The 131,825-nt window shown below is 36.1% G+C and overlaps 1 protein-coding gene across 2 annotated transcripts; it reads left to right on the top strand.

Annotated features, from left to right (window-relative positions):
- Positions 1-27,457: 27,457 nt before the first annotated feature.
- Positions 27,458-120,662, top strand: Dpy19l1 (dpy-19 like C-mannosyltransferase 1). 2 transcript variants are annotated; one of them, XM_076836174.2, is made up of 22 exons: positions 27,458-27,819; positions 46,478-46,502; positions 47,131-47,218; positions 51,331-51,468; positions 52,439-52,559; positions 53,516-53,609; positions 73,277-73,334; positions 78,169-78,260; positions 82,507-82,606; positions 84,790-84,867; positions 93,489-93,575; positions 95,197-95,256; positions 96,042-96,122; positions 100,351-100,452; positions 102,760-102,831; positions 104,726-104,775; positions 108,924-108,948; positions 109,649-109,768; positions 111,115-111,289; positions 112,065-112,164; positions 113,288-113,413; positions 117,834-120,662. In XM_076836174.2, exons 1-22 carry the CDS (start codon positions 27,522-27,524, stop codon positions 117,988-117,990), a joined length of 2,247 nt encoding a protein of 748 aa, XP_076692289.1. In that variant the 5' UTR covers positions 27,458-27,521; the 3' UTR covers positions 117,991-120,662. The 2 variants fall into 2 exon arrangements, with proteins under 2 accessions (XP_076692289.1, XP_076964018.1); XM_077107903.1 differs by lacking the exon at positions 27,458-27,819 and having other exon boundaries at positions 46,493-46,502; positions 117,834-118,030; positions 119,389-120,662.
- The last annotated feature ends 11,163 nt before the right edge of the window (positions 120,663-131,825 follow it).

The following is a 131,825-nucleotide window of genomic DNA, read 5'->3' as shown; positions in this document are numbered from 1 at the left end:
GGTGGTTAATGCAGTCAGAGACTGAGAGAATGTCAGCAAACCCATCCTAAAATGATGTCTTAATGCAAGAGGGAAAACGATGTGCATTGAGCTGTCTACTATGCAGCTGAGGGGAACTGATCAGAACTGCCAAGCTGAGAATGGCTGGCTCAGATTCTCCACTTCAGTTTCTACATGGTGCTTAATAACTTTAGGCTGAATAGAAAGACACCAGCCTTCCTCATGCCTCTCTTCACCTGTCGCTGAAGGAGAGTAGGCAGGGTAATCACTCCCACCAGCTCCAGGATGCTGATATTGGTAAAGTGCTGGCCCCTCTGAGGCATGCAAGGATCTATAGAATAGTTCTCAGAGATGTGTGATGCACTTTTACCAATGTATTTGATAAGATGTGAAAAGTGCTATTCCTCATGCCAAGAATCTGAAAGTCAATTTTAGAATAAAACAAAGTCAGATAATTATATATATATATATATATATATATATATATATATATATATATATATATATATATATCACATTCCTATTATGTGCCAGAAACTATGCTAAAGCTCAGAAGGCAAAGATAAATTCTCTGTCCACAAAAAAAGAATCTCAAGGGGAAAACAGACGTTATGCTAGTCAGCTTATCATTATTGCAACAAAATACCCAAGATAAACAACTTTTGGAGTAAGGGTCTATTTGACTCACAGGTTTGGAGGATTCTGTCTGGGGTTAGCTGGGTCTTTTGCTTTTGGGCCTGTGGTGAGGCAGATAATCATGTTACTAGCATGTGGTAGAGAAGCTAAGCACCTCAAGGCCACCAGAAAACAATGAGAAGAGCAAAGGGCCAAGGGTCCTGAGATATTCCTTTTAAGGGCATATCCTCAATGGCATAACTTCCTTGCATTAAGCCCCGCCTCTTAAGGTTCTACCACCTCTCAGTAGTGCCATGGACTGGGCCAAGCCATCAACACATGTGCCTTTATGGCATATTCAAGATCCTAACTATAGCAGACATGTAAACTAGCAATTACACTAAGTAGTACACGTAATGTTGACAGTGGTAGTAAGCTATGTTTCCAGACTGAGAATAAAAATGGGACACTGGATCATATTATTTATGGGCGGTTGAAGCTACATATATGCAAATGAGTCCCAAGTAGACTAATAGATAGCACTTACCTAACCAAGCTGTCACCAGCTCTCCAGTGAAAATAAAAGTCGGATTCCCAAAGTCTCCAAATTCCCACTATCCAGTGTTCTTGAAAGACTTTCCAAAGAAGGAATGATAGGAAGAAGAGAATTTAATAGTTAATGGATGTCAAATATTACTGACACTACCATTGATGGCCAAGTTAAATTAAGTCTTTTAAAGAATCTCTCTCTTTCACTAATTATAGCTAAAGAAAAAGAAATACAAAAGTAGTTCTTTAAGGACTCAGAAAAGCAAACGATGAAAGCAGGCTAGAGAGGAAATTAAAACTTGAAGAAAAATTTTGACTGCATTGGGATGAGTATCTTGGGTCCCTTTTCCTCTTTTATCTCATTGCTTTGACCTAAAAGTGGTCCTATTTATGGAACTGTGCAGCAGGCACAGACATCCAAACTCTGAGAGAAATCTCCTTTGTCTACCAGGGAAAGGGGCTTCTGTTAGCTGAAAAATGTAAGATACGTTGCCCTTCTTTTACTTTCATTATGTCTTGTTTCTCTAACCTCTAAGCCAGGGGTTTGGGGCATCACAGCAGTGCCTGGGACAGGAACATTGAAAACATAGAGACAAAACCTGTCTCTCTGGTTAGAAGATCTTGCAAAAGAATCCTTGCAACCTTATGGGAAAAAAAAAATCAGTCTTTGTTCTTTCTTCTTGTTTTTACCGACCCTCCTTTACCCTTAAGAGCATGTCTAATCATGTAGAGCTGCATAACATAGTATTCTGCATAAAATTCTAAAAGGAACCCACTTTTGAGGGGGTACTGGGGATTGAATCCAGAGGTCTTTAACCACTGAACTATATTCTCAGCCCTATTTAATATTTTATTTAGGGAAAGGGTCTCACTGAGTTGCTTAGGGCCACACTAAGTTGCTGAGGCTGGCTTTGAACTCATAATTCTCCTGCTTCAGCCTCCCCAGCTGCTGAGATTACAGGTGTGCCCAGTTAGGAGCCCATCTTTTTAGTCAGAGGAAGCAGGAAAAGTGCCCTGTGGAGCTGAAGGGTGAGAGGAGAATGATGGGAAGGAGAGAATGAGATAAAGGGATACTCTCTCAGTACAGACCAACACAAATTCTGGGCTAGCGACCAAGCTGTGTATTCATGAAACAGATCCAAAGAAACAAAATGCTCACTGTGAGATGTGACCTGATGTTGAAGTCATTGTTCCATAGAACTTGTTATTTAGGTTGATTAGCTGCTAAAACAAATAAAAAATCGACATTCTTCAGAGGGTTTTAATAAGGCTCAGAATCTTACAATACAATATCAAATTGTCTGGAATTGAATTCAAAATTACTTGATATACAGAGAACCAGGAAAATGTGGAGTATTCTCAAGGGAAGAACGATCAACAGATACCAACCCACTCTAAAACAGAAAAAATGTACTTCTAAATTTCCACATTTGGAAATTAGAAAAGAAGAATGTACTAGAACCAAAGTATCAGACAGAAAAAAAGATAATAAAAATGAGAACAAGAATCAGTGGAAATAAAAACAGAAAAACAACAGACAATAAAAATATCAATAAAATATATAAATCTATATATATATATAAATATATATATATATATATATATATATATATATATATATATATAGAGAGAGAGAGAGAGAGAGAGAGAGAGAGAGAGAGAGAGAGAAGAGGAGAGGAGAGGAGAGGAGAGAAGGAGAGGGAGAGGGAGAGGGGGATAAACACACAGAGACAAAAAGAACCAGTACCAGGAATAAAAGAATCAATATCTTATAAAGTTAATAAGTTAAACAAAATGAATCCATTCCTTGAAAAATAAACTATCCAAACTTGGTGAAGAAAACATGGAAAACCTGATTCATTTTATATCTATAAACAAAACAATTTGTATCTATAATATTCTAGTGAGGAAAATTACAGATTCAGAAAGTTTCACAGGATTATTTTCCATAACATTTAAGAAGGAAATGTGCTGTAGCTTAGTTCTGGGATGTCCTCAAAGGCCAATGGGTTGAAGACTTGGCCCTCAGCTTGGTGCTACTGGAAGGTGGTGGAAACCTTTAAGAGGTGGAGCCTGGTAGGAGGTCAATGGAACTGTACTCTCAAAGGAGATTTGGGGATACTGATATCTTCCTCTCTCTCTTACTTCCCAGATTACATGAGGTGAGCAGCTTTCTCAACCATGTACTCTTTGCCATTGAAACTCCCAATACACTGCTTCTGCTGGCTGGCTGGTAGGGTCTGCACATGCTGCAGGCCTCTGCAGCCCAGAAGTATTGCAGCTCTTAATAGTGGGCCAGTGTTAGAGTCTGTAAACAAGTCAGGATGGCGCCTGGCATTTTGCCAGAGAAATGTTAGAGTCTGTAAACAAGTCAGGATGGTGCCTGGCAAAATGCCAGAGGGAGTGGTTTGTGAAGTAACTCCAGCGAGCCATTAAGTGTGGAGATTCCTTATTGGTTGACTGATGTATCAAATTTATGTTAATTAAGATAAGCTGTGTGGAATGTATAAATATTGCTCCTGTCCTACAATAAATGGCTCCCACTCCTGCTGTATCAGTCTACACAAGTAGCTCACCACCCCCTGGTTAGTTTGCTGCAGCCGGACTCTGGCAGGCCAGGCTCTCCAGTGTTGCAGCAGACCTCAGCAGCTCACACCAATTTCTTCTTCTTTAATTGGAAGATTTTCATACAACAGATTTGGTGAGTATCATAGCAAAATTTATAGAAAACCAGGAACAGAATTCTTGGAGCAAGAGGGAGCCCAATAGTTTATTTTCTCTGTCAGTGTGCTACTCTAGGGCTTTATATAGCACTTGGTTCACTGTTATTGGTCCAAACTTATACTGATTAGGGATTGGAAACATACTAATGCTATTGGTCAATTCAACTTTCATTCAAGTCTACCCCATTTTTCATTTTTCTATGGCAGGTCAGGAATTAGGAGGTTGAGATTGTGAAATACGTCGGCAGAGCTGCATGGAGGGGGCTTCTGCAACTGGTGTCCATACCATGCCCAGTTCTGGTGGTGGAACATGCTTCCTGTCATCTATAGGTCATTGTGCCTTGGCTCATCTGGCTCCTATATGATGGTCTCCAAGTGGCACCATACCTGCCAACTGGGCTGGGACCCACCTGGCAGCCATTTGACTGCTCTATAGCGCCATGGCTCCACCAATCCACTACTCCACTGCTTCACTGCCAACTTCTCAGCAGGGACCAGGAGGCTAGCTACATGGCTTGGCAATGGGGGCAGGCCACCATGATGTGCTTCCTCAAAAAGCAGCATCAGTCCAACATGGACTGGAACCTCTGCAATTTGAAGCAAGATAAACCTTTCTTCTTATTAAGCTGAATATCTCAGACATGTGTTACATGAATGGAGAACAGATTAACAACAACAGATAGTAACAAAAGTAGTAATAATTCTGCACAATCTTTTCCAGAAACTAGAAAAGAGGAAATATTTCCTAGACCCTTTTATTAGGCTAGAATCATATTGTTAACAAACCATATCATGATAGTCAGCTTTCCATCACCGTGAAAATACCAGAGAAAATCAAGTCCCCTTATTCTTGATTTTGCTTTCCAAGTATTTCAGTTATCCAGTCAACTGTGGTCTAAAAATATTAAATGGAGAATTCCAGAAATAAATAATTTAAAAATTTTAAATTGTGTACCATTCTGAGCAGTACAATTAAATCTTGTACCATCATCCAACTCTGTCCAGCCCAGGATATGAATCATCGCAGCAAATTTATGCTATGTGCAGTTAATTATTTATTAGCCATGTCAGTTATCAGATTGACTGTTAGTGGTATGGCATAGAAGAGAGGCCATGGTTGCATATTTAGTATTATAGTATATTGTTAAAATTTTTCTGTTTTATTACTAGTTGTAAATCTTTTACTGTGCCTATAAATTAAGCTTGATAAAGAGTATATATACAAAAGAAAAAACAAAATATATGTATAGGGCTCAGTACTATCCTTGGTTTTAGGAATCCACTGGGGGTCTTAGAATGTATCCACATGGATAAGGGTGGACTACTTTATATGTAGAAAGGCAAAATAATTAGAATAGCAAAACAAGTTTAAAAAAAATGTTGGAAAACTCACACAGATTTATTTCAAGTTACAGTAATCAAGACCATGTGATATTGGCAGAAAAATGAACATATATGTCAATCAAACAAAATAAGAGTACAGAAATAGATCTATACAAAGATGGTCAATTGAATTCTGAAAAAATACAAATGGTAATTCAGTGAAGAAAAAATAGTCTTTTATAGAAAATTAATCAAAACGAGTTACAAGTAAACATATAGTATAAAGCAATAAACTTTTAGTAGAAAATTGTTACTTCCCTGGATTGGGCAAAAAATTCTTTAGTGACACAGCCACATCAATGTTTATAGCAGCTCAGTTCACAACAGCTAAACTGTGGAAGCAACCTAGATGCCCTTCAATAGATGAATGGATAAAGAAAGTGTGGCATATATAAACAATGGAATATTGCTCTGCGTTAAAAGAGAATAAAATTATGGCATTTGCAGGTAAATGGAGGGAGTTGGAGAATATCATGCTAAGCAAAGTAAGCCAATCTGAATGTTCTCTCTGATAAATGGATTCCTGATCCTTAATGGGGAGGGGGTTGGGAAGAATGGGAACTTTAATTGGGCAAAGGGGAGGAAGGTAAGAGGAGGGGGCAAGGGGGCAGGAAAGATGGTGGAATGAAATGGACATCACTACCCTAGATACATGGATGACTGCACATATGGTGCAACGCTATATCATGTACAACCAGAGAAATGAAAAAGGGTGCTGCAATTGTGTACAATGAATCAAAATGCATTCTGCTGTCATATATACCTGGTTAGAATAAGTAAATAAAATCTTAAAATAAAATAACTTATTCATAAAATTCTTATATATAGCACCCAAACAATAACACATACAAACATTTTTGATAAACTGGAATTTGTCTAAAAATTGGTATAAAATTGAGATTTTGCCCTGTGAAGATATTGTCAAAAAATGCAAAGAAAAGCCACAGGCTAGGAAAAACACATTTGTCAAAATGTTTATATATGCTGAAAGACTTATCTAAAATATACAAGGAACTCTAAAATGCAACCATAATAAAATAATGGAATTTTTTAAAGGGTCAAAGATTTTCTTTCAGGATGCTTCAATCAGAATATAGATAAAAACATAGCAAATAAATTCATAAAAGAGACAGTCTACATCATTAGTCATTAGGGAAATACAAATTAAATTCACATTGACATACTTCTACACACTTACCCAGAATACAAAAGTTAAAACAAAATATAAAACTACCAAGTGCTAGTAAGGACTTGGAACTACTGGAGTATTTTGGAAAACAAGACAGGACAAGGAAAAAAGAACACAAGACAGCTTCATATGTCAAACAAACACTGACCACAATCTCACTTTAAGGTATTCATACAAAAGAAATGAAAACTTAAACACACACAAAACCATTATGCAGATGTGATTTTGCAGTGTTATAATGATCTAAAGCTGGAAATAACTCATACATTTAACTCATGAATGGATAAACAATGAATAAATAAAAACAGATATAAAAGGGAATATACTGGCTATATGCAACATGGAAAAATCTCAAATTCATCATGCTGCCAGGAGTGGGGAGTGGTTGCCAGGAGTCAGTAGTTGCCAGAGTGGGGAGTGGGAGAAGTTGTCCAAGTAGGATAGTTAGAGGGAACATGGGGACTTAAAACTAGATTGTGCTAGTGACTTATACAATTGTGTGTGTTTGCAAAAATCTTTCAACTGTACATCAAAATAAGTGAATATCTTTTTGTGTTAATTAAAAATGAAAATAAATCATACTAAAAACTTTTGTTTTAGTATTTCTCATATGTCAGGTGTTTTAAGTATGTTGTCTCATCCTATTCTCATAACAAATCAACAAAATAAGTACTTTTATCCTCATGTTACAAATGAAGAAATCCAGGGTCAGACATGCAGAGAAATATATTTATTGCTATAAATTTAACAAGTGACAGAGTAGAGATATGAAGAAAGATTCGTCTGGCCACAAGATTTTTAGTATTTTTACCTGCACAACGATCCATTGAATAATCTATATAGCACACAAAAATTCAACATGCACACACAACATTCACACAAATTGTACACACACACCACACACACACACACACACACATAAACAAACACACTTGCAAACTCACATGTATATTTGGGTTTTTGATATGCAAATATAAAATTGAACCCAGGAGTCAGGCCCTGTGGTGCACACCTGTAATCCCAGCGGTTCAGGAGGCAGAGGCAGGAGGATCAAGAGTTCAAAGCCAGCCTCAGTAATTTAGCGAGGCACTAAGCAACTCAGAGAGACCTTGTCTCTAATAAAATACAAAATAGAGCTGGGGATGTGGCTCAGTTTTTTAATGTCCCTGACTTCAATCCCTGGTATCCCTCCCCCCGCAAAAAAATTGAATCCAGGGTCCCATTCATACTATGGAATATTCCCAGTCCCTTTTCCTTTTTTTTTAAACTGAGGATTCAACCAAGGTGCTTAACCATTCAGCCACATCCCCAGTACTTTTAAATTTTTTTTAAATTTTTTTAAATTTTAAGACAGGGTCTCACTAAGATGCTTAGGGCCTTGCTAAGTTGCTGAGGCTGGCTTTGAACTTGTGATCCTCCTACCTCAGCCTCCCAGGCTGCTAGAATTATAGGCATGTGCCACTGCACCTGGCTCCCAGTCCCTTTTAAAATTTTATTTTGAGATAGTGTCTCACTAATATGCCCAGGCTGACCTTAAACTTGTGATCTTCCTGCCTCAGCCTCCTGAGTAGCAGGGATACAGTAGAGCACCACCATGCCCAGCTAAAATTGTATTACTTCAATCATTATCCATATTGGTATATGTAGCCTATGAAGTGGTAGAGACAGTTGTATTCATTCATCCATCCACTTCCTCATGTATTCCCTCATTTCCTAGGTCAGGAAATAGCAATTGCTTTATTTGTGCTAGGTGCCATTCAGGACTCTGGCCATAGTGCAGCAAATGAAATAAGACACCCCTGTTCTCACAGAGCTCCTGGCCCAATAAGGGGAGACAGTCAACAAACAAGTAAATAGAAGGTAGGATATTAGGCAGTAATAAGTGCTGTGAAGGAAAAGTCAGGTAAGCTAAGAAGACAAGGAAGAGAAAGAGCGGGTTTAGAGAAAATGTCTCTCTAAGAAGGTGAAAGTGAAGCAGAGAGCAGACTGAGGTAAGAAAGAGAGCTTTGGGAAGGTCTAGATTTTTCCAAGCAAGAGAATGTCCAGGAGAAGCCCCTGAGGCCGGGGTGCACTTGGCATGTTTGACAGACAGCAGCAAACAGGCCCTGGGGCTGGGGGAGCTAACAGGGCTTAGAATGGGAGCAAGCCGGTAAAGTCAGGGGACTTTCTTATTCATGGCATATACCTGTGGTGGGTCTTTACTTTCCTGTACAAATTGATCTCCCTGGGTCACTGCAAATTCTTCACAGGACTATGACTTATATTTCTCTTATTTAACCTCATTCTGTATCTGGCACTTTACTGGGCACAAAGCAGATTCTAAATGGAAATATGATGGCTCATGGCTATCACAGTGGTTCTACCCCAGGTAAGGCAGCTATGGGGTCAATACAGAAGATGCCAAGAGAGTAGAAATTGTCCAGCAGTGCTTCCTCTTGTGCCTCTTGGGACCAACAGAGAGTCCTGCTGAGCGTGAAGTCCTCAGTTTATTATTGTGGCATTTAGCATCAATTGGTCAGGAGTGATTAGTGCTTCCCCTGGGCGAATGCTCCATGGGACCTAGTGGATATCATCTGCATACCCACCTGAGAAAATCCAGGGATGACAAGATGAGCTATCAGGTGTCCCATGTTCTTAGGGAAACTAGGTTCCTTGGAGAAAGTAAGGATTCAGAGGAAGGGAGAGATTTAGGACCTTGTATCTCAGGATTGAAGAAAGGAGAAGCCATGGACAGTTATTGCAGCCTTTGAAAAAGATTCCAAAGTAGTATATAGAGTCAGGGTAAGTCATGTTCAGCCTAGCTCTTAAGGGACTTCACGTAACTGCCCTGAGACAGTCAAATGTGATGCTAAGAGCAAAGATTTCCTTAAGGAACAGAGAGTGTCTAGGAAGCTTGGACTTTTGATTTAGCCAGAGTTGGGTGTTAGGCCCAGCTCCTGTCCTGGGTAGAGTGAGCTCCTGTCATCTCCTCTATAAAGATAATCCTAGGACACGTTTGAAGGCAAGTCTTCTATTTAGTCAGTGTCCATTATATACTGATCCCTCTCCATTCCCCTTATAGACCAAGCTACCAAAGGCCATTTGTCATGATTGTCACTGGAGAAGAAAGAGCTGAGACCTGGAAGTGGCTTCAGGAAATCTCAAGTATGAGGTGAGAAGAAACTGTGGCACCACAGTGGTCAGTTCTTTGAGGAGGACAGAGAGGCAGAAGGGGTTGCTCCTACAGAACATCATCATAATAGGGGACCTGAGATGAAGAGACCAAATGACAGGGCTGTACCTGCTACTGACCCATTTGCACAGGAAGAGGTGTCAGGTCAACCTTCCATGGGGGCCAACCTTTTGTAGGGGGCTGAAAACCTCCCAAGAGAAGAGGGCACAGGGCAGTAAACTGGACCTGATGACATGCGTTCATGGCCAAAGACAGTGAAGAGTCCAGGTTCAGTGTGAAAGCAATTACCCACCTCCCCAGCCCAGCTCCTTTCCTAGGAAGAAACGTATTTTTTAAAACAATAATGTGACCATAAATTCTAACACAGGTGGCCTTCAAGGAGCCTTCCTTGGCAGCACTCCAACAGCCAGTGACATAGTCACAGGCCACAGCACAGTTTGTTCTCAGGACATCAGAGCAGGTGGCTGGTAGAGTCTGTGACTACCATCCGGTTGTAGCTGTGCCAGGCAGAGCCAGAGTTTAGACTCCTGTGCCCTGTGGAGCTGTGACAGCTGGTGACAGGCATTCTGCTGATAGGTAGGCAGGGGCAGGCCTGCAAGGCACAAGAAGCAGCCTTGTTCTTGTATACCCTTGAGACATCCTCTGGAGAGTTCCAGAAACACTGGCATGGAGCTTACAGGGAAAGGAGGTAGAAGTCTGCAGGTGTGAGTGGAGCCAGGCAGTCCCTGAAATTTAAACTGGGCCTGTTAACCTGACCTTATCTATATCCTCAGCACCAAGAGGCTTTGGAAAGATAAGGAAAGGACAGACATGACCAGGAATGGTCCTTTGTTAGTAGCTATCATTGACCAGGCACTGTGCTTAATATTCTAAGTATATTACTTATTCCTTATCCCAATTCTGAAATGAGAACATTTGAGATAAAAGGAAACTGAATCACAGTATCCACATAACCATGGAAGCTTTGGCATGGAAAGATGTAGGGAAGCAGTGGGACAGAACAGATGGTCATAATAGAATCAGGCCCCACCAGAGGCTGCTGTCTGTCCTCCACTGTGTTCCCTCTGAACACAGCCTGAGCCTCTGGACAAAAATAGCACTTTTGGGACTCTGTTTTGACCTGGGCATCTCCTTTTGGAGGGACTGAGAATTAGCCAGAGGAGGCATGGAAATGCTTGCGGAATGGAAGGGGTTTTGAGAAAGATCATAATAATGAGGCGTCTCATAGGAAAAGGGCAGGAGGAGGTCAACCATCAAAAGCCTGAGGCATTGCAGTTATGGAGACAGTTTGATGATACAAAGGCAATAAATGTATCAGTAAATGTGTCAGAGTTTCCCTGACATTGGTGCAAGGGGAAAGTGATTGTGAGCTCAATCTTCTTCCGGCAGTTTTCCATCCTACCGAACATCAGTACTCTACCTGAACCACCAGACTGCTTCTCACCTGGGGAAGAGTTTTGTGATACTCCAGAGCACCACCCTTACCTAACCTGGAGACCAGGGAGACCTGCCTGCTGTTACCTGCTCCTTCAGAGGATTTCCTGCACCACACAGTTCCATGGGCTCTCATAACAGTGATGTAAAGGTAGAGAGCATTCCCAAATCTGGAGTTGGGGGGTGCCAGACTAAACACAAATCAAACAAACTTTTTGTTTGGGGTGTTTCATTTTATTTTTACCCTAGACTGTGCAGAGCCTTGAACACATTAAATTGAATTATGGGTCACCAGGAGGGAAATACAGCCTTTCTTAAACTTATTTGAAAAATGAGCCTTTCTCTCTAAAACATTTAAGAACATCTTAGTGAATTGGTGTTCTGTGAAAGATGACTTTGCATTCTCTGTCTGCTTCACAATCACATGGTGCCTAATTGGCTGCGCCTGTATTTTTTTTAAACTTAGATGCAAAATAATAACCCAGGTTTACCAACTGGGCAGTTCCTTCTTCCCCCTTCTCCTCCTCTGTCCTCTTCTTCCACTTCCTCGCCTCCTCTTCTCTTTGATGTACAGGAATACCATGAATAGAAAGAGACCTAGGAAACAGACATATAAATTTGGCAATGATTATTTTTAATTTCATGGCAGGCAAAAAAAAATCTAGTCCTCATTTTCTTTTAGAGAAAAACAGCATATTTAATAACATTGTTGCTTAATAAGTATTTGTTGATCTAATTCATGAAACATGTGGATGTTAAATGAAAACACGCTACAGGTACCTTAAAAATCAGAAAAGGTAACATTTTTTTGCATGAAGCACACAACCTCAGGGCTGCTGTACCCTAGGGGGCACCATTAGCATGGTGTTCTAAGTACCCTCTTGACCCATGCAGCACAACCCCAGGATGCTGCACCCTGGGTTTACTGTAAACAAAAAAATGACTTTTAGTAGGCACCCAAAACACACATATTCTTCTTGCAGATCCAATAAAAAATGAGTTCAGGGCCTTGGCATGATTTATACAGAACCAAGAAACATCCCACATGCAGATTGCGTGGCTTCCGCCTACCTTTTCAATACTGCTAGTGCTCAATTTCAAACACAGCCTATCAACTCATTAGAAAAGAGCGGGCAAAAAAGCCGAGGCAGGCAGTAGGCTTGGTGCCACCTCTCCATGCCAGAGCCACCTGCACACTGCATGGTGCAGAGGGATAGCCAGAGCGCCCTGGAGCCAATTCCTGGAAACCAGCAGTGGCTCATCTATCCTGCCCATTCCCAGTGAGGAGGATGTGCCTGGGGACGACAGCGGAAGGAGGACACCAGACTGGCAGTGTGTGTAGTACCTTAATCTTCTCTGGGCCCCAGGGCCTAGCAGAGTTGTCTGGTTAATTCTGTGTTGAATGGAATGAATTGATTTTAGCTCCAGCTTCATTGGGAAATCCCTGTGTGATCTGGGAAAGTCATTTCTCTTGGAGCCTATAGTAAAACAAGCCACATTGAACTTGATAGCAAAAAAACATCAGCAAGCATTTATTATTATCTTTCACTACTTTGGGGTTGACTGGGCTCAATGAGACAGTGTTTGTTCTTCAATGACAATGACAGACAGGGACTGGGGCTAGAGTTGCCTTGATGACTTTTCCATTCAGACTCTCTGGGAAGACCAACATAGTTGGGGCTGGAACAATTGGGGTCTTTGGCATTGCTCCCTACCACAGTGTGGTTCCCTTCCCTCCGTATAGCATGGTGGCTTTGGCCTTCTGAAAGCCCAGGCTCGGCAGGGGATGAGGCACATGGATCAGTTACCCTTTGTGATCCAGCCTCATGGGTCACACAATGACACTTTCACCACATTATATTCATGGAGCCTGCCCATGCTCCAGGGAGGGGCCAATAGATTCTTCTTGTGATGGGAAGAGTGTCCAATAATTTACAGGCATCCTTTGAAACTTCCAGAGGCCTCAGTTTCTCCATATGTTAAATAGAGATAACAATTGATTCTCCTGGAATAGCTTTTCTTAGGGGGATGGGGGGATAACTGGGGCTAATGCTGATGAATTCACATGGTGGAAGTTAAGCTACTGTTCAAACACAAGAGACGGACAATTTAAAAAGTTGTTTTTACTAATTCCCAAACTGGACTATATCATTACCAATTCAGAGGCTGAAAAACATTTTTCTCATTGGCATTCTTCTCTTTAATAAATAAGTTACCTGAACTGTTAAAAGATAATTTCCATCCCTGGAAGCAACATTAAAGCCATTTCACATGAAACAGAAATACAGCCTGTGAATATTTTGCTCTTTCCTAAATTTGTCCTTGATCCAAATAAGATTGCCCACCATTGCTATGCATCTTGTTACACCCTTTGCTGAAACTCAACATCTGGTGAGGATTGCTGTATATGAGTGTTTATGGTGGAAAGAATTTGAGAACACCAAGTTGTCATTGGCCTAATTATCATTAAAAACCATTGTCGTCTTTGCTCTATTTGTATGAACAAAATAGATAAAAATTTGTTCCATATGTGCTTCAATTGTCTTAGCAATGGTACTTAATTACACTTATTTATTAGTTTTAGTTAGAACTCATGGTTGCAGATATTTTAAAACAATTCTGAGCAAATTTATATAGAAAAATGACCTCAAGCACTGGAGTGTTGAAATGTGAGTGGACCTTGGGAAGGATCTGTAACCAAGGACTGGTGGGAAGCAGCAGCTTTCTCCAAGATTAATTCCCTTATTTATTTACCCTGCACCCTGGGCCCCTGAATCTGCTGCATTCCACTCTGTATGGACTTGTTTTTTTCTATGTCTCAGATGGCATAACATGCAGAAGTGGCGGCTCTATAACTGTTGTTTTGAGTCTTTCATTCACCAGGCTTGCCTACTCTAAGACCTCTGAGAGGCCCACATTCTTGGAAGAAACAAAGTGACTGTTCTTACACAAGTTGGTATGGGCTCATGGTCGAGTGATGCAATACTACACTGCTGCAAGTTCCTGGGCAGAGACATGAAACTTAGACTAGGGGAGGTAGGTTTGGCGGGAGGTTCTAAGGGACTCTGAAATTCAGAGTTGTTCCAGAAAGTGGCTGCTACAACTTAGACATTTTCTTGTTCTACTAGACTTAAGGGCAAGACTAGGTTTTGATCATCTTTATTCTTAATATCAAGCCACTGCCCAACCCATAGCAAGTCATCAATGTACATTGGATTTATGAATTGAAATTTCTACTGTCACATTTCTTAACTAACAAACCCATAGTCTGGGGCTGGGATTGTGGCTCAGCGGTAGAGCGCTCGCCTAGCACGGGCGGGACCCGGGTTCGATCCTTAGCACCACATAAAAATAAATGCATTAAAACAAACAAACAAAAAAACATAGTCTGGTGCAGACTGTGAGAATCTTGTGAAAATCAGTGTACCATAACTGAGATCATCTTAAATCTATCTTGATGATTTGAACTGTAACCAAAAGGCACATGTCAATGTTTGAAAACAAACTTCTTCCATATAATTTCTTCTCTTTAATAAAGCAACTCAAAATGCATTTTAGGCAGGGATGGAGTGGGAAAAAAGAGTGCATATGATCAATGAAAGTTTGTAGAGTTTAGGTATGTATTGATCTATAGTTTAAATCGATAAGTTTTAATCTAAATAATACTCATATAGATTGAATACAAGCAAGTATGCCTTAGTGTCTGTGAACCAGAGACACGCTAAGTCTCTGTGAAAAATCTATTCATTTGAAATGAATAAGAAAATAATTTGGGGGTGGATTGCTGGAAGAAGATTGAAGGCAGGAAGAAAATACGCTGTGAAAACCTAGCAATCAGAGCTAGCCCTTCTCAAAGGGATGCAAAATTATATTCAGCCTCATTTCAATCAAAGCTTCACAGATTCTTGGAGCTGGATGGAACTTAGGGAAACACATACTCTATTCCCTCAGAATTACATTGGGTAACTTGCCCCAAATCACAGAGCTGTCCTGGAGAGTCAGGGAACCAAAATGTCATAGGAGAAGCAGCTGATTCTTTCCCTCCTGTGTGTCATTGGCACCTGTCATTCTTAGTCAGAGTAGATTCAATTTATACAATAAATGCTTTGGCTTTGGGACTCAGGTCCTGGAACCTTGGCCAGCAGCAGAATGCCCCAAGGTTTATCTCCGTAGACACAACCACAGCACCATGATACATTTGCTTTGCCTGCAGCTACTTTTTCTCTGCTCACTTTTCCTGGAAGGCTTTAAGCTGTGAGGCCTGACACACACTGCTGATGTCTAGTTTGATGTGCCTTCCAGCTACCTTTTCCAATGCAGTTATATAAATATCATCCTGCTCAGGTTTATTTTCCAAATCAGTGGGTACCAGCCATGGTGGTGTCACAACACACTGGGGTGTAGCAATGGCTGTCAGCAATAGTGAAAGTCGTTTGTTACTAACAATAGAGTTCCAAAGCCTGCAAATGAATTGCTTTTAAACATATAAGTTAAGGAGAGTTCAAGTTAATCCTCCATGAAACGCCACACTCAGTTGCACCAAACATGCTTGTAAAATCCTGTGATCGTAGGATGGGCTTTTATGGGCTTTATTTTCAAAGAAGCAATTTTGAGCTCTTAAGGGAAATCAGAAATATGGTGCCTGTCTTTTATGAATTTTCCACCTCACCAGATATTGTAGTGTCAAAGGTTAGACATAGTGGCCTATCTGACTAACTGGCCATGTGACCTGGAGCACGTTATTCGGCCTCTCTGTGTTCTTTCTCTTACAATCTGGAGGTAATGAAAATATGCACCTTATAGGATGTTTTGAGAATTATACAAGCTCATGTATGTGAAAGCCTTAGTCTGGGTCCGGGCCTGAGAAAGGCTAGTTTTGTGGGAGGTATTGTCATTAGTTAGTGTGAGACTTTCCCCTGTTGAGTGTTTTCCCTGACATCTTATTGCTTTTCTTGTCTTTGGGTGTAAAGAACAAATGTATCATTACTATATTCAGTCACAGTCATACATAAATACATGGGTTGCCTAAGCCTGGATTTCTTTTGTTTTCATGATACCTCAAATTCCCTGGACCTCTTCCTTGGCTGGATCCTAAAATGTCTTGTGCTCTGGTCACTCCAGGAAAAGTGAGCTTTGGCACAAGGAGATTTTCTCCAAAATATTTCATGACGCTCTTCACAGGCTCTCAGACTAGCACTTTGATTCATTTCTCTTTCCTGCATCCCTCACTTTCAGGCCTTTTCTGTTCCTTGCCAGTCCAGGAAGAGGGGAGGAGGGAAGACTGTTGGTTATATTCCCTGAGCTGGAACCAAGCTGGGGCTGGACGGAGGGCAGTAGATGGGGTCTGAAAGTGAATTTCTGGCATCCCAGATTGAAATTCCAAACTATTTTCCAACCAATACTATGTACACCCTGGGCACTGCGGGTTAGATTCATGTCTATGACCTAGTCTAAGTGTTGGAGAGACTATACAAGAGGGGATTAATTGGAGATCAGTGCCAGGGACAAAGCCCCACCTTTGAAGGGTGAGACTGTCCCAAGTGTTGACTTGCGGTGTGAGTGATCTCCTGTGTTCCCAATGCTGTGGTTTGGATGTAGTTTGAGTGTACCCTCCAAAGGCTCCTGTGTGGAAGCTTCATCCCAGTGTAGTAGTGTTGAGATCAAGTGGAACTTTCAAGAGCTGAGGCTCTTGAATAAGAGGTGGCTAGGTCCTTGGGGTACTGCCCTCGGAAAGGATGAATGCAGTTCTCCTTGTGTAGACCTTGGTCAGTTCCCAAAAGAGTGAGTTGTTATAACAGCAAGCCAAGCAGAGTGTGGTGACATACAATATTGTAATCCCAGACACTCAGGAGGCTGAGGCAAGTTCAAGGGCAACTTAGTGAGACTCTTATCTCAAAATGAAATTTAAAAAGGGCTGGGGATTTTGTTTAGGTGAAGCATCCCTGGGTTTAAACCCTAGTACCACAAAAGAAGGAAGAGGAAGAAGAGGAGGAAGAAAAGGAGGAGGCTGGAGGAGGAGGTGGGGAGAGGAGCAACCTTTGTCACTGAATCTGTCTTATTTCTTATCTTACCATATGAATGCTCTCTCCCTTTCATACACACTCCCACCATGATGTCACCACCATGTTGTAATGTAGCCAGAAGGTTCATACCAGATGTTAAACAGATGACAAAACCAGATCTTGGACTTTCAGCCTCCAGAACTGTGAGTTAAATGAACCTTTCTCTTTGCAAGTATCAAGCCTCAGGTATTTTGTTATACTAACAGAAAATGGACTAATACACCTTGCTATCTCATTAGCTTTTCATTTAACAATACAGACACTATATAAAGACAAATAAGTATGTGTTAAGAAAAGAGATCATATATTTTTTTCCTAAAGCTATAGGTCTTAGTCTCCCCGTTTGGCAGAGGAAACTTCCCTGAGGAAACTTCTTAAAGATACAGAAGCTCTCTCCCTGTCTGGGTTTACTGGTCTGGAGAGAGGTCTAGGCACTGGCATTTCTTATATCCTCTCAGACTAATGCTAATGTTGCCAAAACTTCAAGGATGAGAGCTGGCAGAACTGTGGGTATCCATTGAGAGCTGGGGGTACCCTCCTTCAAGTTCCAAGAAAAGAGTCAGGTGACCTCAATGACTCTGGCAACTCTGAAATATTCCAACTCAACAGATACCAAAATAATGTCTATGTAACCTCTTAACAACGTTTATAAATAGTACATGTCCTGTTGTTATCTACCTCGTTTTCTTGGCAGTATTTTCAAGACCGATTTCCAAGATCTATCTTAAATGACTAAAGAAGAATTATTGTAGACAATTAATAGCTATTCCTCCAAAATAAGATTCCAATAAAGATGGATGAAAGGTAAACTTTGTGAAAATGTACCACTATTATTTTTTTCACAATTTCTACAGAAAAAAAAATGTGTTTGCTTTTACGGAAAGTGTCTCTCACAAATGTATGGATTAGTAAATATTAATAATCAAGGAATTTGAGAAAATATTTATGTATCTTCAAAAAAATGAAAAACAGAAACAAACAGAAGTAAAACAACAACATACTGGGGAGAGGTATCTCCAGCAGTCAGGACTGATTATTTTGGAGTAAAGGAGATTTAAACAGCTTTCCAGGCTAGTACTTGGTAAAGTGGGCCAGGAACCAGGTGAATCACAGTCCCCTGGTCAGACATACAGACTAAGGCCCTACCCCCAGTTCCCTCCTTTTAGGGACAGGGGCTAACATCTGCATTTTAAGCAAGTTCCCTAAGGATTTTGCTTGACCTTACTTTTGGCAACATATGTGCCACCTTTAAACTAAAAGTATCTTGGAATACCATTAAATACAGTAGCGCAGGTGGGGGTCCTCCAGTTGCAGCTGAGGAGTGATGGGGCAGAATCAGCAGGTGGCCTGTCCTGAGACTTCAGAGCAGCTTCCCTCAGGCACCACACCCAGTTGCATAAAGAACTCCAGTGTCACCTCTGCTTCCAGCTTCCAGGGAGCTGCTGTCTGCTAATTTATCTTCTTCCTACTCTCTCTCCATTTTGTCTCTATAATCTGGCCCGCCCAATTAAGATTCTCAGTCTTCCTCTTGTCTCACCACACTTTCATACTTTTTCTCCCTCAACCAACTTATTCATTCAATGGCTTTTGCAATGCATGCATTTGTCAAAAATGACCAAAGTAAAGAAACTTAAAACCCATAAGGTTGCAGACAGGCAAACCAACTTTTAGAAAATATTTGCATTTAACTCATGGAATTGTAGAAGTTTAACTTTCCGATGTTTTAATTTCACTGTCCATTGACTGTGGCTGGATTGGGCTTCAGGATGCCCAAGCATTGTTTGATTGTCCAGGGTTGCTATTGAGGGATATCTTGTATTAGATAGTTCTCTGTTATATCTGATAACTCATATCAGATTCTCTATACAAGTCTAATTCCCATGAATAAAAAACATTGCAGATTAAAGGTTTGAAGCTGATAATGAAAAAAATAGGAATACCACATAAGTAACTTTTTAAAATCCCAATTGTGCTTATTCCATCATGGGAGACGAGGAAAGATGAGCAGACAAGTCTCTGTGTGGTTTTCCATGCTGTGATAAGTTGCCAAAGGAAATGTAGATTAGTCAGTTTTGGCTTGCCCAAACTGTTTTTAGATCTGAGTATGACTAACCTCTGATTGCACAAAGCGAGACATGGCATTAGGACCAATCTCTGGGTGGGATGATTGTGCATCTCTTCAGGGGATTCCAGAAATGCAACTTAACTCTGACTTTTACACTCTGAACAAATGAGAATTGAGAAAGGCTCAGAGTCAAGAAGATCACTGGCCCTAAAGGGTCATTAGCATCATTGTACCCATCCCTAATCAGTGCCATCCAGAGATAGAAACCTCTAAACCATGGGTGAGAGTCCATAGAATGCGTAGCTAAAGGACCAATGATGGAATTTTGAGCTATGTGCTCGGTTAATGTCATTTCTTACATCTTTGACCACTGTACCCAGCAAACAAGCCATTTTAGGCATGTCAGAAAGGATTGTGATAAGTTATTTCATTTCCTCTGTCCCCTAATTCCCTTAATAATTTAGGGCCAATGGCAACTGGATCACAATTCCTCCTGACACTGCAGAGTTCATATACCACATTCCTCTCACAGCTGCTTAGGAACCTAGTATGGTACACACTGCATCACAGCAAGATCAAGGCTAGTGTATGATTTCATTGCACTTTGTACTTCAGGTCTTATAAAGTAGCCTTGTCTTCCCCAGACATAATGTCCATGATCCAGCAGCAGGAAACCATGTTAGTTTTCTCTGAAAAGAAATAAACATAAGTCTTTATTGTTACTTCTCCCTAATCTGTGGCCAGTTACAGATACATAAAACATGAAGCTTCCTTTTTAAAATTTTTTTAAATTCTAATTTGTCATATATGACAGCAGAATGCATTACAATTCATATTACACATATAGAGCATAATTTTTTCATATCTCTGGTTTCATGCAAAGTATAGTCATGTCTTCATACACGTATGTACTTAGGGTAATTAATTATGTCCATCTCATTCCACCATCTTTTTTACCCTCTTGCCCCCTCCCTTCCCCAACATGAAGCTTCTTGATGGGCAAAAGTAAGGAGTTCCTTCACTCAAGCAAGGCTGAGCATTGTATACTTTTGGTCATCTTGAGATGGCAATGACTCATCTGCTGTTATTCCCTTAAATTCAGTTTCCTGAGAATGAAGTGATTCCTGGGACGAGTTTAGGTGGATTGAATTAATATCTGCTTCATAAGTAAAACAGCTGAATCTCCTAAATCTTTTAGTTTTTAAGTATATCTGTAAGATTGTTCATAAATAATACCAATTTTGAAATATATAATGAATACTTTGAAAGGTTAGGCTTAAACCAATCTGTCTCCTAATCATTAGCCATCCTTATTAGTGTTTTGTCATATAAGATTTGGTTCACTTATTTATTTAAAGAAATGTAGTATGTATTGGGTTAGCTTTTTGTTTTTGTTATAGTTTAGATGTGAAATATCCCCAAAAGCTCATGTGTGAGACAGTGCAAGAGAGTTTAGAGGTGAAATGTTTAGGTTATAGGACCCTTAACCTAATCAGTGCATCAATCCACTCACAGGGATAAATTGAACGACAACTCAGGGTGGGTAGGGTGTGGCTGAGAAGCTGGGCCATTGGGGGTATGCTTCTGGGGTATATGTTTGGTATCTTCCGAGTGGAGTTTCTCTCTCTGCTTCTCAAAAGGCATGTCTTGGGTTGCTTTCCTCTGGCATGCCCTTCTGCCCTGATGTTCTGCCTTACCTCCCACCCAGAGCAACTGGCCTAAGGTGTCTGAAACCATGAGCCCCAAATCATATTTTCCTCCTCTAAAATTGTTAGGTCTTTTTTTGGTTACAGTGGTGAAAATCTGACTAAATAAATACCTGAGATAATCAGCTTATAAAGAGAAAAGGTTTTGGAGGTTTTCGTTCATGATCAGTTAGCCTCATTGTTTTTATGGTAGGAGCGTGTAGCAGGGCAAATCAGCTCACCTTACAGCTGGGAAGTGACATGCATATTAGAAATAGCTTTCTGGAAGCATGGTAGCATGAGAAGACACAAGGAGACCAATTAGGAGGTGCTGTTGGAGGCCATGATGATGGATTATGCCAGTGAGGATGGAAATACATGAGAGACATTTTTATAAGACAGAATCACCAGGAATCTGTGACTGATTAGATGTAGGAAATAAAGAGAGAAGGAACAAAAATCACTTCTTGGAAAAGTGAATGAGGAAATGGTGGTGATATTTACTGATAAAGAGACTGGAGAAGAAGGAAGAGGTACCAAAAAAGACATCTCAGTGAAATATCCAATAGGTGGCTGGGCATATGGTTCTGAGGTTCAGGAAGGAGAGCTGGTGACAGAGGTTTGGAAATGTGCAGCGAAAAGACAGCCATGAGATTGCCCAGGGAATGTGTGTGAATTAAAAAGAGAAGAAGCTTATTTTTCAAGTCCAGGGGACATCAATGTTTGTGATAAATAAGTGCCTACCATGGAGACTGGCTAAGAGCAGACCAAGGGATCACAAACCCCAAGGGTGTGTGGGTTAGAGGAACCATTGGAAATAAGTGGTTGGATGGCAAGATAGTTAAACACTAGTGTGTTCTCTGAACCTGGCAACATGGAGATCATTAGTGATCTAGGGAAGAGTAGTTCTGTGGAGTAGTAGATGCGGATGGCTGACTTCTGTGAGCCTGGGGGGTGAATGGAAAGTCAGGAAGCAGAGATAACATGTATAAGGAATTCTGACAAGATTGTCTATGAATGAAGGAAGGAGAGACAGAGTGTGGTTGTCTTGGGAAAATGCTGGTTTGGAGTGGGTTTTAATGAAGATAGGACTCATTTAGACATTTTAAGACTTGAAGTCAGCCAGAAGAGTGGAAAGATGACCAAGCAACTTTTTGGTAGAGAAACACAGCAGAATGGTGGACTGGTACAGGCCATCCTTTGAAAGAGAGGTTGGTCATGTATGGAAGAGGGGCTCCTCCTTGTGATGGTGGGAAGGAGAATTATGTGTAAATCTGTAGAATGTGGAAGCCATAATGTTTTTATGGTAGGAGCATGTGGCAGAGTCTAGCAGACATTTGCTATATCTGCCCTGGAGAATGGGACCAGGAGAATGAGGAATGAAGCATTTAGTGTCTATTTGCTGATGGAAACAAAGAATCCTTAGGGGTTCCTGCCTTCCAAGTGATGGGATTTCTTCAGCACTCCTTAGCAGCATAGGTATAGATCCAAAGTTGGACAGTGAAATTTTGCCATGTGGATGAGATGGAAGCTCAGGTTTCTGGAAAGAGTTAGTTGAGACATGCTGGATATAAGCAAGTTCTTGCAGGCAAGCAAGGTGGATTCTTGGCTCCCGGTATTATTAAGGCAACTCTAAGGTTGAACCCCAGAGGTGCTTTATCACTGAGTCACACCCCCAGTACTTTTTGTGAGATGGGGCTCACCAAGTTGTTTAGGGCCTCATTAAGTTGTTGAGGTTGGCCTCTAACTTGTGATCCTCCTGCCTCAGCCTCCTGAGTTGCTGGGATTTATAGGTGTGCATCATTGTACCCCGAAGTAAATAATTTCTATGTTCCTTAAACTTGTGTTAGTTATTTCTTCCCTTTCTCATTTCAAAAACTATTTCAGATGTTCATATTAGCACATACTATTCATCAGATACTAAGAGTTTCAGAAATATACTGTTCCCTGCCTATTATGCCTTTTCCATGTTCCCTTTTATTCAAATAAAATCTAGACCAAATTTCTCTTCCTTCCTGAAAATTCTTCAATCTGTCAGCCATCATTTCTTCTCTTTGGAATTCTTTTAGTACTTATGCTCTGAATCACATATTTTGCTATATTACTATATTTTTTCTAGCTTACCGTGTCTCTCCAAATGAACTGTAAATGCTTTGGGGATGAGGGAGTTAGGATGTGAATTTTAAATGTCTTCTAATATCTGCCAAGACACTATGGACATAATAAGACCTCAGTGACAGGAATTCCACTTTGACAGTCATGCCCCTCTATAGCAGAGTGGTTCTTGATGATGCACTATAACTAGGACTAATAATGAACTCTGAGTTTCTCAGGAACATTCATTGGAGCATGAACAGTTTAAATTACAAGGTCAGCTACAAGAAAGACAGAAGATAAAATTTGAAGAGCAATAAAGTAGCAATTTACATTTGTTCTCACCAGACTACAGGAATACATTATTACAAACACATTGACAAGTTAATATTGAAGCTTTGTTGAAAGTTGAATGTTACACAGATACACTTTATTGTACCCATTTTAGGGTTTTATTGTACAATTTTAGGTTTCTAGGAAATACATTGGGGTTATGCAAGTTCCACCCTTGGTAGAACCAACTTCTGAGCCAGACAATTGTCAGAATATAAAGTTTAGCACTAGAACTCTTCTCCAAAACAGGGACCAAGTAACCTAGTTCAAGGTGATAAGAAATAAATGCTATAGATTTGTCATTTGTCTATTACTCCATGGGTAGGAGAGCAAGTGGGAAGAAAAGGGGAACATCTGGAAGTTCTAAATGGGGCTTTTAAAATGCCAATATAAAAAAATAAAGGAGACTGGTTTGCAACATAGTTTCCCTTGATCATATTTACTTTTTTTCATTGCCCATCTGATGTTTTGATGGTTCTTATACTGTAATATCTCTAACCTTTTCTTTTTCTGGAAACAATTGTCTTCCTCCATAAGTTTATACTCTTCATATTCATTTTATGTTTACTTCATCTTTATAATCTCCTCCATCTCCATTCTGGAACTTAAACATTTTTTTTTTTAAATAAAACTTCTATTTTAACTAAAAGTTTAACTTGTAACGAGAAAAAATTTTCCTGTTTTTTTTAGGAGGGAGTCATGAGGAACTACATTTTTTGTCTAGGCTTAATGACTCATGAAATTTTGTAAAGTACAGGGGAAGGCAGGGACCAATTCAGGGGGACTAGATGGCTCAGAGAAGTGTGAAGCCCAAGGATAGCAGGACTGGTCCTGTTGAGAGCCACAGCCTAAGGGGCCCCAGCAAACTTCCAGCTGCCAGCTGATGATTGGCTCACAGTGGCCCCAGAAAACTTCTAGCTGCCAAATGATTGGCTCCTTTGCTGTGATGCTCATTGGGCTGTTTCCCCGCCCTTTCAGATCACAGAGGTACTCATTGGGGGACTTTTTTTGGTTCCGCCTACGTGACCTAGCCAATCGGCATCAAGAGCAGGAGGAGTGGGGGAGGTTGAGAGGCTTGTGGGAAGCCCCTGGTGGCAGTTGGGCTCTGAGGGTTTTCCTGAGGAGCTGTTTTGTTTGGCGTGTGTGGTTCTAAAAATAAAGTTCTTTTCTTTTGACAAGTGGCTCCTGAATTGTGCCCAGCCAGACTGCGGCATGGTCCCAAGATTGCAGGGCTGTGCTTGATCACCTGCCCTATGCCTCTCTCATTCTCTGGCCCACAGTCCATCCTGAATTGCCAACCTTAGACTCTAGGAGGACAGAGTGCTTGCCATCCTCCTTGTTGATCCACTGCTTTCAACACTTACTGAGCAATTACTTTGATTCAGACAATTACTTTGAACATTCATGTAGCAATAACTTTGATGGGTATAATAGTAAGATACTTTACACAGTCTTATTTAACTCTTCTGAAACTGAGGTAGATGTTTATATTACTCCCATTGTAGAGATGAGGAAACTGAGATTCGAAAAGTTAGAGTACCCTGGCCATAGATTCAGGGCCAGTATAGGTAGGGCAAGGGGGGTGAAATATAGGCCTAAAGGAACCTTAAACAACAACAGCAACAAAAAATAGAAATAAAAAACCCCCAAAATTAACACCCTTTGCTACCCCTTTCTGAGATTTGTCCACATGGGTGCCAAGTACAGACGTGGAAGTGATAAAAACTTACAGTGTATCTTTTCTAAGTGGTCCTTTTTTAATGCAATTGAATAAACTTTATAGCCAGCCTCTGGGCTTGGCTCTGAGGAACAACTGAAGATGAAGAGGAAAGATTGTGCATATTCCAGAAATTTAAGACCATGGGCAGAAGAGAGCTAGTGCTAAGTAACTTTCAGGTTTATGATCATTTGATTATGTTATCTCCTGCATTTATGCATGAATTTATTCATTCAGCAGCATTTTCTCTGGTAAAATTGTACCAGTTAAAGGGAAGCAGTTCCTAAATCCATTCATAGGAGAGTGACAAGCAATCCAATATTGTAGATCAAATGTTAAACCCTTTCATTCATGTGTCTTTCTAAAGTCAACCATCAAGTTATTATCTTTAATAGACATCTAATTATTATTTTTTAACCTGGTGGGCAATAAATTCAGCATTAATCTGAGAGAGGACATTGAATTCATTTGACACACTGTTTCAGAATCCATGCCTTCTGCATTTCACTTTTATCTTTTAAAAACCAGCATCTATCTAAACATCAAAATTTGCAAAATATACAAAGCATGAGGAATTATCAATTAGCATGGGGAAATTCTTTCCATTTACAAAAGAACCCAATGCCCTTTTAAAAAGTGTAACAGTGAATGAACACTAATATTAATAAAATAATCGGTATGAAAGAAATACAGGGTGAGAACTTATAGACAAGTGAAATACCTGGAATAACAATGGAGATAAAGTGAAACGGTGTGACTAGATCTACAAAATGTCTTTTATCGTTTTTTTGGTACCAGGCATTGAACTCAGGGGTGTTTAACCACTGGGCAACATCCTCAGCTCCCAACACCCTTTTATTTCCAGATAGGGCCTAAATTGCTGGGGCTGGCTATGAACTTGAGATTCTCCTGTCTCAGTTTCCTGAGCCTCTGGGATTACAGACATGGGCCAAGGCATGGGGCCTATAGGTTTTTTTTTGTTTTTTTTTTTTTTTTTTTTTTTTTTTAATATTTTTTAGTTTTAGGCAGACACAATATCTTTATTTTACTTTTATGTGGTGCTGAGGATCCAACCCAGTGCCCCGTCCATGTTTTAAAGACAACTTTTTGGAACAAGGCCGGTGAGCATAGCAAGGAAAAGATTCTCTACTTTGTAATATATGAGGCTTTGGGTCTTTGTACAAATAATGGTGGGACGGAGGGGAAGGAGGGTCAACTGGAATCTGCCAGGTTTTCTGCATTTTCTTGGCCTTCATTTACTCATGCATTTTCCTGCTATGAAAATGAAAAACCGTTTTTGAGTGAAGTTTCCCATCTTATCAATACATAAACATTTTCTGCTTTCTATTAAAAAAGCCAAGGTGGGCTGGGGTTGTGGCTCAGTGGTAGAGCGCTTGCCTAGCACGTGCGAGGCCTTGGTTTGGATCCTCAGCACTGCATGAAAGTAATAAATAAAATAAAGGTATTGTGTCCACCTACAAAAAAAAAAAAAAAAAAAAAAAAAGGACAAAGTTACCGTAGATGAAACTAACAATTTAACTTGTCAATTCCTGCTTGGGACCTGTTCCATTTTGACTTCAGCTTGGAGCTTCTTTCCTAGTTTTCAGTTTACACTCAACCCCTAGGGACTCCCCACAAGATACTTTGTTTCTCCTAAAAATCGGATCATGAACGTTTCTGCGCGTCCGTGAAGAGGAAGTTGCACTTGGTAGCGTTCTGAGTAGCCAGACCATACTTAGTGGAGTAAATGGAGATGGTGGCTTGATTTTTATCTACAAGCCAAAGCTAGCTGACGAAACTCCCAGATCGCACGCACAGCGCCCCTCCGTGGCGGTTTCGGGAGCCTTTCCCGCTGTCCTGCCACGGGCGTCCGGCCCGCCCCGCCCTGCTGCCTTCGCGCCGCCTAGGACGCGCGAGCTCCGCGGGGCTCTAGGACAGCCTTCATCCGCTCCAAAACTTCGACCAGCGACCCCGCCTACAGAAGGCTCTTCCTTCTTCCCCGCCTCTCCCAGAAGGGCGGAGCGATAGTTTCCGGAAGGCCGTCCGCGCCCCAGCCGAAGACAGGCCCGGAGAAGGCCGGGAGGAGGGCGGGGGTCGCCAGGCGGCCGCAGGATCGGGCCCTGCCCGCGCCGGAAGTCTGCGCGTGCGCGCTGGCCATCTGGAGCGCGCGTCCGGCGCGGAGGGGCGGTGGGGGCGGGGCCGCGCTGCTCGCAGGGTGTCCCCGCCCCCGCCCCCCGGCGTTCCGCGGTCGCCGTGACAACCGGAGCGGCGGCAACGGCGGCAGGCGCCCAAGTCCGGCGCCGCCTCCTGGCCGTACAGCCAAGCAGGCAGCCGCCGCCCGGCCGTCGTGCTCTCCCCGCCTCCCAGCCCGCGGGGAGGGACCGGCCCGCCCTCCGCCCGCCCGCCAGCCAGAGAGTGAGCGGCGCCGGCCGCCCAGCCAGCCCGCGGTTCCCCAGCCGCCGTCCGGGCGCGCGCAGCGAGCGAGCGCGACTATGCCAAGATGGTCCTGCAGGCGCGGAATAAGCACCGGGAGGCGGCTCCCAAGCCGCCCCAGCCGCCCCGCGCCTCGCAGTCGCCGCTAAGAGGGGCTCCGGACGTCGGCGCCGGGGAGCCGGGACCCGAGCGCGCGTCCCCGTCCCCAGGGCGCAAGGGCGCTGCGGGCAGGAAGGGGCCCCGCGCGGAGCCCGGCGTGTCGCCCGCCGGGGTCGGCCTGGGGGGGCGCCTGGTGGCCGGGCTGCGCGGGGCGCTGGGCCTGCGGCGCGCGGGGCGCGGCCGGACCTGGACCACGCTTCTACTAGGTGAGCAGCCCCAAGCGCGCGAGCGCTGGCGGGACGCGGAACTTTGAGGCATGGCTCGTCTCTTTCCTTTCCTCCTCTCCCCTCTTGTCCCTTTCCTCTTGCTTCCGCCGCCCGACCTGGTCGGATGGTCCCCGCCAGTTTGCAGCTTTCTCTGACTTCTTTCCTGGGACGTTCCTACCTCCTCTCCTGTTCCCGGAGCTTAGCTCTCAGCGCACCATTCCCACCGCTGTCTAAGCTTTAAAAAAAAAAAAAAAAAATGGCCCCAGATCAACAGCTGCCTGGCCTGTCCGCAAATGGACAGGTCTGCGCTAACTAGACTAAAGCGCTGCTGATTGGTGCCTTCCCGTTATTTTGGCCCCTGACCGCGAGGATGGTTTGCTTTTGGTGGGAGCGATTCAGTGGAGATTGAAGCAAACGCACGATGCCTGTCCTAGAAAGTTGCCAAACTTATAATTAATTTTAGCGTGCTGTTTTCTTCTTGGCCGCAAACACCGCTGGTGGCACTTTATTTGTGATTCCCCAGTACACGTCACTTTCCAGGTTGTATTGTCTTTTGGATGCCAGAGCCTTAACCTTCCCTGGTGGTTTGGGGACGTTTGGTGAAGAGAGCCTCTCTCCCATCCCTTTACCATACACCAAATAGATGATGTGTGATGTGATGAAAAGAAAGTTGAAACATTTCGTGTGTTGTGGACTGACTTCAGGTTTCCTTTGTTCCCTGATTGACATTACAAAAAGGCAAGTTATAGCAGTTTGGAAATAGGCCTAATTTTTCTAAGTCAGCCAGTGAAATGCAGTAACACTGCCCTTTTCCTATATTGCCGTAATGGATTTTGGCTATTGAATTATTTAATTACTGGTGATTTATTCCTTGTTATCTTTTAAAATTCCTTTCGTGACCGAAAGTTCCCTTAGCCAAGAGTTTGCGATTCCGTATAGACGAAGAAATAGAACACAGCAAAATCGGCTTCCAATGAGATCACAGGCATCATTAAGAAACCAGTCAATCATAAAAAGCCAGTCATCATCACTATGTGCGTTTTAATGGGCTCAGGGAGGTTGGTATTATTATTAGGGTACTTTTTTTAAGTTGTAGATTTAAGACTAGAAAAATTCAATATCACCCCCCCCCTTATATTTTTTCCTCAGAAGCGAGCTTGAAAACTTGGCCAATGTGCAGGTTAAGTTCACCTTGGGGAGGCAGCATGATACAGAGGATGAGGCAGACCTTCAGAGCCAGTGCACATCAGTTCAGTTTGGTTTAAGTCTCAAGTTACTTCCTTTGCAAGCCTGTCTTTCTTTGTTATGTGGAATTATCACATGCCCTACTTACTCCACAGGGATGTCTTGAGGAGCAAAACTAAAAGGGGTGGGTGAGGCTTGGGAAAGTACTTTGTTTCTAAAGCATTTAACAAATTTTAGTTCCTATTGTAAAAGCAACTGCATAATACTGTTTGGAGATCTTAGGGCAGAATAAACTTGCACTTTTCTTGAAAGGCTAGTATAAACTAACCACTTTGTAGTAAAATATGGAATGGCATTGGTTCTTCAGGGAGTAGCAATGAGGAAAAAAAACCTGGAATAATTATATAATTCCTATTGTTTTTATCTGCATATTTTCTTTTCTTGTATTTGAGTCTTCTTATATTGATTGGCTTGTATTTGAATTTAGTTATGTTCATACTGAAATATAATTATAAATGTAATATTGTGGCACTTTGCTTGACTTTCCCTTTGGGCATTGGAAGGCGGTACAGTAAAGTGGGAGATCATATTCTTGGGTGTTATCCTGGCCCATGGTCATCAGATGTATGGAGATTGGATGAACAAACTGTGGTCCAGAGATTGTCTCATAGACTGATTTTATACCTAATCCTTCCCTACCATCATGCCTTGCCCAAGCATCAGAAAGCATCTCAGATTCTGCAGAGAGGAATAGTTTAGGCATTTTTGAAAATTGCCTCAGCTCTTTTTTCCTTTTCCCTCCCAGAATGAGTGTTAAACTGACACTAAATAGTATTTGAAAATGAAACTTTTAAAATAGCTCTTTGGCCTTCTTTATTGAGAGGCATTGCAGTTTATTTGGTTCTTTGAGAGTTAATTTGAAGGTGATCAAGTAAACAACTAAATATTAAGCTGAGAAAAACAACTAAGTATTAGAAAGAGAAAAGGAAGCTCCATGAAAGAAGGATGGATTTTTAAGAGTTAGAAGGTGGCTAAGGCTCTTTTCCACATGTGCTAGGCACTGGTAATTCTTACTAAGGTGGCCCTTTCCATTGTTGGGCAATGTTAAGCATTGTTTAAAATTATGTTTTAATACATTTTTTTATTTGACAATTATTTACTAGCTTTTTAATGATAACAGTTGTAAAGAGGAGTTCTCAAAATATTTATATTTAGTTTTTAACCTAATAGCTTCCTGTTATCAGCCAAAGAAGGCAGTGATGTAGAAAGAACATTGACAATATTTCCCAGACTTTTTCAACTACAGCCCACAGTAAATAATACAGTTAAGTTAAACCTGCTTACACCTCTGAAAATGCAACCCAGTAAGTAAATAGATATTTGTGACTATTAATCTATTTATGTATATCAGTGGTCTAGCTGGAAACACTTAATGAACTATTTTTAGGAGTATGAGCAGATTTGAGACCAGTAGGGTAGATTAAGAAGATGGGGGTGGGATTAGGGGAGGAAAAGGGGGAGGTACTGGGGAATGAAATTGATCAAATAATGTTATATGCATGTACAAATATGCAGTGAATCCCACTATGATGTATAATCATGATGTACCAATTTAAAAAAAGAGAAGAAGTTTGAGCAGGTTTAGGGACACCATAAAGGCACCATTAAGGCACCCAGGGACTGTCAACGATGGGAACATGGAATCATCTTCCAATCTGAAGGGGAAGGGGGTCTCCATCAGGAGCTATACCCAGTGAAAGCTGTGTTGTGGGAGCAAGGTCACCAAGAAGCGCTATTCAAACACTCAGCTCCCACACTCTGGTCTCCCACTAGTGCTGTTTATTGGCAGAACCATCCAACATTACTGAAACACTCTATATAGTGTGAGCTTCCTGGGGCTGGGAACAAAGCAGAGAAAGAAAGAGAATGGAGACTAACCAGCAATGTGCACATATTAAAAACACAAATTCTGTGTAACAATGTTGACTCTATAATGTGCAGTATACCCTGATTTTCTATTTAAATAAATGCTGTTTATGAACCCCATGGTTTGAAACAATGCCTTTCTAGAACTTTTATTTATTTTCTGATTCTATGCCTGTTTAAACTTCTTGGGTGTCTGAGCAAAGTTTAGCTTTTCTGAGCTTTGGTTTATGCACAGGTAAAATGAGAGACCTGCACTAGAGCAGTGATTTTCAATCTTAGCTGTATACTAAAGTCACCTGGAAACTTTAAAATGCCCTGATGATCAAGCCACACACATAAAACCACTTAAAGCTGAATATGGAGGTTAGGATGTGATGGTGGACAGAAACATCAGTGATTTTTAAAGTTTAATGTCTTGCCTGTCCTGAGCGTCACTGAACTGGTGTTCCTACATGGCAGCAATCTGGTAGAACTACATAAATCCACATTCTTCTTTACATGGGGACATGGATAGTCCAGTTGCCATAGCTTTCTCTGATTTCTATTATTTTCCCTAAACTGTGGCTGTCAGTTGCCATTTTTTATCTGACATGTCTATATATTTCTTGTACCCTCATCCCTTATTAGAAGAAGGAAGAGGGAGGGATAGCTTGAGAAGGCTGCATGTTTCAGGAGGGGAAGTGAAAAATGTAGAAGTTAAACATGCACATGGAGCATGTCTGTTGTGAGGGACTAAAATAAAATACCATTTATAAAACAAACATAATAAAGGTAACCCGAGTATGGAAAAGAGAGATGATAAAAGCTGTGTTTCCCCCTCATATCTGTCCTGTTTGATTCATTCACATTACTTGCTTGGTTCCTGTGGTCAGGAGCAACTGCACCTCTGTTCTAACCTAGCTCTTATTGTCAGGACTTTACAACCTCTGCAGTTTTACCTTTTTGGTGGAATTTCTTAATATGAGAGGCTGTCCTATGCATGGCAGGATATTTAGACATCTCTGACTTCTGCCTACTAAGTGCCATTAGTACCTACCTAGTGACAAGCAAAATGCCTCCCAACTATTGACAAATATACCCCAGGAGGCAAAATTAACATTTAGAATCTCTGATTTTATTATTCACAACTTTTGAGAGCACTGTGCCTTCTTAGGTGCTCGAGAGGAAAGAAGCTGTATTGAAATGCCTGTACTGACCTGCATTTGAATCCTGTTTCTATACACAGAAGGTGCATCTATACTCCCTTAATATTTCTCATTCTTAATTACCTCTTCTTTAAAATGGGATATAAAAGTTTTGTCTGGTTATAGTAAAGAATATAATATACATTGGACATATGTAACTTGCTTTTGATTTTTACAGGAGCTCACACTTAAGAGTTTGCCTTGAGTCTCAGTGATGACTTTGGATTTGGACTCTCGGACAATCTTGAAACTGTTGAGATTATGGGGACTCTTGAAAATGGACTTAATGTATTTTGCATTGTGAGATGAGCATTAGCTTTTGGGACCTGGGGTGGAATGTTATGGCTTAGATATTAGGTGTCCCCCAAAAGTTCATGTGTGAGATAGTGCAAGAACATTCAGGGGTGAAATGATTGGGTTATGAGAGCCTTACCCCAATTAGTGAATTAATCCCCGGATAGGGATCGACTGAGTGGTAACTGAAAGCAGGTAGCCTGTGGCTGGTAGACAGGGTGGGACAGTGGGCAGTGAGAGCACGCTTTTGGGTGTATCTCTTGTATCAGGCATTGGAGTCTCTCTCTGCTTCCTGATCATCATGTCTTGAGCCCGGAGGATTGGAGCTGGCTATGAACTGAGATACCTGAAACCATGAGCTCCCAAATAAACTTTTCCTCTAACAAACCAAAACAAGAATATATGTAAAATAGTGGGTTTATTCGTATTCATCAATTATAGAATGTCTACTATATCAAGTGCTTGTTGTTGGGCATAAGATTTATAAGACTCTGTAGCCTTTACTTTTGTGGAACTTATAACCTAGAAAAAGGAAGTAGACAAAAAAAAAAGATAATTGTTCATTGTAGTGAGGGCATGAGAGGAAAAAGAAAAGCAGTTGAAGGGAAAACAGAACAAACAAAAGCCCCAAGCCAGGAAACCCTGGCTTTAAATAAGGACACTTTAAATAAGGACAAGAAAGGCTCTGGGGAAGTGGCTTTAAAGGTGAGACTTTCAGGAAGGAAAAGATGTTAGCTGAAGAGAGGTTGAGAGGAGCAGCATTGTGGATGCAGCAGACAGCAAGTGCTAAGGAAGGACAGGTATGTTGAAAGAAGAGGGAGGTAGTGCATGGACCAGATCTCAAAAAGGAGCTTAACACCCCTAAGGCAGTGGGACACCACTGAGGGGTGTTGAACAAGAGTAACACGTTTACATTTTTACCTTGAGAAACTCACAAATGGCTTGAGGCAATATTTGGTTTCATGAAGGCAGAGAGGCCAGAGAGGAAGTTCTTCTAGAGACCCAGTGGGATTTGTTGGTGCAGACAAAGGAGGTGTGTGAAGAGGGAGAGAAGTGGGTGGATTTTCAGGTATATTTTGGAGGTAGAAATGATGGGACTTATGGATGAATTGGTGTTGGTTTTAGGGAAAGGGAGGAGATATGAATAGAATTTTGGCTGCTATAATTGGGGAAATAATGGTAGTTTTCACAGAGACAGTAAAGACTAGGGGTGTGGATGAGAAGACAGGTTTGAGGAAAAGGAGCTAGAATTTTATCTTGATGTATTATTTTGGAGACAACTGTGAGATGTCCAAGGAGAAAGTCAGGTAAGGTGGTAGAACATAAGAAAGATGGTCTGAGTGGAGAGACAGAAAAATAAGGAGTTTTTAGCCAATCAGTGCTATTCAAATTTATAGGAGTTGAATTCATGAATATTCCCATGAAAAGCATCTTATACTGATAAGGGGCTCTGTGCCAGATTTTGTTCTTGGAGCTTTAGATTAACTCACTTCACTGTTAAATCAGTAATCACCATGGCATTGTGATTACCATACTTATTTTATTTATTAGAGGGGAATCTGAGGCACAGGTGTTGAGTAGCTTGCCCAGGGTCATCCCTCCCATGTGGAAGGGTCAGGATTTGAAGCCAGGCAGTTTGGCTCCTGAGTTTATTCTTTTAACTGCTGTACTGTACTTCATCTTGTCTAGGGTGAGAGTGTAGTAAGGGAAGAAATGAATCTCCAGCATTCAGTTCTGGGAATATTTCATGCTCATAAGTGTTAGTTTTCTTGTTTCTTCCTTCTTCAGAGGGAATAAGGAAAGAGGATCGTACAGAGAGGTACTGGAATAAGAAGTGGAAACAGAGGCTATTTTAAGTGGCATAAGGAACAAGAAAAGCTAAAGAAACTGAGACCCAGGGATCACTAGGCATCTTTTTGTGCTTGCTTTCTGACAAACACTTGGATACAACTGAGCATTAGCTGCAGGAGTCTGTGTTTAATACTTAGACATCATATCAATAATTTCCCAGGAAGGCCAGCAAGTAAGATGAAATTTGAGATTTTTAGAGAATTTTTTCAATGCTTGGAACAATTTTTTTCCCCCAAAATAGGCTTTGGTTAACACAAAGAATATTTATCATCACCTAAACATTTTTAAAATTTTTTATTTGTCTTAATTAGTTACATATGACAGTACAGTGACCTTGACATATCATACATTTGAATCAGATGGGATATAATTTCTCATTTTTATGAGTGTACAGGTTGCAGAATCACATTGGTCATGTAGTCACATAATACACACAGGAATAATAGTATCTATTTCATTCTACTATCCTTCCTTTCCCCCCATCCCCTCCCCTTCCTCCCGTCACTTCTCTCTACTAATCTAAGGTAACACTATTCTTTTTTTTTTTCTCTCACATCTCCATACATGTATTTTGTATAACGATGAGGGTCTCCTTCAACCATCCATGTAATTCCCCTTCTCCCTCCCTTTCCTTCCCACCTCTCTTCCCTATCTAGAGGTAATCTTCTTCCCATGCTCTTCCTCCCTACCCCATTTTGAGTTACCTCCCTTATATCAGAGAAGACATTCGGCATTTGTTTTTTGGGATTGGCTAACTTCACTTAGCATAATCTGCTCTAATTCCATCCATTTCCCTGCGAATGCCATGATCTTGTTATTTTTTAGTGCTGAGTAATATTCCATTGTGTATAAATGCCACATTTTATTATTAAAAAGATGCTCTGGTATGAGGATTTCTGAATATGAGATGCTCATGAGTAGTCATAAATAACAAATGTGCTGAATTTAGTTTGTGTAAATGGAAGGATGTATTCTCAATTTGTGGTTAACTTTTGGCCAATAAAGACTGAAAGCAGATAACATTTTAATTATGTATACACATATGTTTTGGTGTTGCTAAAATTTGAACATTTTAAACAATCCTGTCAAGTTGTATGAATGTCTTTTAATGAATATGTTAGGTGTATTAATGTCTCCTGAAGTTCATGTTAATGAGATATTTCCATCTCACAGAGACTATAGACCTGTGTACCTATGTACAGGTGGAGTAGCTTGAGACTTTGAATGTTTAATTGTAAATTCTTACATTGCTAGTTCATCATTTGTCATCAGCTTGAATCTGCTAATTTTCTTTACTCTTTTTGATGGTTGTGAATCATTAAAAGTAGTAAAATTACACCTATGTTTAGGTCCAGACCTTTATTTTGTTATTTAGTCTCACAAAGAAGATTAGTTCTTCATGGATGACCCTTCATAATTCAATTAAGATTCATTTAATAGGAATACATTTAAAAAGTGGCAGAATTAATTTTCTGAATCCATAATGCTACAACTATTGTAGCATATTTTTGTGCTTTCGTATTATTTTAATATTCTCAGCCTTATTATTTTTCTTCCCTGAGGGCACTTTTAAATGAACAGTTTATGTCCCTTCATGTTTGTTTGGCTTCTTTCCCTGTGTTTGACTTCCTTCTAAAGTAGCCAGTTTTTAGGTTTGTTTTCAGCACTGTTACCACCACGTGATGAATGCTTGGGTGGTATTTTATAATGTTAGCTTATTATAGCAGTGAGGGTTAACATAACTGCATAACTGTTACCAAATTACTTACCAAAGTTTCAGGGTAGTTCATAGTACTGCTCAAAGATGGAGATTTTTTTTTTTATGTATTAGTATACTGTAGCACTAATATCTTTTAAAAAAATTTTAGTTATATATGACAACAGAATGCATTACAATTCATATCACACATACAGAGCACAATTTTTCATATCTGTGGTTGTACACAAAGTAGAGTCACATCCTTCCTGACTTATACATGTACTTAGGGTAATGATGACCATCACATTCCACCTTCTTTTCTACCCCATGCCCCCTCCCTTCCCCTCCTTCCCCTTTGCCCTATATAGAGTTTATTTAATGCCCCCCCCCTCTTGCCTTGCAGTTCTTTTAGAAATTTTATTTTGAGACTGGGTCTTGGGTCTTGCTAAGTTGCCTAGATTGGCCTGAACTTGCAATCTTCCTACCTTAGCCTTCCAAATAGCTTGAATCGTAGGCATGCACCAATGCACCCTGCTCCTTGTTTTTCACTCTTTTCTTATCTTTGATGTCCATGGAAATTTCATAAGATTCTAGAACTTAAAGTCTACTGCCTAGAATTTTACTTGCAGGGAAATAAAGTAGGACCAGGTCAGAAGCCCAATATCATTGCTGAGTTCCCTGTGATTAAGTTTGGTATTGAAATTAAGATCTCTTGCCTTTGTTAATCACATCTGTTGAACTGTGGATTTCAGATCTAAAGTGTTAGGCAACAGTCAAAGGCACATTAATGGGAAGATGACCTCATATGTCCTCTAAGACCTGACAACTCTTAAAAAGAGCACTGTTTTGTTGGCTCTGTTCATTTGGGAATCACTCTGATTTTTTTATCCTATGATCCTGTTAGTTTTCATTTTGTAATTCATAATTAACTTTTAAAAACTAATAAATTCTGATTTTTAAAAACTGTTGGTAGTTTGGCAATGCTTTAAAAGCAGAGTAAAAATAGTGCCACAATGTTTGTAATCATCCAAATTAAATGATAAGCAAGACACTGTGATATCCAAGGACAGTTTGAAATTTGGAGTGACTTTGTAATGTTAAGATTGGAATGGTGTAACAGGCAATGAACTTGTTAAAATCTTTGTTGAATGTGATGGGCCTGGATGTATGTCATGTGTGTTGATTTATTTTTTCCTTTAGTGAAGAGACAAAGTTTATACACTTTTCCCATGGTTACTAAAGTTTTGCAGCTTCCATCTGTATGTTCAGAAGTATTTAATAAGCTATTATTATTATTTTGGTTGTATATTTTATCTAGCTATTTGTTCTTCAAATACTGAAATGTATTTTTTTTTTCCAATAAGAAAGGTGAAGATCCTTTATGGAGATTATTAATTTCTGTCAATTTAGAAATATTTTCACATTATATAAGGCTAAGACTTTTGAAGGAAGTTAGAATTTATTGTTTTTAAAACTCATACACTGAATAATTGCATTAAGCATTGCTTACTTTAGTATTTGTACATAAATATTTAAATATATGAAAACCAACTTTGTAAATTTCTCTTTTTAGAAGTGTAATTATGTTCTGTTTAGGGTGGTGATACATACTTTTAATTCTCTCTGTTTTCATATACTCATTTTAAAAGAAACCATTCAGTCCTTGATGTTTTTGTGATTTCTAAGGCATCCTTGTATGCTGTGTGCCAGTGCACCCTTTTGGTTAAATGTGCTCAACATTTTCATGCCTGAGCTTGGAGTGAAAGAAACCCTGGGCTCTCTCCAGACCTTACTGCATTCCAGTCATGTGACCTCGGGCCTCATGGGAAAATAAGAACCACTTTTGTCTCAAAAGGACTCCTGGATCATTTCTGCTTGATATGCAAAAGTCCTTTGTAAACTGCAACTGATAAACAGATGTTGAGACATTGTTATTATAATTAAGAGTTTCTAATTTTTTAAAAAAACCCTTTAAAAGCACTGTTTTGCTCAGTGCCAAATATATGGCAGAGACTCTGATTAACTTAAATTTGTCTTAAAAACCATCACCATGTAGACCATGTTGAACTCTCCAACTTACTAGAGCTGTAGTTTCTTCAAATCATGACTCTGAATTTTAAAAGCAATCCTGCTTCTTGGTTTGAGACTCAATATCTCTACTAGAAAATTGAACTCATTGCTTCTTTTCCTATTCAAAATTGGATTTTCCCCCAAATTCAAAAGAGAAAACCAATTAAAAGGGCCCAACCTGTCAACACTTTGTAGTTTGGAGATGGGGAAGATTGAAATGAAAATAGAAAATAGAAAAACACTGTGTAGTTATTTTGGAGAGTATGAAGTCCAAAGTGTTTGCAAAGCTGTAGGTTATTCTTCAAGGTCATTAAGTGCTAGGATTAGAGATAACCAAGTAAAAATTCCGTATTTTTTGCTTTGTGCAGATGAGACTCTGAGAGGCTAATTAAGTTATAAGATTCTTCTTAGGAATGACTTTCTTAGCAGGGAAGTAAAAAAATAATTTTAATTCTTTGCCTTTCTTAATCCTTTTTTTCACCTGTCAAGTTTTGCCAGTTTCTTCTTCAGAGTTATCTTTTGAATTTATATTTGCCCTTTTCTAATTAAGCTCATGTCACTGCTATCCAGGCCTCCTTATCTCATACCTGAAATGTTACCATATTCGTCTTATTGACTTTTCTGCTGTAACTATACCACATCTCAAAGTCTGGACTATATGAAATCACCTGAAGGTTTGTTAAAAATGTAGGTTTCTGAACCCTAGAAAGATCTGTAGAATTAGGATCTCTTGAGAATGGGGCTGAGGGATGTGTCTTAGCATGCCTCTCTCCCGTCAGTGTGTTCACCTTACCTCCAGTTCCATGTTAGAATAGGCCCTCCTCAGTCAGATCTCGTAATGGGTATAGTTGTGAGGGGATTCCAATATGGTATCAGTGTTGAGACATCACTCTTAGAAGTGGTTATGTATTACCTCAGGTGATCTTGTTAAAATATAGGTTGGAAGTCAGGAGGAGTGAGATGGGACCTGAGTCCTGTGTTCCAACCAGCTCCCAGGTAATGCAGTTGTTTTTAGGCTCCAGGATACCTGGAATAGCAAGGAGCCAATTCTCACATTGAAGTTTGTAAAAAAAAAAAATTACCCAGACTTTGTCCCAGGCTTTCTCTGTGTCAATAATAACAACCTTGATTATACATCTGAATCACTTGTGAGTTTTAAAAATATCCCTGGATTAAATACTTAAGTATCTGTGGTTTTATTTAGTTCCATTCTAATTAGTACTAGGGTTTGGAGTACTGGGGCTCTATATTGTTGCTGAATGATGTTTTCTCTGAACCTTGCTTGTTTTTCCTTTTTTAAACTAGTTCAGTGTTTCTCAGTCCTTTTCACATCATGACACATAGAAATTGAGTATACTTGTATAGCACAGTAAGGTAAATGGATTTTTTTTTTTTTTTTGAAAGACAAGAGGTTACTGGTCTTAGGCTCTTTCTCTCTTACTCTTGGCACTTCAAGGCCTACTGATTGGTAATCTCTGACTAAACTCTTTACCTGATATTCACAGAGCACTGAGAGAGTGACATTTTGTATATATAGTATGTGGACTCTCAATAAACACTAGCACATTGCTATTATTGTATTCCTTATAGTCAGTATTTATGATGGGAACTCTTATCACATTGGATCCAGGTTCACATTGTTTTGTTGTATTTGTCTTATGGTTATATACTACAAATCTTTACCTCACGAGATTTAAGAAGGCAGATTTGAGGAGAAGACTGCATTTCTAGTTGCTCTGTGGTTTGGATTTAAGCAGCAGGAATGTTGCTTCTCAGCAAGGTGGGTGAAAGAGGGATGTCACTGAAATTCAATATTGGATAGTTACAGTGTCTTAGAAACACAGAAATTTGGGTGCATTGACCAAAGAACAAGAAAGAGTACGTTACTTGTGCCCATGGCAGTGGTCCTGGTTTACTGCAGAGGGGAGAGATAAAATAAAGAGAAATACAATGGACAAATTTGGCCTGGACAAACCTGTAACCTGAACATAGCTGGTCTAGAGGCTGCACAGTGAACTGGAGTTTGAAAAGTGCTCTGATTTCACAACTGGCTGTGGAGAACTGAGAAGGGAACCATCTTGAGGAGGCCACACTGTAGCTGGCTGCTGTGGGAACCTGGGACATTGTAGCAGACATTACCACACTGCCCTGGCAAGCACCTATCCTGTGACCTAGCAAATACTTAGCAGAAATTGAGTAAAATGGGCACAGAAAAGATTGTACACAGGGGAATTCAAGTCAGAAATAAGGAGGGGAGTCCAACTTACTTTCCCTCTGAGTTCAATGACCACATGACCTGGTGAAGAGGTTTGGGAGACTGAGTAGGTGGGTGTGAATATACTTAGGGACAAAGCCTGGGGAGGCCATATTTGTGGGCAGCAGAGTGTATGAGACTAGTGGAGGTCTGATTCCCCTGCCCAGGAAGTAGAATTCTTGGGAGGCTTTTGAGATCCAGACTCTCAGCAGAGATCAGCATCTGCCTAGCCCTCCAGGTATATTGATCTAATCTCTCCACTGCAGATACCACCCAACAAAATTCCTAATCATGATTAGACCTAAGCCCCAGCTTCCAGAGCTCCCTTCTTGGAACTCTATAGCAGCTCCACCTTGGACGTATATTGATCTGGTTTGTCTGAAAAAAAACTCCAGTCTGTAGTATTTCCCATTGTACTTTTGCCTTACACAGATGAGAAGAGAAGTGAGAGCTGTTTCAGCCAGCTTCAGTTTTAGGCTACTCCAACTGGCAGCTGGTGAGCAACACAAAAAGAAAGGGTTAACAACCTATAGCTCTAGCTTGAGCATGCATGCTTGTGTGCACTCTCTCTTGCTGTACATAGCCTAAAAAAAAAATGGAAAAGACAGTTGGGCATAGGCAGTGACCATCCAGCCTTATTGACAGTTTTATCTACCTTGGTGGAGACAATTCTCATTTTTCATTAAGAATCCTTTTTTCTTTTTATTTTTAATTTGGTGTTCTTGCTGTGCTGATTGGTTTGTGGATATATATATATACATATATGTACTCATTTCTGTTTTCTTATTTTTAGCATTTTTTACATTAGTTATTTTTCCTTTTCTTTAGAGGGTTAGGGTTTTTTGTTCTGTAGTTTCTTTTATTCTCTAATAGTCAAATTTTCTTGTTCTCTCAATTTACTTTTTTCTTTTTTTTCCTTTTCCTTTATATATAGCTCCATTTTCTCAGTCTCTTCTACATTTGTTCTGTTGGCATTGGATTTTCAAAACTTTCTTTTACCTGAGGGGTTTATATTACATTATGAACTGTATTTTTACCACCATTTAAAACTGTTTCATTTATATAACTCCTGCCCCCCATTCATGCTGTTGCAATTATTAGTACTGTGGAGTGCATAGTTAATACTTGGTGCCACGTCTGCTTCACAGCTATTGATTATGTTTTGCTGTTGGCAATTGTTGATCCGATCATTCTTCTTTTTGTGGTAATTAATGCTGTAGATGTCATAGTAGGCAATGGGTATTTATTTTAATGCTGTATGTTGTTTGCTTTGGTTGTTATTAATGTTTATTTCCCCCTTTTCTGTGAGATGCTGGGAATCTTCAAGGACACTATAAATTGACAGGGCAGAGACTCTGCTGCTGAACTAATCCCACCCAGAAGACAGCACATACACAAATTAACCATACTAGACTAAAGTGATATTTTAATAAAGAGAATAGAAGAGTCAAAAACCTCTAAACTAATAGCCAGACCTCTAAGTAGGAAGAGCTAGGATGTCTCTCAGATCCCACTCAAGGATATTCACTCCTTTAACAAAAACATAATTAACACAAAGGATGTGGATACCATACTATGATGGATGTTAATCTAGATCGCTCTAGAACACTTAGGAGGAGGTTATACTCTAAAAAGGCCCCCACATAAGAGTGGAAGAATATTCCAGGATATGTGTAAATCAAAAACAGAGATTCAAGGACTATGAAAAATCAAGGTAATACAGTGCCTTCTAAAGTTTATAATTTGCCAATAGCCAACTCCATAGATACTGAAGTGGATGAAATATCAGAAGGAATTTTAAAGAATGATTATAAAAATAATGAATTTGAAGAGAACACAGAAAAGCAACTGAATGAAGTGAGAAAGTCAGTACAGGATATGAGAAATTCAATTAGTTAGAGATTCTGAAAAACAAACAAATCTTGGAAGCAAAAGACATAATAAATCAAATAAAATATTCTGTTGAAAATCTCCATAATAGAGTAGACCATGCCAAAGACAAAATCTCAGAACTGGAAGACAAAGTGGCTGACTTTGAAAATTCACATGATAAAAAAAGAATGACCAGAATATACAGGAACTTTGGGACAACTTAAGAGACCAAATTTAACAATGATTGGAATTGAAGAGGGTTGTGAGATTCAAGCTAATGGCATGGATAACCTCTTCAGGGAAATAATAACAGAAAAAAGTTCAAACCTTGAGAATGAGCTGGACATCCAGATACAGGAGACATTTAGAACCCCAAATAGACAAGAGCAAAACAACTTTTTTCATGACACATTATAGTTACAGAAAGATAACAGAATTTTAAATGCCTGAAGAGAAAAAGGTCAGGTTGCTTTTTGAGGCAATCCAATCAGAATTACTTCCAATTTCTTAGCAAAAACTCTAAAAGCCAGGAGGGCTGGGAATGATGTGTTTCAAATCCTGAAATAAAATAACGGGGGGAAAGAGAGAAATATATATATATATATATATATAGAAAATAACTGGGAACCAAGATTGCTATATTCAGGACAGCTGTCCTTTAGAATCATAGAAGAAATAAAAGCTTTTCAAGAAAAGCAGAAACTTAAAGAATTCGTGGCTACTAAACCAGCACTTCAGAAAACACTTAAATTGTTCACACAGAAACAAACAAACAAACAAAAAACCCAAATCCCAGAGCCTACTAGTGATCAAATCTCATTTGAAGAATTGCTAAGCAAATGAGAAACGGGACCAAATTAAATATTAGGAATGTGTCAAACTGGCAGGAATTAATAATCAACTCTGTATAATAACATAGAATGTGAATGGTTTCAACTACCCAATTAAATATATAAGCAGGTAGAATGGATTAAAAAACAAGGTTCAACTATATGTTGTTTGAGACTCACCTTATAGGAAAAGATGGCTACAGGCTGCAAGTGAGAGAATGGAAATTGATATACTATGCAAATTGAGCCTGAAAACAAGTAGTAATAACTACTCATATCCAACAAAGCAGACTTTAAATCAAAATGAATGAGAAGAGACAAAGAAGGTAATTTTATATTGATAATACCAGGAACAATCAACAAGAAGATATGACAAGCATAAATGTTTATGTTCCAAATGTTGGTGCACTTAATTACATAAAACTGACCCTACAGAAACACTCAAGCAGACCCCAGTATAATAATACTGGTGACTGTGACACACCTCTCTCACCAATAGATAGGTCATCCAGACGTAAACCTGGAAGACTGTATGGAAGTTAAAACATTTTAAATCAAATGGCCTTAACCGACATCTGTAGAATATTTCATCCAACAAGGCGAATACACTTTCTTCTCAGCTGCCCTTGGAACCTTCTCCAAAAAGATAATATTCCAGGCAACAAAGTAACTCTTAGCAAGTATTTGAAAAATGATACAATTTCTTGCATCTTATCTGATTGTAATGAAGTGAAATTAAAAATCAACACCAAAAATCCCTTCAGAAATTATATAAACAAATGGGAGATGAGTGGCGCACTTTTGAATGAAGAATGGGTGGTAGACGAAATCAGGAGAAATTAAAAAACTCTTGACAATCAAATGAGAATAGTGATACAATATACCAGAACCATTGGGACATTATGATGGTGGTTCTAAGAGGAAATTTTGTAGCTATAACTGCCTACATAAGAAAATCAGAAAAATCCCAAATAAACAATCTAACAATTGCATCCTGAGGTCTAGGAAAACAAGAGCATTCCAGATATAACCAATAGAAGGAAGGAAATAATCAAGATCAGAACTAAAATCAATGAAATTTATGGAAAAAAAAAAAAAAAGAAAACTAACCAAAAGAGAGAAGACACAGATTAAGAAAATTAGAGACAAAAAGGAAAGATCACCATAGACAGAAATCCAGAGGATCATTAGAGACTATTTTGAAAACTTTTACTCTAAGGAATTGGAAAACTTAGAAGAAATGAATCTATTTCTAGACACATATGACCTGCCAAAATTGAGTTAAGGGGGTGTAGAAAGCCTAAACTAACCAATAACTAGCAACAAGATACAAGCACTAAGAAAGAGCCTTTCAACAAGGAAAAACCCAGGAGCAGATGGATTCCCAGCTAAATTCTATCAGACCTTTAAAGAAGAACTAATGCCAGTGCTCTTCAAATTATTCTACAAAATTGAAAGGGATATAGAAGGATGATGACCTTTATAAGTTCTAGTTCTCATTCCAGAATTGTGAAGGTCAAAGGTTAACTTAAGGGCACGATGTGAAATGCATTGCTATTAAAGTCTGTTGAAGTCAAGAATACCTTCTTTTACCACAATTGTTTAGTAGTATTCTAGAAGTTTATTATCATTGTTATCAAATGGGAAGAAGATGCTAATAGTAAAATTATGGTTTAGGAGAAAAATTATTATTTGCAAGTAATATTGTTTAAATTGGAGAATTGAAAACAATAAGAACCCTGTGAATTACTAGTTTACAAATAAGCTAAGCTCTGCATTACAAAATAAATACTCTTCAAAAATAAATATATTAAAGGTAATATCCAATAGTATATGAAAAAAGACTTCATGGATATTAGCAGCAAAAAATGTTGAAATGGAGCACTTAGGAAATATGAATAGATTATCTCTAATCCCAAATCCAGAATGTTCCAATATCAGAATCATTTTGGGTGCTGACATGATGCCACAAGTGAAACACTGAACACCTGACCTCATGAGACTGGTCAGTCAAAATGCAGTTGTACTTAAGTTACCTTCAGGTTACATGTATAAGATACATAGGAAATCTAAGTAAATTTCATGTTTAGACTTTAGCTTCATCCCCAAGTTTTCAATATTTTATGTGTATGAAACTATTCTAAAATCTGAAAACATCCAAACTTTGAAACATTTCTGGTTCCAAGAATTGCATATAAGAGGTATTCCCTTTGGATTAACTATTTTTAATTTCCTCAAGGGAAATTAAAAAGCAATTGAATAATTGAAGTAATACACTGTTTATGGATAAGAAGACTATATAAAATGTAAATTTTTCTTCATTTAATTTATAAATGAAATTCTAATCGTAAACTCAAAGGAATTACCAAAGTCTATTTTACAAGTCCTCTATAGGAAAAAGGTATCATTTACATTCAGGAAAGAAGAATGACTCATTCAGAAAATAATAGTTGAATCATTGAGAAAATAAAGCTCAAGTTTTATTATGGTGAGAAGTCTTTAAAGGATGCAAATGGTAGATTTGGCAACAAATCTATTTTTTAAAAGAAAAAAAATTAAAATTTCAGTGAATAAAAAACCCAGTAACTTAAAAAGTTAAGTGACAAACCAAGATAAATGTTCATAATTTTCTATGATTAAAAAGAATAACTGTCTTTTGTAACCATTAATATCTTAAAGGCAAAATGCGTTTTTCAATAAAAAAATACTGCTTTAAAAATAAAGCAGTATGATATGAGCCATTTAATTTTCACTTCAAAGAACATTTTCATAGTTTGAGTCCTGAGCAGTTGTTAATTAGGAACCTGTAATCAGGTGTTCTTGTTATATAAGAAAGTTGATTGGTGTTGTCTGGATTCATCTTAATGTGTTCTTTGTACTTGGACAGAAAGCAAACTACTGATTCTCATGTGAGATTGATGATGTTGTTAGTTTTTTCTCTCATATATTTTCATTCTTCCTTTTTTTTTAATCCACCTCCTTCTCCCTCCTTTACTTCTTTTACTTTGTATTTGTTGAAAAACAGGAGTAAGACTTATTGTCAAAACTCTGACATTGTAATAGTATATAAAAAGTGGTACTTCCTCCTTTACTACTTCTTCCAGTCTTGTTCCCTCAAGCCACCATATTTCTTTATTTTATGCTACCCTTACCTATTGCTTCTATTCTTCTTTCAGGTCTATTCATGATAGTTTCTATCTTATGGTTCCTAGGTAGTGTTTGGCAAATGATAGGCTCTCATGTATTTTGCTGAAATATATGAGTGAATGAAAATTGTGCATATATGCTTCATTCCCCTCTGATCCCTTCTGCTGGTATTTTAAACTTAGCCCCAGTGCTTTCAAAGATCTAATATTCTTTTCCCAATCTCTAAGGTTAGTCCCAATAGTTCCACATCTCAAAATTTGGCAAGCTTGTCTTTGAAGGTTATCTCTATAAAATGAAAATATTTCCTTACGTTAAAATAATAATTTCAATTTCTGTTTTATTTCAGCTGCCTTTGCAGCCGTGTTGCACTGGTAAGATTGCTTTATCCCCAATGGTATATTTTATGCAAATGTTTTTAACTTACCAAAGCTATTTACCAAATGTTTAAAGGAAAAAATTTCATTATAAGAAGAGTGAATATTTATTACTAATAACAGTAGTCTGAAAAAAGTAGTTTAAATGATAAGTCAGGGTCAGAATGATATAATTTTTTAATAAAAAGGAGATTCATTATTAAAGAAGCTATATTAGAGACTCTACTTTGCTTAACATTATTATAGTATTCATATTGAGAGGAAGATTAATTTTTTTAATCTTCTGGATAGAGAGACATGAATTTTATTAATCATACATTTCTGAAGTAGTAACACAATGACATTTACAGTTTACTCTTTGTTTTTATTGTGCTTGACTTAAAATACCATTGTTCTAGTTCATTTTAATTTTAAAATCTAGTTTGAGTGTGCTTTTTTTGTGGAGACAAATTGTAATAGAAATGTAATGTATACTGAGTGAAAAAATATAGACACCATTGTATTTCAGATTTATTACAAAAATATCTATAAGTTTATAGACACTCTTATTTTTGCTTTTAGAGTTACTTTTACAAATAATACTGAGGGTGAGCTTCAACACTTATTTTGTTTTGTTTTTTTCCAGGAGCCATATAACACACCTCTTTGAAAATGATCGTCATTTTTCTCACCTCTCAACATTGGAAAGGGAGATGGCTTTTCGCACTGAAATGGTTAGTTTTCAGGTGGTAGTTTATTGTAGTACTTTAGGAATCTAAAAAATTTTAAGCTTTTTATCATGGAAAATTTCAAAAAAATATTTTAAAGTAGAAAGACTAGAGAACTCCCTCCTGCCCAATGTTCAACAACTGAAAACAGCCATTTTTCCTTCATCTGTACCCTCAGGGATTGGGGGTGTGGCTCAGGGCTGTACTTTATCACAGTTAAAAGTGAATGAAAAATTAATATCATCAATATAAATCATTGTTAAAATGACCTGACTGGCACATTTTAACACTTGGTATGCTTGAATCAGTATCCAAACAATGTCTCTATATTGCATTTAGTTGATGTATCTCCTGAGACTTAAAATCTGTAAATTTCCCTTCTCACTTTTTGTTGTTTTGTTTTTGACTATTTATTTGTTGAATTCAGATTACTTTTTTATAGAATTATTCACAATAATTCATGTGTTTATTGTGTTTCTCTGTCCTGACTTTCCTGAAAATTGATAGATTGACGTCTTTTTTTAATTATTTTTTTTATTTATATGTGACAACAGAATGCATTGCAATTCTTATTATATTATACACATATAGAGCACAATATTTTACATCTCTGGTTGTATACAAAGTATATTCACACTAGTTTGTGTCTTTATACATGTACTTTGGATAATAATGTCCATCACATTCCACCATCATTTCTAACCCCAAGCCCCCTCCCCCGCCTTCTGCCCTGTCTAGAGTTCATCTATTCCTACCATGTTCTCCCTACCTCACTCTGAATCAGCCTCCTTATATCAAAGAAAACATTGGGCATTTGTTTTTTTGGGATTGGCTAACTTCAGTTCTCTAACTCCATCCATTCACCTGCAAGTGCCATGATTTTATTCTCTTTTATTGTTTTGTAATATTTCATTGTGTATATATGCCACATTTTTTTTTTATCCATTCATCTATTGAAGGGCATCTAGGTTGGTTCCACTGTTTAGCTATTGTGAATTGTGCTGCTATAAACATCGATGTGGCTGTGTCCCTGTAGTATGTTATTTTTAAGTCCTTTGAGTATAGACCAAGGAGAGGGATAGCTGGGTCAAATAGTTGTTCCATTCCGAATTTTCCAAGAAATCTCCGTGCTGCTTTCCATATTGGCTGCACCAATTTGCAGTCCCACCAGCAGTGTATGAGTGTACCTTTTCCCCCACATCCTCTCCAACACTTATTGTTGTTTGTTTTCATAATAGCTGCCATTCTGACTAGAGTGAGATGATATCTTAGAGTAGTTTTGATTTGCATTTCTCTGATTGCTAGAGATCATGAGCATTTTTTCATACATTTGTTGATTGGTTTTATTTAAATTAAAATCTTCATGGCAAAGATTTGACTTCTTTTTCTGGAACAAATGCTTCCTAGGTGGTCTTGTATAATATATATATATTTTTCTTTTTGGTACCATGCCTGGTTGTCTCATTATTTGCAGTTTTTTTTTTTAAAGAGAGAGAGAGAGAGAAGAGAGAAGAGAGAGAGAGAATTTTTAATATTTATTTTTTAGTTTTCGGTGGGCACAACATCTTTATTTTATTTTTATGTGGTGCTGAGGATCCAACCCAGCGCCTTGCGTATGACAGGCGAGTGCACTACTGCTTGAGCCACATCCCCAGCCCAATTTGCAGTTTTAAGTTTAATTAGTGGTTTCAGGAATTGTCTTGCTGGTCCCTCCTTAAAACCCAGCCTATCAGGTCTGTTTTCTCATTAGTAATGCCAAACAGAGATTATTCTATTACTTTTTTCTTGAACTTATGCCCTGTAATTTTATAAAGAAGAACTTTCTCAGAATACCTATTTGGATTCTCTGGGAGGTATTTTTTTTAGTGGAAAGATAGGAAAATGTGCAATTATTTTCTTTCATTTGCCAGTCTTTAGAAAGATGAGTTGGTTCTCTAGTATCATTTAGTCATGAATAGTGGAGTTCCTTCTTACAGTATCCTTATGATCTAATGGATTTTAACATGTTTTGTAGATTTTGCTATCTGTAGCTGGTGAAAAATTTGCATTTGGCTCTGCATGCCCTTGATGTGACCTTACTAGTATCTCATATCTTCCTTACTTTTTCAAGTACTGAAAAATGTTTTCTTCCCAGAACTGGCATCAGCCAATTTTCTAAAGAGCCCTAATTCCTTTTAGTGGCAAATGGTATTTAGAGACCACATCTTGGCACTGCAAATACTAATTGCTATTAGATTGACCATTGTGTCTAGGTCTTTTTAGCAAACAGGATTAAGAAACAAATTTTTAAAAAATGAAAATAAATTGTGAGTTTATGTTATATTTAAAATAAGATTTTAGATGATTTTTAATTACTTGATAGTAAATTTCTACATTTTTGCTTAGTCTGAGAATCTTAATTTCAAATTACACATTTATTAGGAATAATAATACTGAAGATATTTTTGAAAAATTGATTACTGAAAATAGTTTTCAGTTTTCAAGAATTTCTTGTAATGTGTTTTGACTTTAGGCAATATTCCACTAAGGATGTACAGTAAAATTACTGTATCTTAAAGCTACTTGAAGTCCTTGTCCTAGTTGATAGTTAATTCCTTTTATTTTTATTTTGGTTCTTAGGACTGTAAAATTTTTTGTTTTAAGATTAAATAAACTAAAATCAAACCTACAAAACAAAGTAAGTGTGGTACTTTTCTAGGGCTGCCATACAAATTACACCAAATTAGATGGCTTAAAATAGCATAATTGTATTTTTTTATAGTTCTGTACAAGTGGGAGGTTAAGGTGTCAGCAGGCCACCTTTTCTCTGAAGGCAGTAGGGGGAATCTCCCTTTGTGTCCTGGCATCTAGTGGTTTGTTGGGAGTCTTGGTGTTCTGTGGCTTGTTGATGTGTCACTCCAGTCTTTGCCTCCATCTTCAAGTGGCCCTTTTTCCTCTCTCTCTGTATGCAAATTTCCCTCTTAAAAAGATACTGGTTATATAGGATTTATAGTTTATCTTAATCTAGTATGATCTCATTTTAACTTGATTACATCTGTTTTCTGCAAGCTTCTATTGCTGTTTACAAGTAAGCTTATATTCCTAGGTTCTGGTGCACATGAAGTTTTGAGAGTCACTATTTAACTCAGTACAGTAGGAAATTTAGTTTTAAAAACAAAGAGCTAAAGCATTATAATATCAAGAACATTTTTCTTTTTCAATAAATATCCACGTTGTTAAACCACTTTAGTGTTTATGAGCCCAAACCCAGTTTTGAGTTTGATAGCTGCTAATAGGTAAAACTGTTTAGGATATGGTATTTGTATTTGTATTCTGTGTTTATCTGCCTTTATATTGCCACTTCAATCTCTCCATTGGTGAATGGTGCTTTCACATTTTTTGTCCCATGTTTTATTCTGTCTGTGCTACGTTTCCAAAGTAGCAAGTCAAACTAAACTGTTATTTGTGTCAAAACAGGACCCCTCCCCATCCCCAGACCCACAGGGTTCTTACCTTATGCTGAATTGATAGGAGGGAAAATGATCTAAAAGAATTATTTGGCATGTGAATGAAATTAATACATAATATCATTATGCAGCTTTCTCAGTGTATTTGCATTTTTGCATGTAAATCTGGACTAAAGATGACTGATGTTGTTTTGGGGATTCAGATAAATAGGCCGAAGCATTTTTTCTTGGTTCATGGTAAATGTTAGCTTCAAAATAAGCCACTTGCTCTGTTCATAAGCTAGGTTTTTCTAATACATATTAATATGGATTATAGACTTTTCTTAGATGAAGTATGCTGAGTTTTATTTATATATATCTTTTAAGTGTCGAAACTTTTATTTATATATATCTTTTAAGAGTTTTATTTATATATATATATATATATATATTAAATTTTGAAACTATTTTGTGTTTAATTATTTTAATGAAGACAAGGTTATTCTAAAATATGTAGTTTTTTTTGAAACTAAGAATTTATCAGTGAGCAGAAACCTGTAATATTAATGTGGCCATCACTTTCTGTAGTGCTTTCTTTTTCAGAGACAGTGTATTTAAAACATTTTTTAGGCTAAGAGGAGACATAATAACTATGTACTTTTTTATAACTGGAACTTACTACCCTTATTTCAGGGGCTATATTATTCTTATTTCAAGACTATTGTGGAAGCCCCCTCATTTTTGAATGGAGTATGGATGATTATGAATGATAAACTGACTGAATACCCTCTTGTTATTAATACATTAAAAAGGTTCAATCTTTACCCTGAGGTAAGTTACTTTTTTCCAATCGTGATTTTTTTTGCTTTTTTTTTGTATTAAATGCTGTTTCTATATCTAAGATCTAATTTAATATACTAAATTTTATTCATTTTTTTAAAAGAAAGAAAATGTGTATCTCGGGAAGGAATATGGGAAACAGATCATTATTGATCTGGGAGAACCTTAACAGGTTCTATGAGAACTATTGTTTTGATTGCATTGATTAGAAAAATATGAAAACTATCTAGATTCTATGTGTTTGTAAGCATTACAGCAAAGTAGTACCAAACTTGCATGTCTTTGCCAAATAATGCTTCTCAGGGGTTCCTCATTTAATTGAGCATACTTTTTTAGGGCGGGGTGGGCAGGAGTCTATATACCCAGAAAGTAAGGGAGGAAGGCAGTGATATCAGGAATGATTTTTGGCCTCTCATTGCCCTCCCTGCTTTTATTTAACACATCCCTAAACATTCTCCCGGGCTTAGCTGATGTTTACTTCCTCATTGATTTAACAGGAGGATCTTGTGAAGCACATTTCCTTATATCTGCCTTCATTATGTGCTGGAAGGCGCCCCGATGGCAAGGCTGTGTCTGTCTGGGTCTCCGCTCAGCAGCAGCCTCCAAATCAATTAGTTAATAGATTAATGAGGACATGAATGTTACAGACAAATAAATAACTATCAAGTTCTAGTATTTTCTCATGAAAGTATTGCTTTTGAGTATGTTCTGACTTTTCAGAAATGGGATTGCATGGTACATAATTTTTTATGTGTTTTTGTGATACTATGTTAGGCAAATGCTCTGGAGGTACAGCTCAGAGGTCACTGAGGTCAGCTATACCCACAGCCATTTTTGAACTAGGGTCTCAGTTCTCCAGGATGGCCTTAAACTGGTGACTTCTTACTTCAGCCTCTGAAGTAGCTGGGATTACTGTTCTAGAATAATATTTTTTATAATGTGTTTATTTTCTTAAAAATAGGTAATCTTGGCCAGCTGGTACCGAATTTATACCAAAATAATGGACATGATTGGTATTCAAACCAAGATATGTTGGACAGTTACCAGAGGAGAAGGACTCAGTCCTATTGAAAGTTGTGAAGGTAAGTTTTTTCTATGATATTGCTCAGTTATCATTGCAACATAATAAGCTTGTCCCACACTTATTGATATAAATAACAACCATTTTATTATGCTTATAGATTCTGCAAGTCAGAAATTTGGGCAGGCTAGACAGGGTTGATTTGTCTCCTGGTGTCAAGGGCTCTACTAGTAAGACTCAAGTGTCTGGGAAAGTGGACTTGAATGCAACCTACTTCACTCACGTTCTGGCTCCTGGGCTGAGGTGACTATGAGGTTGAGCTCAGCTAGGACACCTGCTTGCAGCCTTTCCTGTGCTTTGGGCTTTTTTTTTTTTAATAGCAAAATATTTCATAGTAGACATGCTTTTCCTATTGTAACTCTAGGCTCCAGGATGGCACTGTGTGGCCTCTTATGCCCTAGCCTTACAAGGCGCTTGGTGTTACTTATGCCTTACTCTGTTGCATCCTGACACAAACTGAAAAACAGGGTTTAAGCTGGGAGCAGTGGTGCATTTCTATAATCCTCACTACTTGGAAGGCCAAGGCAGGACAGTTTCGAGTTTTGAGACCACCCTATGCAATTCAGCAAGACTGTGCCTAAAATAGAAATTTGCAAAGGACTGGGGCTATAGCTCAGAGGTAAAGCACTTATCTAGCATGTGTAAGGCCCTAGATTTATTCCCTAATAACACACACACACATACATACACAGAGAAACAAAGAAGCAAACAAACACACAAAAAAACAGGGCATAGACCCTGCACTTGGATAGGAGGCTTATCAGAAGATTTCCACCCTGATTTTAAATCCCCACTACACTGTTCTCATTTTTATTCTTTATTAACATCATGTTTTCATGTGGGAACCAAGGAGACCATTTATTTGGCAACTATTTTCAAAATAAGTGCAGTTTAATTTACATTGCTAGACATATAAAGTAATTTTGGTTAGAACATATGTTTTGTTTATTTTTAAAGGATTGGGAGATCCTGCTTGCTTTTATGTTGCTGTAATTTTTATTTTAAATGGACTAATGATGGCATTATTCTTCATATACGGCACATATTTAAGGTAAGAATATTTTAGTATGTTCATAAGACATTAATAAAAATAGTTGATTAGTTAATAGTTAAATCATTGATAACTTATTCAATTTTATAACAGCATTCTTAAAATATGTAGTTGTAGTTATAAAATCATTTCATATTTGCATAATTTCACTATTGGCTCACCACACTTAAAATAGTTTTAGAGGCTTAAACAGAACATATAGAGATACTTGATAAATTTAACTATTTATAGGCATTTGAGCTTAAACAGTATGTATTGTTCATGAAAAATGTAAGTGAAAAGACTACTTACTATCAAATATAAATGGTCCTTACTTTGTTAGTGTTAAAACAGAAGTATAGTCTATATAGATATTTATATTTAATATTTCTGTTCTGATTTACTTCATAGTTGAGCAGCATTTCTAAAACTAAAAGTGATAAGTTTTTAAAGGTTTTATGTTTTTTTTTGACAATTTGTCACATTGTATATATGTTTGAACTATTTGACCTTGAGAGTATCTTTAGATTTTTTTTTCTTACTGCTTGCTGATTCTTTATAGTACAGAAATGCAAACATATGTATATATATGATTTTCAACTTAGGATAATGAACTTGAATCTACTATTATCCCATTATCCTCTTTGTTTTGGATGCATGGCACTTTCAGTTTAGTACTTCAAAGGTTTATTGTTTCTAGTTCAGCATTTGAGCACACAGCAGTTTCTTTATAAATATTTATCAAGTGAGGAAGTTACTAGATCAATTTAAAACATTTGAATATAGATTTAAGATACTTTGATGCTAATATTTCTGATTTAGGTCTTTTTAATTATTTAATTGGGGAAAGTGATATGAAAATATATGATTAAAAGATGACATGAAAAAAAATTTTTAAAGGAGATACACAAAATATCATAATCCAAAGAAGGGTGGTAGTCAGGAAAGGATGCTTACTTGAGGGACAATAGACCAGTCTGCTTGAATCATAATGAACCAAAGTGGGGGGTACTTGATGGGATACGTTCATTTTGCTGTCATATCTGTTGTATAGATACATTTATCACATTTGGGAGATTAAATTTCAGTTAACAGAAGTCAGAATATAAAACATGGTATTATTCCTAAATTTCTACTTTCTTAATTGAAAGAAGAATTTAAAAAATTTATTAAACATTCATGTTTTCCTAGGGTGCTTGTTGTAACTGTCATTTCAAAGGCTGAAGGTGAAGTATCTGCTGAAGAGAATATAAGGTTCTGGTTGGGTTGAGGGATTCTTGGTGACTTGGGTCTTTGAACCTCAACTCTTGTTGGTAGTCAGTTCTTTCCTTGTATGGGAGATCCATATTCACTTGTTAATCACCATGTAAAGTACATATCAAGTAGTTTCTTTATAAAGACTGTGTTTGTACTCTGCACGGGAATGGGGCAGGATAGGAAATGAGGGTAGCTGCAGGTTGTGTGTATGAGTGGAAGATAGATTGTAAGAAAGGATGAAGTTTTAGAATTTCAGAGGCAAAGAGAAATTTGTTGTATGTGGAGGGCTTACTTTAGCTGGACCTTGGAAATCAGATGGACTTGGATTGGTGGAAATAAATTCTAAGGAGGAGGGCATCCCAGGGATAGGCAAACATGGGAAATCTGGGATGTGGAAAGCAGACCAGTTTTACTGGAATGTATGTTTTTGAGAGGGTGCTGAAGCAGAAGCATTTGTGTCAGGATGGTTTGAAACCTATTCAAAACTAGTGAAGGAAATCAGAAATTTGGTAGAGAAACAGGATTCAGGCTGAGCTATGATCTCACAGTATCCTTACTTTCTCCTGTTCCCAAAGTCACATAGTGAGTGCTCCAGCACAGAGCTTGTCAAACTGTTACAGGGTTTTAAAAACCAATTTAGTTGATTGGACCCTGTATTTTTTTTAGCATGAAAAATGAAAGAAGACAAATATGAATAGTAGAATATATTACATTTAATGGCCTAGATATCAGAGGAACCTTGGTTTGATGTATATATGTGTGTACATTTGTGTGTATTGAATTAGAGTGTAAATTCTCATTTCTTACTGTAGTTTTATTGCCTGTAGACTACTGCTTAAGGTGGTGTTAGGGATCGACTGATACTTGAGCACTTGGGTCTTTCCAAATAGCTGCCTCTGATTCTTCTCACAGTGTCAAGGGCTGGGGCTTATTTTGCTCCCACTTGACTGCTTTTGACCTCTTCTAATTTTTGCACAACTCTCATGCCCTACCTTGGTCTGCAGCTCTACTTTTGCTCTTTGTGGGCTTTTTCTTAACCCTAATCTCTTTAGTCCTATTCAAAGGCATCTCTGAGGATAAAGAGGAAGAAGGAACTTAGATTCTTCTATTATAATTTCTACTTAAAATAATCAATTTAGAAGATTTCACAAAGAAATGTATGGGGATTTCTTATTATTAACAACTATTCGGTTCTGTAGCTGTGTCCTCTAATTCAATTCTACCCTGTCTACCTGGAGATAGCCTCAGATTTCACAAGTTGAGGACTAAGTCCACAAATTGTCTCTTCTGATGCCAATCATAAACCAACCCCAGCTTTTTTTTTTTAAACCGGTGTTCTGACTAATTGACTATGATTATGAGTTCTTGGGTTTGAGAATTTGCTAGAGGGACTCACAGAACTCAGAGAAATACCTACTTATATTTATTGGTTTATCCTAAAGATGTTGCAGAGGATACCATGGGTAAGGTATGAGGGAATGGGTGAGGTGATTTTGTGATCTCTCTGGGCGCACCACTTTTGAGATACCACTGTGTGTTCAGCTATCTGGAAGCTCTCTGAACCTCAGCCTTTGTCTTATGGAACCTTCATTATTACATAGGCATGATTGATAAGATCATTGGTGATTGGTGGTCAACATAACCTCAGTCCCTCTCCCCTTCTTAGAGGTTGGGGATGGGGATGAAAAGTCTCAAATCTGTAATCCTGCCCTGGTCTTTCCTGTGACCAGTTTCATCCTTCAGCTACCCAGCCACTAGTTAACTCACTGGAATATACAACAACAACAACAAAAACCTTATCACTTTGGAGATTCCAAGGATTTTACAGTATTACAGCATCCTATGCTCAAAGATCTTCCTTGCATTCCTCATCACCAGCTAAGCTTATAGTTCCTCTGCGTAACGGAGACACTTGTCAGGAAGCTGGAATTCTTTTTGCTTCCTGAGAGTACAGGTATAAATCACACTGACACCCTGATCCTGACATATATGGAGTACAATTTTAAAATACTTTTGACATTAAGTATTTTCAGTGACTTCATAATCACTATCTAGTTCTTGATTTCTTCCTTGATTAGTTTAGTCAACCTTCTGATTTTATGAGTGATATAAACCTTCATATTTTTAAAATCTGAGTTAAGAATAAAGTGAAAGACATTTAAAATGGTGGTTAGAGTTTTTTTGAGAAATTATTATATATTGAAATATGAACGTTGAAATTTGTCTAGAAGATTAGAAATTTACAGAGTAGACCAAGTGTGACATTTTTTATCCCAGAAGAATATTTGCTTTTAATTAATACAGATATAAGTTTTCAGAAGCCAAACAGCCAGTCCATTTTACCAAAAATGGAAATAGAAGAGAAAATAGAAAGTAACTACATGGTAAATGGGACCAGGCTGCCAAGCTCTGACTAGAGGAGGTGAAGTGAGATTTGTTTTGCAAATCATGGTATAATTCTTTTTTTTGAAATTCTTAGTATTTTATTATTTATTTAAAATGTCCATTGTTAATTATTTTTGGAGCTATATTTTTAATTCACAGTCACAGTTATTCATTTTATAAGATACTCTGATATTTCTAAGCCAAAGACTGACAGTTTCTGAAGGCCAATTTCTTTAGTTAGGACTTCCCCTATTGTGTCTTCGAGGGAAATTTAAATATGCCTAGGAAATGAAATTCTCTGATTAATAAGTATCAAAACCTTTTGTTTATAACTTCCAGGGGACAATATCAAACAGGCAATATTGAACTTTTTATTCTTGGTATTTTAGTTTGATTCTAGTATTATTTTGGAGTTTGGGGTTATTGCTAAAAAGGTGCATTTGGGATAAGAATAGTATTTTCTATGTTTTGCTATTAATATTTTACCCTTAGGCAATGATGTACTGTAATAAGTTTTATAGCCAGCTTTTCTGGAAAAAAATGCACATGTACATAAAGTTTATCATAACTTTAATGACATAAAAGATGCATGTAAATAATAACAGGATTTCTAAATAGATTATTTTTCTTTGTTTTTGGAAAGAGTGTACCAGAAATACTTTGATTCACTCTAATCAAAGAGGGAGTGCAATACTGGGAGACAGATATTTGTGGAATCAGAGATAGGAAACAAAGCATTCAAGCCTCATGAAAACTGAAACTGAGTATTAGAAAGCTGTCTTAACCAAGAAAGCCTAATGTGTTAGTCAGCTTTCTATTACTATAAAAAATACCTGAGATAATCAGCTTATAAAGAAAAAAAGGTTTACTTTTATTGGCACTTTTGGAGGTCTTATTGCATGGTTGAGTAGACCTCTTCTTTATGGGATTGTGGTAAATGAGGAGAATGCATGATGGATCAAGCTGCTCACCTCATGGCAGCTGGGGAGAGGGGGAAAAAAACCCACCAAAAATCAGATGGAAGAAGGGGTAGTGTTCTAATCTCTTTCAAGGGCATGACCCCAGATTTTTTTTGGCAAAAATCTCCCACTAGGCCCCACATCTTAAATGTACCACCACCTTTCAATAGCACAAAGTTGAGGACCAACCTTTAACACATTCAGGATCCAAACTATAGCACCTGCACTCTCCATATCACCTGTCTTTCTCTCTCTACCTCTTACTCCATTTGTTTACCATCTCTTACTTCTCTGATAGAGATGTAAGTAGTGGATTTGTTTTTCTAGCATGGCTTTGGTATTAAAAGGGTGTCAAAATTTTTAGCAGGTGAATATTAGTAGAAAATCAGTTTAGGATAGAATTTGGTCATGAATTAGGGAATATTCATTGAAAGAAGGTTTTGGTGTAAGGCTCCTCCCTCTGTTGGCATTGGAATTCATCCCCACTGGCTGCTGTTACTTTTAGTTGTTTTAGTCCTTCAGTCTATTTTGGTTCTTCCCCATCTGCCTAAGAATGTGTCATTCCTAAACGCCCCTTCAAAAGGATAAGTGGTGCCATCCTCCTTGCATACCTCTGTCCTTGGATGGTGATCACCTGGCAGCTCTGCCATTGGTTGCTTGCTTTGTTTTTTAACCATGAGATGGCAAAAAGGATGCACAAAACCATCAGAAAAGTACTATGGCTTACCTAAGAGAACTTTGGCTTTATCCCTTTTTGCTACATTTTCTCTTGGAGTCCCCCCCCCCCATTATACCTGCTTCCATTGCCAAGTTTCTACACCCCTTGTTAAAACTGCAGCTGAAGGACAGACACAATTTCCTTTCCCACATTTCCTATGTCAAAAGAGAAAGAATAGAATCATGGAAGCCTGGGGCTGGGGCTGTAGCTCAGTGGTAGAGTGCCTGCCTTGCGTGTTTGAGGCACTGGGTTCGATCCTCAGTACCACACAAAAATAAATAAAGATATTGTGTCCATCTACAACTAAATAAAATATTTTTTAAAAAAGAAAGAATCATGGAATCACCTGAGTTTCAGTATAATTGTTAGAATTCTTATTAGAATCTCTGAGCCTATTCCTCTATATCTATCTAGGGATGCCCACAAAATCCCCTCATTTGTTTTTAGGCTCTTAGATCTTTGATTCCATAATAGATTAAGGATCATCTAAGCAGGTCTTCTGGAGAAAACAGTGGGTTTCTGACACTTTTGGACACAGCAATGTCTATCTGTTGACCACTATTTTTCTGGTCACTGCTGCCTTCTTGGACTTGTTTTTGTTGTACTCCATAGAAAGAATACTTTTACTGAACTTTACTTTTAAATGATTGCTTCAGTTTGTGCTGAGGTATTTTTTTCTTTTTAGTTACATATAACAGTAGAATGTATTTTGCAAATTATACATATGTAGAGTGTAACTTATTCTATTTAGGATCCCATTCTTGTGTTTGTACATGATGCAGAGTTACCCTGGTTGTGTATTCAAGTATAAGGCTAGGAAAGTTATGTTCGATTAATTCTACTGTTCTTCCTATTCCCCTCCCTTCCCTTTGTTTCCCTTTGTCTAATCCAATAGATTTCTATTCGTCCTCTCCCCACCCCCGCATTGTTTTAGGTTAGCATCCACATATCAGAGAGAACATTTGGCCTTTGGTGTTTTGAGATTGGCTTATTTCACTTATGCTAAGGGTCTTTTAACAAATAGCTATATGGAATTCTTTGCTTTATGTTTGTTCATCTCTGGAGCCCATTATCTATCACTCAGTATCTTCCTTTAAAAAATTTTTAATGTGTGAATATATTACACCTGTGAAATTGTATAAAATCTTTATATGTACATTTTCAAAGATTAGTAAAATGAATTCTTGTGTGCCCATCACTCAAGAGAAATTACAAATTGTTGTAAGCTTTCATACCCATACAAGTCTTCCTTAGTGCATTCTCTTCCCTTCCCTCAGAGGAAATGACATCCTAACTTTTGGATTAATTTTTTTCCTTGCTTTTCTTGATAATTTCCCACCTTCATCTATATCTATATATCTATATCTATATCCTTCAATAATGGCATACTGTTTGGTTTTGAAAAACTGAATATCAAACACAAAAAGCTGAACTTTGAGAGGGAACTGGGCTTCCAGGGATATAGAGAAATTACTGACTCTACCTGTTGCATCCTCCTACCCCAGTTAAGGGTCACAACTAGAGGGTCATCTCACTGTTAAGAGAGCCCTAAAAAGGCTTTGGCAGTCTTATGGATCTTGTAATGGGGACAGGGGAATGGGCGAAGGATCAGGAGTGGAAAAGGATCAAGTATTAAGTCTGAAAGTGGGGAAAAGTGTCTTAAAACTTCTGCCCACTTTGTAGGAGATGTCTAAAAAGGACCTCTGTCCAAGACCTTAAATAAAGGCACCAGACCAAGATCATGACTAGCCAGAGGGGCCCAAGTCCTAGACTGTAACTCCCTCTGAGAGACTGCAGTACTCTGACTGTGCACTAAGCCTGGTGTGAGGAGGCCAGCTGTGAGAAATCACATGCAGGCATTTAACCAGTAGCTCAATTCCTCAGGACATCAGTGGGCAAGGTCCTGAGCCAATCCTGAGGTAAGTGTAAGATTCAGTTTTGGGGGCATCTAGCAGAAATTTAGAGTGGTGTGGAATGTCCAGCAGAAATATCATTGATGCAAGAGCAACTCTGTTATTAAATTCACCACCATATACTCTTCTCTGAGGAGCACATCAGCAAAAACAACTTCTGTGAGTGAAATGAGTGTCTTTAGCTGATGGGATTTGGGGCATGGGTCAGTATTTGGTCCTGGACTGTCTGTGTAATGTGGTTTGTACACATTTATCCTCTTGGCAATTTCCTTAACCATTTGTGTTAGTTTTCCATCACTGTAACAAAATACCTGAGATAAACAACTGAAAAAGAGGAAAGATTTATTTTGGCTCAGAGTTTCAGAGGTTTCAGTACATGGTCAGCTGGTTCTGTTGCTTTGGGTCTGTGATGAAGCACAACATGAGAGCAGGGAGCATGCAATGTAGCAAAACTGCTCATCTTATGGTGGCTGGCAAGCAAGGAGAGGGAAGGCTCCAGGGTCCCAGTATTCTCTTAAGATCATGCTTTCAGTGACCTGACTTCCTTCCACTAGGCTTCATATCCTAACATGTGTACCATCCCCTAACAGCACCACAAGCTGGAGAACAAGAGTTCAGCATATGGTCACTGGGGGACAATTAAGATCCAAACCATAGAACTATGCCAGTGGGATTTCCTTTGCTGCTCTCTTTTCCAGGATTCCTGTGCTGTTCCTGTTTTATTATTTTTTTTCTTGATTAGAGTACTTTTTCTAGTAGCTCTTAAGAGTGGGTAGATAAATAAGAATTTGTATATTTTGATATATTTGAAAATGTTTGTGTTTTGCCTTCCTATTTGATTATTTGATTGAATATTCATCTCTAGATTTGAGAACACTTTCCTTGAGAATTTTGAAGGTGTTCTTTATTGTTGTTTTGCTTAAGATGGTGCTATCCAGACATTAATGTTATTTAGATTTCTAAAACCTTTGTATGTGATGTTTTCTCTTTCCTTTTTCTGGAATATTATAGAATCTTCTCTTTGTTTTGAAATTTCACAACAGTATGTCTTGGTATAGATCTGCTTTCATTTATCTTAGACATTGGATTAGTTTTAGTCTTGTCAGTATGTCCTTAATTTCTGAGAAATTTTCTTGGATTGTTTTTTTAATTTATTGTTTTCTCTTTCATGAGTTAGATTATTTGACTATTTCACTTCCTATTTCCCAATTCTCTAGTTTTTACATAATTTTTTTCATTTTTAATATCTTTTACTTTGTTCTGTATTTCAGAAAATTGTATCCAGCATAACTTATTTTTTCAACACTACTATTGCATTTTCAATTCTTTGGGAATGCTTTAATTTACAAGAATTATTTATTCTATGAACATCCCTTTTTTTAAAAAAAAAAGTTGTACTTATTTTTGTTTCATGGACTAATTTCTTTTTGAGGGTATTAATGCTTTTTGTTGTTGTTGTTGTTTTGTTTTGTTTTTGTTTTTTTCCTGTCTGGGTGATATTGGCATCTCCTAATTGCTTTTTTAAATATATTTTGATCTCTATTTTTCATGTTAGGAGCCTTAGATAGCTGGCAGTGGTAGGTTTTTGTGATTAAAATTGTATGGTAGAACTTGAATTTTTATATAATTTGAATATGATGTGAGGAGAATTTAAAGTGACCACCAGTTCTTTGGTTTACCTTTTGATATAAAACAAAATATATTGTAACAAATATCTTTTAGGATTGTAACAGAATCCTAAAAGGTTAACTGAAATGGGACATTATGGAAGAATTTTTAAAAGTGATTAGGTAGGAGGGAAAAAGACATAAATGAGTTTGGAAGACACCATTTTCTATCTAAGAATGAAATAGTGTTTGCCAAGTAATTGGGAGAATATCTGCTTTCAGAAAATAATGTTTGATTGGATAAAGTGAATGAATTTATAAGTTAATGAGGGAAAAACTTAGCTCATTGTTGCCATATATAAAAGGCCCAATAAAAATAGGTTATTATCTTTCATATAAACTTTACCAGTTTTACCAATTTAGGAAAAATTTTCCAGTGGACTCCATCTTGAGGTTTTCTTTCTTCATATTCTGATCTTTACTGGGACTATTTTTTTATTGAAGAAATACATATTTAAGACATTATTTGCAAGCCTTTAGTCTAAGCTCTTTATGATCATAAACTCAATCCTATGATAACCTATGAAATAGGAAAACCATTTTATGGATGAGGAAGCTGAAGCATAGGATGTCAAGTAACTTTTCCAAGGTCACAGAACTACTCAGTTTCAGTTAGGATTTGAACACAGATAGGGGCTCCGGAGTTTGTGTTCTGCTATCTGCAGAACTGTTACTTCTGTAAGAATTAAACTGTCTACAGCTTTAGTTAATTTGTATTTAAAGACCTCAAATATGAAGAAGAAATGGTTTATGCCTATTCCAAAAAGAGGTATTTATGTTTTATTAAAAAGTTTCAGCTAAAATAATTTAATAGTGGTACTTAGAAGAATATAGGCTTTCCATTTTCCTCTCTGTAGTATTTCATTTCCTGAGGATGCTAGGATTTTGCTGTTCTTATGGCAGTACTTGTTATGTATATTATATATTTTGGTTTGATACCTAGAAGTTTATTCTTTCTAATGTTGTCATTTATTAGGATCCGATTTTTAACTTTTTTAAAAATTATCACGTGATTTTATAATATTTTTAATAGTTTCCTCATCAGTTAATTTTTCTAGAATCACTCTGTTGACTTTTTAACTAAAATGGAAAGATAACATACTGTATATGGCATTTTCTGTTTCCCTAAGTGTTCATTTTTGTGATTGCACATCTCCACCCAATTCATCATCCTCCATATATAATTGTGCCCGTAACTTCCTAGTTTTGGTTGAGTCAAATCAGTCTGTTCCTTGGAAAGTTTCTTTTCCAATAGTTTTTGAGCTAAAGTAAATGAAATTTACTATTTCATTTATTTTAGTAATTAGTAAGAATATCTGTTTTAGTGTTACCTGGAACATTTTTATGATTTTGTTCTTGTAGATATTTGTCTGACAAATATCAACAGGTCTACAAATGAGTTTATTAGACAGTTTTCTTTCTATTAATGTGCCATATAACTGGATATGATATTTCTTACAGATTGAATATTACTTTCATAATACTTGGGTCTAGAAGTGTTTTGAATTTTGAGATTTTGGAATATTTTTGGGCTTTCTTTTTGTGTGTATATTTATATAAAAAATGAGATGTCTAGGGAATGGAACTGAAATCTAAACATGAAATTCATTTGTATCTCATTATGTCACACAGCCTAAATCTGATGCAATATTTTTAATAATTTTGTGCATATAACAAAGTTTATGTACTTTGAACCATCAGACTTGCTTGCAGCATCATGTTAATACTGAAAAAGTTTCAGATTTTGGAGCATTTTGAAATTCAGTTTTTCAGAATTAATTTCATATTTACAGATACTCTATCTGTAGTACATTTAAAAAATTATTTTTCATTATTTTGTGTGTACACACATATCTTTTGGTATTATTTGACCTTTTTAATGATAAAACACAGCAATTGTCCCTTCTGTTTCCTCACCCCACTCATCCCTTTGTCTAGCAAAAACCACTTTTAAATCCGTGAAACCTCTAGAGATCTAACACGTAAACTAGTAGTAACAGTTATTTTCATTATGACTGTATGAACACCGGTCACTGCTAATAGGTCATATAGTGCAAATAATTTTTATTTAGTAACTTTAACATTTTTCCTTTTTGCCTAATATTTAGTTTTGCTTAGTTTTCTATACACTGATAATTCCTCACCAGTTCTACAATTGAACTATTAAACACTCACATTTTACTTTGCCATATGTATAAAATCCATTATTTCATTTCCCCAACATGGAGTCCCGGGGCTTTCCCTTCTGGAGCCCTTTGTCTTCTGGTTTCATCCTACGCGACTGGCCCTTCTCTAAGCTTGCTGTATTCAGTATTCTGGAAGTTTTGTTCACCACTCTCCTGAGAATTTCCTTTTTCTCTCGTCTGATTCATTGCTGCTTGGGATTTTGCATTTGGAACCCCATTTGGGACCCCATTTGGGACCCCATTTTGGCCTCTTGTTTATTTTTTCATTTTGGAGGGTCTCATTCCCAAGTAACAGTATGAATAGAGGTCATTTTAAAATACACACATGTTGCATGTTTGAACATTCTTTATTTCACTTTTATTCTTGATTACTGGTTTGTCTGGTTATGGAATTTTATTTTTCTTCCAACTTTTTTTTCTTGTTGTTACCGAGGATTGAACTCAGGGGCACTCGACCACTTTGTCACATATCCAGCCCTATTTTGTATTCCATTTAGAGACAAGGTCTCACTGAGTTGCTTAATGCCTCGCTTTTGCTGTGGCTGGCTTTGAATTCTCCATCTGTCTCAGCCCCCCAGGCTGCTGGAATTGTAGGCGTGCGTGCGCTACAGCCCTGGCTCCTCCAACTTTGGAAGACTGTTTCATTGTCTTCAGAGATTCAGTTTGGCTTTTCAAAGGTCTAATGTTCTTCTGCCATTTGTTCCTTTTGTTTGTGGCCTTGTTTTTGTCTTTGGAAGCTTTTGGGTTTATATTTTTATATTTGTTGTTGTGCAAAGTTTGTGAAGTGGATAGATAATGTTTCATCCTTTTCCTTGGATACTTTGGGCTCTCCCTGTCTGGGCATGTACATACTTCATTTTGGAGAACACTACTTCTATTATTATTTCTCTTATATGATTTTTTTCCTTTTCCAATTTTTTTTCTTTTTTTTTTTTTTTTCAAAATCCTATTGTCTGGACATTGAAATTTTTGAATTAAAATCTAATTTTCTTTGGAGTTTTCTTCTTCATTTTGTCTGTTAGGCTTTATGGTCCATTTTGTGAAAGTTCCAACTTTCCTAAAGAATCTTGGGGTTAAACATTTCTTCTGCATCCTACGTAGTCTCTGGCTCCCCCTTGAATTTGTGTTATTTTCTGTTTTTCACGTTGAAAGCTTCCCTATAGCCTGTTAATCCTTAGCTTGACATTTCTATTTTAGAATGAGGGAGCTTTTAAGGGATGGGTGGAAGGTAAGGTAGACAGGACTTCTTAACTGGCGGGCTTTATTATAGAAGATCAGACTGTAAAGTGCTTTGTGGGGGGAAACCCAGGCCCCTTTCATCTTGTAACTTCAGCAGCCTTTGTTTATGGTCAGCAGATAGACAAAGTTGAGGGGGCATTTGAGATTCTTGTTTATCTCTGTGGGGAAGTGACACTTGGATAATTAATGTCTCTCTACCCACTTATGGGACATTTACGTATGTGAGGGCCTGAGTCCAACTCCTGAGGCAGGGTCCAGAGTTCCCTCCTCTTCCTCTCCCATTTCCTCTCATGCACAGAGAGAGTTTTTTTTTTTTTTTCCCAAGAACATTCTAAAGATATTTAATATTCCTTTCGATTTCATGTCTGAAGCTCAGTATCCTTGTGGCTACTCAGATCTACCCCAGTCTCTGTTCCTCTTCATTTGAATGTTTACCATCCTCTGTCTCTATTGAGGGTTTTGAGTTTTTTTGCTTCTCAGCTTTTCTGACAAAAGCCTGTCCATCCTTTTGTGGAAATAGCTAGTCAGCAGAAGATGCCTTTTCTTCCACATATGGACCCACCAATCATAGAAAATACTGTGTTCATCTTCTAATTTTCTGTTCTTCTATTTTATTTATTTATTTATTTGGTCTTTGGAGGTTCAGAGTGGCTCCTTTTATACTAGAGAGAATCTTTTTGAAACTACTTTATTTCTAGAGGAGTTATAGTAGTTCTGAGGACCTAGAAAATTAGTCTGTATATCAAAGTCCCCTTTTAATTTTCCTTAATATTTCTCTTTACAACTAAAGTGAATAATCATTGTAACTAATTTTTCTATTCTTTTCATCATCCAACCAAAGTTACCTATGAAGTTATTCAGTCTTCTTTTTAGACTCTGTGAAAGAATATAACAGCTTTTTATTTCAATTCTTTAATCCCCTGCTATCCCTCACCTGTGAATTCTTTTATGCCTGTTTTGTTTCCATTGTTGTATTTGATTTTTTTTGTAGTTTCATAATGACTATACTTTTTTTGAATAATGTTTATTTTTTAATATTTAATTGATTTTATTGATTTTTTTCATTATCTAACTTTTTTAAAAATTCAAACTCTGTTCATATAGATGGGGTTTTTGGCTAGACGTATATTTTAAATATGCTGTGAATTACACCATCTCAAACTTTTCCAGCTGCTGTTTTTTTGAATGTTCTATTAACTTGGCCTGCTATCACATCCATGATCAAACCCATTTGGTCTAACAGTTGTATATGAATATTTAAAAGATAAGTATTTCTTTTAGTATGCATAAATTGATGAAAGTTATTGGTTGAAAATATTGGCATCTTTTCCCTAAAAACCTGTCCTGCATTATGTTTTCACCATCCTAGCAAATGACGTTTCTGTCTACACTAATGGATATTAGTCTGACCACTGGGAGATATTTGTGGCTTCCCTATCCCTACCTCTGCAATCCAAGTACTCACAAAATCTTTTTTCTTTCTTTAGAACATCTCTGGAGTCTTCTCACTTCTCTGTTTGTGTCACTGTCACTTGAAGACACTTTAGCATCATCTCACTAGGATTGCCTGTGCTTCCCCACCAGCCTTGTCCCTCACTATGCTGTTTTTCATACTAAAATCTATGGGATTCTTTTTCTTTTTTTCTTTTTTTTCACTTGAGTAACTACAATAAGGACAGGGCAGCTAGAGCACAGAGCTTGGGTAGGAGCAAGAATCATAAAAGGATTGTGGAGGAGTAGCAGGGCTAGACCCTGCAAGGCATTTTAGACATATTTTGGTGTTTGAATTTGACCCTGAGAGAAATGCGATAATAGTGAAAGGTGAGATTGATTGAATTTGTTTGCTTTTAAAGATCGTAGAAAATACACTGTGGAGGGAGCAGACCTAGAAACAGGGAGGCCACAAGGGAAGCTCTTGAGGCATCCAGGTGGAAGAGGAGGTCAGCCTGGGCTAGTATGTGGAGTAGGATGCAGAGAAGTGATAGACTCAGATATTAAACAGTAGAGTTGGGAGGAGATTTCAGGGAACCAGCTGAAGGCAGTGATATTTCCAGTAGAAGGAAAAGGAAGGATCTGAAAGCCTGAGTAGGTTGTTGTTCACAGTGGAATGAAGCCACTGGAGGGCACAAAGGAAAAAAACTGCTTGGGAGTCAAGTGGTTACATGGTTGACAGATAGAGGCTCCACTGACCACAAGGTGCTTACTGTGAATGGGATCCCATATCTGAACCAGTGTTCAAGAGCAGTAGTGACATGAGGCATGGAGTATTTGATGGCAAGGTTCTAAAACAATGAATGCTAACAGTGCTTGATTGAATGGTATTTATGTATTTGTTTACCTCTCAGATACCATTTGAATTTCTGCTATGGGCAAAGCTCAGTACTAAGTACCATGTCAACTTCAGAGAATTGGGAAGTTCACAATAATGTAAATAAAATACTTTTTTTTCTTAATGCCATTGAAGAGATAAAGGCATTAATTAATTGCTTGTAATAGGCTGGAGAGGTCCACATAAAGAACTTTATTAATGCTTCTTAATTCTCATTTTCTTTCCTTGTCTTTACTTTCTGTCTTGTCTTTGTGCACTAGTGAATTCCCACTGTTGTAGGTAGGTATATGGGAAGGTTCTCATCTGTGAGGCATGCCTGCCTGGTGTTTCGTCATCAGGCTGGAAAGGGTCAAAGCCTTCTCAAACGTGAGATTGGATATTTGATTATTCAAATAATTTGTTATTTCCAAATTATCCTTTCATTTTCTTAGTTATATAAGAAGAAAACTTAGTTATTTAGTATAGTTTTGAATTAACTATGATACCTTTTTTAACCTTTTCAGTTGTTGAATTTTGTATGTTTCATCATTCTTAATATGAATACAGCTAAAAATCTCAGTGATTAATAAAGCCCATCAAAATTTGATGATTGATTTGAATCTTTACAAATCAGTAGGGATAGGAAAGAAGAGAACCATAGAATTATTAAATTTTAATATTGGAAAGAATTTTGAAGATTTAAAAATACTTTTCTAAATCTTAAAATTTTAAAAACTGTTTGAATAAAAATATTTACATTTTAGAAAAGAAAGTATTTTTAATTTTTAATATGTCTGTATTTTATATAAGGAAATTGAGGCTCAAAAAATGAATGAGAAGTATGAATAAATGTGGTAAATGTTTAGCAAGCTTAGAAGTGTTTTAATAATTACATAACAGGAGCTTGCTTTTTTCCTGACAGTTTTGGTGGTAATATTGCAAAAGAAACTTATTTTTTTTTAACCACTAGGGAATGCTGAAATGTCAACTGATCAACTGTAATAGAAAAAGAAAAATTAAAAATTTTTAAACATTTTGATTATTTCATATTTTCTGTTTAGCAAAATGAAGTGACACAATCTTTAGGTTCAAGATAAGAGGGAATTCAATGTTAAGGATGCTATTTTTGATTTTTGGAAGTTACACCATTTCATAGTGATTATAACTCAGAGTATGCCTATAGATAAACACATTTTATTCTTCCCTGCCCCTAGATTTGTGAGTATATATGTTTATCAGAAAATCTTTCTCCCTTAGCTGAGCAAAACTGAGTCTATATTTGTGGATGTACTGGATTGGAACCTATTTTTGTAATTTGTTGAGAAGCAAGCGTTGTCACACTGGTTTAACCCTCAGTAGAATGTCCAGCCTCAGTTCCCTGTGGGCTGTGGACCTGTTGAGGAAGGGTGTAGGACTTCTAAGACAAACTGCATCTAGAGACTTAGTCAGGAAATTTGGAATTGTGACTTTTCCAATTTTTTTCTTCATTTTTTTGTGGTTTAAGTTTTTTTTTTTTTTAAGAGAGAGAGAGAGAGAGGAGAGAGAGAAATTTTAATATTTTATTTTTTAGTTTTCAGCAGACACAACATCTTTGTTTGTATGTGGTGTTGAGGATTGAACCTGGGCCGCACGCATGCCAGGCGAGCGCGCTACCGCTTGAGCCACATCCCCAGCCCAAGTTGTTTTTGACTATAGTCAGAGAATGAGGTGTCTTTGTAGATGAATACTCCAGGGACATTAAAACAAACAAACAAACAAACATATTCCCAGTATAGTAAAAAATCAGTCAATCAATCTATTTATCTATACACAGAATTAAACTTATTGATTATCTATTTCAAATCCTTTGTTTCCTTAATTAACATAACCTGGCAAATATTATTACAGTAGTCTACTATGATCAGATTTTTATCATATTTTCCTCTGTATTTCTAGAAGTTTTAACTTTAGATGCTTGCCCACTATATTGCTTGTTCATAAAGTTTTTATTTAAGGAAATACAATTAAACTTAATAAGTGGAGAGAGATATACTGGGCAACCAATGGAAAGAATTACCATCATTATAATGAACATCCTTTCTAAATTATATGTAAATTTAATGTCATTCTGGCCAGAAACTCAAAAAGTTTTATTGTTGTTGTTGTTGTTTGTTTTATTTTTCTGAAAAAGGGAACTGATTAAGATATTAATATAAAAGTAAGTTGGTGAGAACACACGGGCACTTAACCACTGAGCCACATCCCCAGCCCTATTTATGTTTTTTTTTGAGACAGGGTCTCCCTAAGTTGCTTAGCCTCAATAAGTTGCTGAGGTAGGCTTTGAACTTGTGATCCTCCTCTCTCAAGACTCCCAAGTCACTGGAATTACAGATGTGTCTCCATGCCTGGCCCTAAAAGTATTTTTTAAAAATATAAGAGTAGTTGGGGTGGGGAGATTCCTTTATTAATGTGTTTAAATTACCATAATGCTGTAGTAATAAAAATAGAGACACAAAAAATACAGAATAAGTCAATTGACTATAAAACAGATTTTATCTAGCATTATAAGACATTCACATATGATAAAGTCCATATTTCATTTCTCTGGGAATAGGCATAATTGGGTATAATTGGGTATTTTTAAAGAGAACAAAAGTAGGGTTCTTCAGATAATAAATGAAATTGAAATAATACTTAAGAATTTTTAGGAGGCTATATTTTTGAGATGGTGAAAACCTTCACAGATGAAGTAGGCAATAGAGATGAAATAAAGGAAAATACTGACATGTTAACTATATGAAATTTAAAATTTTCTTTCTAAAATAATACATCATAAATTATACTAAAATGTTTCATCACCTGTACGACAGCCAGAGATTTGATAACTCTAATCTTTAAATAGGAAGCAGACAATCTATTATAAAAATAAACAAGGTTGTGAACAGGCAGTTCAGAAAAGAAAAAAATCAAAACAAAATGGAGATGCTCCATTCTAGTAGGCAGGGAAGTAAAAAATCAAAATACAGTGAGAAAAAAGTTGTTACCTATTCTGAAGAGCAGATTTAAAAGAGTCTAAATGTATTGGGTACTATGAAGGTGATACAGAAATGGACGCCAGCATGCTCTGTGGTAAGTGGAGACTGGCATAGTGTCCTGGCCTGAACTACTTATATCTCTTTAATGTGTCCTTATTTTATGATGTATCATTCAGCCACTTTTTGTTCAATATCCTCCATTTGTTTGCCCCTTTATAACTTGTGCCAGTCCAGACTGATAACTGGTAGAAAACTGTTACACAGTTCTCCAATTAGGGACCCTATAAAGTCTTGAGCCTCAGTTGCTCCCTTAAAGATTCAGCAACCCCTTTGCTTTCCCTAGTTACTTTTCTCCTTAAAGGCAAGTGGTATTTCTGTTCTCCTCTGTCTTTAAATCTTTAATGCTGCCACCTTTCCCTTTAGGAGCAGATAGCTGCACCTCCAGATCCATAAGGGAAAATGGAAACTCCACATACTACCTGCCACTAAACATGCAGTGTTCTTCCTCTTCCTTTTCTAAGGCCAGCTGGCCCCCTGTGTTGGGGATCCCAGCCCTGTCTATCTGCCTGAGGAGAAAAGGAAGATGCCCTTCACTTTTCCTCATATGTCCCCTGATAGTACATATAGTGGCCTACAATACTCACGCCCTCAGGTTTTTTGTTACCTTTCTGACCTCTGTGTGTTGTACAGGTACTTGTAGATGGACAGAAAGAAAGAAAGACATTGTAGAATAATGAAAAAGCAACATGAGCTGAATTGAATAAGAACACCTCTAGAGTAAAGATGAAAGAAATGATGGAGAAAACCTAAAAGCAACCCACTCTTCTCCCCAGGCTTGGAGGAAAGTAGGGAGCATTTTACTCTTACTTAAACAAATGTTTTAGTCAACTTTTTCATTGCTGTGACCAAAAGAACTGACAAGAACAATTTTGAGGAGGACAAGTTTATTTGGGGCTCATGGTTTCAGAGGTCTCAGTCCATAGATGGCCGACTCCATTTCTCTGGGCCTAAGATGAGGCAGAACATCAAGGCAGAGGGTGTGGTGGAGCCAAGCAGCTCAGGGCATGACAATCAGGAAGCAGAGCAAGAACTCTTGCTTAGGCTGACCAGGGACAAAATAAACAGCCCAAAGGTACACCACAGGGGGACCCTCCCCATCTCCAACTACACCCTACCTGCCTGTAGTTAACACCCAGATAATACTATCAGTGGGTTAATTCACTAATTGTATTAAGATTCTCATGACCCAATCATTTCCCCTCTAAAGTTTCTTGCATTATCTTTCACAGGGCTTTTGAGAGACAATTCATATTTAACTATAACACCAAATCAAGATTTAGTTTTTAGAGCTGACAGACTTTACCATTGTAGTTTCTTAGCAAATTATAAACCTGAAGGTTGTACTTTGATATTTGTATTTAATTTCACTTTTCTATAAATAAGTGAGAAATAAAACTTTTATCTGGAAACTAGTGCTTCCTAGGTATGTTCTTTTCAAAACTAATTTGGGGATGGCGGTTTGGGAGGAAGTGAATGAAGTCTTCAGTGTGCTGACATGCTTTGTGGATTTCTAAGAGCAGGCTGACTAGACAGTGTGGTGGTTTCCAACTTTATGACTGTTTCAGAGTTCTTCACTTTCCGCTCTTCCCTTTCTCTAATATATGTCATGTATCCTAAGGAAAATAGTTTGAGAAATGTTGTAGGACATAGATAAATATGTGGTGCTGGGGGAAAAAAAGAAGAAAAATCCAACTGAAGATGCACAGTAGCATGACTATTGATCATTTTCTATTCCTTTTCAGGTTATTTGCTTTTCTGACTGTACACATTTTGAAGATAGCAAATGAGATTTTTAAAAATGAAATGTATTTTGACAAATACTTTGGAGAAATAAATTATTTTGTAAATTAGCATAAGTAAAATCTAGTGTGACTGAAAGAGTTGTAGTTCTGAAAGATTGTCATGTTATATTATTTTAAGGTTTTATTAGGTTGCACTGGATTTCTGATATTTGAGTTGTGCTTTCTTATCCTCTTTTCCAGTGGAAGTCGATTGGGAGGCCTGGTTACAGTGTTATGCTTCTTTTTCAATCATGGAGAGGTAGGTGGTCAGAAAATGCTTTCAGAATTAACCTTGGAAATACAGCTTTCTTCCTTTAATTTCTTTAAATTTAATCTGTAGTAGCATTCTTTAAATGTTTGATCTTATCATTTTGACCCAAAATTTAAGTGGTAATATTTTATTTTAAGTTAACTTTTCATGACCCTTATATCTTTTACATGATATTATTATTACTGGTTTGAGAAAATAGTGGATCTATAGCAATTCTTTTTAAAATGATAAAAGCTCATATTTAAGGAACAATATACTTTTAATTGTCCTTTAAGGAATTTTTATTATACCTACACATTTGCAAATGTCTGTGGGCTTTCTGAATAAAATAGCATTGTGAAGTACAAAGATTCTGGATTAGGTTGCCTGGGTTCAGATCCTGACTATTATTTAGTAGCTGTGCTAGCTGAGCAAGTCATTTCATTTCTCTGTGCCTTTATTTCCTTTTGGCAATTGGCATAATGATATTCTAGTTTTATAGGAGGATTTTTACAAAAAGTAAATGAATTCACTTGTGTAAAATGCCAAAAGCAATGTTTGGAACATAACTGCTATGTAATTGTTAACTTGAAGTGTTATTTTTACTTCTTATTACTATTACGAAAAGTTTAGTTCAAATTAAATTTTAATATAAATTCAAAGTGACAGTGACTTCTTTCCTTTAATCATATTTGTAAACAACTTTCTACTAAATATATCTCTGTTCAGAAAGGTCAGCTTGCTTTTTGTCAAGTGACTTCATCTTTTCTTAGTTTATACACTGTCTTCAATATTTGAATGTGTGCATATTAAAAAGCTCTTAAGAATAAGTAATCATGCAAAGTTAATGTACTTTACTAATGGTAGTCCACTAATATGCACTTAATTCCCTGGAATCACAGAAGTATAAAGCTGGAGTGGCCTTGTAGATGAGAAGATGCTTGACAAATGATTGCTGTGTAACATAAGTTATTTAGTGTAGTGTGAGTTTTGAGGAAAGAAAAGAAAAGAATAATTTGACTTTTCCTTACTGGATGGTGTTCATTGTGATAGTATGGACTATGAAACATTTTGAAGCAAAGATTCTTTAAAAATGACTAAGAAATGGGATATAATGGCTTAATAATAGAAGAAAGAAGCATTGTATATTAACAACAAGATGCTGGAGGAAAGGGATTATTTAACGTTTTTGAGCCAAGATGCAGTTAGAAAGACCACTGTTCATAAGCACAAAGCTTCATTGTGTTACCCTCCATGTCTAACTTTGGATTGTTAATTCCTTATCTTATGTTTTTCTTATAATTTTGATGCTCGTGTAGCAAGAACATCATTTCTTACAAAATCTTTTCAGTTTTTAACAATGGAATTCAAACTACTTAGCTGAGTTTTCAGACTGATAGATTTTCTTTTTGCTACTTTTTCAGCTAACTTGGGTTTATTTTAACATGCTTAGACATCACTTTTTTAAGAAAAGATAAATATGATTAGAATTAGAATTGTAGTCTTATTGAAATAACCAAATAAACAATTGCATTTAGATGTAATGTAGCTTTAAAAGTGACTTTTTTGTGTGTGGAATATCGTCTATTTAAAAAGTGATAGTGTAAACTACAGTTTTGGGGAAAAGTGTTACTGAGTGCTCAAGTAATTGAAAACATAATTTTGAATATATTTTGGCTTTCAGATTATGAGATTTTCAGACCTTTTTTTCTGATTTTTTAAAAATGTTGCCTAAAGTATGCAATTTTTATATGAATGGAAGTATTTACTCTGGTAATGCCTATTCATGTATCTAGTGAGCTTTCTTCACTAAAATTGCTATTGGTTAATGACTAGTATCTTACTATTATAGAAGAAATGTTTTAATCACTTGACTGAATTGCTTATGTGTCCCCCAAATAGTTGTAAATTGTTACTTGCTTTTTAGTTCTATTCCATTATTTAGTTTGTCCTGTACTGGATATATGATATAGTTAAAATTTTTTTTTCCCTCAGAGAGAAATTTTTGCCTTAACAAAGTAGGAAATATATAGCACAAATATATTAATCAAATTATTTAAAACAAAACCTTCAAATATGAAAAGTGAAAATAAAGGGGCTATAAGTTGCCCAAATTAATGATCAATCATATTGAGGTTATGTATTCCATAATCAATTATATAGATGTTTTTATTGTCAGGCTTCTTATGTTACTTATATAATATTTGGAAAAAAATTCTCAAAATACTTTGAACAATCTTGATGACCCTTATGTAATATTCTTTTGTAATAAATAGAAAATAATATGCCATTGTGCATTAAAATGAAAGCACTAAAAGATAAGTGATTAGCTCATGTTTGCTAAGTAGGGAGATGATTCTTTTAAAATTTTATTTTTAATTTTTATTTATTTTAATTGATGAATTATTGAGTGTATTTTTGGAGTATAGTCAAACTGTACTCCAAAGAGTCAAAACTAATAACTATACTCCTTACCTTATCAATATTTTTATCAGAATGTTAAAAAGCTATTTTTATAGCAATTTTAAATTATACAATGCATAAACTGTGGTCACTGTGTAATACAATAGATCACTAAAACTTTTTCTTTTAATCTAGCTGGAACTTGGTGCTCTTTGGTTAATTTTCTCTGCTTTCCCATCCCTCTCTTTTCCCCTTGTTTCCAGCCCATTAACTTACCATTTTGTTCTTTGTTTCAATCAGTTTGATGTTTTTGGATTCCATATATATGTGAGATCATGTGGTATTTATCTTCACTTTCATTTACAGGTTTTCACATTTTGCCACATTTGCTTTCTCTCTTATACACACCCCTGCACACAAAAAATTTTCTGATCCATTGGAAAATGAGTTGCAGACATGATGACATCTTACCCCCAATACCTCAGTATCTATTGCCTGAAAGCAAGGCAAGTCCTATATAATCACAGTTTATCTTTATCATCATACTCAGGAAGTTCAATACTGAAAATTATGCAATAATAACTTATTATAGTCCATATTTATATTTCCACAGTTTTTCCAGTAAGTTATGTTTTGGATATAGAATCGGATTAAGATCATACATTGCATTTGGTATCTGCATTTGGTTATCTAGAACAGTTTATCTGAAACAGTTCCCCTGCCCTTTTCTTTTCCTTGGCATTGATGTTTTTGGGGAGTCCAGGTCTATTATTTTGTAGAAACCCCACAAATTAGATTCGTCTTATTATTTCATCACTAATAGATTTAGATTAGATATTTTTGTGAACAACATGACGTAGATGAGGTTGTGTCTTTTTCATTGTTGTGCATGTGGAGGCATGTAAGACCAGTTTGTCTCATTATTGAGTTTACTTGGTCATATGGTTAAGGTGGTGACTGTCAAGATGTATCTATTCTAAGAATGCTTCTTTTCCTTCTACATTGATTAAGAGGTTGTGGGTTGATACTTTGAGCCACTGAATATCCTGTTCCCTTATCACATTTGACCACAAGGTTATACTATCCATTGATGATCCTTTCCTGAGTTAGTCCTTGCATTGACCGTTGCTAAGAGTAATTTTTAATTCTTTCTTTCTTTCTTTCTTCCTTCCTTCCTACTGGGAATTGAACTTAGTGGTTCCCACATGCTAGGAAAGTGCTTACTACCAAGCCATATTCCTAGCACTATTTTATTTAATCCAATTAACCTAATGCCTTTTGTTAAAAAGACCATTCTTTTTAGTGGTGCTTTTGTCATAAATAAAGTGACTATATATTTCTGAGTTTGTTTTTAGACTCAATTCTGTTCCATTTGTCTGCTTATCTTTAAGCTAGTATCACACTAAATAGGTAGCTTTGTATATTTGATATCTGATAGTAAAGTCTCCAACCTTGCTCTTCTTTAGTATTACCATAGCTCTTCAGATCCTTTGTGTTTTTGTATAAATCTTAGAATCAGCTTGTCATTATTGCTTTCTTCCTCAACACAAACACAACCTTTCAGGATTTTAATAGTGATCACTCTGACTCTCTAGATTAGTTGAGAAAATTTAGATCCTAAATATATTGAATCAGCTCTACTCCATGTACATGGCTATATCTCTTCATTTGTATCAATTTACTTTAATTTCTCTCAGCAGTGTTTTGTGTCTTGTACTTCTTTTATTGGATTAATTCCAAGGTGCTTAATACTTTGGGGTACTGTTCTTAGTCCCTTAGTGCTTTTGTGTGTCCTTCAGTCTTTGAAGGCTTCTACTGTCCTAGTATTGCCTTGTACTTTCTTGTCCCCAGATATAGAATCAGTTATTTTCCAAGGAATCCTGGATCCTGTTAGTGGAAAATGATATTTAGAGACCAGAGTCTGGGTAATGAACACTTCCATGTCCTCAAACATCAATCATTTCTGTGTGCTGGGAACTTTTGTACATCTCTGGTTATTTTGGAATATATTATATGTTGTTATAACTAATAGTTACCCTATTTCCAACAAACCCACTATTGGGTATGTAGCCAAAGGAAATGAAATCAGTATATAATAGACACACCTGCATTTCTGTGTTCATTGCAGTATTATTCACAGTAACTAAGATAGGAATTCGCCAATGTGTCCATCAACTCATGAATGGAGAAGAAAAATTTTGTCTTTCTCTTTGTTCTCACTCAAGGAAAGACATCTATCCTTGTGTGTGTTTCTCAGTAAGATTTCTTATTTCCCAATTTTGCTGTTTGTTAAAAGTCCAGTAACTTGTTTTATAATATGTCATTTAAATTATGTGTGAGATGTACTTCTCTTTGCATTTATAAATAGCAGCTTTCACTTCTGTGTCTTACTTAGCAAATTTAGCAAGTATATCATACACTCTGATTGTTCTTTTTTCAGTGTACCCGTGTGATGTGGACACCGCCTCTCCGCGAAAGCTTTTCATATCCTTTCCTTGTACTTCAGATGTTGCTTGTGACTCATATTCTCAGGTAATATTCATTTGTCCTTAGGTTTTCTGGTGTTCCTCCCCCCAATAACCTAAAGTAGTGTTTTTTAAGTTTCCATAATAAAAAAGCCAACATAATAAATTAATTAAGATGACCTTGTTATGTTGAATTAGTAAAGATACTTTAAAAGTGTAACTTGCAAATCCATAGTACTGAAGACGTTTCCTCTGTCTGCCTTCTAGTCCTCTTGCTTTCTCTTAGTGGTCCTCAGTGACTGCTCAAGGAAAGCTTTCACTTCTTCTCTGCTTACCCAAGTCTTTTTTTGTTACCACTGCAGTCTCCCAAAAGTGGGCAGAAAGATAGGGAGATTATGTGTGCTATACTTTAATCTTGTAAGATATAGTCCTTTGAAGTCAGGAACACCTCACACAGTCGTCATCATCAGGTACATAACACATGTAGTTTGTCTTCCTATATTTGTTTAGTATCCCTGACTGTCAGATAGTAGGAATAGAAGGAAAACTCCCCAGTAGACCAGAGGTGTTCTAGGAGAATTCATGCTAGAAGTTCAGGCTTTTCCTGTTCATCTGATCTTCAGCTAGTTCAAGCACCAATGAGAGCAGGGGAGAACATTTCCCCTTCTGTTGACATACTGAGTTTCCATATACATTGCCTTGCTTCAGAGGGTAAATATAAAACAAAATGGAGCCTGTAGAAAAAGAGAACAAAATGTGATAAAAATCTGACGCTGTCTGGGATTCAGAATGCCCTTCAGTGTTCCGTTGAATTCAAAAGAAACTTGTTAAAGTCTGTTATACTCAATAATTTACCTGTGTAATGACCTCAGCAGGTATAGCACCAGTACATGGCTTCCAGTCCCCTACGTCATGTCTTCAGATAGATCTTTCACAGGTGGGATGGGAGATGACTTTTGTATTATCAGCTTTTTAAGTCTGCAACTCTAGCTTTATTGCTGTCTCTTAAATCCTCTTTTATTATTGGATTTTAAGCTTCTGTAGCATCTTCAAATAAAGTAAATGTTTATGAAGTAATAACCTTTAACTCTGCCCTGTTGGTTTTGGGGCACCTTGAGACATAGTCTCTCTTCAGACTTTCTGGAAGAAATGTTGTGTTGTAGGAGAGTGAGTTACCATTGCTGAAGCATTTTTCCACATCCATGTTCTTGATCTTAGCTTTTTTCCCTGTGGTGAACACACTGGTTTACCCATTAGTGTCTCAGTCCAGTTTTTCTTCTGCCTCTGCTCCTGTTTTAAATCCAGTGAAGGCAAACCTTCGATTCTTCTCCTGTTTACTCTCTAATCTGATGTAACCTGTGGAGCTTGAATGGTGCTGCTTCATTTGCTGAGTTCATCTGTACTGTCTTAATTGGTTGTCTTAGTTTCTTGTTGCTATGATAACAAATTGCCACAAACTTTGATTTATTACTTTATAGTTCTATAAGTCAGAGGTCCTAAACCTCAGGATGTTGGCAGGGATGCTCTCCTCCTGGATCCTGGGGTGGGGACTGGGGGAGTCATTTACTACTTGCCTTTTCGAGCTTCTATAGGCTGCCTGAATTTCTTGGCTCAGGGTCACTTCCATCATCAAAGCCACCAATGGAGGATTGAATTCTTCTTCTGTCAGTTCACTCCAACGTTCTCTGCTGCTGCTTTTCTCACTTTTAAGAACCCTTTTGATCTGGGCATGGTGACACATGCTTGTAATCCTAGCTACTAGCCTGTAATCTCAGTTTGAACGTCTGAAGAATCTAATGCAGAAGAATCAAAAAATTGAGCCCAGCTTGGGCCATTTAGTGAGACTCTCTCAAAATAAAAAAGGCCTGCAGAGGTGACTCAATGGCAGACTGCTAGGTTCAGTCCCCAATATTGCCAAACAAAAGAAACCAGTCAAAACCCTTGTAATTACATTGGGCCTTCCTGGATAATCCAGGATAATTTCTCTCTCTCTTTACGTCAGGTGATTATAAATCTTAATTTTATTTGCCACCTTAGTTCCCCCATGCCATGTCAAATGACATGCACAGGTTCTAGGAATTAGGATGAGGTCATCTGTGGAAGCCATTATTTTACCTACCACAAGTGAGGTTGCTCCAATTGCTGTTTCATGCATTCAGGGGCTGCTTAATGTTGGGTTCTTCTCTTGATTTGTTCTCCAAGGACTTCTGTTTTATGCTCTTCCTTTAGTCTTCCAAATAAATCATAAGAAATCTTCATACTCTGTTTTTATCTTGGTTGATGTCTTCCTTTTCATATTCCTCATTATGCTGCTTTTGCCAGTGCTAGTTCATCAAGCTCTCAGTTAAGGGGGCAACTTTCCTTGTTTCTTTTCTTCTTGTTGGCATGACTCCCTACTTACCTAGCATGGCTGGTGTGAGGTTGCTGGAAGTGGACTGGCTCTACTTTTATTTTCCTAAATGACAGTTGCACTTTGGGAAGTGCAGTCTTGACAGCTGGGAAACCACATCCTCTTTTCTGGATCCTTGGCAGACTTCTTGTCTTTCTTTTGAGGAATAATGACTTCATCTCTACTGATTGTCCACATCTTCTGGTATTTCACCTTTATTATTGATTCCTTTCCTCTTTGGAAGGATAGTTGTTTCCTCTAGTTTTCTTGGTTTCTATCTGTAGTAAAAAATCTGATAATATGAGAGGGAGGTGTGGGTGAGTGGCTTGGGTGAGCAAGAAGCAGCTGAGCTGTGTTGAAGTTTGCTGCAGTGCAGAGGGAACTGTGATAAAACTGGAAAAGAAACTATTCCTAAATGCTGGTAATCAATTATTAGTAAGGTTAGCTGTGTATTTTAACAAATTAATTTTGTCCAGGTTTGAATTTTTAAGAATTTTTAGAAATTTGGATTTTTTGTAAGCCACCTAATAACAGCACAGTCTTAGTTTTTCCTTCATTATTCTTGGCAATATTTATGTTTTCATTTCTCTTGTCTTGGGTAAGTGGTGTATTGATCATACATCACCAGTTAGAATTCCATTGGTTTCTGTTTGTTCTTATCCCCCTCCAGTGCATTCTGTACCAATTGCCAGATTAGTATTAAATTCTACTTGGATATCTTTAATGTCTCTTGTTACCCATAAAATGGAAATACTGTTTAGTATCCAGAAGCAATAGTGAGGGGTCAGGGGTGTAGCTTAGTTATAGAGTGCTTGTCCGGATGTGCAAGGCCCTGCATTCCATGACAAGCATCATGGGGAAAAAAAAAATGAAAGAGGAAAAATTTTAAAAAGCTGTAGAGAGATGTAAAGAAATTTCTATCTAAGAAACTTTCAAAACTTTTTGGGTAGGATGCAGTCTTATCTATTCTGTTTCCCTCTAAACGTCTACATTAAAAAAAAAAAAAAGCTGGGTTTTATCTAGTTGATTTTGTGATTCATTTAGGTTACCTGGAGTTTAAAAATAACTTCAGTTGGGTTAGAAGAGCAGAGAGGAATGTCCTTTGAGGAAGGACTATTTGAAGAAGTGAAGAAAGGCATTCTATGGTAATGCTCAGTGCACCAGGGGGTTGTAACCCAAGAAGGTTTGCTTTCTTCTGTCCAAGCTGCTTACCCTTGGTATGTTCATGTGCACACTCTACTTCTGTAAAGAATGTTGGGTATATTTAGGGACTTTGCACTGGCTCAGATTTAGGAAAAAAGATGAATCACCTCACCCTCCCCAAATTCTCCTAAATCACAAGTCAGTATCAATGTGAATCTTCTAAAGATGGCTCCAGAACTGCCCTCCCCTGCCCCACTTTTGCCTCCATTTCTAGTTTTCTTTCTATGTTCTACTAGTACAAGACCAACTTTTATCCTACATCCTCACAAAATCTTCTCAGCTGCTCAGCTCTGATTCTGAATTCTTTCAGCATTTGTGTGTGTGTGTGTGTGTGTGTGTGTGTGTATTATATAGCATTTAGAATATTTCGCTTTTTGTCATTTTTTTTTTCATAGATACCGTCTGTCTCTCCAACTGATGAATCTATTGAATCAACATTTAAGTGTTGGAAAAAAGTTTGGAAAAAAAATTTAGTGTCTGTACTAACCTGGGCAGTTCCATGACAGGGTTTTGTGTTTTTACAGTAATAAGTGGACATTTACTTTTTATAGAAAATTGTTGTAATTGGGTGTCAGAGGATATAATTTCTAACCCATTGGTTCATTTTATGTTCAGTTTGTGTTATAACACATCATGTTGGAGATTCTAAATTGCGGTAGTTGGAAGCCATGCTAGACTCTTTTGTTGTTAAACTTACTGATATTTATTTTACCTTTTCAAGGGCTACAAAACTTTATAGAGGAAGCTTGATTGCGCTCTGCATTTCCAATATATTTTTCATGCTTCCATGGCAGTTTGCTCAGTTTGTACTTCTTACTCAGGTAAGGTTATTATATTTTTAAAGTGATTTAAGCTTAGAGCATTTGATTAAGTGAACTCATTTGTATAACATTATAACTGAGCTCCTATATGATTCTAAGTCCTAAAGTGTTCATTTAATGGTTTTAAAGAAAGTTCAGAGTAAGAAAATGTGCAAGATTTGTTTATTAATGAGTATTATTTACTTACTAGAAAAATGCATTTATGAATCCATTTTATAAAAGGCTTATCTTTGTTACTCAATATTTGTGGGTTTAAAAGAGAACTAATATTATAATTTTAATTATTTCTTTTAAATAACTATAGTATTTCTCTTAAGTAAAATGTGTTACTTTTATGCGTAGTGCTGTATTTTTTACATGTAGGATAACTATACATAGTATAAGAGGATAAATAGCTAATGAAGTTCATATTTTATAATTTCCCCTCCCAATTTGCAGTTTATCACCTTTTCATGTATTCATTCCTTCTTTTCAAATATTGACATATAAAACAAGGTAGCTATTATGTATTCATTTTCCTCCCATTTCCTACTTTTTTATTATTATGCTAGCCATATTTGTATAAAGCAGTAGATGAATTGCTTTTTAATATTCTTTGGAATGTGTTTCTTCAGTACTGAAGTCAGACCTAGATGAGAGTCCAAATTCTATTCATTTGCTGCTTGACTTTGACAAAAAACTTAACTTTTCTTAGTTTCAATTTTCTCTTTTCTAAAATAGAGAAAATAAAAGAACCCACTGTATTGGGTTGTGGTTAGGATCAAATGAGGGTAATATATTAAGACTCAACAAAGTACCCAGTACTTAGCCAGATTCATTCATCTTTTTTTTTTTTTTTAAATATACCTGATTTTTACTTATTTCTTCCTTTGATCTTATCTTTTAGACTCCTTTACCTTCTTTGGTTTGATGACATGTAAAATGTCATCAAACCAAAGAAGTTTTTGATTTAAATTATCCCTGAGATCATCTCTTTAAGATTCTACCATGGAGGTGTTGTATATATTGTTTAGCCTTTGGAGTAAAAAAGGATCTTACTTTCCCCATTGCTTTCAGTTAGTGAAGTGTGTGTGTGTGTGTGTGTGTGTATGAGTGTGTGTGTGTGTGTGTGTGGGGGGGGTGACATGCCTCTGTGGTTCTTATGTTGAATAACAACATACACTCCTCTAGAGTTATTATTATATGAAGTAAAATAATATTAATAACAACTATGAGGGAGTGTGTGTTATTAGTCACTTTTAAGCAGTATGGTTTCCCCATGGGTAACTAAAAGAAGAGACATCTTGGTTTGGGTCTTGGTTTTGTGGTGGTGGTTATTTTGTTTGTCTTTACTAATAGGAATGTTTGTTGTAGATTATTTGGAGATAAAATCCTTAAAGACTGTAATTTAAGTTATATGTTTAAATATTTAGCTGTTTCAATTTGCTATGTATGTATGTGTGGTAGGAGAGGCATGGGATTTAATTTGAATGGCTTTCTCCATGAAGAAGGGTGGAGAGGCATTGTCTGACGTAAGACCTCTTTATAAGAGAGATAGTGTCATCATTTAATCAGTCCATCTAAATAATTCTAATAGTCTTAGAATTCTTGATTAATAATGTACAATTTTCTTCAAATTGGAAAGTTAAAAGTACCTTTGTAGTGAAAGTACTCCTTTTAATTTGAAATTTGATAAATTTCATTATAACTAATATTTGAATATTTATACTAGTGAAATACGACACTAACGGAGATACTTGTGAAGAGTGACAAAAAATCAGAAATCATTATTTTTACATAAATATGTATTGCTTATTTTTGAGTCTTAATGTACCTTCCCCAATTATGTATTAATGGATATGTTATAATTACATTTTCATATTTTTTATGGATCAGAGTACTTTAATTATACATGTTAATGATAGTCAACCTGATATAAAAATGAGTGTTGTTTTTGGATGATCCACAAAGTAAATAATTCATGTTTGCTGTATATGACAGAAGAAAATCAAGCACAATTTGCCAAGTTAATAAATTGTCCATACTCAATAATAAATTGGGAGATAAAGGAAAATCATAATCTCACTTTCTGTGTAACTATAAATAAATTTAAGGCAACAAAATGATTTTCCTGCATTTTTATACCTATTTATTTTGTATGTATATTATTTTTATTTTTAACTTAATTTCTTTTTAAATTTCAGATTGCATCATTATTTGCAGTATATGTTGTGGGGTATATTGATATATATAAATTACGGAAGATCATTTATATACACATGGTAATGAATTTTAATTGTTTTTGTTTTGTTTGATCTTAAGATGAACTTCTGACTAATATTTGATTTACTTATTGTTGAAACTAGTTGTAAAATGACTCTATAACTAAGATAAGGGTTGTTCAAACACTGTAATATAGTTGACAGACCTCATTTTACATAGGCCACCCAGAGAGTTTTAATTTTGGCTGTAGTGAAGAGTGACAAGAGTGTATCTGTTTGAGGATGTATCTAATTTATATTTTATCAGTAAAAGCAATTCATGAAAGAAATATGCAGCAGTAGTATATTTGGAGCTGTCTGGTAAAATGAAGTATTCATTCACTGGGCATCTACCACTAAGCATTCTGGACAGGTGGGTGACTAGAACTAGGGGCTCTAGCATTCATGTGGCTGGTCTTCTAGTAGTGTGAGGAAGGAGAGAAGACAGAATAAATAATGAGTGTGCTAAAAGAGTAAATTAGCATATTGGAGGATGATAAGGATTAAAGAGAAAACAAATCAGGATAGGGCAGATCAGTAGTGCCAGGGTCACAGGATATAAGATCCAGGTATCAAGTAACATGGTCAGATTGCATCATGTTAAGAAGACGGAAACTGAGCAAGGATTGGAAGGAGGACAGGGAGGTAGCTAATAGATACCACAGAGAATAATATTCTAGGCTGGTGGAGCAACCAGAGCAAAGGTCCCAAGACTGATGAGTTGATGTTGATGAATTATCTTTTAAAAACATTTGTCTTCTATTATTAATTTATATATATGTATATATATGGTGCTTTCTGATGATCTTTATGTTGTTATAGTATGCCATTATTGCTTTTTATTCTCTATAGTAGTGGATAAACATAAAAGGACATTTAAGTGTAGGGAAGTTATGGTTATGAACACATTTACAAAATTAACAACTATGAGATTGTCCTCCAAATGAAAAATAGAACCTTGTCATTACTGTGAAGTCCTATGTGACCTATAAATATCTTTCACCTCTCTGAGAGGTAAGTGTCCTGACTCTTTAAATTGTTATAAGCTTGCTTTCCTTTTAAACTTCACTCTGTATGTAAAACACACTCTGAATGTATTCCCAAATAATATATATTTTTATTATTAAATATTAGCATAGGTTTGGTTTGTATAAATGCTTTTCTTTTGAGAATCATGTTTTTACTCAAATTTCTGAGATTTATATTGATGTTCAGATATTTTCACTGCTTTACGTTTTCCATTGTATGAATAAAGTACAATTTATCCATTTTCTTACAGAAGGATATTTAGATTCTTTCCTCTCTACCACCTGTGCTTCTTTTTTCATTTATGAATAACATTGTATTCTTATTCTTATCTCCTGAGGCATATATATTAAAAAGTTCCTCTGGAGTATTTACCCTGTAGTAGACTTGCTGGGTGGTAAATTATGCACATGTTCAACTCCATAAATACCAAATGATTTTTCTAAAATGATCAAACTACTTCAAATAATAATGTATAACAGCTCATATTATTCTACATTTTAAAAATTTTTTTGTTCGGTCTGGTTGGTATAAAATGGTATCTAGTGACCTTAATTTACATTTTCTCTCAGTAAAGCTGAACATCTTATGTTTATGGACCTTTGTGTTTCCATTTTTATGATATTCCCATTCAAATCTTCTATCAGTTTTTCTCTTATATTCAAGAGAAAATGCTATCTGTTTTATTCAGAGCAGTATAATCCATTATTTTTGCTTTTATGTTGATGCTCACATTGTTCCATATTTGTCCAACTGTTTGGGCCAGCTTCTCCTTTTATCTTGTCCTCATCATGCTTTGAGCACTTTAAAATGAACTTAGTAAATATGAAGTTTCATGAAATCTGCATCTGCTTAGATGATCCTATTTTTCCCTCCTTAATCTGCTACTATGGCAAATATGCCATAACTGATTTTCTTTTCTTTCTTTTTCTTTTATTTTGTAAGATTGAACTCAGGGACACTTAACCACCGAGCCATATCCTCAACCCTTTTTAATATTTTATTAGAGATAGGTTCTCACAGAGTTGCTTAAGGCCTCCCTAAGTTCTGAGGCTGGGTTTGAACTCGAGATCCTCTTGTCTCAGCCTCCTGAGTCACTGGGATTACATGTGTGAGCCACTGTGCCAGGCACATTAACTGATTTTTGTAACATTTAAAACCAAAACAAAACAAAACAAAAAAACCTCTTGCTTTTCTGGGCTGGATACTTTATATATATATTGCTGAATTTGATTTGTTTCTATAGGATTTTTACATCTCTTTTGGTGAATGGATCCAACAGTAAACTTTTATATATATTTGGCTAATTATTTTTCCAAATCAATTAATACTTTTTCTTTTTCTTGTTTACAAATCAGAATAAATGGTAAATGTTGAGAGTTGCACAATCATGTAATCACATAGGCAACTATAGCTGAGTGCTCTGACTCAAAGTTGTAGTTATCAGATTACTGAGCTTATACAGATTTAATTTGTAGGTGAACCTTCTTGGGTAAATAATATATAGTTATGTGATTTACTTCTCTGTCTTCACTATTACTTTATAGTTTGTCAATTTCTTTTCTTTATTTTTTAATAATAATAGTAATATATTTATTTGCATATGACATGGAATGTATGTAGACAATTCCAAGGAATCTATTACAGAGTTACTAAAACCAATGAGTTTAACATAACTCAGGATATAGGATCAATATGCAAACATCAATTCTATTTTCATATTAGCATTGAACAACTTGAAAATGAGTTAAAAATTTGATTCATAGTACCAAATATCATTAAAAATACATTTAGGAATTTAATAGAAGGTGTTACATAAAGCAATTCATTTTATGTATTGTTAAAATTTTTTAATTAATTTTTTATTATTTATATGTGGCAGTGGAATCGTCAATTTCTTATAGCTACAAAAATATAGATTGCCCACAAAAGAATTATTTTTACTTTAAAAAAATTGTGATAAAATATATGTAACAGAATTTACCATCTTAAGCACTTTCAGGTGTATAGTTCAGTAGAAGTAAGTACATTTATGTATTTTTTCAAGTATCACCAGTCTGTATCTTTAAATCTTTTCATCTTGCAGAACTAAAACTCTGTACCCATTAAACAACAACTCTTTATTCTCCCATCTTTCCAGCCCTTATTGTTTTGTACAGATAGTTTCATAGCCCTAGAAATCCTCTGTGCTCTGCCTATTCACTTTATTCTCACCCCTACTCCTAGTAACCACTGATCTCTTTATTGTCTCCTTAGTTTTTCTTTTTGCATAATGCCATATATTCAGAATCACACAGTATATAGATTTTCAGATTGGCTTCTTTCACTTAGTAAAATGCAGTTAAGTTTCCTCCAAGTTTTGATAGCTCATTTCTTCATGGTACTGAATAGCATTTTGATTATGTGGATGCATCACTGTTTATCCATTCTCCTCCTGAAGGACATTTTGTTTAATCCCATGTTTTGGCAGTTATGAATAAAGCTTTAGTAAACATTTGCCTGCAGGTTTTTATGTAGACATAGAGTTATAATTCATTTGAGTAGATGCCAAAGAAAGTAATTGTTGGATTGTTTGTTAAGAGTATATTTAGTTTTTTAGGAAATTGCCCAACTCTCTTCCAATATAGCCATACCATTTTACATTGTCACTATCAACAAGTGAGAATTCCTATTGCTCCACATCCTTGCAAGTATTTGGTGGTGTCAGATTTGGATTTGAGCCATTCTAATAGATGTATATGGCATCTTATTGTTGTTTTGGTTTGGATGAACATCTTTTTATATGCTTATTTTCCATTTCTGTATCTTATTTGGTGTGGTATCTGTTAAGGTCTTTGGCCATTTTTTTATTGGGTTGTTTATTATTGTTGAGTTTTAAGAATTCTTTGTATATCTTTGTTAACAGTCTTTTATCAGATATGTCTCTTCCGAATATTTTCTTCCATTTTATGGCTTATCTTCTCATTCTCTTTACATTGACTTTCTCAGAGTAAGAATTTTTTTTATTTTAATGCAGTTATTTTCATTAATTATTTCCTTTTTTGGAATATATTTTTGATATTGTATCTAAGAAGTCATAACTGTATCTAAGGTCATCTAGGTGTCTTCCTCTGTTAACTTCTAGGAGTTTTACAGTTTTGTGATGTACATTTAGATCTGTGGTTCATTTTAAATTAGTTTTTGTGAAGGGTTTAAGGCCTATGTCTAGATAGATATGTAGTTGGTATGTAGATATCTGCTTGTTCCAGCACTATATGTTGAAAATACTGTTTTGCTCCATTGTATTATCTTTGTCAAAGATCTGTTGACTTATTCATGTGAGTCTTTTTCTAGACTGTATACTTTGTTCTATTGATGTCTGTTTGTCTAGTCGTTCTTTTGTCTCTTCTTTCACCAATCTGATACTGACACTGTCTAGCTTTATAGTAAGCTTAATCAAGTAGTGTCAGTCTTCTGAGTTTTATAAATATATATAATTTTTCTATATATTGTCTTTGTTCTTCTGAGTTTTTTTGCATAACCATATATCTTTAGAATCAGTTTGTTAATATTTGTAAAATAACTTGCTACAATAATGACTGTGGTTCTGTTGAATATATAGCTCAAGTTGGATAGAACTGACATCTTGACAATATTGTGTCTTCCTGTTGATAAATATGGAATATCTTTGCATCTACTTAACTTTAATTTGATATTTTCATCAGTGTTCTATAGTTTTCCTTGTACAGATCTTTTGCATATTTTGTTGGATATTTACACTTTTTAACTTTTAGTGTTATTAATTTCAAATTCTACTTTGTTCATTGCTGGCATATGGAAAACAGTTGACTTTTGTACAATAACCTGTATCCTGCAACCTTGCATTATTCCCTTACTAGTTCAAGTAGTTCATTGTTGATTCTTTTGAATATTGATTTTGTTGTTTATGTTGAATAATCATGTCATCTGCAAATACAATTTTATTTCTTCCTAAGTTTTATACCTTTTATTCCTTTTCTTACTGAATTATCTTGGGTTTTTAGTATGATATTGAAAAGCAGTAGTGGGTAGGAACCTCTTTGCCTTATTCCTGATGTTGGTAGGAAAGCTTTCAGTTTCAACATTAAGTATGTGCTAGCTGTAATTCTTTTAATTTTCTTTATTAAGTTGAGGAAGTTTCCTTCTATTCCTGGTTTACTGAGTTTTTATGATAAATGGGTATTGAAGTTTGTCAGATAATTTTTTTTGCATGCATTGATTGGTCATGTAATTTTTCTTCTTAAACCCATTGATGGATATAAAGTAGTATGTTAATTGGTCTTTGAATGTTGAACCATCCTTGTATACCTGGGATACATTTTATTTGGTTATGTTGTATGATTCTTTATGTGCATTGTTTGATTCAATTTGCTTATATTTTGTTGAAGTTTTTGCATCTGTGTTCATGAAATACTGGCCTATGGTTTTTTTGTAATGTTATTTTCTGATTTAGTTTCAGAGTAATATTGGCCTCATGAAATGAGTTAGGAAATATTTCCTCTGCTTTTGGAAGTGATGGAGAGAATTGTTTTAGTTTCTTTCTATGAATGACATGCTCAAAGTGGAACTTTTCCCATTTCCTCTGTCATAAACACAAAGGGATTTTCCTCTGATAGTCATTGTGAAGAAGCAGTAGAGCTCTTGGAAATAAAACAAAACTGTAGGCCCTCCCCATGACTGGGTTCACTAGAGTTTTTAACTTGCAAAGTTGTCCATACTGAGCCTCCAGCACTCATCAATTATCGTTTGGGTTTTCCTGCCTCTGCACTGGTTCCCAAAAGAGGTCTATTCATGGTTTCCTGCTCCACTGTGATTTTTTGTGATTTTCTGTATTTACCTGTCTGTCTCTCCCCTTTTGGCCTTCATTTGCCCTGTGATCTCACTTCTCTGTCAGATATAAAAAGAATTGTTGGTTGGCTAGTGTTTTTATTTGTTCTCAGTAAGCTTCTTATATGCAGTACTCTGATTTTGGTTTTGGTTTACATTTTCCTGATAATTAGTTATATTGAGCAACTTTTTATGGGCTTCTTGGTAACTTATACATTTTTCTGTCCTTTGTTTATTTTTGAATAGATTTGTATGTGTGTGTCTGTGTATGTGTATGTGTGTGTGTTGCATTTTCTGAATATTAACCCTTATCATATATATAATTGCAAATATTTTCTCCCAACATTTTAATAATACTGTCTTCTAATCCATGAACATGGGATGTCTTTCCATTGTTTCTGTCTTCTGAATTTATTTCAGCATTGTTTGGTACCTTTCATTTTATAAATCTTGAACCTCCTAAGTCAAGTTAATTACTGAGTATCTTATTCTTTTTGATAGCATTTTTATAAAATAATTATTTTCTAAATTTTCTTTTCAGATTGTTCAATGTTAGTGTACAGAAATTCAACTGATTTTTTGTGTGTTGACTTTGTACCCTGATACTTTGCTGAATTTTTAACAATATTTTTGTGCAGCCTTTAGAATTCTTTCCATATTAAATACAGTTATTTGTAAATAGAGATAATTTTACTGCTTTCATTCCAATTTTAATGCCTTCTGTTTCTTTTTATACCTTGATTTGGCAAAGAATCAGAATACAAAGTTGAAACACAAAAATTAGTTTACACCTTACACATAATACCTGCCTACATCAATCCTCTGTGATTTTGTTTTGTTTTTTCTGATAAGCTCTATTTCTCGCAAAATATTTTCTCTCTTTTTATGGACAAAATTTCACCTCTATTTGCTCAAGCCAAAAGCTTTTTTCCCTTTCTTCTCTTCCTGTATGTCCTACATCCAACTATTAGTTCTAGCTTCCAAATATGTCCAGAGTATAATCACTTCTCTCCAATGCTACTGTTAGAATCCTGACCATACAATCAAAGCAACAAAACACTGTTAAGAGAAATTAGGAAAACAAATTGTTTAAAGCCTGTTTTTCAGTTCTGAGCTCTTTCCTCTGTTATTAGCATTCTCCCCTTTCAATACTCCCTATTCAACTCCTTCCTTCTGATCGTCTTAATTTCTGGTCCAGGTCCTGAAGCACTTGGTGCTTTACATCTGGAAGCTCCAACTGGTGATTGAAATTGAGATCATGTGATTTAATTTTCATAATTTTGAAAACAAAGCCAGAATTATGTTTTTCATATTTAATGACTCTGAGACTTTACTAACTTCAACCCCAATATTTCTTGAGACATTTAGAGCTTCCTTTTTCAGTACTATCTTATATTTTCTCGGCATTGTTTTGCTTGATTCTTGGCCATAAGTGTATATTATTTTCCTAAACTTTGCAAGTTGATTGGAGAAACACTTGCACTAGGAACAGGCAATTCAAACACACACACATAAAACAACATAATCAGGGAATAAGAAACAAGATGCTGTATCTTTTCTACTATTTCAAGAATGAGAAAGCCAGCACAGTGGTGCACACCTATAATCCCAGCAACTCAGGAGGCTGAGGCAAGAAAGCTGCAAGTTCAAGGCCAGCCTCAGCAACTTAACCAAGAGCCTCAGAAACCCAATGAGAACCTGTCTTAAAATTTTAGGAGAAAAAAAAAATTGAAAAGGGCCAAGGATGTCTTTCAGTGTTAAAATGTAAAGTGTTCATTCTCAGTACCCCCCCCCCAAAAAAAAAGCATTAAAAAAGGAAAATGAAACAATGCCATAACTTTTTTACCTTATAAGGTTGGAAAGTTTTTTTTTTTTTTTAAATAAGACAAAATAAGATAATGTGAGCCAGAGCATGTATCTACAGGAAATCTCTTATCCTCTTATTGGGGCTGTAAATTGATACAATCATTTGATAGAGCAGTTTGTCAGTATTGTTTTTCAGATTTGTGTATCCTTAGTCCATCAATTCTACTTCTGGTAATTTGTCTACAAATGTATTTTGCACATAAAATGTATACTCAAAGATGTTTATCATAGCATGTTTGTAATAGAAAAAACAAACAAAATAGAACTGAAAGCCAATAATCAGAGGACCAGTTAAATAAATTGTGGGACATCTATAGAGTGAATACAAAATTTTCTAAAATTTTATTTACTTATTTATTTTTGTGCCAGGGATTGAACCTAAGAGAGCTTAATCATTGAGTCACTTCCCCGGACCTTTTTATTTATTTATTTATTTGTAATTTATTTTACTATTGAGTCAGGTTCTTAATAAGTTGCTTAGAGCTTTGCTAAATTGCTGAGACTGACCTTGAACTTGCAATCCTTCTGCCTTAGCCTCCTGTCTCTGATATTATAGGCATGTGCCATCACACTTGGCTGTTTCCTCAATTCTTAAACAGAATAAACTAGATTGGCATGGATTAATGTGTAAAACTCTCTGAAACATAGTAAGAGTAAAAGCAAAACATAGTTACCTTATGAATAGATTCTCATTTGTGGCTTTTAAACAAAATGTAAAATAGAATTTATTCATTTCAGTGCCAGAAAAATGCATGAAAACCATTGTGCACAGTGTGATGTGCTGTTTTTATTATATATTCCTTTTTGAATGGTTTGAATTTTGCTTATCATGGGCATATGCAATTTTCACAATGAAGAATCAGTGATTCTCTGAATTAATTATTTCTTTTATTGGATTTTTCCAGATTTCTCTTGCACTTTGTTTTGTTTTGATGTTTGGGAACTCAATGTTGTTAACATCCTATTACGCTTCCTCTTTGGTAATTATTTGGGTAAGTGTTCCTTGGTACATGGCTGTTTTTTAATTTAATGGTATCAGTTTCTTTATCACTGGCTTGGGATCCATGAGGGTACAAGTTTGTTTTTCTTTTTTTTTTTTTTCTTTCTTTTTTTTCAGTTTCATTCTAAATAAGAAGTCATCTCTTCCAGAGGTAGTTGTGACTTTTTTCCCATGGGTTTCACTATTTTAGGTTTGTTTTGCAAACCTAAGTTATTGCTTTTTAGTATAAGCCAGTTTCTTGAAGACAAAAGCATATTACATTGTCTTAATTGGAATATGTTCTACTTTTTGAGTAATCATTTAAATTACTTTAGATTATTTTGGTTTTCTTGATTTCTAGAACCCATTAACAAATTTGGAACCTCCTATGTCTTCATCCCATTGTACAAATAATAATTATTTACAAACTAGAATCCGTCAATACATTTATAGCTCCTAATGTTTATCCCATTTTATAAATAATAATTATAAAAAAGCCCATTTTCAAAAAATATTCCTCTTCCTAATCTGGGCTTCTACCCTTTTTAGATGTGTGACTTGAGTGTATTTAGCCACAAAAATAGTAATATAATATAGTAATACTATGTGGAAAATAAATAGCATGTTCTGTGCAGTGTTTTCAACAAAAGTCATTAACTGAGTTGTTGTGCTTTTGGCAGTAATGAGTTTAGTTCTTAAAATCAGTATACTCTATAATTAGGAAATGTGACACTATACTCACTTCTATAAATTACCTGCCTACGTTGGCAAATGTTGCTATTCCTTAAGATAAAATATATAATTCCTTGTACTTGTGTACGGGGAAGTCATTGAATTGAAGATTGCATGTGAATACAATCTCATCTAAGTTCATTTTGTAAGAAATTTCTTTTGAGTTCATTTGAGCTTCGACAGTGTGTCAGGTACACTGCTAGATGCTTGACACTGACATTGTCTTAGGTACGAATTAAGCAGATTTATGTGTAGTTTCTACATGGTATATAAATAATACTAACAGTTATAGAATATAGTATATTTATGTATATTTGCCTGTGTATTGTTGTGTTTAATGATTTTGAAACCTGAATTGTATCACTTTTCTCAAATGCTTAGAAAACTTCTGAAATGACTTAATTTGGGTTTAAATATATGTGTTTTGATATCTAATTATATTTGCCAATTTTCAATTAGGTTTTGGTGATATACTTTGGGAGTTCAAGTACTTGGAAAGACTTTAGATTTGTCAGAGAAATATTTAGTTGATCCAGTAAAATCACATTTGTGCTCCCAGGAGCCAGTAATTTTTAGTTTAAGTAAAATCTTATTCCTATATGACTGCTGCCTAAAATTCTGCATTTGTTACTTGCTTCTTGGTTCTTAGGTAAATCAGATATGTAAAAACAATCCTAGAAATTTCTGTCTGTTGATTCTGTTTTCAATTTTGCAGAGTTACTAACTGACCTAATCTTTGGATATAATAAAGGCTATGTTTTGAAATTACTGACTACAGAAATGAGTATATAGTAATACTATGTGGAAAATCAACAGTGTGCTGAATCTTAGACGCTTGAGAGTCTATTTAGAATAATTATTTGTTTCTTGAAATTCTATTAACTATTATTTTCTCTATTCAGGGCATGCTGGCATTGAAACCACATTTTGTGAAACTAAATGTGTCTGAGCTTAGTTTATGGGTAAGAAATCAGTCTATTTTAATGCATATGTTTTTTTTCTTTAAAATATTTTGGTTTTATGTTTTACTTTTTTTTATTATTAGAGTTTTATGGTTATAATAGTAGTAGTTGGGTTCATCCTGACAAACTTATATATGCATGGAAATAGATTTCATTTCATGATCCCCCCTTTTCTTTCCTTTTTTCCTTCCTGTCCTCCCTCCCTTCTCCCATTCTCCTTCCTCTACTCTACTAGACTTCCTTTCACCCATGTATTAATTTATATTTGATTGGTTCTTTATGTTATCCTCTCCTTCCCTCCCCCTTTCCTTTATTTTACTCTAGATTCTACATATAAGAGAAAACATTTGACCTTTGAGTTTTATGTTTTACCTTTAATATATCTTACAGTTTTGTTATATTTTAAGACTCAATATTAATGTACCAAATTGCCCTTTTCATGAAGCAAGTTAAGATTAGTCTGGGATAGGTAAAAAGTTCCAGTTTTATTATCCACATTTCTTTTGAGAAATGGCACATGTATCAGTAATCTCCATAGAAGGAGAATCATACAAAGCCCCAGTAAAATATATTATTTTTTGTTAATAAAATTGTAAGTATATATTTTCACTTATAGCTAGAGTCCCTTGTTTTGGAGCACTATGCTTTATTTAAAATTGAGATACATGTTTCAGCATTTTCTTTTAGAGACATTTAAAGCTTTAGGCTATAGAATTTGAAGCATCAAAGTTCATTTTGTTTCTTTTTAAATTATTTATTTATTTATTCATTCATTTATTTTGTAGATTATCCAAGGATGTCTTTGGTTGTTTGGAACCATTATACTCAAATATTTGACATCTAGAATCTTTGGGATTGCAGATGATGTAAGTTTTCACTTAAACTTAAAAGACGTGAGAAGACTCAAAACAGGCTGAGAATGAAATTTTTGAGTTATTAAAGTGCCACTATTTAAACCTAATTCTGGGTGAAGTTTATTGATTATCCTGCCTTTTGACACTGGCTGTTCCGCCCATCCTGTGAAGTGTCCATTTCAGTTATACGTTTTAACTCTGGAGTTTTCATTTATCAAAATTTCTATTTCCTCTTGAAATTTGCTATTTTCTGATTCATTAGCATAATGTTTTAATTTAATTTTTAATGTGATTTTAAAAATTTCACATATTTGTAATTTGTAATTGCCACTTTGAAGTTTTTGTCTGCTAAGTATAATACCTGAGCCTTCTCAGAGTCACTGATTTTTTTTTTTTTTTTTTGGTGGCACTGGGGATTGAACCCAGGGCCTGTGCATGTGATACAAACTGAGCTATATCTCCAGACTTCAGAGTCAGTTTTTATTGATGAATTTTTTTCCTGAATATGTATCAGACTTTTCTATTCATTTGCATGTCTCACTAAGTTTTCCAAAACCGGGATATTTTATTTTTATTTATAAGTTCTTTCTTTCTTTCTTTCTTTTTTTACTGGGGGATGGTCATGTTGGCATCCTTGCCTACCACATATCAAAATTCCAGACTCCTAGAGGGAATGTAGATTTTCATAAATAAATAAACCACATTATTAGTATACATCAGGTATAATAAGTCACTCTTACTGGTTATAGCAGTGGGGACTCTTCTAAAATCCAGGTGGCCAGCTTGCAAGCAGATTTTTCAAAGGGTCACATTCAGGTCTATTTGGCCAAATAACTCATTTCTGTACCATTTTTTCCTACCTGTCATGCCTTCTTGGGTCTTTTCTGAATGTGCGTGTCACTTTCCATCCTGCCAGCCAAAGACTCTTGGAGAGTTAGGGGTCTCTTGGATCTCCTCTGGGCATGTATGCAGGTTTCCAGTCCTCTAGGGATATGAGAACTTTTATCTGTGGCCATGATGGTTATCTTATTTCCAGTTTCTTTCTGTAGAATTTCTGACTAGTCTGACAGTCCTCTGTTTACCTCATTGGGATTGCAACCTAGGCTCTGACAGGAAGAAAGGCTTTTGCCTTTTATTTCTTACTGAGTTTACTGCTTTTACAGAAAATACCTCTGAACTCAGGTGTGTTTTTGCTCTGTGCCCAAATCAATGCAGCTTCTTCCAGGTGAAGTTTTGGTTTCTTCCTGGCCAGCTCTTCCTGGTAGGACCATTGCACTGACTGATCTGGGGAGGTGGTGGTGGAACTCTGATGGTGAGTGGGGCAGCCTAGGCAGGAAAGCAGCATCCTACAGTTCTTACCAAAGTTTGAGTGTTTTTAAACCACTGAATAATTCTCAGTGGGTTGTTTCCTTTTGGTTGATTTCTAGAACCTGATATGATTGGTAGTGGCAATTTTGTTCAATTTTATGTTGTTTGGGGGAGGGTATTTACCTGTTTTTGTTTTTTTTTTACCTCTTCCATGTCTGAAAATCCCACATTGACTGATATTTGAGTTTGATCTTGCCTTGTATTCCTGGGATAAACCTTACTTGCTCACATTGTGCTATTCTTATATATTGCTGGATTTTCTTGGCTCATATTTTTATACAATTTTATAATGATTAGTAATAGTTTCTTTTCTTATAATGATTTTGTCTGGTTTTGGTTTTAGAGTAATAACCCCATAAAATTGTGGGAATATGTTTAGTTCCCTTGTTTTTAGAGAGAATTTCTATAGAATTGATATTTCTTCCTTATATTAGGTAAAATTCAATATTGAAAGCCCTTTTAGGGCTGGGAGTTTTCTTTATGAGAAGGCTTTTCACTTCAATTTCAACATCTTTAGGAAACTTTCTAATTCATATGGAGTAAGCTTTGATAATTTAGTTGAACTTTTTAAAAACATTATTCAATATAATTAGATTTAAAAATTACTGAAATTTTTGCATATGTGCATATATGGGAAATGTTCATTTACGTATTTATTAACTTTTGAAAATTTACAAGTTCTTATTTTTTAATGTGACAGATAACATTGTATTTATTATGTTCAACTTGATGTTTTGGAATATATATTTATTAACTTAAGTAACTAGATTTAACCATTTCATTTTATATGTGTGTGTATGTATATATGTGTCTAAGTATAGATATATAAATGTACATACACTATACATTATTATATCATTACCATTTTTGTGATAAGAGCACTTAAAATCCACCCTATTTGCATTTTTTCAAAAGTATGATAAACTGTCATTAACTCTAATCACCTTGCTGTATTACATCTCCTGAGTTCATTCCTCCTATCTGTTACTGTTTTCTGATCAGTAATGCAATAAAACATTTCTCCTACCACCCTTCTCCCTTCTGCTCTCTAGAGCCTCTGGGAATCACTCTTCTACTTCTGTGATAACAGTTTTTTTAGATTCTCATATGAATGAGATCAAACTTGAGGGAAAACTTACCTTTTTTGTTGTCACTGCCCTTATTTTCTGGTAAATGGTTTAAAGCTAAAAATTTACTATAAGTAGTACTTTTTTGTGTATTTTACAAATTGATCATTTCATGATTGTCTTTAATTTAAAAAGTATTACATTTTATGTTATTTGGTTTCTAAACAATATGATTTTAAAAGCCATCCTAGTTATTTTCTAGTTTTATTGCATTAATCATCAGGAAAAAAATTATCAATATTTTGGAATCAGGTAAATAAATGGTATAAGAACATTTAAAAATTTTTACAGTGGTAAAGGAAAATGTGTATGATCTCTTTGTGAAGTTCATATTCTGTAGTGTTTATGAGCTTATTAATTATATTATTCAAATTTTATGTTAATTTTGTCAGTATTTTCTGTTCTAGGGAACAGGGTTTAACATTTCCAATGAATACTGTCAGCTTATCTGTTTCTTCCTACAGCTTTGTCAGTTTTTTTAATATATTTTGACTAGATGGTTATTTCCAAATATGTTCATGATGTGTGTAATTTTGCTTTGCTGTTCATTTTACTAGCTCATAATATTATTCATTTTCTCTTTTTACATATTTTTGCTTGAATTTAGTTTGTGAGATATTATAATTACAAACCTAGATTTCTTGGTTTCAAATTTATCTGATTTATCTTCTTCTATTCTCTGTTTTCAACTTTTCTATCTCTAAGTATATCTTTTGTAGAAAACATAATAGTGGATTTATTTCCTTAATCCCAATTTGAGCATCTGTCCTTTAATTAGTGAATTTAATCTCTTTGCATATGTGGCTATTAACATAATAGTAGGGTCCTTTTCTTCCATTTTATTTGGGATTTGTTTTCTTTTGCTATTTTAGGTGCCATATATCCTTTCTACTGATTGCTTAAACTTATCACCATACATGTCTTCCCTCAGCAAGACAGACTGTTTTGCAGTGCATCATCACATTCCTACCACACTTCAGTTTCTATTCTCACTCTGTTCCTCTCCTTCATGTAGATGTCACGTGAATTTTAGGTTTGATGTGTCTTAGATATAACTTCCCCTCTTTTCTTTTGTCTTTGCTTTTTTAGACAATAATGAATGTTGGCAATTTTAGACAATAATGAAGTTTGGCAATTGTTTTGTCTTCAAGCCCTAGTTTTCTCATTTATAAATTGAAAATAATTCCACCTCCCTTGTCTTGCTTTTTGTGGGCAGTTGTAAGTGAGTGCATTTGGTAATGTGAAGAATTACACGAGGGTCGGTTATTGGTCAAAAGGTACTTTTACTCCAACACCTTACCATTTTATTTTCTTCATGTAGTCTTTTAAATTCCATTTCCAGAGTTCAGAATTAATATTTTCCCTTCTTCACTCCATAGCCTAGGTTCCTGTATGATGGACTTAAGTCTGTCTGAGTTCCAAAGCTCATACTTCCTGGTTGGCTCTAGCAAAGACAAGCTTTGCATTGTCTTTCACCAGGTTTAGCACAGTGACAGGAAAACCCAGTAAGAAGCCTTTGGTACATTGATGAGAGTGGAAGGTGGGATGGTGTTGGAGCTATCATTGATCAGCAAAAGAAGGGGCTGCTGTGAGAGGGAATAGCATTTAACGACAACAAAAAAGTCTAGTATGGGAACAGTGAGCTCTGTAATGAGTAAAAACTATTTGTAAATACTTGTAAGATTAAAGTGCATTATGACAATAATTGGTTTAATGTAATGGTTCCTCACTTTATTTCTTAATAGGCTCATATTGGCAACTTATTAACATCAAAATTCTTCAGTTATAAGGATTTTGATACTTTATTGTATACCTGTGCAGCAGAGTTCGACTTTATGGAAAAGGAGGTAAGATGTGATTTCTAGTTTTCTTTCAATGGATTTTAGCCCCTGTATTTTTCATTAAGGGTGTCCTGTTATTTCAAATTCTATATGTGCTGTTATCTCAGTTTAAAGGAAAAGGAAAATCTGGCAGCTTAAAGGAAGATGTTTCTATTTACATTAGTACAGCTCCCTGAAATATATGGTCTCTTTTCATTTTGGTAATTTCTAAATATGCATTCAGACTAGCCACAGTTTTTTGGATGAGTAAACACAGGGGCATTTTCAAGTTCTGTCTTTTTAGTGATAGCCCTCTCAAGCTTTTACATTTCCATTCATTTTGTGGTGGTTTGAATGATCTCATTGCTTTTAAATATCATTGAGCACAGGTTTTCATTCCAACAATGTTTCTCTTTCTAAAACTTTATTCATATGTTTAGAAGGAAACCAGAGAGTAGGTTAGTGGATTTGAGATAGAAGTCTGCAATATTACTTAATGGTCTTGAACAAGTGAATCTCATTCTTTGTGTTAGAGTTTACTAGTTTCTAGTGGCACACTACAAACAGATATTGTGAAGATAAAATGAGATGTTATAGAAAGTATTTTTGGTATTTTAAATAAAATATTATTTGGGAATACTTTATAAGCTGGTTTGGTTCAATAAACATGTATATATTTGCCATTTAAACACCAGCAATGTGGCACTGATTTCTTGAATTTTATTATCTGTTACACATTTTCTATTCAGGCTGTATGTATGAATGTATTAAATTCGCCAACAGTGGTGGGCGTGGTGGCACATGTCTATAATCCCAGAGGATGGGGAGGCTGAAGCAGGAGGACTGTAAATTCAAAGCCAGCCTCGGCAAAAGCGAGGTGCTAAGCAACTTAGTGAGACCTTGTCTCTAAATAAAATATAAAATAGTGCTTAGGATGTGGCTCCGTGGTCAAATGCCCCTGAGTTCAATCCCTGGTACCAAAAAAAAAGAAAAAAAAAAAGGCCAACAGTATTTTATGGACTTACTTGTTTCCTCTGCTGTACCACTGTGTTATCCCATTGTCCTGAGTTCCAAACCAGTGGACCATAGTGCAAACTTACCCACCAGCCATTCTGTGCTGAGTATTTCCTGAAGATGTCCAGCTTATTCCAGTTGGTCTTTCAGTTTTCATTTATTGTGTTTATGGTTTTGATATATAATGGCTGGTAAAAGTTTTATGAATGATGGTGTTGAACCTGCTGAAAGAATCAAAAGAGTATCTTGTACTCTTTACAAGATAAAATTAAAATACATATTCACAGAAGGTAAAGCCTCCTTCAGGGAAGTGGCAAAGGAAATAGAAGGTAAACTCCTTCTTCTCCACACCAGTGGAGAAGTAGGATATGGTAGAAGTCCCTTAATATTATTGAAGACATCATATGTGCCACTACAACCTGAGAGTATTAATTAGTTCTGTGATGAAGCAAATTGTTTACCAAGGCATAGCAGACTTCAGTCAACTTGAAGCAAACAGAAAAGCTGTTGGCAGCATGCCATTCCCCATCTCCATGGGTATCTGAATTCAGGAACTGTGCTTCTGAGACACAGTCCTGAGGTGCCACTTTAGGGAATGTACATCCATACAGTGCGGAGGAAGGACAGTTTTAGCAAGTTATTCCCTATTATGGTACCATACTAACATGTAATGTTTGAGGTGTATTATGGAGTGAATAAAATGGTAGGATATTATTTACCTATAATTAACACACAAAGTATAAGAGATCAAAATTTAACAGTGGTTTGGGGTGAGGAGATAATCGAGAGGTACACAGTATTACGATGTGTAGAGGCTTTGTTATTAAAAACATTTTTGTAGTTTTTTATTTGTTATTAAAACAAATGTAAAAATATCTTTTTGTTTCCTTCATAAGTATTTGTCATATGTATATATTTTTTGTGTTGGGGGGGATGAATGAATCAAAAAAGATTGTGGATACCCCCCGCAAAATGCACAGGGAAGCTTGATCCACTTAAAGGCTCTCTACTTAATCTCAGATGAGTAATAAGCAAGTAGCATGCAAAAAATGAAAAGCAATCTCTGCTCACATTTCACACTTACAAGTATTTGGGAACTGTATTTTAGTGTTTCCAACTCAATGCTTTGGTGAGATTTGTTTCTATGGAAATGCACCTTCATTTTTATGATGAGAGTCAGTAGTAGATTGGACCTTTGATAGGTGGAATGTTCATATTTCTCTTCTTATGCATTTAAAAATTTACCTGTTTCATTATTTGAAATAATTTTATTTAGTGAAACTACATTTCCATCTAATAAAGCATCTCTCTCAATTGCAGACTCCTCTGAGATATACAAAGACTTTGTTGCTCCCAGCTGTACTTGTAGTATTCATTGCAATCATTAGAAAGGTATGCATGTCACTTTAGATCTGTTTCTTACGATAAAATATTCACTTGTTTTTGTATAATACTTGCATATATTTGGCTATTTAATAATCAGTGTTTTGTATTGATTTATTAAAACATTCTATATTTTCTTATTAATAGCCTTTGATGAATGTTTATGAATCTTAAAAATATTTTGTTCTCTGCTACTGTAATATAGACATAGGAACAGGGTGACTCAAGTTTGATAGTCATCTACTTTTGGAAGACATGATCAGAGACTGTATTAACCCAGACACAAGTTAGTTTTGCCTATGCAAATTATTACTTTTAACTTCTATGTAATATTTCCCTCAAAATATTTAACATATACCTTTCTAAATGATTTGATTAGTGTCAGTGACTTTTGAATTGTCTTTATTCAAAAGAAAAAAAAGAATTAACAATGTACTGATGAGCTAGATAACGTTTAGGCTTCCAGGTTGGCTTTGATAATGCAATTCTAAGCCCACATGTAAACCAAGCCCAAGAGGGTCCAGTCTTCAGGGAAGAACAGGTATGATACTCTCAATTTTTTTAGTAATTTGTCAACACTGTAACTCTTGAGATTTTAAGAGAATGAATTGATATTAACCTGTGATCAAATAAAGAGGCAGTAAGCCCTAAAAGTTCTGATTTGTAACTAGTGATTGATATGTTAACCCAATATCATATATTTGTAGAATATTATGGACTATAATTATTTCTCATATTATACATTTAGTCTGTGCTTTGTACACTCTCAAAACATTTTTTACATGCACATTTCAATTGGTTATTGACATCCCTGTGGGGTAGGTAGATATTACCATCCCCATTTGACACATGCTGATTTAGAAGATTATTGTGTCCACTAAAATATAAGGAAAGAACAAGATGGGCTCTACACCATCTCCTTCAGTGAGTGCTGTGTAGTTTTCAACTTTGTACTTATTTTTCAATTTCAGTCAGGTCATAGTTCCCACTACGTGCCAGGCACATGCCTGCTTTGCTCTTTTGTATACTTACTTGTGGTGTGCACCTGGTAGATTCTGAAAAAATATTGGACATTGACCATCCAGAATGTATTCATAAGACAGCAACCTGGATGGCAAGAGATAACAGAAACTATTAGATCAGGTAAAGAAAGCTGGGGTATTTGGGTAAAGAAGAAAAGATGCAAATAGAGAAAGGATAATTATTTTCAAATATTTAAAAGTTTCCCATTTATAAGATTACATTTATTCTGGTTCCTTAAAGTTATGGCCAATTCCAGGAAGGAAAGGCTTCAAACCAGAAATGATCTTGGCTAATTAGGAAAGTGTTACAGATTCAAGCAGCAGCTAGGTAATATTGCTAAGGTCTGGAAACTGTTGGCAATGCTGTAGAAACATCCATATTGGGATAGGATTTAGATCAGATGACTTCCCAGGTACTACTAAGTACAACAGAATAGCGAGTGATTTTGGCTTTTGAATGCTCTGACTGTAATTATGTCTGAGCCAGTTCTCTAGTTTTGTATATATGTGATTAAGGACAGATAATTCCCAACACCTTTGTATAATGGAAGCAGTACCAAATGTGGATCTGAAGCCAGAAGATCTGGTTTCAAGATCAGCAGTGCTTCTTAGTAGTTGTCTTCCTTTAGGGAGAGCCTTCAGAGCTTCTTGCTTACTTACTAAAGGAGAGTAGTATAACTTACCTAATAGGAATATTGAGTATTATATATGAGCAAATATTATACAAATATAAGTTTATATTGCTGTAAATTACTATTTTTGAGTGTTCTGTTATTTCCATACTTAGCATATTTTTAACTTAAGAGTTTTAAAGTTTAGAAGATGCTATAAATTGTTTTCTTAAACTGTCTTTACTAAAGTGTTTAAAAATCTATTTACAGATTATTAGTGATATGTGGAGCATCTTAGCTAAACAACAGACACATATAAGGTAAACATGTTATTAAGAATTTTGTGGGGGCTGGGGTTATGGCTCAGTAGTGGAGCACTTGCCAGGCACATGTGAGGCACTGGGTTCAATTCTCAGCACCATATAAAAAATAAATAAATAAATAAGAGTATTGTGTTCATCTATAACTAAAAAATATTTAAAGAAAATAATTTTGTTACCTCTTCTATTTATTAGCTATTTAATTTTATGTTTACGTTTTATGTACTCAGCATTTGATAATTTCTATTTTTTATTGTTTTCATTCCTCCTCTTAGCTTTTCTCATTGTTCCCTACTTGTGGAGAGCACAGCACATCAATTACGTATCCCTCACATTTTATTCAGTACAATGTTACAGTAGCCCTGCACATCTTCTGTACTTGAAGGACATAGTTTTCTCAGTTAATTAGGGAAAATAAATTTTTCTGCAAGTGGTTTTTGGACCAATGAACTGCCTATTTTTGAGAAATGAGCAGTATAATATAAAACTGGGATTAATACCTCACTTTTTACATGAAGACAATTCCAGATAAAGCCAATATTAAAATATTGTAAAAACAAAAATAAACACAGAGAATATGCTTACAATATTAGACTAAAAGCTTTTTTTTACATAAAAGATTTGTAAAAATAATATCCAGTACATACTGGAATAAATAGGTGGGAATGCAGTTTAGCAGTACATAGCAAACAATGCAGTGAGCCTGGAGTTTAGCCAGCAGGTTCCCACAATGTGAATTAATTGTATAGAAATGCTCATGGAAATGTAGCAATAATGGTAAAAATATGTTTAGTATGTTATCTATCATGGGCAATGTGAAAAAATTTAAACAACCAGAATATGTATTAGGAAGGAATTGACTTAATTTTGATCCAGTCATAGAGTGGAATGTTGAGCCATCTTGATGAAAACAGTTTCATCATAACATCAGTAGATTTAAAAATTGCCAAACAATTACATGTAGAACAATTATACTTTTATTTAAATATGAAGACTTTATATGTTTACTTATTCATAGGAGTGATCTGGAAGGATAAAATCCACAACTGTTAAGATATGGGAATGGAAGATTGAGTGAAGGATGTTTTAATTTTATTCTTTTGCATTTGGGGATGTGGGCAGGTAGGGATTGTTGACTTACTTTTTGTGTGTCTGAATTTTCTTTTATAGCAAGAATATACACAGCCTAGTCCCTTACCTCATAATTTTTACTAACACAGTGATAGCTTATTGCATGTGCTTTTAAGGGGATCCTTGTTTTCATTTGGAAATAGTGCTATGACTGTGCTCTCACCTGAACCTGAAGCATTTGAGTTGATAGGAGAAAGGAGAAAGGTTCTGGCATATATTGCCAAACTTTCTCTTCACTTGAGATAAGATTATTTCTGAAGAGCTCAGGAAGAAGCTATAAAGTTATAGCCTGTAGTATGTAGCTTTGAAAGAGGAAGGTATAACTTTTCACAGAAATAAACTGTCCCTTCAAGACAACTCAGCTATAGAAATACTTATAGAAAACCACTGAGCTTCATGAGGTTTTCAATTCAAGAAGAGTTAGAGCTCTTTTCTGGAAAGGAAATGGTATATTGACATTTCATTTTTGCATAAGCATCAAAGTCATGTCATTATAAAAAGGCAAGGAGTTGAAGATACATTTTACTGATCAAGGCATGAGTACCCGTATTCCCTTCATTCAAAGACCTAGGAGGCAAAGTGAAGTAGAGGCATCATCATGTGGTAGAAACTGTATGAGCTCTGAAGCCAGTCAAAATGTAGTCCTGGTAACATTTGGTAGCTGTGGAACTCCCCTTCTTTGACTGTAAATTGGAATAATAACTGCATAATAACATTGGAAACTGCTAATTTTTACTTGTCATGAAAGAAGAAGAATGAAGGGACCATTTTCCCTCTTTTATTTATCCATATGCATACTGAGTTTGCTAATAATTTATCGATATTCTTGAGTGAAATTCCTAAATCAGATATGTCCTAGATTACATGAAACACATGTAGGGGTTTACTGATGTATTTGTTCTTTCATTCAAAAAGTGTTGAGCTCTAAGTTTCAGGTATTGTTCTAAGTCTTGGTGACATACCAGTGATTCACAAGAGAAGAATATATTGTCAATTCACACATTTCTGTCTCTGGCTCAGACTTCTCTCCTAAACTCCAGATGACTGACTTTTTAAAAAATCATCTCTCCTTGGGTATCTAGTGAGAATCTCAAATTATACGTGTATGACCTGAACCTCTGACTGTTTGCCCTACTGCCCATTCCATATGGTATCTTCATCCCCCTGATGACTCAGCTCAGAAATCCTGGCCTCATTCTTGACTCTCTTCTTTATTCACTTCTACACCCAATCCATCTGCAAATCCTGCCATTGTTTCCTTCAAAATTATATGCAGACTCTGAGTACCACTGAGCGCCTCCATCCTGGTCCATACCACAAGTACCTCCCCTGAATTGTTGCCTCCTGACCTCCTTGCTGACTTTCTGCCTCTGCCCTTGCTGCCCAGGCCTGTTCTGTTGTTGAAAAGCAAAAAGCCTTTCAACAGAAGGCAAACTGTCACTGCTGTCTTCAAGCAGCTTTCCAAATCACTTGGAATAAATCAAAGCCCTCATCCTGGACTCTAGTGTCCTGTCTTTTGACCTCTTATCCACTGTGATCTGTCCCATAATGCTCCTCCTCATTCTCTGCTTTCCCTCTTGTCTTAACATACTGAGTTTGTGGTAAGCACATCAGAACCTCCCTACCATGGAGCTCTTACATCCCTTTCCTCTCTCAGCCTGAAGTACTCTTCCCTTCAGGGTCTTCAGTGCTTTCCCCTTAGCTCCTTCAGGTTAAGTGAGTCCCTCACTTTCCCCATATTCTGCAGCTACAGTAGAGACCACTGAAGGTTGGGGAATCACATACTAGATTCTGGCTGTAGAATATACAAACATTCTGATGACTAGGTGATCAGGCTGGTTAATGCATGCCTTTCCAGGCACCCCATGCCCCCTGCATCTTTCACTCTGTTTCCCATTCTCTGCAACATTTGTCACTATGTGACATGTGTATTAGCTTTTTGTTTGTCTCCTTTGACTTATATGTAAGCTCTGTGAGGGTGAAAAATTTTTTTCTCTTGTTAATCCTTTGTCTCCAGAGTGTTTAGTGCTCAATGAAATTGAGTGGGTGGATGGATGGATAGATTTGTACCCTGAACTCCTGAAGGGTTCACTTTAGTATAGAGAGGTGATAATCAAGCACACCACTAATGAGAACATTTTCTGTGTAAGAAGATAAGTCAGGGAAGAGGTGTAGGAATGATCAAGGTGAGGACACTGGATATAGGGTAGCCAGAGGCCTCTCTATATAGTAAGGGGTGAACTAGTCTGTGGTAAGAGCACTAGAGACAGTATGGGAAGAGACAGGTGGGGCCAGCTTGGGAAGACCATGTGCAGTTGGTGGGATTTGCAAGTTCACATTAATTGCAAAGGGTGCCCATCAGAGACTTTAAAGACAGACTGGCACAATCACGTTACCATTTTTAAAAGATTGCTTTTACTGCTATGATGAGAATCAGTGGAGGGATAGGGAGAGATGTGGGCAGGAATCATCAGCCTCTAAGCATGGATCTTTCTAGAGAAATGAGGACTGTCAAGAAAAGTTAAAGGTGGAATGTTGTGCATATTTGTATATTCTACAGCCAGTGCTGAGAGAAATCTAGTATGTGATCCCCCAACCTTCAGTTGTCTCTACTGTAGCTGCAGAATATGGGGAAAGTGAGGGACCCACTTCACTGGGGGTGGGAAGCAGGTGTGTGGGAATGTGAAGCCACAGGGTTCTTTTGCACTCTCTGTTCTGCTAGCATATCACCAGTGAGGGATCTGGTACACAAAGCATGCTATTATTGTCATAATAATAAATACCAAGTAGTCATATATTCAGGATATAATACAACATTGTCATTTTAAAAAATAAACTGTCTTAAGAGGTTATAATACCAGTTTTGGTGTATAACTTTTAGTTATTTTTATTTACATATATGTGTCCTGGGGGAATATTATAGAGATTGTAAAACTCATATTCACAAAATAAAAATATAAATTAATGAAGTAAGTGCTTCAGTAATGATATAATAGCAGTATTTTTTTCTGTTTCAGAAAACATCAGTTTGATCATGGAGAGGTAAAGACTTAACATTACTAACATTTATCTTAATATTTATATATATATATTTGACCTTCCTTTCTAGTTTTGGTTTCTTGATTTATTGGCAATTTGTCATTAATCATCTTCAAAATAGCCCAGTATATGTTTTTATGAGAATGCTACATGCAGATTTACTGGCCGCTCATTTGTTAAAACAAGTAGGAAACTCATTTGCTCTGCTTGGATAATCCTCGTAGTAACAGCAGCTGATTTCTGGAGCCCATTGAGTGAGGTGTCCTTGTGTGATTTGGTAACCACTTTTCCTCTGAGCTCATGTTGTCCTGCAGCTTCAATGTTGTGCCGCCATCTCCTTTAGAGCCAGCCTGGCTTCCTTGGCACCTCAGGAGCAATCATTTCTCTTACCACTCTCTTTGCCTTAGTTTGGTGGTAGCACCAAGGCAGGGTCAGAAATGTAAGCTTTATTAACAGCAGTCTTGACTTCAGTGGAATTACAGAAGTATTTTGTCTTAGAGACTTTAAATTTTTAGCCTTTTACTAAAATGATACAGTTTGAAAGTAAATCTTAAGAACTGCATTAGAAATTTCAGAAATGAAAGTAGTATTAATCTTTGTTACAAAGAAAAAAGGAGCCTTTTCTGTATACTTCCCAGTTTAATGATATATTCTTAAACTTTATGAATAGTAGGAGTAAATACTTTTTTTTTTTTCCTTTCAGCTGGTTTATCATGCATTGCAACTGTTAGCTTATACAGCCCTTGGCATTTTGATTATGAGACTAAAACTCTTCTTGACACCACACATGTGTGTTATGGCTTCCTTGATCTGCTCTAGACAGGTAACATGGTCATAATGGTGGAGTTTTAACTGCTGTAATAATTTGACCCCAGCTTTAATTATCAAGTGGCCCTAAAGTGATGTTGAGTTACCCATGGTTCTGTAAGTCATTATAGTTAAATTTCTTTATGGTTTTGTATTCAGCTTTTTAAGGTGTAAGGACTAACACTGATCACTGCCTAGTCTTCTAACTTCTAAAATAGTCCTTGGCACTATTCAACACATTAATCTGTGCATGCTGAATTCATGAGGAATAAATGCAGGTGTTGATAGAAAGCAGGACTTAATTATAGAAATAATTTTCTTACATTCATGTCACAAAAGAATTCTAATAATTAACTTCAAGTTATAAAAATCCTTCCAAATAATATGTTCTTCAGTATCAAGCTTATTTTTCTCATTTACTGAGTTTATGTTTCTATTTCCATTCCTGATTTTCACTTTTTGAAATTTAGTTTAATCCATCCTTGGTTATTTACTGCTTGTATTTTCTGGGAATTGCCCCCTTGCTCTGCATTCACTGATTTATGCTTCTCCGTAGTGTAACCCTCTCATCAGTCAACCAGCCAAGGTGCAAAAGTAGCACCTCTCTCAAATTTAGCAAATATTTACTAAGCCACAGGTGTCTAGGGATGGAAATCGTAATGGACAGAAAAAAAAAGTATATATATGACCTTAAGAAGCTTGAGATCCAACTCTGCAGACATAAAAATTAGGAGAGAACATTCAGAACAAAGTGCTGATATTGAGGGTGGACTATCTGAGTATGGAATAAATGACCAGCTTCAAGTTTTTCCATCAGAATGTTGGAACTGTATTGGAGGGGCACCACCTTCCCTGGTTTCTGACTTCTCTAGGCTGGGCCAGGAAAGGAGGCTGATTGGGTGTCATTCATCTTCAAACCCATCCCACAATGTGCCAAGTAACAGAGAGCCTCACCCTGGGCTGGCTTCCCAGGACTGGAGCCTCTTGTGTCACCTCTGCATGGGGCCCTGAGCTCAGAAGGACCTTGCACTTGGGTAATACTTGTTCTTGTTGTTTCTAACTACTTAATGATTTTGAACAAGGGCCTTTAAGTTGTGTAGCTGGTCTTGGCTTTACCTGGATATGAAGTATAGAGAGCTGGTTGAGAGAACAGCTTCTTAAGTCCTGTCCCACTTATATAAAGCTAATAGTAGAATTCTTTTGATCCTATGAATCAATGTCTCTGGGACCTTTTCTTAGGATAGTTATTCCTTATCTTGTGCTGTAGCAGAAAGTATGCTCTTTTCTGGGAAGACCTTTTCCTTATTGAATACTTGCTGTTTTGTACTAACAATTATCGATGTGTTCTTAATTTGGTTTTAGTTATTTGGATGGCTCTTTTGCAAAGTACATCCTGGTGCTGTTGTTTTTGCTGTACTAGCAGCAATGTCAATTCAAGGTTCAGCGAATCTTCAAACCCAGTGGAATATTGTAGGGGAGTTCAGCAATTTGCCACAAGAAGAACTTATAGAATGGATCAAATATAGTACCAAACCAGGTAAAAAGACATTTGATGAGAGTTTTTTCTCAAAATTTCATATACTACTGAAAAACCCTCCCCAAGTTATTTCCAGTGGTCATTGTTTCTAAGTAGTGCTGCTTCTAGTGTATCCAAAAACACAGAGAAAGCATCAGATAGTAAATGTTATTCCTGACTATTATTAAATGGTTTGCAGGGAAAATGTTATGTCATGCATATTTTCTTGGTAATTTATTCTGCTATTTTTCCATATATTTGATTTTTTTCCAACTTTATCCAAAACTATAAATGCCACATTTAAAAATAAATTTATTGCACTTTTTTCTTAATAAGTTTTTAGTATTAGTCCTTTACATTCCTTCTTGAACTCATGGAATACAGTTTTTTATTCATGTACCAAAAAGGGAACTATGATACTAGCATTAAATATTAAATCATTTAATATGATTGAATATTAAGCCATTTTCCAGAATTCCTTGGTGCTATGAAACTTTCCTCATCGATTTGATACTTCTTCCCTAGAATCAGGTGAGATTTCTGAAATATTGAAAAGAATAGAAATCCTCAATGATGAGGTGATAAAGCTCTAATTTCCAAGAAAACAGTTTATCCAAGCCTAGTTGCTGACCTCTGCTTTATTGGCTATGTGGCTTCATGCTTTCTGCCACTAAATCTTTAAGTAATGAACGTCTCTGGGCCTCAGCTCTTACCTGTGAGATGATTGTGTTGAACCAGAAGGAAACCCCTTCTCACACTCGCCAGAGTCCTCCTTGGGCCTTCTGCTTGTTTCCAGATGCAGTGTTTGCAGGTGCCATGCCCACTATGGCAAGTGTGAAGTTGTCTGCCCTTCGTCCGGTTGTGAACCATCCACATTATGAAGATGCAGGCTTGAGGTTAGTACCTCTTATGTTGTTCAAAACAAATTTTCTATATAAATAGTGAGTGGAGAAACAAGCAAAATGAGGAAGTTTCAAAAAGTGTCTAGTGAACTGAGATTTTCAGTTATCTGGGTTGGAATGCTGAAATAAGACTGCTATGCTAGGAAAAAAAAAACAAACAAAAGAAAACTCTTAGGCTCCCCAGGGCAGTAAGATTATAACTTTTGGAGTTGTCTTTTCTACAAGGCAGAAAGAAAGAAATCATATCAATTGTGTGGAGGTTAACAAGTTCCAGAATACCCAGGTCCTTAGTCATTATCTTGCAGTTCCCCCAGAAGATTATTGGCTCCCAGTTTTCTTGCAGGCCATTCTTCTTGAATTCTGAGTCAGTTGAAATACAGTCTCATTCCCAGAGAGTTTTTTCTGCTTTTCACCAATTTTACCTGCTAGAATGATCCTTGGGTGTTTTTGGAGACTTTTTTCTCCCATAAATTACAAACTTGTGTTCTCTTAGAAGAGAAAATATATTTAATTTTGATGTGTATTCTAGGGTAGGTAAAGCTATTTATTTCCTAAATGATTAGGTGAATCCTCTTAGTATATTATTTTGCATAATAGCAGGAAGTAAATTTTACAAACAAAAAGCTTTTCATTTAAAAATCAATTACAATAAACTAATTTCCAGAGCAATTTTGTTAAATAAGTTTAATTTTTCATAAATCTAGAAGTCAGATGGAGGGCCGTTTAATGCTGAGTGTTATTGATACCAAGGTTTGAGACTGTTGCCCTTTTAGAATAGTACTTCTGTGTTTGTTGTCGATCATCCCTGTCCACCAAAAGGGTTCTTCACTCTTATGGGTGATAGAGTGGTGAAGAATTTAAGAATAGTTAACAAACAAAAACAAAATACTGACCTGTGTTAAAGTTGCATTTCTTCTCTTAGGACTCTCGTGCTAGTCCGCCTTCAGCTTTCAACCTTACCATTGCCCCTTAGAAGAAACTACTATGAGGAATTTACTATTGTCCTGATTCTTGTGCATGATCCTTTCTTGTAGTCCCATTCCATGTGTTCTTTTAAATAATGCCAGCTCTGTCCTTTTAATCTTAAATTTTTCTGCCCACCTATTTTTGTTTGAAGAGCCAGAACGAAAATAGTATACTCAATGTATAGTCGAAAAGCAGCTGAAGAAGTGAAGCAAGAATTGGTAAAGTTAAAAGTGAATTATTACATTCTAGAAGAGTCATGGTGTATAAGAAGATCCAAGTGAGTATTTAACACCGTTAATATTTTATAATCCTGAAACATGAAGAGTCAGTGTAGGCTCATGACAGGCATTTTGCTGGTGATATGTTTAAAATATATATTTATATAGTATAAATATATTTTATATACATATATATTTAACACTTTGTAAAGTAGAAGTGGAAAAACTTTTTATATTATTATTTGGAGTTGTCTTCTTTTCTAGTTGTTTTAAGTATCTTTTCTAATGATTTATTTGCACTCAACAACTTTAAAGGGATATTAGAACTGATTGATAATCTCCCAGATTGTTCATATGGCCTTTGATGTTTTTAAAAAACTTTTACTTAAAGCTGGATTTATTTTCTTTCAAAAGACTTCCAGAGTCTGAAACCAAATAATAGGTAGTCTCATTGTAGTAAAGTGGTCCAAGCAGCTGAGAATCAGGGCCTCTCTGGTCTAAACCACATGTCTGTACTGTGCGGTGTCCAGTGAATGGATGTGATGGATTCTCATCAATTGAGAATGAAATTTTTCCTTCTTGATATATCACGTCTTAAATGAGCAGGAAATAAATCAGCTGTGACTCATGGAGTTTATGGTTTGAAAGTTAATAGTTTTAAACAATAGTTTAAAAGTTTCTGTTCTCACAGAGTTCACTAAGCAGAGTATAGCTACAGGTATCAGTAATATCCCAAAAGCAAATGTAGATTCTGAGTTGACTGTGTAGAAATGCTACACTTGGGTGACTAGACAGCAGATGACAGACAGAAGCCTACTATTTAAGGACCAAAGCTTTCCTCCAGGAGGAGCCCAGCTCATGAGCAGTTTCACCAGAAATCAAGACTATTTTATGGAACACTATCATTTTAAAGATTCTCAGTGTATCTGTTGCTATTTCTGTGCTGTATCTATGGCTTGATTATACTTTCCCACCATATATTTCATCAATATACAAGGCTATTAAGACAAAATTGTGTGCAAATAGTTCTATTACATAACATCTACTCAGCTTTGCCCAAAAGGAACTTAAATAATTGTCAACTGCTTTTTCTATGAATATGTACCAGATTACTTGAATAATGATTCATAGAAAATGCTATTGTTCTTATAGTTTAGAAAATGCTCTTAAGTACTTACGACAATGTCAATTGAAATATATATGATATATATGTGAAATTTTTGTACTACCTTTAATTTATAAATTTAGGACAAAAAAGATATAAGCATCTCTTATAATAGTGTTATAAGATCATAATAAATCAATGGTGGGCAAAATTTGCAATGGGAAGAAAGCTTTTTGAAAGAGCTTTCTACAGAATTGGGGTCTTTATTTTCTTAGGCTTCACTTTTCTTCAGGTTATTGGAATATAAAAATAATTTTTATAGTATTTTTTTCTTCTAAGTGAGCAGTGAACTTTGACTCAAGATTCTTCATTTATTTTTCTAGACCCTTTTGAATATGTGCAAATTGCAGAGGCTTTGCATTCTAAAGTGTTAGGAAAGCTCTTTGGATTTGCATAACTGTAGTAATGTCATATTCTGATACTCAGGACATTGTTTTATGTACATAAGAAGGAATATAAAGGCAGCGGCTGTTCAACTGGCTTCAGATCACTTATGAGCACTTAGACTCCAAGCTGGGTGCTGGGTTTCCCCATCAGGACCTGGATGTGCCATAGTTGTGTTGGTTCCAGCAGGAGTCCAGAAGCATTTCTCTTATCTGTTCCCCACTCATTAACACTGCCAATTACTTCAAGCTTTCAGCCAGACTGTACATGCTGTCAGGAGACCGTGGGCAGGTTCACTATGAGCAACCTGAAATGATACGAAAACTGCTTTCTCCTTTGACCAGAAAGCAAATGGGACACTTGAGAGGAAAAGGAAGAGGAACAAATATTTATTTCATGTTGATATCTACAGTATAAAGAACTGAGTTTCTTTCTTTCTTTCTTTCTTTTTTTTTTTTTTTTTTTTTTTTTTTTTTACTTATTTAGTTGTAGATAGACACAATACCTTTATTTTATTTATTTATTTTTATGTGGTGCTGGGATCAAACCCAGTGCCACACACGTGCTAGGCAAGCACTCCAACACTGAGCTACAACTCCAGCCCAGAACTGAGTTTCTTGACAAAACTTTCTACCAGAATTGGGGTTTTCTTTATCGCTGTGACCTTCACTCTCCATTGTTTATGCCAGCCGGGTACACTTTTAGATTATTGGAATATAAAAATATGTCAGAACCTGGGAAGGAAATGGGAACTCAGAAAAGGAAAGGGAAGAGGGACTAATGTTTATTCAGTGCTTAATTTGGCCTGGCACATTTGTGAGCACTGAATGTACATGATCTCATTGCAAGTGGCTTCATCAAAGCCTTGATTAGTCCTTGAATACAACACACTCTGTCTATAAATACAAATACCAAAATATACCTGAATGTAAATTGTAGGTGAGTTTTTAGCACACTACTCTTTTATTTTCAGTTCCCTGTTTTCTTTCAGTAATCTAATTTTAGAGTGGACATAAAATTAAAAGTAAAATACATATATTCAGAAGAAAATAACTCAGATTCTCATTAATGCTTTTTTTTTTTTTTTTTTTTTTTTTTTTTAAGATGAGGTTTCCCTATATTTCCTAGGTTGTTTGCACTCCTATCCTTAGATAGCAGGGACTACCGGTGTGGACTGACCACTATGTCCAGCATCACTAATGTTATTAGAAAATACAGCCTGGGGAAACCTCAGGGAATTCACAGAAGGACTGAAGGCCTTTGTAGCAGGCTCATAGAGCTCACAAAAGCAGCTTTTTGCCCTTTCTTTTTCCTAAAAGCTGCCCAACTCTGGAAAACTCAGGGTAGTTTCTACTTCCTATATTACTCACTGTTTACCATTTCTGGCTCTTCAGTGTTGTAATAGATTGATCTTGACTTGCTTGAAAATTAAAATGTGGAAACCCCAAGCCCAGCCATATTATCATAGATGTTCAAGATGCATGGAATTCAGTATTATTGAGGACACACCCAAAAATATGCACTGGAATCCACCTTATGGGGATATTCATTGGCAAAACTTCCCTGAGAGTTAATCTGACAAAATGACAAGTTGTATAGTTCTTTGACTGAATGATAATGCTGCTTCCAGATGTTTAACCTGAAAAAGAAAGATAGGCATGGAAATGTTGATAATAGCATTGCTATTATCAATTATAAAATTGAAAACAATTATATTCTTAAAGGAAAAGTTAAATAACACTAATATAAAAACTATTAAAACCAATGAAGTAGGTTTTTTCAACAAAGGTGGGGAAAATGGCCTCATTTTATTTTTCCAAGTTTTAAAATAATCCCATTTCTATGAAAACAACCCTGGAACATCTGTGTATATAAATATTTTCTTGTCTGTAATTGTTTATGTGTATGATCATATAAAAAGGTTTTGCAGAATATATGTTGAATGCTTATTAGATGTCACCTCTGGGAAATAACTTTGGAGATAACAGTGACTTTCAGTTTTTTACTTTGTTTAGTTCTGTATTTTGATATTTTTAAAACGGCAAATTACTTTAAGGTTAAAGCTGTTATTAAAAAAGAGGAAGCAGCTACTCTCCTACTACATTTGGGAAGCTGGGTGAGATTGCCATGGAACTCCCAGAACTAGTTGGAAATGTTTTTTTCTGTTATTTCAAAAATAAGTGAAGCAACTATAACAAAACATAAGCACTGATCAATTCTGTATAGTTTTTCTGTTTTGTAAGATTTCTCCAGAACCAAATAAGAAAGTGAACTTTATCAGACTCTAGAACCTTGTATCTGTGAAAAGTGTTTTTGATTTAAAATAAAGGATGAAGCTTTTTTGAAGCACTTATTTAGGCAAATATTACTTGGTACCAAACTCTCTCACACCATTCTTTATAAAAATGCATTGCTTTTAAGATTGAATTCTTCATTTTGCTAAATATAAACTTAAAACTACAAATTTTCTTTAAATTCATGCATGTAGAATATAATTAATGCAACTTCCCTATAAACTAAACATAATTACCATTTATAATTTTTTTAAAAAATCAATACATACTTTTATGTGCTGGGCATGATGCTAGATATCTGGTTTCTCTCAATCCTCATAACAAATCTATGTCATGGGCATTTCACAAATGTGGAAACTGAGATGAGTGAAGGAAACAGCCCAACACTTCATTCTTGGTAAGTAACTGGGACAGAATTTCACTGAGGTCTGTTTTCTTTTTTTATAGTCACTTCTGCTGCATTACCTTGTCCTAAAGAGGAATTACAGCAGATTACTAAAATATAAATAACTGTCATTTTTTAAAACTAAGAAGAAAAAAATGAGATGAGATCAGTAATATAAAAAGTATGCTCTGCTTTATCTGTAGATATATAATGTGCACTGATTTTTAATGGGTACATTCATTTTTTCCTAGGCCTGGTTGCAGCATGCCTGAAATTTGGGATGTGGAAGATCCTGCCAATGCTGGGAAAACTCCCTTATGTAATCTCTTGGTGAAGGAATCAAAGCCTCACTTCACCACTGTATTCCAGAACAGTGTTTACAAAGTTCTAGAAGTTATAAAAGAATGACTACTACTTCATGACCTGCCTCCTACAGAGAATTACATCAGTAATGGTCTTAATGTTTTGCTAATAAGTCATGTATTGTTTTTAATTCAAATCCCCAAAATTTTTATAGGTAACTGTTTTCAAACAGAAAACATTTTATTTGGTAAATTTGAATGTTATTCTGATTGTGAAAATGGCATATACCCTCATCAGTTGGTTCCCATTTTAATACACCCCTTAAAATTTGCTATGCAAATGAGTATATGCTTGTACTTGACTTCAATATTTGTGCTAAAGTGAGCAAAGCCAGCTGTGTAAAAATATATGATGGTCATGACAAAGGCGATATGAAAATGTAATCAATTCTGAATTCTTTTGGGGCTTCCCTTACAGTTTGTGGACTATTAACGCCCCTTGCTTACTTCTTTGCCTCCTGCTCTTGTCTTTGGACAGTGCAGTGTTCATGTAGGTTTTTAGTCCTGCCAGCCCTCTCATTACTTGAGTTCTAGTAAATGGCACAAATGTGGGTATTTGCTTTGTGGAATTATCTGTTCATCTCATTTCCTCGTGTTCATTTTGTTCTCTATTGCTCTTGTGAATGAGGCCTTTTCTGCCCATTTTTAATCCAGACTCTTGAAGCTAATGGTTAGGACCAAATCCCTCTAACTTCCAACCATATGGCATTCTTGTGTCTATACCACTCACAAGGTTTTTTCAAATAAGTGCTATTTACCCAAGTTGCTTATCAAGTACTTATTCTTAGTAAATAATAATAATAATAATAATAATAATAATAATGGTAACTGTATTTTTCTCATTTTTTAGTATTATTCAAATGTTTATATTTTAATGACTTTAAACCACTTTAAAATTTTTTCATGTTTAATTCTAGTTAAAAAAAAAAAAAACAAACTATTTTGAACAACCCCAAATATATTGCATCTACAAACTAATGTATATTCAGGTTGACATATAGTAGACTGTAGCATATGGTAATTCTTCTTTTACTACTAAGATACAATCATGACTAATTTTTTCTGTCAAAAAAGTAAATGAATAATGAAAAACGAATGGAATTTTTCTGTTTTACTTTCAGATTGCCTGTCTTTATTAAGACAAAGCCTTAAGCCTTATGTTATAATTTTGGTTCTAAAAACCATCATTTGAGTATGAGGAATAAGTAGGTTCCATCTTCTTCTTTATCCTTTTCTATTTTTATTTTGAAAATTTTCCAAACCTGCTTTGAATTCCTCATAGAAATTTTTGTTTCTTAAAAATTAATTTGTGTGAAGTGAAATTGTTCAAAATGATGAATCTTCATTATTTTGAGAAAGGGTTTTCAGATTTTAAATTCTAAGCAAACCATGATTATGGCTGACTACACATTTAATTATACAGTGTTCTCTTTATTAACCACAGGCAGATTAACCTCATTGTGGATTGTCCTTGAGACCTGAGTCCTCAGGGATGGTTTCCGGTGCCCACTCCTGGGAGCCACAGAAGAGCTGTTCTCTTTCTGCCTTCTTACCAGAGCCCAAGGACAAGCCTGGTCTGGGGGAAGCACTAGTTTGCTTGTATTGATCAGCTGCAAAGAGAGCATGCACAGCTGAGTGTACCCTCCGAGAGGGGCACCATCTCCAGCCTTGCCCCAGAGCCGGCACCTCCTAGGGCTTCTCCTTACCTGGAGTCAGCTCAAGAGATTGGTTCTGTCAGTGTTCTGAAGATGTACAGTCACTCTTTTTCATTTGTTACTTGACCATCTTATTTCTTAGGCTTTGCCAGTTGCCCAAAAGTAGGGAAGCAGGTGGGGAATTTTTGGATTAGCAGTAACATTTAATCAATAATGCAGCAATCCAGAAAAATGGGAAGAAGGCATTTGGGGCTGAAGAGGAGAGTCAACATGGGTGGGAGAGGACAGGTGTGTGCTGCATTATCTGCAGTTGTTCCTCAACAAGTGCACCTGCTGTTGCATATCTAGCAGTTCAGGATAGTTTTTCAACCGTACTTTTAAAGTCATTCTCTGTTCTTCTCACCCTCTAACAATTCCCTTCCTAGTAAGTTCACATGTAATGATTGGAAATTCTGTACACACACACACACACACACACACACACAAAAGCACATTAAAATACTGTTACGAATTGTTTCATATGCTGGGAAACATTAAAAGCAGTCTAAATTAGTTTTTTCCAGAAGAATTCTTTTGTAACAATATTTCTTAATGTAACTCCACCAGCAATCTCTGCTTCTATTTTGGGTGAGTCTGTTTAGAGCAGAAGCCTGAGGGACCATGGCACACTCAGCCTTGAGCACCTCCAGTAGCAGCCGGTGCTGTAGGATATTAAATACCTTTATGGTAACATGGAGTAGTAGTAGGTTCAGTATACATGACAAAGCAGTATTAAAACTCAGTATTTTACATATTTTTAGCACTTAAAAATATTTTTGCTTTAGTATGGGAAAAGGAAAGATGGGCAAAGAGGAGATTGAAAATGCTATTGCTATGATATTTAAAAAAAACAAAGCTGGGGCAGTGTTTCCATAAAAAGATAAGCCTCTAAAAATGCTTGGCAGAAAAAGTGCTGTTTAAAGTAGGCCAGTGACATTAAGGAGAAAATGAAAGGATGTATCAGGAATAAATTGATATTGTGTAGGAGTATTGTATTTTTATGAATTTTATGCCACTTGTTTACATGTACTATCTATGTTAAATAAAAAAGATCATGAAAATGTAGAAAGTGGTTTTCTTGCCTCTATTTTCATTTCTACCTTGACAGTGAACATGTGCAGTCTTCTTTTATAGTCAGATAACTATGAACTGGTTTGACTCAGATTGCAGTTTTTAAAAATAGGAAGAAACTTTAGTGTGTTCCATGAGACTCCTGTTCTTCATTGGTGATGATGGGCACGGGGATTATCAGACGTTTCTTATATTTATGGCAAGAGTCACTGGTACTTCTTTATATCATTTTCAGGAAGGGACATAAGCATTAGGGATAAATACATAGTGGCTGAAAGTTTATATATATATATTAAACTGCAATATATTATATATATTAAACTGCAATTTGGTATCATGCTTTGGTGTCTAAATTGTAACTCCATGTTTTTGCATTATTTTTTTCCCCCTTTGGAGGAAAGTCAGTTTAGCTTTGTTCATTCCTGCATAACTAATTTCGTAACAGGGACACCTTAATTCTGACAACTTTGGGACATGAGATTTTCTAACCCAGTTCTTCTCAAAATAAGCAGGCATCAGAATCACCTGGAAAATCCACATTGTTGGCCCTCCCACAAAAGTTCTGATTCCCTTGGCCTAAGATGGGGATCACAGAATTTGCATTTCTTAGGTGGCATTGTCTTAGTATGACACTTGAGAACAGCTGCTCCATACCTGAAAGGCTGGCCTCGAAGGCACATTCCATTCCTAACATGACATCCTACTCATGCACATTTGGGTTATTTCAATGTCTGGAACTAATTATTCTTAGTTCCTGTTTTAACTCTTGGAAGGCATTTCTTCAGTTGGTCTTGCAAGGAGCAAACATAAAACTTTTTATTTTTAAACTTTTTATTTTTAAAATTTTTTTATTCTAATTAGGTATGTAGGACATCAGAATGCCTTTTGATTCATTATACACAAATGGAACACAATTTTTCATTACTCTGGTTGTACATGATGTAGCATCATATCATATGTGCAGTCATACATACATCTAGGTAATGATGTTCATCTCATTCCACCATCTTTCCTGTCCCCATGCCTCCTCCCCCCCTTTCCCTCTTCCCCTTTGCCCAAAGTTCCTCCATTTTTTCCCACCCTGACCCCCCCATTATGGATTAGCATTCACTTATCAGAGAGAACATTTGGCCTTTGGTTTTTTAGGATTGACTTACTTTGCTCAGCATGATAATCTTCAAACTCCATCCATTTACCTGCAAATGCCATAATTTTATTCTCTTTAAATGCTCAGTAATATTCTGTTGTATATATATACCACAGTTACTTTATCCTTTCATCTGTTGAAGGGCATCTAGGTTGGTTCCACAGTTGATCTATTGTGAATAGAGCTGCTGTAAGCATTGATGTGGCTGTGTCATTATAGTATGCTGATTTTAAGTCCTTTGGTATAGACCGAGGAGTGGGATAGCTGGGTCAAATGGTAATTTTTAACTAGAGTACTTTGGGGTTATGGAGTGTTTATTATTTATTTATTTATTTATTTATTCATTCATTCATTCATTCATTCATTCATACATTCATACATACATTCATACATACATACATACATACATACATACATACATACCAGGACTGAACCCAGTGGTACTTAACTGCTAAGCCACATTTCCAACCCTTTTTAATTTTTTATATTGAGATAGGGTCTCTTAAGTTGCTTAAAGTTTTGCTCGGTTGTTGAGGTTAGCTTTGAATTCTGTATCTTCCTGCCTCAGCCTCCCAAGCTGCTGGGATTATAGGCATTCACCACCACAACTGACTGTCATTTAAATATTTTGAAGTTGTAAATTAGTCCTTGTTTCTTTTCAGTTTAGAGGTGAGATGTTTTGAAATACAACTTTCTTTTGTAATGTTACTTTGCCTAAGAGAAAACAGGTACACTTAGTTATGTGTGGTTACTAAAAACAAACAAACATTTTTTTCCACTTTATTATTTTTGTTTTGACCTGAGAAATTTTCAGTCTTCTCCCTCTATTAAAGGGCAGCTGAGAATCAGTATGAGGTCACAGAGTACCTACTTCTCTTTTCTGCCTTCCCTTTCTCTGGAACTACAAGTTCCTAATGTAAATCAGTAAAATTGCTCTTAGAGCAGAAAAGGAGGAGCTACTTTTAAACTTCATTCCACTCTTGAATTGTTTTTTATTTCAAAGCACTATATCAGGACAAATAAGTTTTTGCATTCCAAGTTGGAAGGAATATTATGGTACAGAATGGTCTTGGAAACTCCTTTTATATTTATCTCATGAGAGGGATTTTAGAATTTTGAATGAATTCGAGAGTTGAAGACTTTTTCTCTTAAGATTTTGAGTCATTGTTGTATAACTAAGAGATAAGATTTTTCTTTTTTTAATTAAGAGATCAGGATAGTATTGTATTGGCATTGCTTTCAAAGCAGATGTTTTCTGTGCTCAGTTCCCTCTAACTGGAAACTCTAATTACTCTAAACACAATGTTGTCAAAATGACTTTCAAATAAATGGTAATGATACACAATATTCTGTTTACCTAGGCATGCTCTCTTTAATACAGTGTAATATCATCTCATTGATTTTTAATACCTAGGTGCTGTTTTTTATTTGTTGTCTGCATATTTAATAATTAGGGGAAAGAATTGAATTAAAATTAAGCTCACTTAATTGTTATACTGATTGCTTTGACAGCTGTAATCCTTATCCATTTATTTTAAAAGTGGAAATGAATATTAAAAAATGACGTTTTCTGGATGGATTTGGCACCATGCTGTGGAAACTGATTAAAGGAGAAAAAAAGTTGCAGCTGACTCTTGAGCCCATCTTTATTGGCTGAGCTGTCCTGGAATGTGAGGTTCTGTGTTGACCGTTTAGGTCTTCCCTTTTGGTATCTCTTATTCACCAGACTTCATCTTCAGATATTTCCTGTTGCCCAGGAAAATCTTTTTCCCAGGAGATGCAATATAGATTACCCTTCAGCCCTTTACATGGATAATGAATTTGGCATTTTCTATCAAAAGTCTCTATGGCAGTTATTCTCAAATTTGTTTGCACAATGAAATTACTTGGGAATTTAAAAGATCCTGAAGTTTCCCACCCTCAGAGGGGTTTGCTCTGTGATTTGGAATTTTTTATGTCTCCAGTGATTCTGATGCACAGTGCTAACATTTTAGAACCTTCCCTGCCTGCTTCACCTCCCTGTAGTCACTCCTTCCCAAAGCTGTCCAATCAAAGCACAAATGGTGAGCAAGTCTCTCAGCTATATATTCTTTTGTTATTGGTGAATGACAGCTAATGTTTACATTATACTAATTATGGAACCTAGTGTTGAGTAGATTTATTAAGGAAAGAATTTGTTCACTTTAATTCTCTGTTCGTAACACTTATTTGCGAGCCCTGATTGGAGTGTCAATGAGAAATCCAAAATAGAAAAAAAATGTGGAGGACAACACACATTTCTTCTCTATGGAGTTGCTTTCTTCTTTTTCCTAGAATATGCTTTTCTTGATCAGTGTCTACTTCAAGATGTAACTCAAATGTCACCTCCTATGTGAAGCCTGCCCCAAATACCTACCCCTTGACTGAGTGAAATCCCCCCCACCCCAAACTACCTATGCTCCCCCCTCCCCTACATTACACACATGCACAATCATTGACATTTTCTTCCTACTGTATTGTATCTTTACAGATGGAACATATGTCTTATTCCATCCCAAATCCACAATGCCTCCTAACACAGTTCCTGGCAAGTGATACTGCTTAATGATTTTTGAAATAAGCCACACTTTATACTACAACGTGGTAAATTCCAGATGGCACTAAAAAAATATTTTTAAAACTAGATGAAATAGACGTTAATGTATTCTAGCCATAGAGGAAAAGAAAACACAGAGGGTTTTCAGATGAGATTAATACCATAGAAGAAAATGTTCTTGACAAACATCTAGGCACAGATTGACCCCATAACATACCTTGGCGAGGAACATTGGAAAACAATATGGCAAAAAGGTATATCTGACTACTGGTCAGTGAAGCAGGTCTTCATTGACCTGGGTTTGGTTGTTTGACAAACTATGATGGCCAGCCCTGGGCACATTTGCTACTGATCAGGGAGCAGAGAGCCCTGGTAATTTGGTGAAAGTGGTAGTCGGGATTTCCTGAAGGAGGGGAAGAAGATTGGTGTGTTGTTATTAGGTGAAGATGTTAGGTAAAACAGATGACAGCAGTTGCACAGTTAAGTTACTATTATCATAATAGATAATAAGCAACTAGATTGGAATTCTGGATTCATCCTTTACATACTATGTGAGACAGGACTGTTTCTTCATTTGAGCATTAGTTGTCTTTCAAAAGAATATGCCTTTTAGTGTAGGAAATAGAAATATGAGGAAGAGATGAACCCAAACCACAGGAGGGAATTTTAACTCATCTCCCTTCAAAACTGATATAATAAGTAAGAAAATGCATGATTTGAGTAATTAGAAAAGCAATCTTGACTTAATGCTCAGATATAGGACAACTATACCCCACAAATATAGAATATACATTTTATTCACACATAGGTCATTTCTGAGGATTGATAATAAAACGAGCTCTAGGGAAGGAAAACTTTTTTCTGTGCTTTGTTCACCAATATAACACAAACTCTAGTGTACTTTGCATACCCTAAAACTGGAAATCAATACAAAATGAAGAAAACACTATTTTAAATAATCCATGAGCCAAAATACTTATGATAATCTGAGAAAAAATAAGACAAAAATATACCACAAATAGCATAGGGAGCATGGTTAAAGCAGGTCTAGAGATCTAAGGGGGTTTTGCCCCCCCCCTTTAATTCTAAAATGCACACATTAGGTCAAAAATGTCTGCATCAGGTATGTAAATAATAATGGAATAACTACAAACACTCCTCATTGAAGGAAATAAGGAGTAAAAATTGATTAAATAGAGATCAAGAACATCGAAATTGACTGTTTGAAATTATCAAGAGCAAAGTGAGAAGGCATAGGAAACTAGCTAATGGCAAATAACAGAAGCTACAGAGAATAAACAGAGAAGAGGAGAATATTACAAACAATGCAAATAAATTTGGATACAGACCCCCATACCTGCTTGTTCCCTCACTCACTACTTCCAGAAGGTGTTGAAGAGGGGTGAATGTTCCCCAAACCATGGCATCCTCTCAAGGCTAAAAATAAATGTAGACAGATTTGAAGATGGTGGAAGTGAATTGGGCAGCAAGTTCTGTTCTCCTCACAACTCAGAAAGGAGGCAGCAAAGAAAAAGCAGAATTGAGAGAACTTTATTACAAGTTCATACCTAAATTTAAGAAACCATGGAGAACAATTGCAACAAGTTTTTGTTTCTTATAAGATTGAATAGATTGAATCTTGGCTATGAAGTGGTTATAGTAAACAGGACTCAGTGGTGTCTCCTAAAGTGGTGCTGATATTTACATCAGTAGAGGTCACACACTGACTTAAATATCATTATCTGGATATTCACCTGACCCAAGGCTTTTAAGAGAAAGAAGCTTACAAAGTAATCCTTTACTTAAAAGAAGGGAAAGCTATATTAAAAGATGGATAGACATACAAAAAATATGAAAGAACAAAGAAACAAACCATCCCAAACAGCTCATAATGCTCCAACAACAGATTCATTGACAACATAGTGGAGAATATGTAAGAGGAGGGATTTAGAAAGTTCAGAGATAAACTGTTCTATAAGCTAAAATATGTAAGAAGTGACATCAAAGAACATACAGGAAGTGAAATATCACTTCAATAAAGAGAGATTCTGAAAAGAAACCAAATGGAAATCCTCAAAAGAATAAACCAAATTTAAAAATCAATGAAGAGTATCACCAACAGATACTACATTAAAAATAGATTTTTCAGGCCACAAAGACAAAATATATAATCATGAAAATAAAGTCAACCATAAAGAAAAGATACTGAGGCCATCAACAGAATATTCACGAAATCTGAGATAACATTAAAAAAACAAACAGCATTCAATAAGATAGATGAAGGCTTTGAAACACAAAATAAAGGAATGAACAATCTTTTAGATGAATGAAATATCAGGATAATTTCTAAACCTTAAGAATGAGATGGAACTTCAAATATACAAAATCACAATAGATTTACTTCAAGATATGTTATTATGAAAATGCTTTAACATACAGAATAAGGATTGAGTTTTAAAAGCTTTAAGAAAAAAACAACTTGTCTCATTTAGGAGTAAACCCATCTGAATTTCAACTGACTGCTCAATCTAGATTCTAAAAGTGAGAGGACTTGGATTATTGTATACCAATATTCTGAAATAGTGTACATCATTATCTGAAAAAGAATAGGTACCAATCAAGGTTACTATACCCAGCAAAATTAAGCTTCAGAACTGAAGATGACACAAAAACCTCCCATGATAAACAAAAGTGAAAACAATTTATAACTAGAAAATCTACAGTATAAAACATAATAGAATAATTTGTGAAGAAATGAAAAAAAAAATAAAAGAAAAAACAGTATAGGGAAGAAGTGCACTAGAAAACAGTCAATTAAAGGAGAATCAAGTCCAATATAAACATAAATAAATCAAAATAACAGGAAATAAAAATGATCTCTGAACAATTACATTGAATATTAATAGTCTAAATTCTTCAATCAAAAGATATAGATTGACAGGATTTAAAAATAAATGCAACAGTATGCTGTCTGCAAGACTTTTCTCACAAAGACTTCAATAGACTGAAGGTGAAAGGATGGAAAAAAAACATCATTCAAATGGGACTCATAAACAAGCAGAGGTAGCTATTCTCAGATACAGTGGACTTCAAGTCAAAATTAAACAGAAGAGACAAGGTCATTTCACACTGCTTAAGAGAATCATACATCAGCAAGAGAAATGTTCATAAATATTATGCCCCAAATAATTGAGTATCTATGCATATCAGACAAACCCTTCTTAAGAATCAAATAGAACACAATACAGTAATAGTGGGTGATTTTAACATGCCTCTGTCACCCACTGTGTAATCATCCAAACCTAAACTAAGAGTCTACATAAATAAAACAATACAATTAATAATTTGGATCTAACAGACATCTATAGAATATTTCCTCCATTCACTTTCTTCTCAGCAGCTCATGGAACATTTTCTGAAGTAGACCACATCTTAAGCCACAAAGCAATTCTTTGCACTCCAAAAAACTAGATTCAATACTATGCATTCTATCAGATCATAGAATGACATTAGAAATTAATATAAATCACTCCAACACCTGGAGGTTAAATAATACACTTTTGAATAATGAATGTATAGCAAAAGAAATCAGGAAAGAACTTAATACTTAGTGGTAAATAAGAATAGTGATACAACATATCAAAATCTCTGGGACAGTTCAAACACTATTATAAGAGGAAAGTTCATAGCATTGAGCTCATACATTAGAAGAATAGAAATATACCAAATAAGTAATTTAACATTTCATAACAAGGTCCTAGAAAAAGAAGAATAAGCCAACCCCAAAATCAGTAGAAAACAGGAAATAATAAAATCAGAACTGAAGCCAGTGACATTGAGAGAGTTAAAAAATACAAAAGATCAATGAAAGAGTTTTTTTTAAAAAAAAAAAAAAAGGATAAGCAAAATTACTAAGTCCTTAGCCAAACTAACCAAAAAGAAAGAGGGAAAATTTTGAATGATCAAAATCCAGGATGAACAAGGAAATGTCACCACAGATACTATTTAAATCCAGAAGACCATCAGAAACTATTTTAAGAATTTATACTCCAAGAAGCTAGAAAATCTTGAAGATATTGACAAATTTCTAGAGACATATGACCCACCAAAATTGAAGTAGGAGGATATAGAAACTTCAGCACATCAATTTCAAATAATGAAATTGAAGCAGCTATTGAAAGCTTTCAAACAAAGAAAAGCCCAGGATCAAATGGATTCTCAACTGAGTTCTATTAGACTTTTAAAGAAGAACTAATATCAATCCTCCTCAAATTCCTCTATGAAATAGAAAAGGAGGGAACACTGCCATACTCATTCTATGAAGCCAGTATCATCCTAGTACCAAGACCAGACAAAGACATATCAAGGAAAGAAAACTTCAGATCAATATCCTTGATGAACATAGATGCAAAAATTTTTAATAAAGTATTGGCAAACAGCATACAAAAACACATTTAATAAAACAGTGCACCATGATCAAGTGGGTTTCCTCCCCAGGAATGAAAGATTGCTTCAACATATGCAAATCAATAAATTTAATTCACCACATAAATACAGTTAAAGACAAGAATCACCAATTGTCTCAATAAAAGTAGGAAAAGCACTTGATAAAGTACAGCACAGTTTCATGTTTGAAACACTAGAAAAACTAGACATAGAAGAAAGTTATCTCAACATTGTAAGGGCTGTATGTGACAAACCCAAGGCCAACATTGTTCTGAATGGAGAAAAACTGAAAGCATTTTCTCTAAAAAACAGGAACAAGCTGAGGATTCTCACTTTTACTACTCCTATTCAACACAGTTCTTGAAACTAGCCAGAGAAATCAGGCAAAAAAAAAAAAAAAAAAATTAAAGGAATACAAATAGGAAAAGAAGAGCTCAAATTTTCTGTTTGCTGATGATATGATCCTATGTTTTGAAGACCCAAAAACTCACCAGAAGACTTATAGAACCCATAAATGAATTCAGCAAAGTAGCAGGAAACAGGATCAGCATTCATCAATCAATCACATTACTATATTCCAATGATGAATCTGCTGAAAAAGAAATTAGGAAAACTATTCCATTCACAAATAGCCATTAAAAAACCTTGGGAATCAAAAGAGTTGAAGGACCTCTACAATGAAAATTATACAACACTAAAACAAGAAATAGAAGTCCTTAGAAAAACAAGTGTTTTCCCACCAGATAGCAAGATTTATTATGTCAGCTGTACAAGCATATAAACAATTGTTTAATATAACACATATCTGAGGAGCAAATCTCTGCATGCATTTAATAAATGAGGCTGCAATAAATGACTACTCAGGAAACAGTAATACTGAATCTCTACCTCACATCATACATAAAAATAAAATTCCAGATGGATTAAATATCTAAACATAAGTGACAATACTATAAAACTTAGAAGACAATATAGAATAAATATCTTTACCTCCTTAACAAAGAGTTCCTCAAAGAAAGATGTCTTAAGAGCACCCCCCCCCCCGACCCAAAAAAAACCATTATCTGTAAAGGATTATTCAATTTGCTGCTAGGGTAATAATTCATGGTCACTAAAGACATCATAAAGGGAATAAAGCACACCATGATGTGCAGAAGATATTTATCACTCTTCTACCTGACAAGGGACTAGAACCTGAGTAGAGAACCACAAACTAGGGGAAAAAATGCTAAAAACCAAGACATGGATATTGAAAACAAAATTAAAATTACTCATAACTTCCAAAAATATCCAAGCTACTCATAGTCATGGAAATGCAAAGTAAAAGCATAATGCTATCATTTTTAGCTCATAGCATTGGTAAAATTTTAGTACTGAGATACAGAACAGCACTTTGAATTAAGTGGCTTTATCCAGTAAATTTAGGTTCACATACTGTGAACCAGCGTATTCACTCCACGCAGGTTGCTCAGAGACTCCCTACACATGTGCACCAGGAGACCTATAGAAGCTATTTGCTGAATGATAAACACCAAACTTGGTTAGTGGGCACAGATTAGAGGAGGAGATGGAAAGTGGCATATGGAGGTCTTTGAAGTTAAAGGTCACGTTCTTGAACTTGAGTAGTGGGTATGTGATTACATCGCACGTTTGCTCTCAGACTTACAAGGGGCTATATCTTGATAAACCCATCATAAGGTGAGAATGACTTGAAAATGCAGTGTTAGCAGCACAGTGCACTGCAGTGTTAGCTGTTCCCTCTTGGGATTGAGGAGCTCATGGGGCTGCAGCTTGCTGTGGCTGCCCAGCAACATGAAAGAAGAGTTTTCGCTGCATACTTACAGCCTGGGAGAAGATCAAAAGTGAAGTTTCTTTGTACAAATGCACATCATTTTTGCACCATCATAAAGCTAAGAAATCCCAAGTAGAACCAGTATTTCCCTTGTTTCCTTGATGGACCCTCAGTTCAGTGTGAAGGGAAAGCCAAACGAAGGAAACAGTCATCCTTAAGCAGCAGCCGCTTAAGGTAATAAAATCACGGGCCATTAGAAGAAAGTATTTACAGATAAGATTGAGGCCATCAACTTTTAAATAATGAAGAAATAGGCTCTAGGAGGAGAGATTTAGCTCATCCCACACTGGTAATTAGTAGTGAAGCTGAAGTTTGAAAGTTGATTCTTATATTTCAGCTAAAAACATCCCCTTCACCATAGTATGGGAGGGAAGAACATGGGCTTAGAAATACATTGAATCTGGATTAAAGTCCCGCCTCTGACACTTAGTCATATGAACTAGCACAAATCAGTTCTATTCCCCAAAACCCATTTCCTCCTAGATAAAGTGTGGATAAGAAATAAGGTCCGTCTTAATAAAGCAAGGCTATTTCAAAGTTTTTCTAAAGTATCTTATGCAAAATTTTTATATATAAATATTCAAAAATTTATATTTAAAAATATAAATATTACCTCCTTTCTTATATCCCACCCATGAGAGCAGCAAATGAGGGGGCTTAAATGATGTGACATCATCAGCCCAACACATCCCCAGGCAGGAAAGCACATGCTGGCATGAGAGATAGAGTCCTGGACTTCTGTGTGCATGCTTGCTGATACAGCACACCGATGTTTCTAATACAATGTCTTCTTGATACCCCTTTTCTATGTTGTTAATATTCATACTGATTTTATTTCTGGATCCAGGTGAGCAGACTATTCCCTTTGCATATATGAAAGTAATTACAGTATTCTCTGTTTACTCCAGACACACAAAGATTTTGTTATCACCTAAAGATCTCTATGAGAACCAAAAGATTCTGGTTGAACAAAGATTTTCTGCTCAAAACCCATTTTCCTAAAACTGGGAGGCTTTGTCCTTCAAGTCTGTGGGCAAAGCATTTTCTTTTTGGAAGGATAACTAACTTTTTAATTGCTTTTCCTTCAACCTGGCTC

The sequence above is a fragment of the Callospermophilus lateralis genome, chromosome 1 (assembly GCF_048772815.1).
Source record: "Callospermophilus lateralis isolate mCalLat2 chromosome 1, mCalLat2.hap1, whole genome shotgun sequence".
Lineage (NCBI taxonomy): Eukaryota > Metazoa > Chordata > Mammalia > Rodentia > Sciuridae > Callospermophilus > Callospermophilus lateralis.
This window is presented reverse-complemented; position numbering and strand designations above follow the sequence as displayed.

What these genes read in the sequence shown, in the direction of transcription:
- Dpy19l1 (XM_076836174.2), top strand. Translation starts at nt 27,522, where the DNA reads ATGGTCCTGCAGGCGCGGAATAAGCACCGGGAGGCGGCTCCCAAGCCG. An exon ending in CTTGTGACTCATATTCTCAG is followed by an intron (nt 78,261 to 82,506) that starts GTAATATTCATT and finishes TACCTTTTCAAG; the next exon opens with GGCTACAAAACTTTATAGAG. An exon ending in CAAATATAGTACCAAACCAG is followed by an intron (nt 111,290 to 112,064) that starts GTAAAAAGACAT and finishes GCTTGTTTCCAG; the next exon opens with ATGCAGTGTTTGCAGGTGCC.